Source organism: Neolamprologus brichardi, chromosome 8 (assembly GCF_056152115.1).
Source record: "Neolamprologus brichardi isolate AB-2024 chromosome 8, ASM5615211v1, whole genome shotgun sequence".
In the NCBI taxonomy this organism is placed as follows: domain Eukaryota; kingdom Metazoa; phylum Chordata; class Actinopteri; order Cichliformes; family Cichlidae; genus Neolamprologus; species Neolamprologus brichardi.
Genome location: NC_142111.1, coordinates 21,228,216 through 21,372,394, shown reverse-complemented (window position 1 = coordinate 21,372,394; position 144,179 = coordinate 21,228,216). Strand labels below are relative to the sequence as shown.

The 144,179-nt window shown below is 39.7% G+C and overlaps 6 protein-coding genes and 1 non-coding gene across 12 annotated transcripts in view; 4 read left to right on the top strand and 3 right to left on the bottom strand.

Moving 5' to 3' along the window:
- Positions 1 to 2,256, top strand: part of LOC102795084 (PDZ domain-containing protein 7-like) — a 10,393-nt gene extending 8,137 nt beyond the window's left edge. For all 3 annotated transcript variants that reach the window (XM_087844810.1, XM_087844809.1, XM_087844808.1), the window contains 3 exons: positions 1 to 476; positions 1,057 to 1,157; positions 1,472 to 2,256. The exon at positions 1 to 476 is cut by the window's left edge and continues 139 nt beyond it. In XM_087844810.1, coding sequence (XP_087700936.1) covers positions 1 to 476; positions 1,057 to 1,157; positions 1,472 to 1,615 — 721 coding nt within the window. In that variant the 3' untranslated portion in view covers positions 1,616 to 2,256. The remainder of the gene's footprint in view (positions 477 to 1,056; positions 1,158 to 1,471) is intronic.
- Positions 2,252 to 45,626, bottom strand: LOC102784246 (leucine zipper putative tumor suppressor 2 homolog). 4 transcript variants are annotated; one of them, XM_006790913.3, is made up of 7 exons: positions 45,400 to 45,626; positions 25,663 to 25,774; positions 8,249 to 8,785; positions 7,444 to 8,040; positions 7,219 to 7,341; positions 6,972 to 7,118; positions 2,252 to 6,316 (listed from the first exon to the last, which is right to left on the bottom strand). In XM_006790913.3, the coding sequence occupies exons 3-7, from the start codon at positions 8,756 to 8,758 to the stop codon at positions 5,609 to 5,611; spliced, it is 2,085 nt and encodes a 694-aa protein (XP_006790976.2). In that variant the 5' UTR covers positions 8,759 to 8,785; positions 25,663 to 25,774; positions 45,400 to 45,626; the 3' UTR covers positions 2,252 to 5,608. The 4 variants fall into 4 exon arrangements, with proteins under 4 accessions (XP_006790976.2, XP_035763774.2, XP_087700937.1 ...); XM_035907881.2 differs by lacking the exons at positions 25,663 to 25,774; positions 45,400 to 45,626 and adding an exon at positions 20,985 to 21,103; XM_087844811.1 differs by lacking the exons at positions 25,663 to 25,774; positions 45,400 to 45,626 and adding an exon at positions 20,840 to 20,969.
- A 14,054-nt stretch (positions 45,627 to 59,680) lies between these two features.
- Positions 59,681 to 66,275, bottom strand: twnk (twinkle mtDNA helicase). The gene is made up of 7 exons (XM_006790915.3): positions 66,085 to 66,275; positions 65,204 to 65,849; positions 64,155 to 64,857; positions 62,985 to 63,225; positions 62,062 to 62,169; positions 61,816 to 61,957; positions 59,681 to 61,344 (listed from the first exon to the last, which is right to left on the bottom strand). Exons 2-7 carry the CDS (start codon positions 65,822 to 65,824, stop codon positions 60,997 to 60,999), a joined length of 2,163 nt encoding a protein of 720 aa, XP_006790978.2. The 5' UTR covers positions 65,825 to 65,849; positions 66,085 to 66,275; the 3' UTR covers positions 59,681 to 60,996.
- Positions 66,276 to 66,375: 100 nt separating this feature from the next.
- Positions 66,376 to 71,216, top strand: mrpl43 (mitochondrial ribosomal protein L43). The gene is made up of 3 exons (XM_087844807.1): positions 66,376 to 66,641; positions 68,547 to 68,653; positions 70,926 to 71,216. Exons 1-3 carry the CDS (start codon positions 66,511 to 66,513, stop codon positions 71,138 to 71,140), a joined length of 453 nt encoding a protein of 150 aa, XP_087700933.1. The 5' UTR covers positions 66,376 to 66,510; the 3' UTR covers positions 71,141 to 71,216.
- Positions 71,217 to 73,763: 2,547 nt separating this feature from the next.
- sema4gb (sema domain, immunoglobulin domain (Ig), transmembrane domain (TM) and short cytoplasmic domain, (semaphorin) 4Gb) lies at positions 73,764 to 129,181 on the bottom strand. The gene is made up of 15 exons (XM_087844805.1): positions 129,082 to 129,181; positions 122,036 to 122,335; positions 99,958 to 100,106; positions 99,485 to 99,547; positions 97,722 to 97,820; positions 97,528 to 97,621; positions 95,943 to 96,056; positions 94,589 to 94,743; positions 90,006 to 90,181; positions 84,924 to 85,062; positions 84,611 to 84,833; positions 83,251 to 83,366; positions 82,857 to 83,011; positions 80,309 to 80,370; positions 73,764 to 79,724 (listed from the first exon to the last, which is right to left on the bottom strand). Exons 2-15 carry the CDS (start codon positions 122,169 to 122,171, stop codon positions 78,757 to 78,759), a joined length of 2,649 nt encoding a protein of 882 aa, XP_087700931.1. The 5' UTR covers positions 122,172 to 122,335; positions 129,082 to 129,181; the 3' UTR covers positions 73,764 to 78,756.
- A 2,894-nt stretch (positions 129,182 to 132,075) lies between these two features.
- On the top strand, positions 132,076 to 142,577 carry slc68a1a (solute carrier family 68 member 1a). The gene is made up of 9 exons (XM_087844804.1): positions 132,076 to 132,209; positions 134,682 to 134,944; positions 135,884 to 135,963; positions 136,793 to 137,242; positions 137,333 to 137,453; positions 137,839 to 137,935; positions 139,672 to 139,843; positions 140,442 to 140,635; positions 141,378 to 142,577. Exons 2-9 carry the CDS (start codon positions 134,777 to 134,779, stop codon positions 141,623 to 141,625), a joined length of 1,530 nt encoding a protein of 509 aa, XP_087700930.1. The 5' UTR covers positions 132,076 to 132,209; positions 134,682 to 134,776; the 3' UTR covers positions 141,626 to 142,577.
- Positions 142,578 to 143,656: 1,079 nt separating this feature from the next.
- Positions 143,657 to 143,771, top strand: LOC118454182 (U5 spliceosomal RNA). Its single transcript, XR_004843643.2, has one exon. It is a non-coding gene; the product is annotated as a U5 spliceosomal RNA (small nuclear RNA).
- Positions 143,772 to 144,179: the final 408 nt, after the last annotated feature.

Here is a 144,179-nt window from a genome sequence, read left to right as displayed (position 1 = left end):
TCTGCTGGACATACCGGTGGATGGATACAACACAGAGTCCAGAGACCTCAGACCTCCAGCTGCAAGTCCAGTGCTCCCCAACTGGCTGCTGGCCCGCAGCACCGACTACAGGCCGCCTCTCCAGACAGAGATCGGCACGATTCGCTCCGTCCATTTTGATGAGGTGTCGCTGCACTCTGCTTCAGATAAGGGAGACACGAACTTAGAACGGGGACGGCCGCCGTTAAGAAACAGTCGCTCTAAAGGCAAAAAGGAGAAAAGTGGGGACAGGAGTAAAGAAGCCGTGTTTACGCTGCAGAGCGCTGCTCGCAGGAGTCGGCCTTTATTGTCGCAGGTGTTTGGTTCAAATCAGAAACTGGGGAGTGAACAGGTGAACGGTCATCAGGCTTCTTCTGAGGACAAGATCAATGGCAGCGACTCCAAACAGGAGTATGAGCTCCGAACTGTCAGCATCTCCAAGACCAAACAGTCTCTGGGTAAGTAACTTTATTTGATGCCACTCTCACATTCAGAATAACAGAAATCCCTAGTTTCCCAAACCAAGTTAAACTGAGCCATTATAAACTTTCATGCGACTAATTACGGAATAATGGAAGGTCTTTTTTTAGTAATGCTTCCGAGCAAGAGACGCTTGGTGTACTGGGTATTACAAAGCCTTCTCCTTCAGCCATTTAAAAACAATTGGACAAACAATGTGTGCAGTCTGCTCTCACATATCAAAGTGAAAATTAAAAATCATTTTGATTGCAAATTTTTATCACATATCAGAAAAATAATCCAGTGAAATGTGTTTCTAAAAAAATCTGAGGCTGGAAACAAGCTGACATGCTCCTCGATACCCTGGCTCTCAAAACATAATGCCATGCTGCAAGAACGCATTGTGTTGCAACAGTATGCATGGAATTGATTGATCCTGTGAACACGCACTAAAACACTGGAAAATACTAACTGTATGACATACATTTTTGTATTTACTTCCTATATTTAGATTAAATATGACATTGTTTATGTATGCCTCCAAGTACACCTCTGACTTGTGCTGCTGTGATGCTGCAGGTATCAGTATATCTGGTGGGATGGAGTCAAAGGTTCAGCCAGTGGTGAAGATTGAGAAGATCTTTCCTGGAGGAGCTGCCTCCACCTGTGAAGTTCTCAAGGTAACATGACAGTACCAAACAGAAATCTTATAGAAAGAAGACTTATCAGACCAGGCAGAAATCCTCTGTTGTCCAATTTTAGTGATTGCAGCTTCAGTTTCCTGTTCTTAGCTAACAGGAGTAGCACGTTGTGTGGGTTTCTGCTGCTGAAGCCCATTCATTTCTAGGTTTGCACTGAGTTGCTGCCATGTGATCAGCTGATTAGATATTTGCAAGCAGTTGAATAGGTGTACCTAATGAAGTTGCCAATGAGTGTACACAGTTCAGTGCATTTATTCTGTCAGTGTCTGACTGGATCTCCCTCTGTTTCCCAGGCTGGATTTGAGTTGGTGTCTGTGGATGCTGTTTCACTGCAAGGGGTCACCCATCTGCATGCCGTTGATATAATCCGAAAAGCCTTCAGCAATAAGGCCAAAGACCCCATGGAGTTTGTTGTCAAAGTCCCCAAAGATCTTTGAAAGGACTTTTGTGGATTTAGAAAAAATATCCAGTGATAAGCAGCCTCCGGAATTTAACTTGGACACAGGTAAACTTTTACCAGCACACACACTGCTGAGGTCTGGTATGCATTTTTTGCCATTCAAGTTAAATTTGGGAACAAGGACACAGAAACTTTCTGAACTGAAACAAAGCTGCAGATAATATTTAAGAGAAAATGAACAAACCAAAAAGTTGTGTTTGTGTACAAATGAAATCTCTCACTTTTTCACAACCCTGCAGCCAGTGCCCATCCAGAAAATTTTTAACTTGTTTGACCAATATCCATTCGTGCATAACAGATGGATAACTGTAGGTTATGCTCCTGAATTTTAAACTGTGCAGGATGGCAAACTTCAACTTGAGTGCCTTTGAAAGCCCCAGTGGACTGAATATTAATAAGAATCCACGTTAAGGTGGCTTTAAATTCAATTTTCTACCTGAAGAGGGCAGACACGGACCATTCACAATATTCCTGTGGACAGCAGCTAGCAAGAAGGATTTCTGAAAAGTTACACCAGAAAATATTAAATGTAAACAAAGAATTAAAAATGGGAGAAAGTACATCTGTACATGAAGGAAAGACCTGGTGTAATAAATAAAATCTGACACAGCTGTTAAACTTTTGTCTCTTTTTTTATTATTAAAACCAGAGTGGGTTTGTTCAAGAAATGTACAGCATGAAAATATACATTTAATGTTTTCATACAAATATTGTGGATTATAAAATTATACTAAGGAACCAAAACAAACATCTACACAAACAGTAATATACAGGCATCATATCTGTAGGAGCAAAATATAGAACGTGGGACATTGCTTTGGTCTATTCACAGTGGCTATGCTTTTATTGTGAGATGAACACATCTCTGGAAGAAAACTTTATCATGTTATGTGGGACAAGTGAGGTTTATTTACATAATAATGGAGGATAATAACGATTCACTCAGCAGTGAGAGGGGAACAGGACGCGTCTCCTCCTGTGGTACAGGGACGTAAATAAACAGATTTAAGCAGTCGGTGGAAAATTAGTTTGACTTTAAACGAAAACGTCACTTGGTACAAGAGCTCGCCATTTCAGCAATGAGTAATACGGAAACGTTCATAACACTTTATCCACACAGAAAAACGACGACCTCTTTGAGAGTAGTTTCTCCAATTATGATTAAAAAACAAAATGATAAAGGGGGAAAACAGTCACAATATATTGTGTGATATAAGACATTAGGCATTTTGATTTCCCTTTAATATCTGGATGTTTGAGGAGATCCAAAACACTGCATCTAATTCTCAACACTGTCAACTTCTCCCTTTTTTACTTCTGCATGCTCATCAGCAGGTCCACAACCACAAAATAAGGCTGCTCGATTTAGGCAAAAGCCACAATCATGATCATTTTGGACAAATCTTGCAATCCTGATTATTTAACATGATTATTGATGATTTAAAACCATGAATGTGCTAAACCTAAAAAAGGGGGTTTTTCACATGGGATTTCCTTGACCTTTAGGCTAGTTGGTGCATTTTAAGTTAAACTTACAAAAACTGCTGCTCCTCTTTGGACCAGAGGGAGAGCAGTAGCAGATAACAAGCAAACATCCGGTTGACCATCACTGAAAGAGGACCAGATGAGAAACCCTCAGAGATCCTGTTTGCTGGCAAACACTGATGATCCTTTCACTTCAAACCTGTTCTAGAGTTAGAGCTTGTTGACCAAAGACTCTTGTTTGTCTCTCTCCATTTAGTTCAAATTGAACTGAATGGTGAATTTGTTTTCGGTTTTAGAATAGAAGTGAAGTTGCACTGCTGTAAAGGACAGGGGTGCGCTTGATTTATTACCAGACAAAATTATCATCCATATTGTCCTTATGTCATATTTCTTTAAAGCCAAAATAGTTTGATCCTAAACTTAAGGGAGAAGTTAACGATGTTTCCACCAAACACTAACAAAATGAAGACAGTCTAGCTTTTGCAAAAACAGACGATTATGCACAGGTGTACATGAGTAAATAAATCATGGCTAGTCCTGGGCTATTTCTCACCCGTAAAACACACACTCAGCATTTTACTAAGAGTGAGCACACTTTTTAGCGTAGATTTGAATAAGATGTGACTGACTGTACTACAGCACTGGTAACAGAAAGAAGTAAACATGACATGGAGATCGTTTTTGTTCCGTATCTGGAAATTAAAGCCACTATATGGTGCAGAAAAACTCTAAATCGAACAGTAAACAGGAAGTGATTTGGGACATTATTGGTTTTTGGTAAATACCATCTTTAAAGCAATGATATCATGAAGTTACTGTCCTGTTAAGGTTTTGGAAGATTTTATCCTCATGTTCTGCTGCTACTCTCCGGGAGAGTTATTTAATCCAATCTTGAGATAACCGTGGCACAGATGTTTGTGTCTGTGTGAGCTTAAAGCTGATACGTGTAGTGGTGTTAAAGTAATATTTGTTCCAGGCATTGTTAAATACTGTGAATTAAGACTAGACAGATGTTCATGACACAGCTTCCACCCTCTCCGTTAATTTAGGGATAAGGGGAACCTATTGTGCACATTACGAGCTCTGGGGAGTACACTGGTTGAATGTCTCTGTCGCTGCCCTTCTGACAATTTTTTGCCATTCCTTGCGAACCTTCAAATCACACCAGAACGGTTTGTGTTTGGTCTACATGGGCCTATTGCTGACTTCCTGCGCTCCTCCTCATCTGCTCTGTGCTTTTGATGCCGCTTTGATGCACAGCAACATTTTAAGTGATGCGGAATGGAGAGCTGCTCCTCGGGTACTTCTGAAACATGCCGCAGCATGGTGAAACTACAAGCATTGTCTTAAGTGGATGCAATCAGCTCCAGCTGTACCGAGTGTAAATCCTGGGGTTATACTTTTCAGATATCTCATACTGGGCCTTAAGGCAGCTCTAAGCGATATTTTGATTGGCTGCCCACCGCTAACAGAAGGTGCGAACAGTAGGTGGCTGGGGCTGATGTGTGCCAGATATGACTATATTAAGGACATGCACTTTAAAAAGCCAGAGCTTTTGGCTCACAGGGATTACTTGCACAAATGCTGACCTAATTTTTTTTTTTTTTTTTTTTTTAATTGGCCATTTTTAATATGAGCATCCACCTTGTAATAGTATAAATATGGAAAAATAAAATAAAATAAATAAAGACTAATAGTCCACTTTGTATCAGAGTGCATTTTTAAGAAGCCTTAAGTTTGTTTTCCAAGATCATTACATGTCCAGAAACATCATATTTGGGCAACAAAAAAAGACTAGGGTTTTTTTTGTTGCTACAGTGAAAATAAGTAGAGAACATTCAACAGTTTACTTGTAGGTCATGAAGCAGTTAGCATAAAAGCTTGACTAGTTCTGAGGAAAACAAAATAGACCTGTCAGTGATTAGCACCAGGCTCTGATTCACTCTTATCATGACATCCTGATTGTGTGGTATCCCACGATCGCTGACAACAGCGTGGGCTCTGTCTAAATGAACTGCACTAATGAGAGCTGACTACTAGCACAGAGTGGGAGTGCTAAAGCCAGCAGGGAAGGTGGAGTCATAAACAACACAGGGGGAGGATAGCGAAAGGTTGAGAGAATGAGAGAAGTGAGTCACCCACAAACAAAATCTCCCACGAACTTTGAAAAGTGTGAGAGGACCAGGGCTCGTATGCTTATATCTGGTCGGTGTTAATACTAACAGACATTAATAGACGGGCAAAGGATTGAGGTGGAGGGCTAACAACTAATTAAAGGTCAGTGGCTTTAAAGTGAGACTTGTAGACCAGACCAATGAAGCAGAAATCAAGCGGTGCAGGTGTGACACACCACTTTTTTTTTTACATTTTAAGTACTTTTATGCTTGTCTGAACATGAAGGAGGAAAGACAATTAGCTGACAGTAGTGCTTTTTTAAAAAAAAAAAAAAAAAAGAACAAACACAATCAAAGGACAGATACGAGGGTCAAATTTCTGTTGCGGCAATTTCATCAAAGTTGATCTCATTGCCGCTGCCCTCATCATCATCTCTGCTTTCCAGTTCCAAACTGAGCTCCTGCAGGAGCTGCTCCAGCTCTCGGTTCCTGCGATACATCTGCACATAGTTCTGCTGCAGCTGCTTCTGGTAGCGAATTACTTTGTCCTTTTCCTCCTGCCATATCTTGCGCTCCTCCTCAAAGCTTCCCAGTTGCTGCTCAGCTTTTTGACGCTCAAAAGCTAACTCGGATCTCATCCTGTCCATCTGCACCTTCATGCTCTGCAGCGCCTCGGTGTTGCTCTGCCGCTGAGCCTTCGCTTCGTCGCTCTCGTAGGCGAGCAGCTGCTCCTCGGCTTCCTGAAACACCTGACACTGTCTGTTTCCCGGGCCTTGATTGACCAGAGCATCTCGGAGATGAGCCATTTCCACCTCCAGGCGTCCTACCTTTTCTCTGAGTAGCTCTGCTTCGCTCTTGCGACGCTGAAGCTCATTTTCACACACCTCCAGCTCCAGTGTTCGAGTTCGGATGGTGCCGTGGGCCTCCTGGAGCAGCACCTGGGTGTTGGTCAGCTCGCCACGAGTCTCCCTGAGTTGACCCCGCAGTGAGACGATCTCCCCCACACGCTGAGCTAACTCACTCTGCACTTCCTTCAACTGCTGCTTCAGCAACGAGATTTCCCCAGACTTCTGACAGACCTGAGTGGAGAGAAGCATCGATTTGATCAGTAATTAAATGTCAGAAAAGAGTGAAAATGGTTCATTTCAGAAACTCTCTCTTGAAAAAAATGTCATAAAATACAACCAAAGAGTTTTCAGTCTGAGAGGCTAACGTTTGTGTGTGCAGGTAATTATTTTAGATCCAAAATTAAGTACAAATATAAAGTATATAGCGCTTTTTAGAATAATAATACACTAAAACGTTGCCGAATCATTAAGGTGTGGGGACTGCTTTGAATTTTAGAAAGGATTTGTATTTTACACAAAATCAGTCAGAATAATTAATATAAACCATGAAATAGTTACTTTTACGTTTTGAACTGACTGAACTTTTTCTTATAAAATGTTGGATATTTTTCTTTAAAAGAAGCCTTTTTTTAAAAGTATTTTTTGTTATCACTACAACTCATTGGATGACATTAATTTCATTTCATTCACGATTACAGCAAGACATTCAATTAGTGATTTGATTTGCACAGTTCTTATAGCAGTGATGAGGAGTTTAATGAAGGATGAGATGTGGCAAAAAAAAAAAAAAATCACTAAAAAGGGCTCAATAATACACTTTAAAACTCAAATGTATTTCATGTACTTATTACTATATTATATAAGAGTTTAAAGAACATCTGCTCACCTCCCACTTGGTCTCCTCGAGTCGAGGGCCCAGCTGGATCTTCTCATGCTCATACGAGGTGCAGCGCTCCTCAAGCTGCTCCCTCTCCTTCAGAAGCTGAGCAAAGTCCTCCTGCAGTTTCTTCTTCTCCTGCTGGAGCTGGAAAACCTGCAGCCATAAAAAGAAAAGAGAGAGAGAGAGGGATACACTTAAAACAATGCTTTGTTTTCAAAAGCCAACACTGAATATTCTTGTCTGAGGTTCTAACCTGCAGCTGAAGCACCTGCTGTGCACGCTGGGCTTTCTGAGAGGCGACCTGCATCCTGGTGGCACAGCCCTGCCTCAGCTCCTCCAGTTCCAGCTCAAAGCGCTTCTGCTTCTCCTCATAAACCTGTAAAGCAGAACAACCAGTGGCAGAGAGGTCAAAGTTCAGATCTGTGTAAGTTTAGGTAAAGCAAATGTCCTGCTTGGATATTTTGTTTGGAGGTCTCACCTGACATATTGCAGCTTCATTCTCATCCAGATTGTCTCTGAGTTGCTGCAGCTCCAGCTCTCTCTCCCTCAGTTTGTCCTCTAGATCCCTTACCACCCCCTCATAGCCTTCCACAGGGCCAGGAGAACGCCCACCGGACCCGCTGTCAGACAGAGGCTGCCCCCGCCCACTTATCGACCCAGAGCCTGTGCTCTTACTGGAGGAGGATCGCCCGCTGTCTGAGTTGGAGTGTCCATGTACAGTCACTGGCGGGGCGCTCTTCATGGGCTCTAGGTGGCCAGCGGAAGCCTCCCCCGACGGCAGGTTGTAGCTGGCAGCACTGTAAGGCGGCAGGCTAGAGAGGGAATTGCGTCCAGAGTCTGATAATGAGCAAGACTGGCTGTTACCACCAGCGGCGTTACGCCCACCACTATAGGAGCTACGCTTCTCAGAGCAGGAGGGCGACACATCTCTGTGGGTGGGGCTGAGCAGGTTCAGGTTGTTTTGGCTTTCTGGTGCATTGGCACAATGTCGAGGCGAGAGATACTGCATCGTGGAGCGGCTCTTGGGAATGACGGGTTTGAAGGCAGTGGGCCGCAGCACTGTTTTCTCCATATTCTAGTAAAAAGTAAAAAAGAGTGAATTTGATATAATCTAAAGCTTTACAAAGCAAAATTAAGCCTAAACAAAGCTGTGAATAAGTAGTTAAAATATATTTTATGTGACACAGGCCCTGCTTCTGGGAAATGGAGTCTTTATAGGGCAGACAAAACTGAATAATATGGTCCACATATATGGTATGCACTGTGGAGCCGCACACACTCACCTTCTCAAGTTTTCCTGACACTGGGATCAGTTTAGGAGGAGGTCCTCCAATATTTCCATTTAATCCTTTAATCTCGTCTACTTCACTTCCTGGGCTGCCAGGTGTCACATGACTATCATTCCAGTCACCTATGTAGTCCTCATTCAGATATGTGTAGTTCCCGTTCCCAGTCTCCTTCTCCAGCCCTCTGCTGGACGTCGTGGAGTTCTGTTTCTTGACTGGGGGAATGCTTTGCAGTAACAGATCCTGTTGGGGCGACTCGGAGTCCACGCAGGAAACTCCTGGTGTGGGCCGTCGGACTCTGGCTCCCAGCTCAACAATTGGGCGATGGTCCTGGTAGGGACCAGGGTGGGTGGTGATGAGGCTACCGACAGAACCCATAGGATCCAGAGTGGCCAGTGGCGCGTTGATGGGGGGGGAAGGGGCAGAAGGGTGTCGTCTGCGAGCTCCTCCACTCAGGCCTGAGGTGTGGGGCTCAGCAGATACAGGTAGAGGCTGAACCAGGGCCATGGTGGCAGCTCAGAGAGGTCACTCGTGCTGAAAAAGAACAAATGTGATAGTGTTAAATAGTGACAGACTGATATCGTTCCTTTTTCCCTCTGTCATGGGGACTGTTTCAAAGAGGGACACTCATAATAAATATGGCCCAAACTTCAAAATAACTACATCAGCATACTTTATGTTCAAGAAATCCCTGTATGATTTCAAATAGAGAAGAATCCTTACTCTGTTCTCAGGAATGGATAAAATCACCTCCCAGTGAGACCCGCCCAAGAAAAGCTCACTATGAGGTGTCCAGGAGGCCAAACCACTCAAACTGGCTCCTTTCAATGCACAGTATCATCTACTCTGTACCCCTCCCAAATGACCAAACTCCTCAGTCATCCATCAGAGGAAGGACATTTCAGTCGCTTGTATCCACAATCTGTCTTTCAAGATGACAGTAGATTTACCAGGACATCAACCTTCAAATTCAGCTCACACTTCATAACAGAACTATACAGAGTCCACATGACTGGCAATGCTAGGCCACTTTATCTGTTGACATCTCGCTCCAAAGTTCCTCCAAACGGAACAAGACATTTTTCCCCCCACACTAAAACAACATGAGTGCTAGGGCAAAAACAAACCAATGCCAAATACGTTAATAAAATATGTAAATGAATCAAAATTAACAACTGTCATTCTGTGGAGCTCCAGTTATCCATTTCCTGCACCATGAAAACATTGTTTTGGCTTAAGAGTAAGTCTCAAGTCCTCTGAAAGCCCTTCATAGGTGATTCCTTATAGAAAAATCTGTTAAATCTTAAAACATTTCCATCAGATGCTTCATGCTTTAATTTTTTGCCATGCATAATTTAACCTTTATACTATGAATATTTAATGAGTTACAATCACTCAACTACATAGGAGTGGATCTAAATTTTGCACTTCTTAATTCACATTATTTTTGCCCTCATTACTTAATAAAAACAGGAATTATCCACTTGAAATTTTCACAGCTGATAATCACATTTAACCTTTTAAAATCTGCAGCCAAATCAATTTTACACCCACTCCAAGTGTCACAATCTGAAGCTAAAAATCAGACTTTTGTTCAGTGAGATTTTTATGTAACCAACAGCATAACTGCACCAGTTTCATGTCTATGATGCAGATGAATAGAGACATGTATATTTGATCATTCACTGAAGAAAACTTCAAAGAGTACTTTTCTGGGGGGCTAAGTTTCCACCATGTAATATAGGTGGTTGGTTAAAGCAAGCTGGAGCGCACATTTTGATACCAGACTTACTTTTCTTACCATAATTCCTTCTATATCAAAACAATTTTTAATATAGTGATTTTTTTCACACTCAACTGTAGCTCAAGGCCGTGAAATGGAGAAACGACACAAGTGTTCACATCTTATGGTTAAAGTTTCAGCATATCCTTTAAGAAGTTTCTCAAAAACCTTGTAGGCCCTTGCTCAAAGAGAGTCTCAGGATCAGGAGGCTGAGCAAGTAGATGAAGACTGCGTGTTCCCCTCTAAAGTCATTTCATCTTATTTGGTGTGAAGCACTGACTGATTCTTCAATGATAACTGTCATAGTTAGGGCAAGGTCTTATATTAAGCCTTATAAAATCAAGTTGAATCTTAAGTACTTAAAGACAAAAATCAGTCACTGTCTGAGTGCAAACTAGCAAAACATGATAATCATAGCATTTTTCTATCAAAGGCTTTGTTAATAGTGTTTTCAAATAGCTGTGTCAAAACCTGTTGCTATAATATTTACTGATCTTATTCAGCAACTAAAGAAATGAGCTGAACTGGCATGTTTTTCTTTAAGACCTAACAAGAAGTGATTGCAGCATTCAAATCTCCCCACAGGGTTTCTTTCAAGGAATTTTTCTCACAGCGCCTATGACACAGACAACACAGAGATGATATACAGTAGACTGAAGGATACAAATATCCCACAAGACCATGGTGGGCCACACACAGACAGCCAGGGACAGGCCATTCATTATATCCATCCAAGCAGCACAAACAGGGCTTGAGGCATAGGGCAGCACAAGGAAGGGGTCTCTCTTCATTTGAGATGTAAAATGCCTCGTAACATGCTGGCATTTTCCCTGACAGCAACAAAGGCTACTGTCTCCACACATCTTATCAGCCTTAGGAACAACTGAAAAGTTCATAACTGTGGATAATACCACAAAAGGTAAAACACTGAGAAGAGGAGACAGGTTGAACTTGGCGTGGTACTTCTGCAGTGGGTGTTTAAAGCTACTAAGTAAAGGCAATAATACACAGAGAACAATTTTTAAAAAGCGTGACAGACTTACTTTTTCACTCCTTCACACGTCTGGTGGTAAATGTTGACATTATAACAGCAGGCACAACAGACTATGATATCAACAGTTTATTCCCGGCGCTGCCCAGCTGTCGAGCGTGAAGAACAATGGACAACAGGACGCCTGATGATGAGATCATCGTGTACAAAAACCAACAACGGAGCCTCTTGTAGACTAAAAACAACATCACGGTGAGTCAGACTGTCAGGATATCCAACCTGTGGGTGTGTCGTCGCCTTAAGTTTCAGAGAAGTCATTTAAAGTATGACAGGAATTCAGTTTTCACTACGTCACTCACACGTTTTGGTTGTTTACATGCACCCATGTCTCTTTTCCCACCTGTTTTCTAATCCCTAGTTAGGCCTCAGGCCTTTCGACCACATGTAAACTGTGTTTTAAGTCACTCAAAACTTTTTTTTTCTTCTTCTTTTTTTTTTTAAAGCCAACACCAAATAGGGAGAAGATGTTCAGAAGTTGAATTGCATGTAGCTATGTGGAAAAGGAAAAGGAGGATACTTTTATCTCCGTTTCTGACATCACAAACATGGTTCTGTGTTATTGTTTGCGAGCTTATTAATAGCCAATGTTTCCACATCAGTTTTTTGCATTTTCGTGAGAAATATATATATTTCAAAATAAAAGTAGAAAATCCCGGTTTAAAAAATAAAAATAAAAACCCCACCTGTGAGGCTGTAGCATATATCCTGTTTCCTCCCTAGTGTTTGTCTGTCTAGCTCTGTGCTGTTTTTGTTCCTTGATGTGCTCCCTTGTGCGTGTCATGTTTTCCTAGTTTAACTTCTGCTCTTCCTGATGGTTTCCAGAGAAGTCAAATAAAGGAGGAGTCCTGCATTTAGCTCCTCTCTATGCCACACATCATGGCACCTGCTGCTTAAAAAATAAATATGAAAAAAAAGAAAGAGGTGTTTTGCTTTTTTATAATTTGATCAAACTGATCTACTTGTATCTCAAATATTTTTGTATTTTATAGCTGATTAATTATTATTACCCACCCAGGCGGTGATCATGGAAATCAGCTAGTTCTAAATCTATTACAAGGCATTTTGTATTTTTTTCCTTATAAGATGAACTCTCCAAGATTGTAACCATTTTTGTTTTTATTAAATTGTTCTTCCAGGTTAACAATATAGTGTTAGGGTTACCCCCATCAGAGGGTCAGTGTTTTTGTAATTGGTCTGGGAGAAAAATAGGAATAAACATTAAAAGAACTAAAGAAAATTATAATAAAATAAAAAAAACTTAAAACAGAATGCACAGTAGCGGTTAGCACCGTCACTTCACAGCAAGAAGGGTTTAAATCTACCACCCACCCGGGGCCTCTGTGTGGCGTTAGCATGTTCTCTCTCTCTGCCTGTGTGGGTTCTCCCACGGTCCACAGACATGCATGTTAAGTTATCTGGTGATTGTAGATTGGCTGAGTGTGAACATTTGTCTGTCTCTCTGTGATAGCCCCGTGATAAGACTGGTGACCTGTCATGGGTGAAGCACTAGCCCATAGCAGCTGGGATAAGCTGCTGTACCCCTTTTGGATAATTGGATGGCTGCATAAACTAACTATAACCCTCTCGACCAACCTTTTGACCTTTAACGTTGACACTTATTGTGAAGTAGGCTTGCAGAGTTTCTAGCCAAACAGCTGTGCCAAGTCATTTTCCAACCTACTAGGTTCACAGGTTTCTTAAAGCTTTTGCTGTGATTCAACTGTGATTATCACATGTTAATCAGCACCGTGGAAACCTGGCTGATCCCAAGCTATTGTATGTTCAGTAGATAGTGAAAATGCAAAGAAATGAGAGAGCATTTTAGTCCAATGTCTGTTAATATGTTTAGTGTGTCTTGGTACTCTCACATAGCAAACTTTTAGAGGTGGTACAGCTTTAACAAGAAAAGTATTGATTACATTACATCACTCTGCTGCTATTAGAAAGTCAAAAATCCATTAGCTTCTGGGCAACTGGGATCTGCCCATTGATCATCTTTGGTTAGTCAGTTAATGGACTTTTAAATTGAAACTCCATTAAACAAAAAAAAAAATTAAATCAGTGTCAGCATGAAGGAAAAGTAAATGAATAGCAGCCGGAGCAACATGTGGTGTTGTGGATCAGACTTAACGGTCCCCAGAGGCAGAGCAAGGAGGATTAATCTCATGCGATTTCTCTATACACTGATAAAACTAATTCATCCATGACAATATTTATTACAAATAATCCCATGTGAATAGCATGGAATGAGAATGACTGAGTAACTGCTATTAGAAAAAGAAAGCCTCAAACCTAAAATTGCCTTTCTTAATACTGAGATTAAAGAAACCCCAGAAGATTATCTCCAGCCAACTCTACAGCTTATTTCAATGAGAAAATTCCTCCAGGCTGATTTAAAAAGCACCAGTTAGTGAACTCACCCGGCTGCATCACAAATAAATTTAAAATCTTTTTTGCTGTGACATATGATTATTTCAAGCTCCATATCGACTCGTTGCTTTACGTGACTCACAATTCATAGCAATCTTTGTTCATCTTATACCAAGCATTTTCATAATAAATAAGTTGTATGAGAAAAATCGTTAACTTAAAAAGGCTGCCAGTGTTTTGTGGTTCAATAAATCTTTTTGTATAAGATGGTCATGAAGAATGTGCATTTAATACATTAATCCTTCAGGGCAGAGAAACACTTCTCTCTAGTGCTGCTTCAACATTTATCTTTATCATGCTATGATCACAAGGTAGCAGCACTCTAAACCATACCCTACTTTATTTGTTTATGTTTCTGTAGATGGCATCATAATTTTTAAGTTTTAATTTAATTAAAAGTGAACATCATGTTGTATTAAATGAGACATTAAACTACTAAAATCACAGATTAATCAAGAAACTTTATATTCTTCCTCAGATTTCTACACAGTCTAACAAATTTCTGCAGCTGAAGGAGTCGCCCCCTGATGGTCATTAGGAATAATGCCAGTTTTTCGCAACATCTATTGTTTGTCCAACCTATACCCAAGGGAAAGCTTTACTTTATGTAAAAGTACCCAAAAATGTTAAACTGCCACAGATTGATGATGATGTGCTCATACTTGAGCTCTCCCAACTGCAAACTGTTTATATACTAAACCTAAACCTTTTTCAATACTTCTTTTGCAATAAAAAGTTTGAATATTTATGCAACAACTAGACAAGGAATTCTAGTTCAGTCTCCTCCTTACGTTTGGTTTCCACAGGTCTTTATTCCTGATCACTGAGTCCATTTGTTGCCCTCAGTCTCCCCAGAATGAGCTCTAATCCCTCAAGATAACTAAAACTATGCAGGCACTCTTCTAGGCGAAGCACATGGGGTCTCAAAGTGTTTTTAAAGCCCCCGTCATGTTCATGCAGTCCTAGTTTCCCTTTTGTTGTCACAGTGACTGGGGGCCTCAAACATTAGAAGGGGAAAGAGGAAAGAAAAGGGGAGGAGGGGGTCATAGGGCTGACAGGAAGACCAGGACCCCTTCTTAGCATCTTAAAGCCTCCAGTCCTGCTATAGCTTTTACAATCTTCCACATGCTCCCACTTCCCTAATTGAAGATAAATGGACAATAACAGCTAATGGTAGTGGAAGGGAACTATAAAGAGGGGCTGATGGATATAATATACTTATATTATGGTTTACAAATATTCTGTGGATGGGCACAATTTGCCATTTTCCTTGTAGATTAAATGTGTCAAATACCTTTATATTACTACATGATATCTCATGTGATATAGAGTACTGACGCCAGTATTAAAACACGGTTCTTATCCCTTTTATATATTTTATGCATAAAGCAACATCAGACTCAACTTACAAGTTTCCTAATAAAAAATTATCAAAATGATCATTTTAATTGAGTAAATTTATACATTTACTAAATTAATTTAGTAAAATTATAAATCACAAGAAGTCAGAGACATTTTCTGACATGTAAAAACAGCTGAATTGAAATAGCGAGCTAATATGATACATTAGCAAATTAAATGCATGCAACTCTTGTCTAGAAATCACTAATACAATGTTGTTGAGGCCCAGCACCCAGTCAAGGCATCCACTTGGGCCCATGCGCGCACACACATGCACACACAAAAACACCGCATGGAATGCAAGTAATATTAAAACCACCCCCAGTGTCCACTGTGTCAGCTGATTGTGAATGTGAGCAGACTGTTTTTGTCTGGGAAAGGCTTTGAAGGCTTTAATGCCCCTCGGTCAGCCAGTCACTCCTCCAGCAGCAGGAATGTGTGGCACTCCAGCTGAGGAGGAGACCAAACATGAGCAGTGGTCAGTGTGGGGTCGTGTCGAGTCTGCAGCCACCCATTTTCTGATGTCTCATCACTCAAAAGCCACAGGTTGCAAGACGAGATGTAGAGTAATATTTCTTCCGCGTCAGACATTTTTCATTGCGGCAGGCAACAGTAGCAGTCTTAGGAAATCTGCTGTCACACAGAGGCATCAGGATTTTATCCTCTAAGCTTTCAGTGCTGACAGTTTTATAGGGTTACTTGTATAGATGGAGCACCGGAGAAGCAGCATAGAGAGAATCTGCAATTGCGGCACTTTTTAAAACGTAATAATTCAGCATAAAGTTATGTGGATCAAAATATTACAAAATAAAAGTCAAAGCATTATAAAGTACACACTTTTCACTACAACACTTAATGAAGCTCTCTAGGTAGGAATGATCTGATCAATTTATTTTAGGAACATTGACCATATACTCTTGTATTGTAAAAGATACCCCTCACCAAGAGATGATAATGACATCTCTTGGAACAGAAGAGTCGCAACTGGGTTATGTAGCTTACAAGTCTGCAGCAACTGTGCAATGTTATCGTGTCAATATGGCCAAGAATCTCTGACGAATGTTTCCAGCACCTTGCCGACTCTGCCATTGAGAATTAAAGCCGTTCTGAAGCAAAAGGGGATCCAAACTACCACCAGTAAGGTGTACCTACTAACGTGTCTGGTGAGTGTATATCTCGTTTGAAAGAGGTCACTTTCTCGTCACACCTTGTCAAATGACTGCAAATGTTAAGAAAATATTATACTGGCTAAATAAAAAGCAATAGTGAACACTTCTGAGTAAATCATAGTGGCTCAAATTTCAACTGAAATTACTGATCTTGACCTTCCTCGTCTTCCTCCCCTCCCTCTGAGATTGCTTCCATCCACAGCTGGCATCAACCTTCAAACTCATCCTAGCTGGCTGTACAGCACTTTCACCGGGATATTTTTGGTTAAATTACACCATTAGTAACAAGTGTGAACAATTTTGAGCTGTTGTGTTTAATAAATGACACCTGTGCTGTAGCTGTGTTTACCTTCTGCTGCCAGTGGTTGGCATAAAGCTTTACAAGTGAATTACTGTGCAAATTCGTTCTTTAGTGAGTGAAAATGTGTTTAGAGTTTTGCAAGAAGGTTAAATTGGCTCTGCAAAGTCTGTCAGGGGTGACTGATTCAATAAACTGGCTTAGGGCTGAGAATTTGGTTCAGTGAATGGGAATTCACGTTATTCTAAAAAAAATCCACCATGTTTTTAGAATAAAGGTGTTAAAGGTGCAAACACAAGAGGGTAGTTTCTAATCTGTGGCAAGTTTAACTTTGTGGAGTCACACATGCAGCTGCTGAAGGGGGAAAGGTAAATACAATAGGGAGCTTTAGGTGCCGTGACCTTTCTCCGAGGGAAACAGGAACTTCCAATCAGCAAGTTTTTGTTACCGGTAGGGAAGGGCCAGTGCTAGCTGATTTGTAGAGACTACACTTTCAAAATAAATGTTCGGGACTCTCCATCAGTAAAACACAGCAATGGCATCAGAAGGATGAAAAAATAAAAATATGTATGCTAAAATGATTTCCCAAATATACTTGGGTGGCCGTTAAAATACCTGGGCTGTCCTCCCAAGTAAAGTCTATGTCCAGGGAAAGACTGGATCATAACCATCCCTTTGGAAAATGCTCCCAATCTACTTCAGTTTCATTCATGCATTTAAAACCAGCATTTGCTAAATGCTAAACATCTTTGCTTCTTCCGTTTTGTAGATTTTTTGTTATTATAATTTCTAACAAGAAAAAAAAGAATACCAGAAATATGAAGACTTAAAAAAAGGCTGCCACAAAAGCAGTTCAATATTGTGTACGACGGAGACAACATAGAACTTAGAAGTGTGTAGAGTTCACTCCATACTGGACATAAAACAGGTGCTCTACTTTCAAAGAGTGCAGTCAGTAAGCCTGCTTTGGTGCTTTACAACCCACTCCTTGAGTGGAGCCTCAGTGTGAACATGCAAACAGAGTAAGAGTTTGTAAGTACAGGCTGCAGGCGCCTATAAAAGCTGGCCAATCAGCTTTTATAGTCTGGACGGCCCATGTGATCTGCATTAAGTTTAATTTATGACTTAATATATAAGGTATATACAGACCATTAGAGCTACAAAAATGAGAAAATCTTCATGACTACACTTGTGGAATTTATTTACATAAATGTATTTCGAGTGTATTAACATTTTGTTTTATAGAGATATACGTGGCTACTGTATACTGATTAGCACAAGGATAACAACTCTCTTAAACAAAATATTAATATGCTGTAATTATATCCAGCACACCCATGTGCTTGTGCTAATCAGTACACCACAGTATACAGATTAGCACAAACATTGTTGAAATGCGTAGTAAGAGTTTAACCAGGTACTATAAATCATGGAGTAGCTGACACTGAGCAGCAACCTTGGAGCTGAGAAGTGAAGCCAATCTGTAAATGCCAAAAAACTGCAGTTCTTCCAATGACCATGTTAAAATATCCAACTATGTTTATAGCCCAGTAATGACATCTATGGCTGGTTTCCCACTTCAGAACAACTGTACAAATGGGTAAGGGGCCACTTTGAGTTACAGGTGTAGCCATTGGCTTGACTTCACCTCAGTCAATTCCACTGAACTGGATCTCAGCAGTGTCCGTGCTGTTGGCACGTTTTGCATAATTTTTAGTTAAATTATCTGACTGATATTATGCATTGCTATGCGTTACAAACCATCCAAGACATTTGGGCTTTACTTCAAGTGAGTTAAATTCTAGTTTTCTGTTTAATCAGTTTGTTACTTAGCACCAATAAGCATCCCTACAGTTTATGAACACAGCTTGCTAACCAAGCATGGCAGTGTTAGCTGTTGGCTTGAAACTCCACAATCTCATCCAAATATGGTCACTTCTGGCTTTAAAAGCCCATCCAAAAACATAGCATTAGTCAAAACACACTGACAGTGAGGCCTTAAAGTCTAGAAGCAAATGAGTTATGGTATGGCTGTGTCTATCTTTTACATACAGTCTATGCTTATGACCCTCCAATGTCAGCTTTTTGCCACAAAAGACAGACTAGAGGTTTGCTACTACATTAAATAGCTTCTAAATGCTTTGTCCCTTATATTCATGCAAAGAAGAGATTTATTAAGAGACAGGACATTATTAAAACCCCATCATTTTAACAACTTTGAACCTGCCCTTAAAACGAAAAAGTTCTTTCACACATCTTCATTTCTGTGGTGAAATAAGGAACAAAAATCAATAAAGAGAGATCAATACATTCACAAAGAAATGCTGAGGATTCAGTCTACAGGATCAGACTATATGCTGCACATAAAATGTGAAGGAAAGTCTGCAGTCTGCTCTGAAAAACTCCACTCAGGCAGGCTGCTCCAATCACAGCGGCATATTTTATTACACGTACAGCAGTAAACTGTAGATACATTTCAGCAGCATTCTCTGGCATGCGTGGCAACCTTTCGTCTGACTGCATCTGAGATTGGCAATTAGAGACGCAAACAGTATAAAAGCCTTTTTATAGAGGCCGTTTATAAAGATACAGTATATGCAGTTTATTAGCCATGCCCTTTAAAACTGCAACGTCACACAAACCTGCTTTGAGACAAACTGAAAGAGCCTACTCTAAGTCCTCCTTTGTTAGCGCCACACCATAAACACACATCCACAACCACAGAGGTGAGTCTAAAAATATTCCAACACCAGGTGAAGTGTTGGAACTGGAAAAAAGTTGTATTATCCCAGCCCTCATCCGAGACTCAGAGGTGCTAGGAGCAACAGCTCGGACTCAAAGAAGAACATGGGCAGAAAGAAGTAAAGAAGAGAGAGCTTCAGTTTTCCCCAGAGAGGGTCCACATGAGGGAACAAACAAATGAGTCTAGAGATCCCCTCCTCCACTCTCCATCAAACTTCTGAATCCAACTCTCTCTTTCTGTCACACCCCCAATCTCCTTATTCTTTCCCCTCATACTGGAAACTGGAACACAGAGAGAAAACTGTGACAAAGCTATTTTGGTTCGTAGACAAACTACCTTTCCACAGGCAGACACCTCAGTGCCCCGACAAACACCCCGGTTATCATGCCAAAAGGTAATGTTCCCAAGCAAACTTTTTCAGACAACTCAAATAAATAAAACCAATATTAGATTCCCCAAGAGAATAACTGAATAAAAAAGGGAATAAAAAACCTTTAGAAACTGTAATTAACAGCTGAAAGGTGCTATGAATATGTACCACATATAACTGTGATAAATATTAGACCACAAAACACCTTCTGAATCATTCAGTAAGTAAACCCCAAACCATTTATCATTACACAACACTCAAATCCATTAAAACATTAAGGGCTGGCCTTCAAAAAATATAAAACCATAATTTAGCCCTTTTTCTCTTTTCTGCAGTGACTAATCGTCGTTTTGATGCTGAAAGACTGTCTATAAAATGTCAGGCTATATAACAAAAAGACAGAAAAATCACAAATAGAGTGCAGTTCAAATGCTAAACATATGATTTAGACCTGACGAAGAGAAAAACAACAAGTCATTACATTTGAGGCAGGAAAAATACAAGAATAAAGACCAACAAGTCAGCCATTACAGTGGTATTTTGTACCGTGTGGTTTTCCTGTAAGTCGGGACTTAACGCCACCCTTCTAGAACCTTTTTGACATAAATATTACCTTTTTGAAGCCCATGCATACTGCATTATAAGTAGTTCCACTATACAGAAGTGGTGACCAGTATATTTAAAATATTTGACTAAACAGGCATTTTTCTACATTTATGGTCCATTTGCAAAATATTTTGCTATGAAGTAAGAGAGATTCTGGATTTAAAACATAGAAATGCACTTTCCAATGACCATGATGCTCTAAAAGCTACTTTCAGATGCTCACTTATTCCCAAAGGGTCTCCACACCAAGTAGTTCTGCATGTTTGATTTGGCGTTTTTTGTCCTTTCTGACATAGCCCCAAAAGGCATTTGTGTCCTCCTGGGATCAAACAGGGGATCTTTCACCTGTTAGGCAAATGTGTAAACAGAGGCCCTTACGCTTAAACTTTACTATACAGTAACCTCTACTTGCCACCCATGCACTACTGAGCAGCTACAGAAGAGTAATCAGTGAAAGGTCATGGCAGTTTTTTCCACCTTTTTTTTTGCCTACAGCTACTGTTAACTATGAAATCTTACAGTTATTAAAAACAATACTGATGTTTAACAATTTCTGCTTATTTAGACTGATTGGGAGTCTAAACCTAAAGATATTTAATTCTTACTTTAAGGAGATTATAAAAATTTACATGGCATACTGATTAGGAAAACAATAAGTGCATGCTGATAAGCTAACAGAGTAATCAACTAATTGTTTACATTTCTTTACACAAATGTAAAAATTCTTCTCTTTTTACCTTAATGTACAATAATCCTCTGTAACTTTCAGTCACAGTGGGACTCCCACTGTGAATGTCAAACACCGTCCATCACTTTCAATGGCCAGGTAATTAAAAGGTAACTTCCTGTTTCTCCAACGGTTTTTTCCTGCGAGTCTCTTACCCCAGTTTGTTCCTTGCATAGCTGCTCTAATGTCTGACCAGCTCCTGATCATCCAGCCTCCTGCCCCTTCGTGTCTCACTCCGTTCCTGTTTCTCTGTTTCTGACCAACCCTCCTGAGAGGGAAAAAACTTCTCTAAAACCCCCCTTCCCCAAAAAAGAAACCGCTCATTCTCAAGGCAAATGCCACCAATGTGAATGAGAGCACAGTCCCCTCCCCTTTCCCTGCTTTTCACTCTCTTTCATGCATCCCACCTCCTCCTCCTCTCAGCACTACCCAGCCCCTCTCTGACATATGCACACCTCCTCTCGCCATGCTCCACTCCTCTGCCATTTCCTTTGACTAAAGAAACTATACTCTGCAAGGTCCTCTACTGCCATTGTCAGGCAGTTAAAAGAAGAGGATGCAAGGGAAGGGGGGAAAAAGCTGTCAGTTAAAGATCATTCTGATCTCTCCACACATTTTAAACAAAGTAAAAAATAAAAAATAAAGTGGTGCTGCATCTCACTCTGTAAAGGTGCAGAACCCCCTGCAACCCTGAAGTGGCTAAATGAATGGATGGCATTATTAGCTGTCCAAATTGAGTCTTTAAAGAAGACGTGGTAAACACTAAGATTTAGAGTGAAATTGTAGTTTTATGGAACTACAGATAAAGGAGCCTGTTTAATTAACTCCCAGAAAGGATTAAAACAGGTAATTATGCTACGAATTATTAATTAGAAGAAGCTGCCACTGAAAGATTAGAACTGGTTTACCTTAAAGGAAAAACAGCCAAGTGAGGATTTTGATATTTTAAGAAGCAATTCTGGATGTAAGACATGCAGACACATTTAAAAACAACATGGTAATGATGATCCCTGCTCTAAAAAGTCTCATGAAAACAAATGCCAGTGAAAAATACAAACGAGAGCAAAGTATATAATGAGCCGTAGTACTACAACTAAAGCAGTATCCTGCACAATCACCTCGCAATAGAATTGTTAAGGTACTCCACACACAATGATTTTGGGGGTTTGAGCAGTAAGCGGCTACAGGTAGGAATAGATGGTGCTAAGCAAGCACAACAACAATAAGGGTTTCATATAATATATGGATATATTTTATACCTGCATTATATTTTAGCATTTCAATGTCTTGGGGGTTGTACATAAAGTGATAACATCCGTTTGCAAACAGCTGCATATTTGCTCCAAGCATCTGTGAAAGGGACAGTTGAAATTTTTACAGAAGTGACGAACAGCTCTATAAATAAACACTGTTTACATTTCAACTGGTTTAACTGGTGCAGGAATCTAGTGTACATGCTTTGATAATAAAAAAAAAAAGAAAAGAAAGTACAACGACTCTTGAGCACTTTTGTCTGGTTCAGGTTTCATTTTTAAAAGTGCTTTACAAGTGTTTTCAAAAGATTGAGGTTCTATTTATTCAGTGGGCAAGGGGGCTGTCGTGTCGTGTGCACACAAGTATTTATTGTGAAAGCATTGGAGCCTCCATTCACAGCACACACCCACACGCTTTGTGACAAAAACATTCTTCAGTCTTGGACTGCAGCTAGCGATTGTAGTCGTTTTTCTGCTCTATGGCCTCTGAAAGTTCAGCATCGTGGCACATGAATCAGTTCTCCTCCTGTTGGTTCTGGTTAACACGGCCCTTCAGATTACAGCATATTTTCAGAGCAGGAGGAGGAACAAAGTGGACATGAAGTACATCTGACAGCAAGATGGTATTTCACTGGATTATTATTCACTTTTAATGAACCCAGAAACCAGGAGATTAAGAATCTCTTGTCTGGATTAGTGCTACCAGAACTCAAAAAACCCTCCTTTTTTAAAATATTTGATTATATAATCTCATTTAGAATATACACTGTCAGCCCTTGTCCAGACAGACAGCATTAACTTTGCATGTTTTTCCAGTGGTGGGAGAAACCAAAGCTCCTGGGGAAAACCCACACAACCACCGGGAGAAAATGCAAACTGTCTAGATTCAAACCAGGACTCTCTTGCTTTATGACAATATTGCTAACTAATTAAGCCACCATGCTGTCTAAATGAAATAAAAGAAACTACACATGGCCACAAAACTATCCACTAGAGAAAGTGTTTAGAGCGAGCTTGGCAGCACTGAACTTTCAAATTAATCAAATCAGTCTTATTTATATAGCACCAATTCACAACAATAGTCACCTCAAGGTGTATTCTATTGAGAGAACCCCAGCAATCATAAAATTCTATATGAGCAAGCACTTGGCAATGGTGGGACGAGAGAACTGCCTTTTAAGAGGAAGAAACCAGGTTCAGGTAGGTGCGGGTATCTAGTGCAACCAACTCTGGGGTGAGAGGAAAGAGAAGAGACCACAAAGAGACCACGAATAACAAATGAGACAAAACATTAACTATAGGAGAGAACAGATAAAAGTTACAGACAAGCATATAAATGCATCAGGAATTAAAAGAGGGAAGTAGACGGGTGGTGATGAATGCCAAGTGTATCATAGGAAATTCCTCAGCAGGCTGAGCCTATTCCAGCAAAACCAAAAAGAACCTCATCCAGCCCCAACTACAAAAGTCTGAAGCCCAATTTTAAAAGCAGAGATGATGTTGACAATGTACACCCTCTCCATCTTCTCTGTTTCATATGTGGTTCTAGACCTTAAATACAACCCAAACGTCTGCAAGCTCTCTATTGATATATTCAATCAATTATACAATTCCCTCATTCCCTTCACTGCAGAAATTAAGAAAATACTAAAACAAATCACCAAATATAGTTATAGTGGGTATAAATAGAGGTATGGTTTATACAGTTTCCACCAACATTTGAGACAAATATTTGTTTCTTAAGTTTCTAAATGCTGCCCTGTTAATCTCGCATGTCTGCTTTTAGTGTTGTGTGGGTATAGGTTGAGTAACAATTTAAATTTATTAAAGTTTCATGCATGTTGGCTTACTCTTATACCAGCATTACTAACTGAACTTCAATTTAGGATTATCAGACAGTAATCGCAGTTTAATCGAGGATATGACATGCTGAAGTTTATTCCAACATGGCTTTGGCAGCATTCAGCGTTTGCCTCGACCTGTAAGCCACCATCTGGTCAATAAACATGAAAAAAAGGAAAAAGGAAACAGGAGATGGTGTAGTCAGTGTAGCTCAGTTGCTCCCACATAAAGAGAGGGCTAAAGTAGGGTACGAGAAGTAGGCTATGCCCTGCCACCACCGCCTTACACACATACAAACACAGATTTGTCCCTCTTCCTTTTCAACTCTCTCTTTCCCTGCTCGTAGAACTGGGTCACAGTAGTAGGCACAAGGTTTGTCCTTCAGGCAACAAGACGTGATGCTGGGGATGGAGTTCAAGGTCGTTCTTGATCAAGTCTCAATGGGAGGTCTTGAGAATACTAAATGGGCCACAAGTGAGGTCTCATCAGCCTGCAGCCAAAGCAACAGAAACTGCTCTCTGTTGGAGGCTACCATTTGAGAACAAGCACCATTAATCAGCCGCCTGGAGGCCACAACTGCTGGACTAAAGACGCAGGCTGCAAATCACCGCTGTGAATGCCACCATTAACACTACCACTTTACTGGCATGGGATGGCCAACATGACTCAGCCCCTATTTGAGGGAACTGATTTACAGGCTGAAGCAGCAGTAAAGTAAAATTCTGTAACTTCTCTATCTGCAGGACAGCCGAGTTAAAACCATGAGGAATATTAGAGGGAAATTCCAGTAAACTAAATGATTCCAGTGTGGCTTTGCAGAAATATTGGGTACATCTGTCTGTGGTCTCCAGTTTTTCTTCCTCAGTCATATAAAGTTTATTATCCTACAGTGATACTTAAAATGTTTTGGAGTGCCAGGAGTAACATAATTTCTAGTGAACACTGAAAACGGCTCCCGAGAGCCCACAGTTCTACTTTATCTACATCTATAGCGGCTGCCCATCAGGTGGTCATCCACAATAAGCTGTGTTGCCATCTCTCTGCGGTCCGTCATCCTGCTTCCTTCTATAGTTTCATAACAACGGCTCCCGTCTGGGAACAGAAACCAACAGAAAGCTAGGCCATCCATCAGTGTCCGTGCTGCCTCGGCATGGGGACACACTCCCATTGGACGCTGCAGCTAAAACTGGCCTTGACCAGCCAGCCCTTTGGACCACTTACCTCCAAAATAATCCACCATGGCACAAAGCAATTCATGCACACCTCCCAAATAAAACTGCTGAGAAAATTTCAGCAGTAGGGTGATTCATCAGTATGAAGAGAGAAGCTAGAGAAAGGGACGTTTGTAGATTAAAATAAGTAGTCCTACTGAGCAAGTCCAGTCATACATAAATCCACACAAATGGGCTGTTTTGAGCTGGCAGGGACCCGACTTAACCACACTCTGATTTACTGTATAATGTGGCAAAGAGATTAGGGTTATGCTTCCCGCTCTGGAATTACAGCAATACCCTATCCATGATTAAGATCTGTTGCAAGCTCCCACGCAGCAAGAATGTGTTAACGTCCACGGCAGCACTATGCACGCTGCAACATGTGGGCCACGCTGAAGCCAAGTCACAACGTCAAAGTGTCAAACAGGAAATGACCATTAGAGAAAACCTAATGCGGGTATGAGGAAATGGCCTCAACATATGAAGAGGTTTTAGCAGTACTGCATGCAAGAAACTCCTCTTACCTGTCACTGACACCCCGTCTTCAGCTTCTGGAGGCCTTAGAAAATCATGTACGAGTCCGTTGAGCATCTCAGGAACTCGTCATTCTTCTCGTCGCCTCTCTGTTCTCCCAGACTGAGGGGATAAAACACACACACACAAAAAAGCACAATGTTGAATCAGCAGAAGAGAAGCAGCGAGACTACTACTGCTGTGGGGAGGCTGGAAAACGTGAAAAGTGACAAGTGTGTTTATAGAAGTCGGCAAGAAAGAGGAAAATCTGAGTCACAATGGCAAAAAGACTTCACGTGGAAGAAGCCTGAGAGTGAGGGGATTTTTCCTTGTCAACAAGAGCGAAGGCTGAACACAAAAACGTGCACCTCGTTTAAAGCAAAAACAAAAAAATAACAACTACACCCTGGGACAAGTTTTAAAATGCTCGTGTTGATTCTTTTCCATGTTAGGGAATCGTGTGGGGTTTGTGGGTTTTCACAGGAAATCACTTTCTAAGGTTGAGCAAGGTTTAGAAATTATACCTAAAAATTCTGAATTGACTTCTACCTCCACACCTAAAAAGACAAAACCCGCTGCCACCATCTGGAAAGATGTACAGAGTCCATCTGCAGCTCATTAAACTGACGTATTGCTAGTACAGCAATAATTTCGTTTGTAATGGAAGAGGACAAGAAAAGACTGTGAGAAGTGCCAGAGGTGAGTAGACAAGACAGCCTTCATTTCACACTAAATATTCAAGCCTGCTGCTACAGTGAGATCACCCTAATTGTGGCACAATCATGTTTTCAGTAAATATTGTGCTGGGAATGAAACACTGACAGTAACAAAGAAAGAACTGCACCAAAAGTCTAATGCCATACACCAGAGGCTTTATCTATCAAACTACAAGGTACTGCCGATGAAAATTAGCCCGTATGGATAAATACTGTCCATTCAACTGATGGGATAAAGTGTTAATTAATGTGCATTTTCCCTTTTTAAAATAAAAAGGGAAAAAATTACATTTCAATTTTTTGCTCTTTCCAGGTCAAATTTTCAAGTTGCGATGCATCTCTTCTTAATTTTTATAAATATCTACAGAACCCAAGTACCACACAATTTATTTTACATTTAATTAACTATAATTACAGTTATAAAGGTATTTCTCACTGCAAAATGGGCCTTTTTGGAGGGTGTGACAATGCACATAATAGCAATTGGTCTCCACACAAAACAAAAGTAAGTCTATGAGGTATTATTATAGAGAAATGCCTGCATTCTTTTTTTATGTCTATCTGATAAATGCAAAAGTTTACTAACCACCAATTTTAAAAGAAAAAAAAAACAACAACTTAAAAACATTTTTTAATGCAACATTACATGTGCAAGAAAAGCTCCGAGTGAAACTACACATTCCCACAGTATTACATAAGAGACAATGCAGGCCTTAGGACTATTAAACAAAGAAAAGCACATCAATGTGTATCAATACTTGAAACATAAGAAATTTCTAAAATGACAAAACAAGGGATGCACAACTTGTAAATGTACAATATTTTGCCATGTACGGGTAGGCTATAATTTTCTTCTGCAGTTAGTGGCAAAAGCTTCTGGCTTATATCAGTGTAAATTAGAATTTGTCTTTTTCTGTAGTTCATTTTACTTGAACCAATATTTCTCGAAAACTTGACTGTGCCGCAAGCAATTAGGATTATTTCAGTGTACTGTAGTAGCAGGGCTCAATATTTAGTACGAAATGAGTGCTGTCTTGTCTCCTTACCTCTAAATTATTGCTTTATTAGTAATACGTCAGTTTAATGAGCTGCAGATGGACTCTACTTCTTTCCAGATGGTGGCAGTGGTCTGTTGTCATTTTAGGTGTGGAGGTAGAAGTCCAGAAACCCAGAACAACTTTTTCCACCCCCACTTTGAAACCAATAATAATTTCCATAGAATCAGAGATGTGTCCATCCATATGTTCTTTCACCCATCTATCCAGGATGGATGGATAGATGATCATCAACTCAATCCTTTAGCTGTTTGAGTTTAAAATTTAACTAAATGTAACTACAAAGACTAAACTGAAACAAGTCTACTCCACAGTTCGAACTACAAAAAAAATGCAACCCTATATTAACTGAAATTGGGGTTTATATTTGTTATTAAAAAACACAAACACACACGCACACACAAAGATGTCTGTAAACCCTTTATATGTTCTGCAAGTCTAAAAATAGACCGGTGGTCTCAGCTGAGAAACCGTGAGAGAGGAGCAGTAGCTAACTGGTTCATGTGAATCTCCTTTCATCAGCAGGATGATAAGATTTGTGGTGTTCGCTAAAACTAATGTTACCAAACTGCCTGCAGGGTTACTGCAACTGTAAGGGCTTTTTTTAATACTAGCCAAGCCATCAGCTCTTCCATCTGTGCCTAAAACACTGTATTAGTAAGTTACAGACAGATGGAAGTGCTGAGGAGACTGTGGCTTCCCACATGTAATGTAGCTCAATCCAGATGGTTTAAATGCAGCTTCTTAAATGCTGTACAGTGATAGGGCCAAGCCATTTAGAATAATTGAAGGCCAGCAAAGAAATGCCTTAACACTTGTTTGTTTTAAAGGCTGACAAATGACCTACAGAACATAAGCAGGTGTTTACTTAACAGAGCAAACAGTGCAAAGAAGGACGCAGGACTTGGGTCATTGCACTGAATAAAAAGAAAGCAGAGGGCAGTATTTTGATAACCACTTATTATGTCACACAAAATGCAGTCTGATGAGACCCCAATTTTCCTAAAAGAAAAACTAGACAACCCACCAAAAATCCATAAAAGCTGCAGCAGGGCTGGCACCATTGACATGCCTATGAACGGCATCAAACGCCACAATGGTGTAGTCCTTGTCCTGCTCTGCAGCCTCAGTGAGCTCAGCAACAGAACCAGTTCTCCACCTGCTGCAGGTTCTGGTTAAAAGTGTCATCTGCTCTCAAGAGATTGGTGCAGAACAAGGAATCCTCTCACCAGCAGTTTACTGGTGGCAAGGATTGAGGTTACCTGTTTGCAGCGACAGAACTTTCAAAATCAGACTGAGGGCATTGTTCTATCATTATTTTGTCCTTATTATCCTTGATTGAAGAAAACAAAACTCAAAAATATGGCTAAAAGGCGCAAAAAGTAAATTGTAAGAGTAGGAAACAAAACAAAAATGTGTTTATAAATCTCAGCTATCAGTCTATTCTTAATCCATGGATGCAGGTCTGTGACATGATGGTAATAAACTTTAGTTAAGCTCCATAGTTACAGAGGTCATAACAGAAAATCACAATCACCACCATGTGTTACGTCCTAATTTGCATCTTTTCCTATTAATATTTTGTGAATTTACTACTGGTAGCATGCATTTTAAATATAAATAATTTAAAAATATAAATGTTGATAGTGGATGTCAACATTATCTAGCAGAAAGTTTTTTGATTTTAGGAACAACGAGCCAGGCTTGTTTTTAAAGTAACCTTCAAAGACTGTTTAATATCACTAAATGTCACAGTGAACTGCTAAATGATCCAAAACACCACCAAGAATCAGTGAAGTGTAACAAAGAAAACCAGGGCACCCTACTTCATCTCCACCAAAAGGGTAGCTTTTGCTATTTGGGGGAAAGAAATGACTGAAACTAATTTCTCCAACGTAATTGATTAATTTTATGACTGTTTGACGATGGTAAGGTAAAGAAAAGAAACATGTTTTCTTCAACAGGGATTGTTGGAAAGTAGATTTACACACCAAGAAAAATTAATTTAGTTATTACCATTTACCTGCATTTGAAGCAGAAGTTATTCAGAGCACATTTAAAGTATTTCAGCAAAAAAAAGAAAAGAAAAAAAGCTCACACTGGTAACAAAGAGATTGCAGATGATAGATTAGGGTTTAATCTGTAGGCCAGAGTGCCAACAATCATCCACATAAAGAAAGAAAAATCACAACTCTGGGAGTCAGAGCAGGTCATCTACTCTCCATCTCAAATTAGAGTTTCACTATACCCTGGAAAAAAGTTAAAATCCCAAAAGAAATTGCAAAATGTAGTTTAGATATTTTGATATTTGTTTATAAAAGCTAAACATAAATAAACAGTGACAATCATTATTTTTTTAATCATTAAAATGTATCAATTTAAAGTGAACTGTAGCCAATCACAACTGTCATAGAGTCAAAACAGGGCTATTATGTAGACAGCCTGTCTTTCCAGAGACAAACACTCACACATACAATTTTAGACACCAATATACCCAACAAGCCCTAAAAAACACAAACAAACAAACAAACAAACAAACAAACAAAAAACATACGTTTCAAAAGAAGCTGCAAACCAAGGACTGAAAATCTAAGCCAGTGCTGAAGTATCAAAAGCTGCAGTTCCTCTAGTGACCACTTGAGGCTTCAAAAAACAAGTCAATCCTGAGTGACTGAAGTGCACCTCCGAGCCATGCTCTTGCTACTGGTGCCTTTTGGAGAGTTTTTAATTAAATCATCTTACGCATAATATGTCCTGCTATGTGGTGAAACCCAGCCAAAAAGTTTGTGCTTCAGTTGCATTGACTAAATGAAATCCTAGTATTTTATTAGCCTAAACTGAGGATTAATTAGCAGGTATCTATCTGTGCATCAAATTAATTTTAAATAATCAATGCAGACGACCCGAGTTGACAGTTAGGGATTAATATCCTGATTACATGCACAAAGATGCAGGATTACTATGAACATATGTGCGTGTCTGAGCATAACAGGATTCAGTAAGTTCACAGCTACACTGTGCACCAGTCAGGATTAAATGGGATGAGGTGCAAGAAATAAATTTAGCCACCTATTGGGAAGGACAGTGTAATAGAGTATAAGTAATGAAGATAAATGAGGTTCTGCATTTTCCAGGCTTTCAGGCAAGCGCACACAAAAGCATGTGAACGTACACATGCAAACACAAAAAACACAAGGCCCAGTGGACTATTAAGAAATAGGGTGGCGTCCCACTTCTTCCTTGTCCAAACACTGGCATCCCATAGCACTTAGAATAATAAACCTAATGCTCAGCCATGTACCAAAGGTTGCAGGCGGGTTAACAAACTCGGTAAGAGGCAGTTGGACATTTACACACTCAACAAAGGCCATTCAGAAAACAGGGAAGTGGTGTAGCATAAATGCAAATACCATGCAAACAGTCATATTGACAGTATCCTGTAATAATAAACTTGAAAGTATGTAATTGATTTTCACTTGACTGCTGTTGGAAATTGTAAATGTGTGGTTATTTAACAGTATAAATGTAGGGGGGAAACATCTAATGGAGACTGGAAACATTGTGCTCAGAATTCTGAAATCATACAGATGTTTGTTTAAAGTGGATAAAATAGGCAGTGAGGGGGAAGTGAATCCAAGGAGGAAAAATGGCATGTCTGCCTTGTTTGGACAGTAAGAAGGTGGATCAGCAGAATCTCAGAGTTTTTCTCAGACATCCTCATTTAGGATCCTCACCCAGGCCAAACCTCAGACAAACTCCTGCATTTCAAAAACCTCCTGGGAGAAAAATCCAGCTACTTCTTCCACGCAATGAGTAGTGGAGACTGAGGATGAGGTTACAACGAAATGAGGATGTGCATCATATTTTATTGCCTTCTTTAAGTGAAATCTAAGACTTCAGGGACAAGTAGTTGCTTTTCATTGCTGTGCATCTGTTGAAATACAGTTGAAAGCAATTTTATGCCATTAAGTCTTTCAGAATTAGCGAAAACATATACTTTGTGACAATACATCAGGGTCACAGACAGCTGCCTCTCCATTAAATGCCTTTCAAAATAAAAACAGTCAGCCATTTATCTTGGAATGAAAAAAAATGCAAATAAATGTTTAAGTGTAAAACATTACATCTGTTCCTTTATTATGATCAGATCTTTTTAATGCAAAACAAAAGCTACAATAACTACACTATGGCTTTATTTTCAATACCAATAAGATGTGCCGACTCTTTTCTACAATGTTTTAGAGATTCTTGAACAAAATGACAACAAAAGTAAGAAAACCAAAGAATAATCTGTTGCAAAGTTTTTTTGCATCTGTACATACATAAGCATAGCTGCACAGCCCTGTGAAAAAAACAAAAAAAACAAAATATGTTGTCTTATTTAACTGTAGGTTGTGTAAAAGGGGGCTGAAAGGAAAAAGAATAACCGGGAAAAGTTTTTTTTGTTAGGCGAGGATAGTCTGGCAGTGCGATGACAGGATGAGAGCGTATTCAAACAGTGTGCACATGTTCATCACTTCAGATCCACTTCCCCTCTGTCTGAATAAGCTATTATGCAACACTGTGACGCAGGTCCTGCTTGACCGTGCATCCCACCTCCCACGTAGCTTCTGATCTGCACCCTCGTTCATTCCCATCACCTCTCAGTCACTAAACCACCTCCCCCCCATTCAAAAACCTTCACCTCTTTTGACTCTTTCATAGGCATATGATTTCTCTTTGAGATATATTTTTATAAGTCATAAGTATGCTTGTTTTAAAAAGAGTACATTTATGTGTCGTCCATCTCGTGGCCTCCAAGCTGGAGAATAATCAGGCCAAAAATCACACAGAGAGCAAGGAGAAATGTATTTAAAAATATCCAAACAACCAACCTCAGGGAAGGGGTCGTTCCACTTACATAAGTTCAGTTACACACAGTACCTCTTATTGTGAGGAAACTAAATGAAGATGTAAAAAGGTGGAGGCTTCAAGAGAGCCAAGATAAATGTCTGCAACAATTCTGCCATTCAGGACTCACTTGAGACTGACAGAAACAACAAAAGACAAAGGATGAAATATTACACTGAGTTATGAGTTTCCCTTCAAACTCAAGAGAAACAGTCAAGTTTTATGTTTGATTATTTATAAAAGCCTGACTTGCGTGACTGTGAGTGAGGGCGGATGAAGCAAATGACAACAAAACTGAGGGAGAACTTAAGTCTGAAGATTAAGAAAGCAAAAGTAGGCTGATGGCCAATATTTTTAGGTAAAGAATATTTCCAGTTTATGTAACTTGCTTCTCATTTCCAGATATTTGTAATAGCTGAAGATTAAAGACATAAACAGGTCAAACTCCAACAAACAAAATCATTTTAAAAAGGTTATTCAATCAAATCTATCAGTATAGATATATAGCTGACACACAGAATCCCACCACTGACTTCTAGATCTACTGTGACGTCTACTTCTAGCTGGGTGTACCCAATTTTTCCCAGTCACATGGAAAAGCATGAAAGAGCCAAGATAAAACAACCTACTCGCTCATGTTGAAGGACACTAATTGTCCTGTTTTTTCCTGACAGTCAGCATGACTTTGAAACTGATGTGTTTCAATAGGAAGTAAAGTCACATGGGGATAAAAGAGTTTTCACAAGGCTTTGTCTTCTGTAAATCTAAGTACACCCCATGACTCAATAGTTTGTAACAATAACTTAAAGTACTCATTTTTTTGTCTCCCATATGGTTATGAAGGAATTCTGGCCCAATGTTATTATGTTGCTACAGTTCATTGAGGTTTGGAGGCATTTATTTCTACACAGCTCTTTTAAGGTCCCACCCACAGTATTTCAGTTGGGTTCAAGTCTGGATTTTGATTGCATTTTCTACAACTGTATTCAGTTGTAGATTTACTGCTGTGCTGAGGATCATGCTGCCCCTGACTGTAGAATACTTTGGTGTACAGAGGAGTTCATGGTTGAGCCAATGACTGCAAGGTTCCCAGGGTCCTATGGCTACAAAACAAGTCCAAATCATCACCCCTCAGGCACAGTGTTCAACAGATGTTATGAGGTGTTTGTGCTAATATACCTTGTTTGGTTTTCTCCAATTGCAGCTAAAAAGCTCCACTTTGGTCTCATCTGACTAAAGAAAGTTGTTCCAGAAGTCTTTTGGTTTGGCCAGATGAAGCTTTGCAGACCTAAGCTTTGCTGGTCTGTCCATTTTAGAAAGAACAGGCTCTGTCCTGGCAACTCTTACAAAAAAAGCAATTTTTTTTAAGCCTTTTTGTAAGTGTAACTTTGTGAACTTTAAAATTTAAATGGTAACTGAGGCCTGCACAGTCTGAGATGTCAGTTATGAGTTTTTCCTCTGATCTTTGTATTGTCCAACTTGCTGGAACATCCACTCCAGGAAAAACTGTGGCAAAGTCTTAACACACATCTAAATGCAGCAAACCAAGCAAACTCCTAAAACATCTGCTTTTATAGAAGTGGTCACACTTTATAGTGATTAGTATTTAACAGCACCAACGATGCACTTATTTTTCCACAGGTCTACTTGGAGCTCAATGAAAACTTTCTTTTTCGCATGACTCTAGATCTGTAGCGTCTATTTTGTATGTTCAGTGGAGACATGTCACGTTATCAACCAAAAATATATCAAACTCAGTGATTCACTAGCTCAGAACTCATGACACCAATTCAGTTATTCCAGAATTTTGGTGACGACCCATTAGATGATCATGTGCCATGTGTTTTTTGTGAATCAAAGACAGACTGATCTTGGACTGTATGAGCAAAAATGTGGCAATTGTTGTATTTTAACCAAAAACCATGTTGTTGTTTTTTAAACCTTGCAGAGTAATTTTTATTGCCCCTTAAAAGTGGAAAATATTCACTTTGTGTACATGGCTCTGAATAAGAACATATGAATCCAGTCTGATGAAAATTCAGGATCACAGAAATGACGTCAATTCATTTCTTAAATTGCTGCACTGTTTATTTATTTTTTCCTGTTTTCTCATGTTCCTGGCCAGTCGTCGAGAAAGCCTGTGGGCTGCACCTCAGTCAGAGGCTGTAAGATGGATGACAGAAGGACAACAGCCAGCTGACACAACTGAGGAGTAAGTGAGTGGCAACATGAGTGGTAGCGAAAGAGGAGAAAAACAGTGTGAGAGCAGGAAGGGGAAAAAATGAGAAGAGAAGCAGGAGTCAGAGATGCTGCAGGGCTTTACTGTACATCAGCACATATGGGCCTCCCTGCAGCAGCTGTGAATGTCATGATCACACTAACTACCGCCGCCAATCACATCTGCTCATGGGAATATGGCATGTTGTTTTTAAAGGGTTTTTTTTCTCCTCTTTTCAGACTGCGTAATCATCCACAGATGATGCAACACACAATGTTTACATGCTCTGTAAAATACTCTCCTTATAGGCCATTTTGGGATAAACTTTAATTCAGGCAACATGTGACAAAATTGTGCTCCGCTACAATGCAGAGATGCCCTCCTATGATTAAGCAGAAGAATGTTTTACAGGAATCTTTGTAATTCTGTGCAGATTAATTCAGGCAGAGCAGTGCTTTGAGCGAAACACTCATGTTAACATGCTCACAGTGACTACATGCTGTTATGCAATGCATGTTTAGAACAAGTGCAATGTACAAGCTAGCATTAGGTTACTGCTGGCTCGTTGGCAGTGGTTGCTGGCTATCAGAGGCTGATTGCGTTGGCTGATAGCAGATTGTCACTGTTGCCCGTAATTTTTCCACATTTGTCTACAAATATTCTTTGACTACTAACAAAGTGGAAATAAAATTTGAAAGAGTGCAACCCAATCTGGAAACCAAGAAGAAACCACAACAGCAGCATAAAGGCTAGCAACCAAAGTAGTCGTAGACGTTTTTTCCAGTTGAGGAATATAATTTTTCCCTAGTGACAGGTGGTTGCCAGGGGCTCACTGACTGGTCTGTAGGCCTGAATAATTGGGTTTTAACAATGGTTTTTCCTGCAACTGGAGCCTTCTTCACTTGATCCAACATTGTCACCATTATTGTAACATATCCAAAACAGCGGACAAATTAACCTCATGTGGTTAGTATGTAGACTCATAGCAAATGGGATCAGAAACATTTAATAAAAGTATTGCATTAACCGTTTAAAAACTGCAAGCATTTTTAGACGTAGTCCCCCATTCTCAGAGCTTGTTCAGGTGCTTCTAGCTCTTTATGTAATCTCAGACTGGCTCAGTGATATCGAGATTAGGGATCAGTGCCATATAATCTGCTGCAGGACTTTTTGGTCTTTCTGACATTAAAGATAAAGGCTCTATATACAGGGTTGATAACCCCAGTGGCCCTGACAGGGGCAAACAGTTTAACATTGCTACACTAATCTTTTCTAACAGTGATTGCAAAGCCCAGAGAAAACACAGGAGCAGTGTTAGCCTCTGTATTTCACACAGACGAGAGTGACGAGAAAGAGAGGCACTGGGGTGGTAATACCCAAATATAACTAGTGGAAGACTACTGATTCACTTCATCTGGCAAAGATTATTTAGCCTACCATGATTCTACTATAAAATAGTAGTTATAATATCTGCTTGGGTCTTCAATTTCATATTCAATTCTATTTCAATGCTGGTGATTTTGGCTCATAACAATATATACACACCCTTTCTTTTATAACGGTGTGTTTGTACTCTTCCCTAAAAGCTCAAACTCATTCACTTTTTAGGACAGCCTGAGGCTAGATGACTAAAAGGTAGCGTTCGGTCATAAAAGATCTGCCAAGAGGAAGTTAAACTCAACAGGCAGATGTAGATGAACCTGAGGCAGATTTAATCATGGTCGCCAGCAACTGCATTTGTCTGTGGATTGCTTAGGGTCAACCAGCCCACATTAAACACTGTGAGGCAGTTGTGTGTGAACTTTCCAGAGGTTTCCCTGTGGCTGCTGTGCAGGTCTCCAGAGGCATGGGAGTCCTGCACTAGAATACATAATTAAGGAGAATGTAACCTACAAAAAAATAGTTTCCAGCTGATGTTTAAATCAAACCACTGGTTCAGCTTGTCTCGTAGATAGAGGAAGGCTGTTCCAAAGTTGAGGCACCACAATCTCATCTGGTGATCTCTGAATTTAAACTGAGTGTGGAACAATTAAACAACTGTTCAGATGATGGAAAAGGCCAACTGTTCAAATAAGGTCTCAGCAGATCTGCTACAATATGTGAACAAGAGCTTGTCCACATAAGGCTTTGCATGAAATACTAAGTTTAAGTGGAAGAAAATTAAAGGAGCTATTAACAAGTAGGATGGCGTGCAAGGGTTAGCTTTTTCTATAAGCAACCAAGGACGACTGAAAATGTATGTAAAAAGCAAATTTGTATTGGCTGACAGTAAAGATTTGAGTTTCCAGATGTTTCTTGGATAAACAAAAATAAGCCTGGAGGAAGTTGGAGGAGAAGAAGAGAAGATTTAAAGCACAACAAAACCTTGTTGTGGTGGCTGTGGCTCAGGTGGTAGAGCAGATCAGCTACTGATTGGAAGGTTGGTGGTTCGATCCTCGGCTTCCCCAGTCTGCATGCCAAATATCCTTGGGCAAGATACTAACCCCAAGTTACCCTCTGATGCGTTCATTGGAGTGTGAATGTTTATTAGTTTGCACTTGTATGAGTGGTTGTGAATGGGTGAACGAGGCATGTTGTATACAGCGCTTTGAGTACTCCGGGTGAGTAGAAAAGCGCTATGAATCAGTCCATGTTGGGGCTTAAAGACCCTGGGTCTCCCTCCACCTCTTTTTTTAATAAGTTAAAGCTCAAGAAAATTCTGTGTAATAAGTTAATATTGTGCATCTTATTAACTTAAGTTAATTACATTTATCAAACAATTACCAAAATAAAATGACCAATCATAATTGTGACTTCTGCTTAATCTAGCATCTCTTCCAAGAAGGTAGTAAGATAGAATAGCTAAACCAAGTTGTAGCTTTTGTATTATAAAATACATAACCTATCCCCACTGGGCTGAACTCTGGCAGTATGCTTTGTAGCTCATTCAATGGCCTCAAACTTAAATAGTGTCTTCTCCTACCTTCCACCCACCAAGGACACTTTTCCCTGAGTCACCAAGTGATCTTGATGACAGCAACTTATCTCTGAAGGAAACTAAGCTCAGCCGTTCTGGCATCTTATCAGGGCTGTTTACAAAACTGTAAATGTAGTCACTACTGTGGGACCCATTCAGAAAGTGACTGCAGGAAAGGAGGCAGTGGCACAGGTCAAGTCTGTGGGGATGGGGAAAAACATTTGGGGATGATTAAGAGAACGAATGCAGTTACAGCGGTGGAGCAGTGATTGAGTAAAGAGAAATATGAGAGGTTCAGCCTGCTTCTCTATACAGCACATTAGAAATTTACTGAAAGGAGAGTTTTTATATTCTACATTCATCAGTATTCAGGGGATGAACTCTGTTCTGTCTGTAGAATAAAAACTGGTAGAGTCATGTCCACTTTGCATCACACTTGAATATAAAAAATAACCCTGAATTTATTTTTTCAAAGCACTGGCTGATCAGCCTATTTAAAAAGCCAAAGTCAGGCCAAACAGTGAAACTGAATTTAAGTATTACTGCAACAATAAGTCCTCTTATTGTCAGAAAATCTTGTCATATAAGGTAAAATGACTGCTTGAGTTTTGGAAAGTTAGCTGGGGGAAAAAAACATCAATATATTTACTAAAAAATGAAGATTATTTTTGACATTCTGTGATATTTTATTGGCAAAACAATTAATCAAGAAAACAGTTACAAAAGGGAATCTAGAACCTTCTCCAGTCTCTCTGAATCACGTGCCCTGAAGCTCATCAACTGACTGACAATGTTTTTCTGACAGCTGCATACTGGCAAAACAATGACGTCAGTGTCATGACACCAGCATTAGACCAGGGTTTGAGGTTCTTATTTCAAAATCAGTGGGAATTCCTGCCTTAAACGTCTGTTTATACTTGTTTTACACACTGTGGCAAGGACACCACGTGTGGGCTACATGTGTTACATTTTTCTCCTTCATCTTCAACATTTGCTGTAAATTCTTCTGTCTTTGCTTTAGTGGCTTTCTTTTGTCTTCTCTTTATGATGCCTTCTCTCGTTCCCCATCTTGTCACATCCACACCATTGCTTCATTGCTGAATATTTTATAAATCAAGCAATTTCACCTTTATATAAGTTCAAGCTATGAAAATATTCTGAAACAGGTATTCTAAAACTTGTCTTTACACTTTAGCTTCACAGTAATAATCTTATTAATTAATTAATTTCAATATTCAGTGTTTATTTTGTTTGTGTTTTCCCCCTGTATTTAATGCATATTTTGGCCAACATCCCATGTCTATATCTTCTTAAATTCACGTTTTCATTCTGAAGCAGCACGAGGAGCTGAGAGGTAACAATAACATAAGATAAAATGCTGTCTGACCTGTACAAGATGTCAACCCACCTCTGCAGTGTCTCTGGACAACTTTTCCATGCCAGTGCAAACGTTGACTGCCGTAACTGTGTGTGGGAGTCTCACATTGTAATGGCTAGATTTGCAGGACTGCATGAAATTGCACGGATAACCCCCAAAGATAGTGAAACTGAAAAGCTTAATAGGCCTTATTCTTTTAGACAGAAAATCAACAGGTTAACATTAAAGTCATTTCCTAGTTGCACACCCTTTGTATAATACACAACCATAAGTTGATCATGTTGACATATAACATATTGAAGTTATTGTACTACATGTGGTTCTATGGGTTTTTGTAGAGGTATAAAAAAGTCCTGGGAAATCTTCTAGAAACAAAAACTTTTGGCCAAAGTTTTGGATGTCAAAAGTTTTAAAAACTTGAAAATTGGGACAAAGCAAAAAAAAAAAAAATCAAAAAAAAAAAAAAAAAAAAAAAAAAAATCACATGAGATTCAACAAAGGAGAGAAACTGGAAGGCCTGGGTGTAACATTCATCTGCTGTTAAATCCTCCAAATACTCCCCATCTTAATCTGTATTCTTCAAAATTTAATGATCACAGACGCAACCTGGTCGCGTCAGGACAGATTAGGCAGAAAAGAAGGCCACAAAATGTCCTGTCTGGTTCCCAAGCTCAGGCATCTGAGGTCTCTAAAACCTCAGCCCCTGCCTCTCAGTGCCCTCAAACAGCTGTTCAGTCCAGCTGTGCAAAGAGCTCAGAGCTGGCTAGGAGTACCAAACCAAATCCTCGACAGGAGCTCAGGTCACAAGGCTCAGCAGTAAATTAAACCTGCAAGTTATTTTAATTGCGGGGTGCATTTTAAATAAATATAAAGATCATTTTCTCTATTATTTAATTGTATGGCCATAATGGCCCCCGTCACGTATCTTTTATATAATAAATCTAGGATATCTGCCAAAATAGGGGCTCTGTAATTCATAACACCTTTTCCAAGCAGAGTTCTCGGGCTTTTCATGGATTTTGAACCAAAATGTAGCCACGCTGGTACCCCCAAAAATAGGTCCTAGGTCCATTCCCAAAGGGGGAAAAAAACCTTTCCAATTCTAATTTTACAATACAAATGTCATTTTTTAACCAGCTGTTTTTATTTTATTAGATTGGGTTGCTGTTACTGAAGCAGAATAGACATTACCATTTATCCAACAGTTAGAAATAACAGGAAACTGCTTAAAATTACTATCAATAAGCTAAAAGATTCAGTTTAGCATATGACGACAACTCCTTCCTATAGCACAGACTCCGAAAGTGACATGGGTTGATCTATTAGGCAGAATTCTATGCTGGTTCTTAGTCGTTACACTTCATAGGAGAGCTAAAAGTAGAGGAAGCTAAAAGCAAAGGGTCAGCAGTTTAGAGGTGTGACAAAGTGGATGAGTAGTTGAAATACTCCCCATTCATCTCAGAAGTATTGACTTTTTGCACATTATTCTCTACATGTATTTATTCGCTATGATTTGCTATTGTCAAAGTAACACTGCTGCACTTAGTATCCCAGGTTTGTTTGTGTAAGCATTATGTTGACGTCAAAATCAAACATTAAGCAGATTAAAGCAAATACTTGGTCCCATGTTGCTTTATAGTTTATTATGTTGCAGATTAACTCATTTGTGCATCCTTACACTGGTTCTTCATTCTCAGTCTTCATGTTTGTCAGGTGTGGGAAAGGCCCACTCCACATATCCTGATTTTTAAAGTACTGATGATGTCATGACTGACATCAACAAGTTAACCCAAAAGGAGGGGTGTTATTTTTTTTATTTTTTTTCATGGGAATGTTTCCTTTTGTTTTTCAGGACACAAAGTGATTTCTTGAATATTTTCCTTCCATACAGAACCATCAGAAAAATAGCTTTATGTGATTCTCACATAGAGGTGTGTTGAGTTACCTAGTTCATCTGCTTTTTGGTTTTTGTTAATCAAGTTAATTTGGGGGAGGTTTGTTCAGTTTCACATATAATGGTGGTCACTGTAAATATATCGCTCATCTCTGGGAACCCGAAATGTCTTCTGAGTCTGCTTCCTTGACCCTCGAATCAGACTATTTGACATGAGGATATAGCGCCTGCTACATCTATAGCTGCTACATCTATAGCTTCTGTAATATCTGTATCTATAATAGTTTCATTCACAACTGTAAACTGTGGTTTAAAAAAAAAAAAAAAGAAGCCAGGCAAAGCCTTCCCCGTCAACTCATGTAACATATCCCCATCTTCATGAAGAACCACACTGACAAGTTAAAGGCATAAAAATATGGCGATATGTGTGAGGAGGAGTACTCATAGTGACAGCATGAAGAAGAGCAACTAGTGTAAATGACAACTTAATCCAATAACCTAATTACTCTGACACTGAGCTGAAATAAGAGTAGTGCAAATAAATGAGGCATAAAAAGTAATTATGGTTACTTTGGTTTGGTTGTCATGTATACTTTTACTCATAAATACCAATTTAGCATATTTGTAAGCTTAGATGTATTACTTTCATTTTACAAAGTCAGGAAAACCATGTTTAAGCCAGGCTTGGTGTTACTTTGCTGCATATTGAGAAGAAGTTTACCCTCCAACAAAGAGGTTTTATCCTTTAACCTTTCATCAGTTTTATGTAAGAGCACCTTTGTTTACTGAAGCTTAAAAGAAAAAAAAGACAGGAATACAGGCTTTTTAAACAAATCGTGCTGTCGTAACCCCCTAAAAGTAATTTTCCATCAGCTAAAATAATCATTCCCGGCTTCATCCTTTGTTTACAGTATTAGAAGAGAACTGAAGTCAAGGTATTGCATCAGAGAAAGTATGACTTTTTCCTCAAAAGCTAGTTCTTAGACAAGAAAAGCCCTGGATTAGAGTTGATGTCCTCGTACTTAGCCTGCCAAGGTGTTCTGGTTTCCATAAAAAATTCCTATCATCACATCCTATTGTATTAATATATTAAAATACAGGAACTGACAAGAGTACAAAGAATTGCCCTTTCTTGTCATTTACAGACGTGTGCCCAGCAACACAGGCTCAAGGACTGTTTACAAAAGCAGAAAGTAATTATAAATGCACTGTAGGTCAGAGGAGGAAACACTGCCGATCTAATCATATCACAACAAAAAGAGATTTGGAATTTCACTATAAGCTATTCGAAATCAGTAACTCTAACAGTGGGAAAAAGGAGGGCACACAGTTAAAGCCGCCTGGTCACAGCTCACTTTGTTTAGTCAACATCTTCAACAACCTGCAGTCTCTCAGCTACCTGAAACCCCCATTCAGCTCATCTGTACACAGTCGAAAAAGCATGGATTTTATATCAGCCCACAGCAAGTCTTCCTTTAAGACATAATTCCCAGGGAATTATTGATCTTCAAGTAGAGCTCTATTCCTTCTTCTGTAATGTTGATACTAATAAAAGCTTGTATCCAATCTTCTTCCCCAGCTATTTGTGTTAAAAGCCTCACTAAGTCCCAGCATCATAATTTCAGACAGTTTTAAAACACTGTTGTGTGGGAAAGTTTGCAACAACACTAATTACAGCAAGCAATCATTGAGAGGAGAACAAATTCAACACAATGAGGCGCTGCATAAACAAAGAAACCCAGTAATTACTAAATCTGCACTTCATGTGGCGTGATGGGCCCTCACGAAGACTAAACACAACACATGTTTTTACGCTCCTGACAGCTCCCGCTATCTTGCCATTGTTCCCTTGTCTTTTAAAGTTTCTCTCATATTATTATTCCTTCAAGGAGACAGTTTGTGCAGCATAAAACAAACAATAGAGGGCCACGACCTTTAGTTTAAAGAGCTCAAGGGCAACGTTCACAGCAGCACAACTGAGAAGTATCAGAGAAAACAAAAACAATATGGCCTTTTAAAACTAATATACACTCATACCTCCAGCTCAGCCTTCCTGATTCAAACAAGTCTGACTAGAAACAAACAAGGTGTGGTCCCACGAGAAGACACATTACATGACCAAATGCGCACCGCACTAAGGTAAACCTCCCTATCAAAACAGTGCTTTCTCTTCTAGTGCCTGGGGTGATTTTAACTGGCAGCACATACGGTGCCTCAAGGCCGCCAGTGTCTCATACACACAGTTTGTTTCATAATAATCACATAAAAAGCTGAAAAATGTAATTACATTAAATGAGCACATAAGTATTTACAAGCCTGAATTAGCAAAACCTTTTATGTAGCTTGACTAGTTTTGGATTTTGGGAGTTTTGTAGGTATAACAGGTGTTTTCCCACATGCAGCCTTTAACTAGGATGAATAAACTCAACAACATGCAAACTACAGGCAACTATGGCAATCTGCAAATGACCAAAAGAGGGTTTATTGCAACACCCTCTCTGGCAGGGACAGCCAGCAACCACTCGTCAACCACGGGGTCGGGTAACATTTTCCCAGGCGTGATTGCCAACTGGTCTCTAGGCCTGTGTGACTGATGGTTCAAGCACCCTACAGACACCTTTATTTAAAGGTTTCAACATATACAATACAGGACAGAAAAAAACAAACACAGATTTGTTAACCAAGCAAAATACTGGTCATCACACCCCAACCCTAAACATCGAGAGTCATGATTCATGCGAGATATGTCTTAGTGTCAGGAGAGCTCTTTTATGCTGACAAAGCACTCCTCTAGAAATTAGGGAAGCTCGCCATGTGCTTAGAAAAATCACTTGACAAATTATCAATGCAAATAGGCTGTGTAGCCTCTCACTGACAAAGCTGCTCAGGTACGGGTTTGACCTTGCTTTGTATGTTTAAGCAGAAGAAATTTCAATACAGCATCCTGCAGAGTTGTGGGGGTTTGAAGGCCGGAGCTTGCCCTACTGATTGCTTTGTTTGCTCTTTACTATGTTATCTTGTTCCAAGCATTTGGCCTTTTGTTTACAGATGACTGAGCTGCGAACCTAAAATAGAGGGAATGTTGTTGTTTTTTTTGCCTCATTATTAAAATAAGTGCACTTAAGGTTTTTTGGCAGCATAAATCCTTCTTAATATAGATGTAAACTTTTTTGTGTTTCACAGATTTTGATTTTAATCAAAGTGTGGCCTCACAGCACACCGGGCAACAGTACTGTAAATGTGCGTCTGAGTCGAGCCAATTTCCACTGCAGACAGCGTCACGGGGGGAATGCCATTCATTTTAAGAATTCACATATGTTGCTGCTCTGTCCCAGGGGCAGGTCAGGCAGTACTTGAGTGAATGTGCAACAACACTAATTGTTGTTGCACATTCTGCTGCGCTCTCCTACTTTCTGTTGTCATTGGGTCATAAAATCTGCCACTGTCCCCAAAGACTTCATGTTTGCTTGTTGTTAAGCAAAACTTTTTCTGAGGTCCTGCTGGTGTTATTCATTCTGGTTGACAGCAGCAAACCAATCCTAAAACAAACTCACCGCCTGTGGAGCAGGCCTAGACTTTCAGGTCGCCTGTGATACTGCACGTTTAGGAGCTTTCCTGGTCATTTCTAGCTTTAGAAAAGACCAGAAAGCCACAAAGGAAAAACACATTCCACATCATGTGGACCCAAAGTGTGGGTGGAAACAAATAACAAGGTTTTATTCCTTATAAAAATCACTTTAATAACTGACTAATAACTAATATAACTTTAGCCTACTGATGTCCACATTACAATTTAAGGGCTAAAGCAAATATACACCCACACAAAGTGTAACAACCAACCAAAACTCAATATACTACATAGACTAACAGAAAGAATTGATGCCAATGTGAATGTTTTATTGTTTTCTTATAGTTCGCTGGGGGGGACAAAAAAACTAAGGTGTATTTTGGGGAAAATTTAAAGGCTCTTATTGCCATGAGGGTCCACTTTTAGCACGTGATCATCTTCCAGCCATGATTCCTTTTGTGTTAAAATAGCTCTTCACTCAACATGCTTAGGTTATTGTACATACAAATTTTGAGGAGATCGGGTGAAAGACACCCACTGATTCTTCATAGAAATGACAACTTTAAGTAGTTCCTAGAAAAGCAATCATGTCACTAAGACTAAAATAATGCACAGCAATTAGCCAGCCCTCCATTTCTAAACAGATAAGATAGAAAGAAACCAGATTAGTCTTGAAGAGACCGATGAGGAGGACATGCTGAAAGTCCACGATAAGGAAACTGTTGATTTATAATCTCCACTGAAGCTGAAGTCTGGACAGGAAATGAGTCTGGATACACTACAGGAGGCACTTTGTTGTGTCTAAACCCACCCAACCTGTCATGACCGATGCAGACGTCGATAAAAAAAAAAAAAAAAAGGGAAGTGAGACTTTTTAAAGTGCAAAATAAAAATAACCTACTCTTTATTTCCCAATCATACACCTGTGTGGAGTAGGTGTGACAAAGTTGGATATCTGCGTTCAAAGTAAACAATAAGACACACATGCTTTGGCACAACTCAAACCCCGACATAAAGCCACGCACACTAATTGTATCATGTTTCCATTGATTGTTAGGTTAGTTAGAGCCTACCGTATACAGAGTGCTGTGGACAGTCCGGGACAGTTGCTCTGCTCTGTTGTGGAAAAATCTGAGGAGGAAAATCAGGATGCCTCGGGAATGTTTTTTTTTTCTTCTTTTTAAATTGTCTTATCCACAAACTCGTAACTTTAGCCACGGCTGAGCTGACAAAACTGCATGTTCAAGTCTTGCTCAAGCTGTCTCGTTACTCTTCCTGTCGCTGAAAGCGCGTTTGTTGCTTTGCGAGGAGCTGGACGGGAGCTGCTCGTATTTCATTAGAGAGGCGGAAAGCTGGCGAGAAAAACTGACGTTACATCCGGTAATATGTTTCAAAATAAGACTGTTTACTAGGAATGAATGTCACAAAATTTTCATTCAAACATTTTCAGGCAAAGAAATTTTTAAAATAAAACTGAATGAAAAAATAAATAAATAAAAGCGAACAAGCAACAAAGTGCAACTATATTAAAAGAATATATCTTGATTAATTGAAAAATGTTCAAAAAGAGTCCTTCAATAGTCCTGGGAGGTGTTTATTTGATTTGAGGGGTTATTTATTTATTTAATTATTTATATTTGACCCGCAACGATGCTATTAGCTCTTGAGGTTTTAAAATACATAGACTGATTATTCTTTTTTCATTTCAAATTATCATTTTGTGCATTGAACCTAAGTAGAAATTGCTTGGGGTCTAGTAGATTTTTTATTTTACATTTTCTTCTTAATTTAATGCTAATTTAAATTATATGTTTATATTTAAATTATATATTTATATATTATTATCCGAGATTCACCTACCTTGTGGTTTTAATAAAATAGCAGTAAGTTAAAAATGTTTGTTTTATAAGTTTCTTTGGATGGAAAGCATTTATAGAGGACTGCGGTTAAACAATAGTAATAATGATCATAATAACCTACATCATTTTGCCATTAATCTGTAAAAGTTTGCCATTAGAGCAAGAGGTTTCTCCAGTATTCTGCATATTGCACAGAAATTGTAAAAGCAAACATAAAGTGGCAACAGGATGTTAATTTTAGAAGTCATAGCAGGACCAAAACGCGCACACTCTTAGCTTACAGTTTCTTTCGTACATCAAACAAACACTAAGGCATATTATATGATCAGAGCGGGCAAAATAACAGAAACAACATGCTTTTACTTTGAAGCCCACTTGATAGCTTCCCGCTGTGAGGTGCTTTAGGTACATGAACTGCGATAAACTAATCCCTTAACAATTACCCAAAGCTTAGCTTGATAAAACCTTAAACAAAGTCTTTACAACAAAAAGTAACGATTTATGTCATGGGAGATTGACCCCCAATTGACCCCATAAGCCAGGTAAATTCACACAATGATATTATATAAACACAGGTATGTCTGCACAACACCTGTACACAGACACACTTTTTATCCAGCAAGCTCAGTGTCACTTTCAGATGCCCCTAAATGCAGAAAAACATATCTCTAAAAGCTATTTGCAGCAGTCTGAAATATTTAACAGTGCATGTTTACCACATTAAAACACCACACTGTTTAATTACAGCCTATCAATCGGCAGATGGTACCGCTCTGATTGGGTTGTAAAGCGATCATAGTCCCACAGTACAGTTTTGTGATGAAGATAACGTACCCTAGATTCAAAGCCTGCTCCAGCACAACCAGTTCTTTGCTCTGTATTCTAAATATGTAGAACGAGGTCACACCTAACGAACCTCAACCCTCTCAGACAAGCTTTTATGCTCCAGAGGAGTGAAAGAAGGCTATATATGCACAGTCCCACAGAGGGTTCAGATCAAAAACAGCATCGAAACTCTCGTTCTTTTGGTTATTTTTAGAGCTGAAGGCTGACTGATATGTTAGTCCAAAGTTAAATATAAGTCCACACAGAGAGAGTGATATATAGACATATAGATAGTCTCATAATAACATAAAATATGAACAGAAAAACTGTAAATAATCAAATCGTCCTGTGTGAATGCATGGTTGGAATAACCTGTTGTGTTTTACTGTTATAATATAACTTGAAATAATACATTTTTGAGCCATCTTAGTTCTGTCTGTACAAAATGTTATGGCAATTCAAACCAAGATGCACATAGCTTCCAGTTCTAAAAATAGATGCCAAGGCACATGTACACCTGTGTTCTTTCCACTGACCACAAGGGACCGACTCCTCTGATCTGACCATTAACCATGTGTGACAATCATGGTGACAATGTAGGATCAAGGGATAAAACTCCAGTCACAGGTTTAGCGACCAGCCAGAGACCATCTGGCATGGTCTCTGGCTGAAAAAGAAAGAAGAAGAAGAAACCAGTTGGGAGTACTTCCTGGAGTTTGATGGCAGTCACTGTGAAAATGATTGTCGGTCACTGGTCTGTGACAACCACCTGTCGCTTGGAAAAAAATATGTATTCTCCCTGCCAGCTGTCAAAAACTTCCCTGTAATTGCTTTGGTTGTTAGCTTGTGGTGTGTTGTGCTGTGGTCATAGTTTGAATGAAAGTAACAGACAAGGATGCCTTGAAATCACAGTTAAACAACTCCTAAGCGGCAGGAGCCCTGGGGTAGACAAGGTTCACCCTGAGTTCCTGAAGGCTCTGGATCCTATAGGGTTGCTATAAACCATTTTATCCTTATACAACCGTTGCAGGAGCTTGGTCCGCATAGCTGGCAATAAGTCCGACTCATTCCCAGTGGGAGTTGAACTCCGCCAGGGCTGCCCTTTATCACCGATTCTGTTCATAATTTTTATGGACAGAATTTCTAGGTACAGTCCAGTGGTGGAAGGCTTCCAACTGGATGGTCTCAGAAACTGTCTCAGCTTTTTGTAGATGATGTGGTTATGTTGGCTTCATCAGGTGGTGGCCTCCAGCTCGCACTGGAGCGGTTCGCAGCCGAGTGTGAAATGGTGGGAAGGAAACATCTTTGGAAACATCTTGACTGCAGTGCTATAGTACAACTTTTACTTATTGTTTCTGGTTTTGATCACACTTTTTCAGGTTTTACTGTCACAAACAAGGGTTTGCAGACAAACATGAAAAACTACAGGCAACTGTGGCAATCTGCCAGCAAGGTTTTTAGTGCAGCATCTTCACTTCATCCAGAGAGTGGGAGCAACCTCCAGGAAGCACCGCCAATCAGGTGGGGGATTTTTTTTTTCCCCATAACAGTATTGCATCCAGTTTGCTGGACAACTTTGGGTAAAGTGTGCATGACATCACATGAGAAAATTCAATAGTATGGGAACAGGGCACTTAGTTTCCTTGATTTGTGGCTTCTGTAGAACCTTTCCTTATAGATTAATGGGCTGAATCACTAGTTTCACACTTATCAAATATAGCACGATGGTCATGTTGCAAAGTTTGGTCCTCATTATTGTCTAAAAGAACAATGAAGCAGGGTATACTTTAGGGCAAGTCTAGTTTGTGACTGACAAGTTTCTACTCTATGGAGGTGTAGTGTCCCTCGGTTTTAGAGTCAGGTCTGTGATAGTTCCTTACCTCATAAAACTAAGATGGTAATGATGGTAGCATAAACCTTAAGATGGTAACTAGCTTTTTAACTAGCCGTTTATGGTATGGGCTAACTATGACCGACTAATCACTAGTACAGCCTCCAGAGTTGTCCCACTGTTTTAAAATGCAGCTGCAAAACATGCACACTTGTGGATGTGGATGTCTTGTGGGTTTGCACAGATTTACTTTGTTTATATGAAGCACAAATCTTTAAATTTAAACCACTGAACTCCATTTTGCAGGATTGTACATTTACTCAACTTTTTGACTTCGACTGGTGGGGCTACAGCAATCAGACATAATAGGACTGGAGGGAAAAAAAAAACTGCCCTGCACTTATCTGGTCTCTGGAGAATCTGAGAAGAGTTGTTACAGTAATTGATAATTGTGTGTGGGTTGAATGCTGCGTGCCTGTTGATAATGACTCCCCGAAATCAGTGCGCTCTTCGCCACTCGAGCGTGAGGACACTGTGTTCACATTGCTCTCAGCTCCTGCACGCATGTCCAAGATGCCTATCATTGCTCAGATCAGCAAATTATGCTGTGTTGGCTGATAATGAACCCTCCACATCCCACTGTGAGCTCATTTTATTCATGAACATGCCGGATGGAGGTAATTGGTGAAGAGTAAGTGGTCAGTGACGCTGCAACTCATTTCACTCAAAAATGGCCCCTATATCTCCGCTATTTGAGAGTCCATTTCCTGAATGTCAAACTGCAGTGCTTTCCATTATGATACATTAAGCATGAGCAAAGGAAGCCAGGAAAAACATTTTAAGGTTTTCCCAGGTGCAGTATAAAAGCATTCGTGTACTTGCGTGATATCCCCGTTTGTGCACTTTGCATTTGATTTACATGGTGTACGGTATTTGCAGCAAAATACACAGCAAGACCTCTGCGATTATTCTACGGTGACGTCAGTTTTAGCTCGTGTTTGCACACATAAACAAGTCTGATTAACTGAAAGATAGAAGAATGTAAACTGCCAGTAAAACAAATAAACACTCTCATTTCTAAATCTCCAGCAGGAAGGAAAATAATGAACTAACCAAAATACTGTAAGCACTCATCATAAGGAAAAGAGGTTAGTCAAAGCAAAATGCATGAATGACAAGTAGTACAAGCAATGGGAATGACCTGCTGACGCATAAACCTAAACACGGTGCGTGTTTTATCTTCATCTGCTACGATCATATCATGTAGAGAGGGGGGAAGTAAACCACATGTCATGTGTTTGTACTCTTTGGCCTGCTTACCAGCCCTATGATTCAACAGTAAACCGAAAGATTGTTAATATAAACACCAACAGATGAAGGCCCCAAGCTGTAAGCAAAACGAGCTAAATCAAAATTGAATAATGTGAAACAGACATTTTTATGTCACTGAGTAATACAACTGACAGCAATTTATGCTATTTAGTTGACCAGATTAAGGGAAAATTCTGCTTCTTGGTATTCTTGTTCATTACACTTTGGGGGGTTGGTGGTAACAAACAGCAGCTTGGCCAAATTATTACTTAATTTAAACCAAAGCGTAACTTCAAACTTGACGTGATACACAGACACTTTTAGGCCAAATTTTGGAGGCTGGCACGTAAACTGTGTAAACTGACATGTAAACTGATGTGTAGGCTTCTAAAATTCGAGCATATTTTCCCATGAGAACAACTCCACAACGGGGGCCCCTTGAATCCGGGACCCTCCTGCTAACCACCACATGCTACCCAGAGTACTATATACCTTTGAGATAATAAATAATTTTACTTTTAACCTCTATATGAGCTTTCAAAAACCTTAATAACTTTTGGTGTGATTAACCAGAAGTCATGAACCATAATAGTAATGAAGGCAAATTTGGTATGCTAAATTAGGCTAGAAACTAAGGAATTGACCTAAGAAAAGACTAAAAGTAGGGGCACAGGATGATGTATGACATCTAAACTATGAGTCACACTATGGACATTGAATTTATTTGGCTTAATTACCCACTAGACACCACAAAAAGTGTACAGAGCTAATAAGAGTGATAATTGTCCATGCTCCGCGAGTCGGACCACAGTATGAGAATTGCAGGTGTAGAGAGATTATCAGTCTGTTAAGGTCTGGGTGGTGGTTTCACCAGACAGTTTAACTTCAGCAGATCTAAGTTTCTCCTGACGGCTGTGTGGAAGGTAGATTTAACAGATGGAGGGTAGATGGATAAATTAATGGATGACTTGACTGAATTAATGATTTTTTTCCTTTGCATTTAAATGAGAAAAAAAATACAATCAAGGATCAACCCAAATCACACTGCTGTCATGCTGTTGAAATGATCCTATAAATTAGGATAACATAGGCTTATGTCACTAATGCATCCACCATCTTTGCATTTCCATTTCTTTAAAGTTAACAATACAGGGATCTAGTGTAACACAACCAAACATCAAGCGAGGAAAGATCTCGTTCCATTGCATGATAATCTGTTAAAAGGCTAAGCAGAGTCTTCTTAACTTACAAGTTCTTTGTTCTCAGTCTGGTGGTAAGGACGTAAAAGGCTTACCAGGCCAAAGGGGTAGAGCTATGCACACTCCAACCAGACAGGTAACAGGATATAATGTAAGCTGGTGTAGTGAAGCCACAAAGGGTGTCGAACTTGTGATTTTAACACGATTAAGGCCTCAACATGTTTGTTGTCTTGATAATATTGCATCAAATGGACATAGAGTAAAACTAAATTGAATTTGTTACATTACAGTAACAGGTTATAACTGTTTAATAACTACATTAATAAAAAATTATTACGCTTAAAATGATGTCAAGTATATTAAAATGGGTTTCAACAGGTAAAAAAACAAAAGCCTGCACTGCAAACGTCTTTAAGTAAAAGGGAAAAAAAGAAAATGTATCCAAAATACAGTACTATACTCTCAAAATACTGCCCAGAGTGAGAAAGGTGATGTAATGAAAATTTTGATGGACAGAAGATGAGGTCAAGCAGTGAACCATATGTCAACAGAAGCTGTCGTTGTTCATATCAGTCACCCACATATGGTTGATGTTGAGCGCATGTTTCTTATGCTTGTCCTAACCAAGGACAAGTCGATTATGAATATTTCCACATGTGCTGTAATAGCAAAGCAGCCAGTCTGCATGTGTGTCCCTCCTTGTCTTTACTAATCTTCAAGAAACAGATGCTATGCATGAGCAATGTGTGAAGTATTTCTGAAGCATCGAATGCATAGTCAGAGGACATCGCTTGATAGCATTATTAATGTTTCTGGCATTGTTCCACAGAAGCTTTGCATTATTATTTTCTCCAGGAATTCAGCTTCCTTTGTCATTGTTGGCTGCAGCTGTGAGGTGCCAGACTCCCTCAGCCATCTAATCTCAGCATCTGTGTGCCAAGGGAGCTGCTTTGTCATTTACTGAATAGTGCACTCACTTTGATCCTCATTATCAAACGTTGTCCTTTTGTAATTGAGGAGCTTAATTAAAATGTACAATAATTTGATGGAGAGCATGGGGGGAATATTCAGTAGAGATGAAAAACAATCTTCTCTATCCATCCATCAATCCACAGTTGCTGCTCTGTATTTTCCTGCACAGTGCCAAACTGATGGCCTTTAAAGACAACATGCAGGATTCATATGTGTCCCCTGTTTTTTTTTATGTGTCTTTAAGGAGGATAGTCCACAGTTAGATAATCAGCTTAACTGACCATGCTTATGCTGATAATGCTCCAATTAACTGCTGTGGTTTCAGTGCTCAGGCGCTCATGAAGCAGACAGCCAGTGTGTGCACACAGTCTGAGAAGATTAGGTAGAGAGGGGCCTCCTTTCAAGGTGGCCATGCAGACGGCTAATTTGAGAGTGAATGGACATTTTCTTTGGCCTGGCTGTGAAGTATGCCCAGTTGGCTGTTCAGCAGAGCTGTCCCCATCTTGCTCTCTCTCTCTCTCTGTCGTTCTCTCTCTCAGGCTAAATTAAAAGAAAGTTTGGTGTGAGGTGCAGGGGCTCTGCCAGGAGCCTCACTTGTCTCCGAAGTAGGACACTAATTCTGACCACTTGCTGAAGAGGAATGAGGCCCTTCTCTCATTAAAATCTGAGATGCTTGCCTTTCAAAGCGCCATTTAACAGTTTCGTCATCCATTCGCTTAGCCACAAACGCCACATTCCTGACCACAACCACAGCACCTCCTCTCTTATTACTGCTATTATGCTCTTACTGTCACCCCACCTACCCTCTCATTTAACCTTTTTGAGTTTTATAGCAAATACAAGAGCCCAAACTGCCACCTAAGATTGTGCACCCTCCCCAATCCCCTCGGGGCTCTTGAATAGCCTCCACACCCTTGGTGCCAGGGCAGATTAAGCCCCTCAGCACTCTCTTTGGCCAGATCTGGGTGTTACATAAGAACAGGGCATGCTGGTGACTCTCAAAAGGTTTTCCTCTCATGTTTAAAAGGCAGTCTATAGCCAGTCGAGCACAGTGAGACGGCAGGTGTTTACAGTACAGCTCTGTCGCTGGAGGTGGGTGGTCAGCTAAATGTCTGTGACTAATTCTACATGACAGTTAAGCATATCAGACATGAGCAGTATGGAAGACCATAAGTGCCAAAATTTAAAAAGAAAGAAAAAAGAAAGAAAAACAATATTAAATAAATTAAGAAATTGTTTAATAAACCATTATTGAAAAATATTAAAAATAATATTTTACACCTCAAGACATCACTTTGCCAAAATACTATTCGAATTCTATTGCCTTTGCTTCACTTATCGCAAGGCGCCTTATACTTTTAAGATGGAAGCAGGAAGCTCCTCCCACACATGAACAGTGGCTTGCAGAGCTCATGAGGTTTTTACATTTAGAAAAGATGAGATATACACTGGCAGGTTCAACCACCAAATTTCTTAAGGCATGGCAGCCATTCCTGATGTACATGGAAACGTTTAAAATGACCACCTTATCATGACCAGATGCCATATCTCTATATCACTATCATAGTTAACTGTACATTGAATGTCCCTTATACATTTTATTTTTATATTTGTTTGTTGTTGTTTGTTTGTTTTTTGTTGTTTTGTAGGGGTTTCTTTGGTTTGTTTGTTTGTTTTCCTTTTCTATATCTGTTATCTTTTGGGGTATTGTAAATACTGAACAGCAAACTACTTTATGTTCAATGTTTTGTTATTAACATGCTGCTGTGACTGAAAATAAAATTTATAAAATAATAATAATAATAATAATATTTTACAATTTTTTTATTTTTAAAAAACAAAAACAAAATAACAACAAAACAATGCCTATAAAAGAAATAAATAAAAATGGTAAATGGACAGTATTTATATAGCGCTTTACTAGTCCCTAAGGACCCCAAAGCGCTTTACATATCCAGTCATCCACCCATTCACACACTGGTGATGGCAAGCTACATTGTAGCCACAGCCACCCTGGGGCGCGCTGACAGAGGCGAGGCTGCCGGACACTGGCGCCACCGGGCTCTCTGACCACCACAAGTAGGCAACGGGTGAAGTGTCTCGCCCAAGGACACAACGACCGAGACTGTCCAAGCCGGGGCTCGAACCAGCAACCTTCCGATTACAAGGCAAACTCCCAACTCTTGAGCCACGATCGCCCACATAAAAGAAAATAAATAACAGGAAATAAAGCGAATTTTTGACTGAAAATTGTCAGCTGAAGCTTTATCTTATAACACCTGCCTTTTTTTAACAGAGCATATTCTGGGTTAAAATTGCTTCCTAACTAATTCATTCAATGCAATAATTTTCTTTTGTGTTTATTTACCTTTATAACAGTAAGCATTACTAATGTTATGAATTAATATAATCAATGAATGAATTAAAATTGTATTGATTCATTCATTTTAACACGTATCTGTATCTGTATCGTTTTCTCTCTGTTTGTCACCCTGTTAATTTCTCCTAACTAGAATCCTTGCTAAAATTTCTGTATTCATTTTTGCCCCATTGTGCAAAACACTTTCATTCAAAGTAGGTCTGGAAAATAATTAAATAAAAATGACTTGGACGTTGCTATAGAATGAAGACAAATAGCTAAGCTATTAAAAGGAGTTTAAACTCATAAATAATATTTAAAATCACAAGGCAATGTAAATAGGAATAGAGAAATTGATACAGAACCAAGATCAATAAGAAATATAAATATTTAATAATAGCAACTGCATGAATGCAGGACCTGATGTGAGACATACTTAATCTTCAAGTGCACCCAAAAGCCATACATGCTCATTGACCTTTAGATGTTTGTAGGTTGCTCTGACCGCCACACACAGAGAAGCAAAGCACTGCAGGCATTCTCCAAAGGGTCCAGTTCACCTTCGACTGCATTTCCTCCACCTCAGCAAGGTCTGCAAACTTCAAAATCTCTACATTTCCTTTACATCACACATGTGCAAAGGTGCATTAAGTATTATACAATACTAACACCAAAATAGTCATATAGAAAATTGTCATTCAGTAGCTTTATTTCACAGAAAAATACTTCCTAAGAATATCCTTTGTAATTGGATGAATTCATCATTCAATTAACTTCTTTATTGGTAATAAAAAAGATACAAAATATCTTTTAAGTTTCAAATAATGGGCTGAAAACTGTGCTCCTTCATGATGTGAGAGTACAGAGAGGAGAATGTGAGCTTGGTTATTAATATACACAGCAGCAACAGCAGGCATAGTGTTGGCTAATGTGGGTCAAACGTGCTGAGTGCACGTGAGTGAGGCAGAGTAAACCCCACCTCCCTCATGTCCTGACACCACCCGGAGGGGTGGGGTGGTGGGGCATCTTGAATCAGCTGTGAGTCTGAAATGGCCTCTGGTCCATCCGCATGCTACATGAGTCCCGAACACACTCTAACTGCAAAACCACAGAGAAATGAGGCATGCACTTTATGGCGCTATAATGGGAATGGTTTCTGTTTATGAACATTTGAGATTTATAGCCAGTGCCTCTAATACAAGGACAGGAATGTGGTGATTCTGGTCTGGCCTCCACTTTTGCACTTGAATGGATGGAGAAAGTTACTGTTTTAAAAACAGATCTTTGTAATGTCACAGACTCAGTGTACTGTTGAACTTGCTCTACATACTCGGTGTGCCCCTTCTAGCACTTGGTGTTCTCTCAGCATGTTCTTTGACACTTTCTATTCTACTGTGAGTCTGGCTCAAATAATATTTCCTGCGATTGGTTCTAATGGGGTTTATGGACTAAAATGGCATAAGGAAATGTTTTGATATGTTTTAAAAGTGCATAGAGTAAAGTATACGTGAATGATAGCTGTTGAGGATGCAAAATTAATCCTGCGCCGAGCTTTTGTTTGGGAACTTTTGATTGCATTGTATTGTATTGTTTCCTCAGATGTAATAAAAATCTAAATGTTCAAGTCTTTATGATTACAAAAAGGACTTCTCGTTCACATTGGCTTAAGAACTAAGAACTTAGCTGTTGTGTTTTTGGTTTTTTTACCCTGGACACAGTAGTGAAAGACTAACTAGGTTCTAGATACAGAGTCTGTATGATGATGTCTATCTCTTAAATGTAAATAATTTGCGATATTGTTATGTATCGTTGAATCTTCCTCATGAGTGAGAGAAAAGTGGAGTAGGAGACCATCAGATGGATTGGGGGTGACTAAATGGAAGGTTGGTGGGTTGATCTCTGGCTGCTCCAGTCTGTGTGGCAAAGTATCCCTGGGCAAGATACCGACTCAAGTGTTCTCGCCGATGCATTCATCGGATTTTTGTAAAACAAAAAGTAAACAAAACGAGCTGCGTGATTCAGGTTAAGTGATATAAAAACAACAAAATCCATTACCAGGGAAGATTCTGTAAAGATAATGTGTAGAGATGATAAACTGACAAAGACTTAAGGAACAGACACAGACTAATTACAGAACAAGGATAGGTGAACTCAATCAGTCACTGATGGCTCAAAAAAGATCAGAGAGAAGATAAAGCACAAAAAACCACATGCGGACCTTCAAAATAAAACAAAGTAAACTGAAAAAAGAGCAAGACCAAACTGTGGGGGACAGACAGAGGGGAACACAGGAGACACACGAAAAAGGAAAATTGAGGACAATAATAGGAACCAAAGATAATACAAGGAACATGACTCTGTGAAACTAATACTTTAAACCTAACCAGGAACATGTTTTTGTGGTTGCACTGTTGCCTAATTTATCTAAAAATACCTCCAAACTCTATTGTGTCCTAGGCTGACTTTCCTGCAGTGAAAGTCCTGTCATGGAGGCCAACATCACCAGAAAAAGCCTCAAGAATATGATCCCAAGTTCACCGCAGGACCAAAGCCCCCAGCTGATTAACTCTGATTGAAGGTCCTGAAATTACCTCCAGACTCGGTCGAAATAGTTGAGGTTTAATGAAGGGCAGCTAATGGGGCGGAGAGCTATGCCTGCATGTCATGCATTCATCGGATCATGCAGGGAGCAGCATGCAAGTTTATTTCTCCCTGACTGATGTAAAAGCTTCTTGTTCCGTTTTTGTGGTGTGGGCTGGCATTTTTAATTCTGACACCTGACGATGTTTTTATCAGAAAAATAGGAAGAGGGTTTATCAGCAGCTGAAACATCTTTTCTCAGCCTCATTTAATTCGCATCCTTTTGGTCCCTGCACTGTTTGTTGCCTTCATGATTAAAAGCCTCATAACTGGAGTTGTTTCATCTCCTCCCCTCTCCAGATGGCAACTATTTGAATAGGCATGCAAAGCTCTGATCAGCACAGGCCATTCACAACAAAAGAGAACAATCAGACGTAGAGTGCTGTGCTGCTGCACAAAGGGATTCCTGTATTTAATTTGGATTTTCACCACCTGTTTACAAGAGGAAAAAGAACAATGAAACTCTAGATATTTTTAAAAGCTTACTTGGACAAGGCTCAGCAATGCTATAGCTTATGACTGTACAGTCATGTGTCTGCATTCATTTAGCTCAGTTGTATTTTTTTGTGCATTTTTGTGATTTTTAAGGAGCTGGCGGGCGACACAGCCATCATCATCTGGGTGCAGTAATGTCTTAAAACACAAAGAGCCCCATTCAGAGATCTCTCAGGCCATATCCCACACCCACACAGTCAAAAGGACACACGGACCCATCCAGCACACAGCCTGGAGTTATTATGGCGAGCAGTGTGTACTTACACAGCAGTAAAACATTCACAGAAAATATTCAGCATTAGCAGAAGGGTCAGAAAAGCAGAAATGAGAACAAAATGATGGAGCTTCTATACAAAGACCTGTCTCCCTCCTGCTGTCTCATACACAGTGATTTAGGTTCATCAAACACACACAGGAATTATTCCTACAGCTTACAACAATATTTTACAGTTTCAGCTATCCGAGAAGCTCGAGGCTGCGCATACCTCGTGTAAGATGAGTCTGGTGCCAGGAGCTTCCCTTGGACTGGTCTGTCAAAGATGGAGCCAGCAAAGAAATCAGAGGCAGACAGAGAGGCCCCAGTGTCTGCGAAGTCCACACCGAGGCAAACAACAGGACAAAAGTACTAAAGAGCAACTTCACTCATTTTTACTAAAAGTTAAAAGCTGTACAAAACCCTTTTCCTACTCCAGAGTTTGTACAGGTTTTAAAGGAAATAAATAACTTTAGTAAGAAAAAAGGAAACTCTCAACAGCTGAGTTGCATTTTGAGTAATTCAAGCACTTGGTTTGAAAGATTTTGAAGACAAAGTAGACATGTTGTTATACATATGTATGACATTCAGGTTAGATTGATATTTCATAAGTCATAGCAAAGCTATGCATCTGGAGTGCAAAGACTGCCTCAACATTCCCATAATCCTAAGGTGTTACATATGGAGGACCAAAGCAGTCAGTCAATCAGTCAAGTTTATGCCACAATCTCCTGAGGAGTGGACTTTCCAGCAAATTCACTCCAGTTTCAAACAGTCTAACACAAAGACAAAGTACAAGAGTTACACCACCGACTCTATAGATCTCAGTTAGCATGCTAAACGTTAAAGTTCATGACTGCACAATTAGAAAAAGACTGAACAGCACGGCATGTTTGGAAGTGTCACCGAGAAGACGCCGCTTCTCTCATGGCTGCACGGTTTTTGTTAGCAAACCTGCATCTGAATAAACCACAGGACCTCTGGAACAATGTCCCGTGGACAGATGAGACCAAAGTGGAGATGTTGGCCATAATGCACAGCATTATCAGCACAAACAGCTCAACTGTCAAAGCACAGCAAAGGAGGGTTGATGATTCAGGCTTGTTTTGCAGCTACAGGGCACTTTATAGTCACTGAGTGGACTATGAATTCCTCTATATACCAAAGTATTTTCCAGAATCAAATGTGAGGCCATCTGTGAGACCAAAGCTTGGCCCAAATTGGGCCTAGGAACAAACTCAAAGGATGAATGGAAATCTACAGCTGAATAGATTAATCAAGGTGTTGCAATAATAGTCCAGTGAAAAAAAGTTTCCACAGGACCGTGTTTGCCTTCGTTGTCGGCCAGCTCGTTTTATATTTAAACATAAAGGAACTGTAAAAGAAAATACAGAAATACGAAATAACAGAAAAGAAAATATTCTATAACTTGTATCTATGTATCTAGTGCATTAAATTGGATTTTTTTATTTATTCAGTTTTTTTCCATTTTGGCACCTTTGGTCCTTGATTTTACACTTGTGTGATTCCCACAGTGACACTTGATTTATTCAGTGCATATTTCAAGGTTGCAAATCACCAAAGGCCCTGGTATAAAACACACAGGCACTTTCATATTCCCACATTGAACCACTAACCCTTTAAATCATAAACCTGAAATTTATATGGGTTTGCAGCGACTGTGATAAAGTGCGACACTTCAGCCATCAATACGTCCTGCAGCAGCCCACGACACAGCGCAATGCAGACTTTCTTCACTTCCGAGAGCTGCTGATTCTAATCGTAACCCCACACCAGTGCAACCGAGGCAGTTGACTTTACCCATGAAATATTCATAGGAAGATGTTTTAAAAACACTTTGCATTTATTTAAAGTCACCCACTCTAAATAATGCATTGTGTGGTGTGACATGGGAGAAGGCCAAGGTTGGACAATGAAGGGTAATTAACAGGCAAGTGTGCTAAAACCTTTATACTCTTCTCTTCAATACGTGGTATTTGAACTTAATTATCATTATTCAAAAGGCAGGCTCACAGCAGGGTAAAAGGGAACAAACAAACTCTGAAACTCAGTCAAACAGCAAGGAAAGAGGGGTACACAGCTTGCTGCTTAACCAAAGAGTGCAGAATTAAACTACATTTTTCCTAATGTGCATAACTGAGCTTTGTCACGCTTGTAGTCATTTATAAATCAGACATATGGAACAAATCGTTAGCAAGTTGTTAAGGCAGTCGCTGCTGTAGCCGAGAGACGAAACTAAACAAACACATATGTCTGTAGTCAGTGATCACTGCCATTTGGAAATAGGACGGCTGATATTTGCTGCTCAACAATTATCTGAAGTTAACTAAACTCCAGTCTCTTAGCACACAACGCCCCCTGGTGACCACAGATAGAAAACGCAATCACAATCTGCATTAGAAGTTGTTGGGGGGGGGTTTATTATAAAAAGCAACAAATCATTGTTGTACAAAAAGTCAGTAGAGAACACACTGTGGTAATGTGCAGGGGTTTGTATTATGCCTCTAAGCAGACAGTGATAGTGTTACCATCCCTATTTAATCAGTAGTTCCTGGCGTCACATTATTATTTCAATAGGTTAAACAACATTTAACAAATTCAGTCTTACTACATTGAACAGAAAAGCTTTGAAGACTAGTTTAACACTTTGCTGTCATTATTTCACATTCTGTCTGCAACATACTTCATTCCACGATGAAACACGTTTTCACTACCTGGCATATTCTGGATTCAGGGATGTTAATTCATACATTTCATATGCATGTTCATATTTATGTACTTGTATTTAGCTTAGCTGAACCTCCTGTTATTGACATACAACTGTCGAACATTATCTTTCATACAAAGAGTCTGGTTGAGCTTTAACATTCAAATCCCTGATCAACAGAGAGAATACTCTGAAATTTCACTTCTGAACGGCTCCGTTTCCATTTGCAGGACTTTTAACAGTTCGTGGAGTCTTTGTGTTTCCTTTCACTTTCTCTACCTTATCTTTTTTAACCTCCTCCTTCTTTGACGCCGCTGCAGGGGCCTCGTCTTCCTCCTCGTTTTCCGGCTTGGTGTTGACCTTCCTCAGCTTGTGTTTTCCTTTGATGGGAGTGGAAAAAGTCAGCGAAGACTTGATGAAGTCCAGAGGGAAGATGCCCACGTCTCCATCAAAGCGGTTCTTGGTCACTTGCAGGGATCTGCGGCCGGGACACGTCACCAGCTTCTTTTCCTGCAGTATGAGGACGTTGTCGGCCTCTTGGCTGGCCTGGAAGGAGTTAAAAGTCAAGACGTGTCTTTCTTAAATTGGAAAACTGCATATTTGTGAAGACAGCAATCATATATGCATTTTTATTGAAACAGCAAATCAAGAGATGTGCTTATTTATTAAAATGTTTTAGATATTGATTTTAAGAATCAAAATAGAATGATACCCATGCTATTTTGATGAGTATGAACAAAATTATTATTACTCTCACAATAACAACCTATCGATGCAGTGATTCTATTTTGGCCCTTTTAGTTCTCCTGTTAAAATATTTAAATTTGCGAATGCCAGATAGGGGAAATACCCACAAATAGGGTACATTTGAAGCTGACCATCACCCTAAACAGGTCACTGGTGACTGTGACAATGTTAAGAGGATAATTGAACATTGTACATTAAATGCACAGTATCTGTCTGCCAACAATTTGTCATTTTCAACTGTTCCTTCAGTATTTTTTACCATTACCTTACCTTAGCAGAACCAAAGATTGATGCCGTTTGCAGTTCTCGGTCATCCTCCTCTTTCCTCGGATGAATGATCAGGGTGACATGACAGGTGCTGTTTGTGGCAAACTTCCTGAAAACCCCGATAATGTGGTCCTGGACTGCAAACCTGAGGTACATGAGAACATTGTATTTCCATACAGCATTAACACACCAATAACAGCACTAACATGAAATCATCACACACCAGATAAACAACATTTTTTATCTTACTTGTCTACTGAGAGGTTTTCTTGTCCCATCATGAACTGCAGATTATCAATGACGACATGGTTGATATCATAGAGGTAGACAGCATGTTGCATGGTGTCCAACACTGTCCTGTAGGCAAAATTGGACAGGAGTCAGAGGGTCTTAGACCATGTCCACACTAATATGTTTTCGTTTGAAAACGTATCTTTTTCTCTCTGTTTTGGCCTTCTGTCCACACTGAGATGGTGTTTTCAGTCAAGGAAAACAGAGCTTTTTGAAAATGCTTGCCAAAGCGGAAAGGCAGTGTAGGCTGCATAAACAGAGACTTTCGGAAGCGATGACGCATTTTAGTCATATGATGCAGTCATGTAACCAATTAAACTAAGATAGCGGAGGGCATTATACAGCAGTTATTTTGTTTGCTCTCAATTTGACAGCCCTATTAAAGATTAATATCAGTCTGTACATGCTCCAGATAGCTTTTCTTCAAATTCTTTAATTCTCACTCGCTTTTGCAACTTTGTACTTTTGTGTTACTTAAAGCAACAACTCCACTTCATTGTTAGTCCATTTAAAAAACTCGGTGCTTTTCCTCGACATTTTGCCGTGATGTTTCAAAGAACCGGAAAGTAAAAAAACGGCAGACAGAAATAACACAGGTTGAATCGTCTTATGTTTCACACATGCGCAATACAGGAATGTAAGCGTTTCAGTGTGGATGAACAACTGTTCTGAAACGATTGAAAACGATAGTGAGGACGCGGAGCGTTTTTAGATGAAAACAAAATGTAATGTATCCAGATTAGTGTAGACGTAGCCATTTACTGACTGAGCAACCACACTCCAACAAGAAGTGATCAAACTATCAAGATCATGTTCAAAAACAAAGCAAACCTCTTCAATAAAAGAACTTAATGGATCCCTGAAGTACTAATAAGACTTACTTGATGTTCTGCTGCCCGTGGAAAGTCATGAAGTAAAGCGGCAGCTCTTCAAACTTGTCTGCCCAGAAATCATACTGTTCCAGGTTCTCCTCCAGCCTCTGCATGGCGAACTGTGTCAGCATGATCTTGGCTAGACGGACATTGTTGATCTCAAAGCTGCCCCACAAAGTGTTGACACCCTGCATGCAAAGGTCCAGGGCCAACTCACTGATAAAGGTGGTTTTCCCACTTCCAGTAGGACCTGATGAAGAAACATCATGATTGCGTATTGGGTTAATAAAGCTAGTACTTATACTTTATATTAAAACTGGTAAACTAAAAAGCCATCATATTTCAGGACACTTTAGTGAAAAGTAAAAACTTGGCCAGCTGTGTGTGTTTTACATCCTCTTCCTTTAAAGAAAGTATGTGGTTTGATTTTTTTTTATCAAACATTGTGGCTGAATTTAAGTCAGACTATCTCCTGTTCAAGGTCCTTGAGCAGTGCTGCATGACTTCCACAGCTTTTTAGCATTCATTCAACTAGGTAATGCAGTGGGTCAGTGTTATAACAGTGATGATTCAATTTAAATTTCATTCACTGAGTTAATGCAAAGCAATCATGGTGGCACACAATGGGACACCTCTCAAAAGTCTTGGGACACCAGGAAGTGGATTTTTTATTCACATGTTTGAAGTTCCATGAGGAAATTGCAGATATAAAGAAGCATGTTGGGACTTTCACTGACTGATCCAAAAATAGCCACAATGCTGGAGAAGTCAGAAAAGGGAAAAACAGGAGCAGTTTTGAAAGCGCTGCAGCACTGACAAATGAGACCATCTTGAAGAAGATATCATCCAAACTTCAATCAGGTATGGTTTTTGTTTTGTTGTTGTTGTGAAACTCGAGCACAACTCAGGGCTCAAATGCAGAACAATAAAAGACTGAATTTAAATCTGCTTGCTTACAAATTGGCTTTGATACTTGGCTACCTAGAAGTGGTGGAAGAAAGATCCATTAGATATTGATTACCACAGAATTCCTGTTTTATGATGCTATGAGTTTTGTTTGTATCACTTTTAAAAAGGGAAGAAATTACTTAATTTTGGTTATGATTTCTTGGGATTTAAAAAAAAACAACAACTAATTAGTTCCTGAGTCTTAAAACGTCATTATTAGTAACACAGTACCTGTAAAAACAGTCAGCTCTCCCTTGCGGTGTCCCTTCAAAATCCTGTTGAGCTCAGGAAACCTCGTCCACTTCACTCCAGCCACCTGATCTGTGTTGACGAGCTCCCCGTAAACGTCCTCTCTGAGCTGCTTGAAGGACACTATGGACTTATGGGCCGCTGGGATCGAGGCTTTAATGATGTTGCTTAAGTTTTTACCTCGGGCCAGAGCCTCCACCGCACACGGCCGGTACTCACCGGGCCGCACAAGAGAGCAACGCCTGATGCCCAGCTTGCGAGAAAAGATCTTTGACGCCTCCCAGGAGCGAATGTCTCCCCCCAGCCACAGAGTCACCCGCTTGAACTGCTCCAGGTAGGGCAGCAGGATTGGAGGAAGGCAGCTGACCCCGCGAGGAAGAGCAACACTCGGGAGTCCTGTGGCCTGACTCACAGCCATCGTGTCAAACTCGTGACCCGTCACCACCAGCTCCGAGTCCAGACGTCCCACAAGAGGGAGGCCAAACAAGTTGTAATAGGAGTTAGACTTTGGGACTGTAGCTTCATTATATGTGACTTTGTCAGTTTCTGTTCTTTGAGCTGACAGGAGCTTGACCCCTTTTAAAGAGGAATCAGGTCCACCAAACCAGGGAAAAACCAGGCTTTTGGTTGGCTTGAATAATCTCACTCCAAACTTCTTGAGGGTTGCATTGGAGATCTTTGTGATCTGAAACAAAACACTGACAAATATTACTGCGCCAGATGACACTGTAAAGGAAAAGGTAAGGTCTTGTACATACACCACCATATTTAACAAAATAAATATATATATATGTTTAAAGTGACTTTACATTCAGGTACTAGCAGTCTCAGAGGATGAGAATGGTTGTGTATGTGCACATATGTTTGTCACAGAGCTGAGAATGTTTGTGTGTGTGTGTTAGTTGTTGCCGATCGATCTTTGTAATCAGTGCAGGGAGATGTGTGGTGAGGGCAACAGCTCTGGGGAAGCTGTTCATGAGCTGCTCGTGTCATCTTTTGAATTAAGAATCACAAATAACACAGAATAATACCTGGAAAATGGTTTTAATCAGCTGAGCTTCATCCTCTGGGAGGTCAGTGAGTGGCACAGAGGTGGACCAGATCCTCTGCACCTCTCTCAGCTCCCTCTCTCTCTCCTCCTGCTCCTCCACACTCTCCGGATACCCCAGCAGCACATTAGGGTTAAGGGACTCTTCCCCATCCTTCTGCATCACCTCCAAACAGTCCTGGAGGTCCTCCCAGCTCCCCTCCACCAGCGTGTCCTTGCACAGAAACTGTCCCGTGGTTTTGTCAATGAACAGGGAGAAGACCTCCTTCCTGGTTGACAAATCCACAAAGATGCTGGGAATGTGGAGGCAGCTGTAGCCATCGTGGAAGGGAATATCTTTGGAGCGTAGATACTGTTTGATGTCTGTGACTGTGACTGGGGTCACAGGGAACTCTAAAGTAGATTTGGTGTCTTTTTTATAACCTCTGGTCCCAGTGTGTGTCAGGAAGTAGCCTGTACCCCAAGGTATTGGAAATGACCTGTGAAGCAGCCTCTTTGGTAGAGGTCTCAAAAATGGAGATGTAAGACATCCTTGGAGGAGAAACCTTGGGGCTCCCACCTGCAAGAGACAGGTGGAGCTCCTCAGCAGCAAGCCTCTCCACATTGGTTATGTGGTCAGCACGTTGAACCTGCAAAAAGACACCAAGACATGAGGAAACCAGCAGCCTAATATAGGAAAAGCACAGCAAAGTTTTGGGGTGACCTAGACAGTCAAATTAAAGAGAGGCAGCGAGGCAGAAAACCGTTATTTTCTTGTCAAACGGAGACATACCGAACATGAAAATTATCATGGAGGCGTATGAAAGCATCACTCAAAAGTTAGTGGCGTTTAATAAAACACGAGGCCGAAAAAGAACAACTTACAGTCTCTGATATCTGTCCTCCTCTCCTTCCATGCTCCACTCTAACCCGGGCTTTTCGGTGCGTTTCCAAAACAAGTCCGTGTGAATTATACGGAACTATACGGACTAGAACTATACGGAAGACTAGATATTCGGAAAGCTGGACTAACACATATTTACCTTTTAAATTATACTTAACGTGATCATTTTTATAGTAGAAAATAAATTTAATGGTTTGACGTTTAATATGTCAACGAAAGAAGTCTTCTTCTAGAAGGTATCTTTTTTTGTTAACCGTTATGTCAGCTATGCGTTTCACTCCGGAACTTGTTACTGACGGACAGCGCTGTGTACATGCCCGTCAGGTTGTCCTCTGAGAGCCTTGTTACCGTTTAGTGTGTTTGACTGTGTTATTTTTGTGCAGCAGTAGAAAAAGAGCAGATTAACGATGACTTCCAGAGGGACACCGAGTCGTTTTTTGAGAAGTGTCCTTCAAAATGGAGTCGGTCGGTACGTTTGCCAGCTAAAACGAATCTCCATCGTCTTCTCCAAAAAGGCTCAGAGTTCGCTGGGAGCCAGGTAAGAGAAGTATTTGATAGTTTATGTAGACAGTTCCTCTCAGTCACGGCCTTGAAAAAATCTAAGAGATTACTTGGTTTCCTGATTAGCACTTTTATTGATTTAGATCTTGTAATTATTCTCAGATTAGATCCCAGTCCATTATGTTGACGTCAGTCTTGTACCTCATTATTTTCATTAATCAGCCGTCTTTCCCGGTGGAGGAATCCAAAAGATGCTGTAAGCCAACAGCAGGTTAAAAATCTATTTGTCATAACGTTATAGCATACAATATGCTCATCTGCCGCTTCATTAGGAACACCTTTTCAACTACTCGTTAATGCAAATATCTCATGAGCAAATCACAATGGCAGCAACCGAACACATGTAGACATGGCCAAAGACCAGATGAAGTCCAAACAAGCATCAGAATTTTGAGGAAAGTTAAAGATGTAGACGAGCATCTGTGAAAGCACAGCACGTTAAACCTTGGAGTAGATGGGCTACAGCAGCAGAAGACACCTGATGTCACTCCTTTCAGCTGAGAACAGGAAACTGAACCTACACCAAAGCTGGACAATAGAAAATTGGAAATGATGCAACATTTGAATGGAAGAGTAAGAATTTGGTGTAAACTACATGAAATCATGAATTGTAGCTCAGGAGGCAGAGCGGGTCACCAACTGATCAGAAAGTTGGTGTTTTGATGTCCGGCTCCTCCAGTCTACATAGCGAAGTATCCTTGGGCAAGATAATGAACCCCAAGTCGCCTTCTGATGTCATGTCACAGAGCTGAAATCCTCTCAATATTTTTTCATTAACATGACAATGAATTTATTGTACTCACATGGTCTCTGCACTCACTGGATCTCAATCTAATAGAGCATCTTTAGTAGCAGGAGCAGTAGGTTTGCAACAAGGATGTACAACAAACAGATCTGCAGCAACTATGTGATGCTATTATGTAAATATGCACCAAAATCTCTGAGGAATGTTTCCAGCACCTTGTTGAATCTATGCCACAAAGAATAATGCCAGTTCTGAGGGCAAAAGGCGGTCAAACCCAGTACTGACAAGGTGTAACTGATAGAGTATTTTAGAAATGGCCAAAAAATGTGCAGTTAAGCAGGTTTTTGCAGTTCCTATTATAGCATGTAGGCTCAAATGCACTACCTGCTTCTGTAACACACAATCAGAAAGCCAGATGATCATCACATTCCTGTGATATGGATTCAGGGATCATAAATAGTAGAAGAATCTTTTAGCACTGGCAGTAGATGCTGACAGACATCACCAACAGCCCTTTATTGTTCAAACGCCACATCATGATGCTAGCAGCAGTTACATTTGCAGACTCTCAGCAGAATTTTTCACTGCTCAGAATAGTTTCTGACTTCATGACTGAATGTTCTGTGACTTCAGTAGCCTAAAGATAAAAATAATGTTTTTGTTGATTCATTTTAAGCTGTTTATCTGCTTGCTAACACACAAAATAGGCCAAATTCTGTGCATTTGCATAATAATAGTGAAAGGGTCCAGCTTCACATTAACCAATTAAAACATCCAAGGATGGAGTCTGTGGTCTTCTAAAATTGTATTTTAAAGATAATGTTCATATCTGAAAATTGCAGGGTGATGTCTGTCATCTGGAAAGATTTTTTCCCCCCCAAGTTTGTTTTATTATCAGTTATTTAACTGTTCATGCATTTCTTTTTGAAATGAAAAGTAGTACAAAGCATAAAATTAAATTATATGATTGTCATTTAATTTTCCGTTTTATACAGCTGCGCTCAGACTGTGTGATTTAAACAAAAGTATAATAATTTATTAACCAGTAATGAAAATAATCGGCAGGTATGGCTCAAAATCAAACAAAAAACTCTGTCACCCTTACCAAATTGTAATACAGTTAATCTGCTTTTTCAGGGATTTTATCGAGGAGGGAGTTGTGGATTATGCCAACAAGAACCCTGGAACTGTCGTCTATGTGTCTCCGCAGCCCTGCAGAGTACCAAAAATAGTTGCCGAATACTGTAAGTGCCCACAGCTCTGTTCAAATCAGACCTGAATAAATTTACTGAAACAATGGTGAAGCAGAGTGACAGTGAGATTTCTGAATATATATCATTTGTTGATGTAGATATAAAGTAAAGAGAGAAGGAGTTAAGATTACAAGCTTCAGTTAAGGAGTTTAAAGGTAATGAAATTATAATAGAGAGCAACTGAATGTTTATTAGAACATTTATTATATTCAACTGAGTAATCAATAAAGTATACTGAATAAAAAGATGAGTACCAAAATGAATGGTAATCATGTAGGAATTTAGTCATGTCTCTCTAGAGATGGTAAGCTTTCAAATGCTTCCAATCTAACCATCACAGATGTGCCTGACTAAAATAAGATGAGATAAGACTTAACTGATTCTATGCTGGGGATATTTAGTCTCCTTGGAGAAAATACTCCTCTTCTTTCACGCCTGTACTGTCATTTGTTATGTAGAAAAATAAAGAGAAATAAGTGAAAGTATGTTTGTTTGGATAGTTCAAAGAGCAAACACATTGGGTTGGTGCTGAGAGTGTTTCTGATGCTGAGGTTATGGTCATACTGTAATCTCTTGCAAACTACCTCCACTGCTTCAGAGACTGGAACACAAGTGAAGAGAGATGTAACGTCATACGAGACTGCTGTTTCAACAGCCTCCATAATGACATCTCTCACCTTCTCAACAAAATCCAAAGTGTTCTGATGTGGTGTTTAGAGCTGCCCACCAATAGGTTGACAATTGAAACCAGCAACTTGTTGATGTTATAGGTGACCGAGTTGATCATACAGGCAGTTGGTCTTACAGGTGCACCCTGTTTATGTATCTTCTGTAAACCATACAGACTTGGTTTAGATTCTCCTGGGTATAGCCTGTGGTATGAGGTTTGCTCAATAACGATGTCTTGCTCTAACTGTTTCAGACAGTCTATCACCCTCTTCCTGTAACAACTACCTGGTTCTCATTTCAGGGGCTCATAAGTATTTTTGTCACTGTGCAGCAGCAAAATTTTCTCATGTTAGTCTTTCTGGTTTAGCAAAAGCGTGCACCTACCCTTGTCTGCAGGAAGGATGATAATGTTGTTATTACTAAGCGATGTGAGTGCCTTCCTCTCCCCCATGTTGATGTTGGATGCTGAGGACATTTTCGTCCCCAGTTGCTGCTTCCACATCTGCAAAGTTGATGTTTTGAATTGCTGTTTCTGTAGCTGTGATCAATTCGACTAGCAGAGTTTGCTTTGGCTTTAAATTTAACCCTGCAAGGATGTTTTTTACTGTTTGGGTGAGTTTTCTGTCAGGCAAATTTCTCCCCCGCTTTCCACATCCTCGGTGTGGCATCCTTCTGTCTTCAGGCTGTTGAGGAAACTCCATATTTGGCTATGCAGATGTTCTGTTCATACGGTTGGGGAAACCTGCAGTCAGCTGAGACTGAAGAAGTCACTTGGATGGGGATGAAACGTTTGCCCCGCTGAAAACACTACGTCCAGAAAAAAAATAATAATCTTCTCAGGATTTCCTTACCTGTATGATTGAGCATGCATCAAGGCATATTTTCTAACATTTCTTTCATATTATCTGAAAACTCCTTGAATCAGGTTCTTCATATTTTTAGGGTAAATATCTGGTACTGTGGCTTTATCAATAAGGACATTTATAGAATGGTGGATGCTTAAAATCTCTAAAATATTTGGATCCTGGATCTCTGACAGCAAATTTGGAAGCATTGTAGAAATGAGAATTTTGCAGATAGGGAACTGATATTTTATTTCCAGCTTCTCATATAGAAGGCATGTAATAGTGTTTAACCCTGTCACGCCAATTGTATCATATTTGATGAATTAATACTTTAGACTTCTTCATCAGCAAATATGAAACAAATTAAAAGTCACATATGCAAATTAATATTTCATTTGATTTTTAAACATTTTGTCAGAAGTTTTAATGAACACTCCATTTTCAAAAAGCTTGAGTATGGATAAGGTAGATTTTTCATCCAACTTCACTGTTGTAATACCCAGCTATGAAACCATGTGCCAAATCCAAATGAACATTTTTAGAAACAGACAGTTTGTGTTAATGTTATATCCAAAATCTGTTGTTCTGTCTCATTTTTAACTAACTTAATAAGAAGCATGAAAAGTAAACTGCCATAAAGCAGTCTTAGATACTGTAGGGGGCAGTATAACATAGGTAGAAGGTATTGTTGTTAATGTTAATGTTGTAGGTGTCCTCTTAAAAGTCGCATATATTTTCCTTTTTTGCAGTAAATGGCAACGTGAGGGAAGAAACCATCACGAGCAAAACGTCTCAGCAGATATCCGAGCTTTTGACTAAGCTGACCAATCAGTCCGGTCTGGAAATCATCCGCATCCGCAAACCCTTCCACACAGACAGTCCCAGCATCCAGGGCCTGTGGCACCCTTTCACCAACCGGCCCCCGTCTATTGGCCCCATAAGGCCACAGAAACCAGATTCTTAATAAGGACTAACGAAAGGAAATGTTGAACTTCCATTTGTATTTTTTGCAGTTTAAATTAAATCACTGGTGAATAACAGTTTCTGCATCGGCTTCCTTTTGATTTTTTTCCCTGGATAATACCACACTGTGTCTGATTATTATTTTTATTTTTTTTAACCATCTCCTTCTGTTTGCAGCAGAGCCCACTTGAAGGAAAAATGCTCACAGTTCCAGCTCTAAATGCCACATTTGAATAGACTTTAAATGGATCCACCAGAGCTTTGTCAGGGGGCATACTAAAGAGCAGATAACTGTTTTTAAATCTCAAGGTTATTTAAAGATTCGTTTAATAAGTGCCGCAGATGGAACTTTGAAATAAAAAAATAAATAAAAAAACTTTCAGATGTTGATGTTTAAATATAGATTTTCTTTAGAGGTGGGTTTCAGCACATCGAGAGAAGAAGAAGTAGCCGTTGTGCTGTCTGCATCGCTCAGTGTAAAAACTTAAAAAACATGTAATTCTTCTTAAGTTGTACTCCAAGGTGAATGTAAATGTTTTCACGGCTTAATACTGACAAGATTTAAAGGTGTCCTTAAATATCCCACAGCCTAAATGAACATGACAGATGGTTGTGTGATGGGCTGAGGGACAGCCTTTAACCTTCAGTGTGAGCTGTCCTCTGTAACAGGAACAGAAAACTTAACACTCGTCCAGCGGGTGATTTGTTCAAATTCAACAAGGCGTTAAATTTTGGCACAACTGCTGGTTGCTTTCTTTGCACTTCTTCTACTGAATTCATCATTTTTGACTGCAAAAGGCATTCAGCGTTCACCCCCAGTGTTGCTCTCCAAAAAACAAATACAACCAGGTGGAAACCATCAGACGAATACAAATAAGTCTTTGCATGAAGCCAACGTGAAGACTGCAGCAGGCGAATGGTATACTTTATAACCCCGGCCACAGGAAATGGTTCGGCAATGTGACCGTTTATGTGGAGTGGGAGAGTGACATGACTGCAAAGGATGCTGATGAGATGCAGGAAGATGCTGCTGTTCATTTCGCTCACTTTCTCCCACGTATCTTTTCTAATTAGCATTCCAGTGTTAAATTAGACTCAGACATGGAGGCTGCACTTGGAATAAAAGTCTCTAACTTTAAATCTCCAAACTTTTTATCAGTAAATTTCAGATTTAAAAAGGGGCATTGCCTGTTTCGTAGAATAAAGTCTTCATTTATCCAACACAGATAAATGTATTCCGCCATTCCCATGTTAAAGTCTGCAATGGCCAGTTTTAAGATTCCAAACCCCTTCATCAACCCATCCAAGCTTTTAATCATCACATGAGTATAAGATGAAGCATTTCTTTCTTTGTGTTTCCACTGATCTCTGGTCAGTTAGCTTGATGAGGTTGAGTCTCCAACCTCATTTCCAGCATCTGAAAGCCACTGCTGTATTTGTGTGTCAGGGGGAGGGGATAGGTAGAAAATGAAAATTGAATAAATAGGGGACTGGAATAGACAGATGCTGTTTTGTTACAATTTTTAAATTCTTTTGTTAATGGTGCATCTATTTTTTTTATTCAGACTTTTTTTTTTTTGGTAACATGTTCTGAAAACCCATTAAAGTAATTTTGGCACTTACAGTCCTCCATACTATTCTCATTTCCTGTATTTTTAATTTATCTCCGACACCAATTACAGATATCGCAGCTGCTGTTCTCGCATCACGCCCGCCATCCCTGATGGGAAATGGCACAGCTTGACCTGCGCAAGGACACTAAATAAAGTTGTTGTTGCTTAGTTACAGCTGTGAATGCTGCTCTAAAAATGGTAATTTTACCCCCCTCCTCTGTACCCTGAGTCTATGTTATACCTCTGGCTCATATAAATGACTATGGGGTGGAGTGGGATTCATTCCCTGTGGAGGACAGTGGCCTTGCTACTCGCCACAAGCTAAAAACAACCAGGTATCTTGAGAGAAGAATCGAGTGAGAACATATTTTGCATGTTGTTTCATGACTTCCTCTCAGGGCTGTTGACAATGAACCTTTTTTCCCCCGAGCTAAAGGTCATCCAAACACTTTTTTAAGCTACATGAATGCCAGAGGAAATTGAATGACATGAAATAAATAAGACATGAGATATCACTTTGGCCAGCTATAATCTGATAAGACAACAAAGAGAAGTTCATTATCTACATCAAAAATAATACAGAACCAGCTTGAATCAAAGTGTCACAGTTTACAGGGGTTTTAGTATGCATGATTTTTAACAAAGCACACAAGAAAGTATAGTGCAAGCTGTGAACTGTTTAGGCCCGACACAAAGAAGAAAGTACATCTACATAAACAGCAGGATCATTTTTGCTATGCAGTTAGCAAAAAAAAAAACCCCCAAAAAACCAAAACAATTTCATGTGAACGCAAAGCAGCCAACGTGTTAACTAATTAAGTTTAAGTCCATAGTACAGAATAGAGTGTTTATTGTAAACGGATTGCCCTTGAATGACAGTGAAATAGCAGCAGCAATGACCTTAGATTCAGGTGAAACTTCCACTATGTTCAGAAATACCCAGACATTTACAAGAAAAAATTCTATATAACACAAACATGTTGAACACAGTAGAAGCTGCAATTATTTTACACATTTGATTGAAATTAAATGTTAACCAGCAAAAAAATAAAACAAAAACATTTTACACTGTACAATTTTGATTTAAATATATACCGTGGGCCTATTATGCAACTTCCAGTACCTTTGCATAAACCCGAGTCTAAAATTATCCTACTTGTCTTATGCTGGGCCTGTCTTGTCTTGTCTGGAAACAAGTTGTTTTAGCCTCTCTCTTTAAGCCAGCTGCCCTCTGATTGACTTGACTAGCAGCAGGTGGGTGGAGCTTCTGTACATGAGATGCCATATTAGGGTTATCAGCCCTATCTGACATCATATAGATCTAAGAGTAGAAAAACTGCCAGAAAGTAAATGTAAATAGCAGTCTGAAGCTTGAGCTTGTCATTATTTGAAACTATACAAGCTAACAAGGGAAACATAAAACATCCCTTTGAATGCTTAAGCTGTCGGATTGAGAGCTTCATAACATAACAGCATCTTAAACTGCTACAGAAAATCCAATTGTTACTTGAATTCCCACAAGTTCAAAACCACAAACTCGAGTGCTCTTTTAAAAGCCGGCTTTAATTGATTAGAGGCCACTGTGACCATTTGGAAATTCAGCCGGGTCCTTGAGAAGCGAGTGTGAATGTGAGCGGCGAGGGTTATAGATGATGCTGTCATGTAGAAGTGATGAGCAGTGGTAATAAAAGAGGCAGCAGAGATGAAAAGAGTTGAGGACAGAAGATTAGGATCAAAACATGTGAAGTGGTTTGTTTTTTTGCTTTTTTATAAAGGGCTGATCAGAAACGGGAGAAAGCAGAAGATGAAGTGGCAAAGTGTGGGAGAAAGTATGAAGCAAGAACTTTAAGTTCAGGTTTTTATCACATAGTGTAGTTTCAAAGCATATATATGGCATTTAAAATATATAAAAGCAGCTCATTGTAACCTTTAAATTTGTCCACTGCATTGCTTATGGATACAGGGTGTAACAAGATTATTATTTTACTAGGATACAGTAAAAATGGACGCGTGGCTTCTGGCAAAAACATTGACAAACACACTATACTCAGTGTTTAGTAAACTGAAAAGCTTTTAACGCTGACACTAAAGTACAAAAAACAGTCAGATCAAGGTTTTTATGATAGTGGTACTGATCCGATACTAAATGCAAATATGCCCATTTAGAACAGCTTATTTGTGCTGTCACATAATGATGCTATGTGCTGTAATAAAAGCACACTGAGGCTTTTGCCTGTCTGTGTGTCTGTCTGTGTGTTTTACGCTCTCTCCAGTTGTATGCACTGCCCTTTGCAGCTGAATCCACTCGGCAATTAAGCCTGGGAGTATTTAAGCGGAGGCAGGGGGAGAGGAGAACCTCAGTCATTTAGTGTATTTCTGTATGCAGTGTATGAGCTCATGGAGATTTGTGTGTGCAGTTTGCCAGCTATTTGATTAATTTCCCTTTTAGTTACAGGCTACTAATTTTGTCGCATTATTTTTACTTTTGTGGTGATAGCAGCTTGGCCGTGGTTCTGACTTTACTTAATTTAAAAAAAAATGTTGTTTTGTTCCTGAATCACCCAGAGACTTCTACTGTCACTTCCCCAGATGCCACAGACTTCCTGGGGAATATAACATGCGCACTTTTGCAGAGTTTCTCTTAAGCAATAATCATGATGTGGCTGGGTGCACATTGATTGCCAAAAAATCTGTAGTGCATAGTTTTAAAAGACCAGCTTAATATGCAAGCGTGCAATCAGTTAAGTGCTTTGATTTGATTGAATTAATGTGGTTCTTTAGTCACAGAGAATTTCTTCTACCTCTATTTGCATAGAGTGGACTGCCTGGACTATATTATCCTCAGCAAAAAAAGAAGTAAAAATCCATGATGCCAAAGTACAAGACACGCGAGAAGACCTGCAAGTGCAAAACATCTCCTGTCTACTAGTATCGCCATCTGTTTCCTGCATGACTAACCAGGACACGCAGGTCAAATGTTTTGTGGCTGGATGTACCTGCAGAGATGACAGCGAGGCATGCAAACAGACAAGAAGCTGCTGTCCTCCCCTCGTGGAGGTGAGCCAAACACGGCTCTCGCTGTCTGACAGATAAACAATGAGAGCCACCAGAGAGGGCCGCTGCTTGTGCCGAAGCTACGAGAGCTGATTCAACACTTTGCAGCAAAGACGGATCTTTATTTACCACTGGCCGTGACACGTTTACAAAAAGCTCAGAGATTCATTTCAGTCACTTCCCCGTAAGATATAGACGTAGCATTTAATCATAGCGTTGTTCACCTTGTTGAGGAAATACAGTGAAAGCTGCAGTTCTTGTTGTTTTGGCATTGCACTAATGTCAGGTAAACACTGAGGATGCTTTTGTGGGCTCCATGTGTGAAGGTCTTCTCCACTTGGGTTTGGCAACTTGCCACGTGCAGCTTTAGCAAAGTAGAGGACAAATGTGAGCCTGGCTCTCAGCGTTGTTTTAAGCGATAGATGACTAGAACTTTTTAAAATTTTTGCTGTAGAAATCCATGTGATTTCTGTTTGTTTTTTTACCTGTTTTTGTATGAAACCATGTTCTTGAAGTTTTGAGAGAAAGTAAAACAGTCAATGTTATTCAGAAAATAGGCCTTAAATATAAATATAAAACAACATCTAAAAATTTATTTATAGGATTTCATCAGTTTGTGGTTCCCGGTTCGCTTCCACAACCCTGAAGCCAGTCTGTGATCCACAGCAAAAACCAATCAATCTGACCACCACGCTGACTGCTCCTTTAATAGACTGCATGTTTACTTTCATAAAGTTTTATCTCTTTTCCCACAGAGAGGCTAAAAATAGAAATACTACAGGGAAAAAAATAGTTCCAAGTTTGCTACAGGTTTTTCCATTGGCACTGGCACAGCACACTATGCTACTAACGGTTGCAACAGTGGCGTATATTTATTGCTATTTACATGAGGACAAATCAAGGGGGAAAAGTGGCTTAAATAAATACACTAAAATGTAAGACTTGTCTTAAAATCTGTGCTCTAGTGTGCTGTATCAAAAGTGGATTCTTAAAGTGATACTTTTACTAAAGTCAACATTTTAGTTATTACAATGATTGTGGCCGACGGCTTAACAGAGAAGATAAATGTTGTTTATCGAGCGAAAATGCCAAACGTTCACAGCTTTCAGATCCTAAAGTGAGAAATAATAGGAAAATAATCATTCGTTACATCTCTGTAAAGGACATGCATCATAGAAAAAGTGGGTTGAAACATGACAAGCCACTCAAAACCCATTCCTGGAGCTTTGTGTGCTCAACTTTCACTCATTTTTGCTCAATATTTTACACAAACAATTAATTTTGTGAAAATATGGATTAATACTCTACCTCCTTTCAAGCCAGTTTAAAAATATACAAGGCTTGCTGCTCATCTCAATCAATATAAATCTAAATTTATACCTGATTTAATTAGGCTAATCTCCCCTTCAAGGTCATCTTGTTGTGCACATCTGGATCAATTCCAGGGTAGCTATTTTTAGCACACTCCTCCAAAAGTCCCGTTATGAACGCTTGCACTTTTGTATCTAGAATTTCACAGAGCAGCAAACATCAGCTGCTGTGTGATCCAGCTGATTACTGTTGATGCAAACTTGGTCTTTGGTTACATCCAGAATCCAAAGAGTAGTTTCCGCTGGAAGAGTCCACAGTGTCCAAGCACAAAGGTGGTGCTGCCAGGAGACATTTGTGGGGTTTGTTTAGTCATTTCTCAGGGAGAGTTTTCCAACACTGATATTTACTTTAACCTCCTGAAGCATGTGAGAGATGACATCTGGTATGAACCATCTAAACAGTCTATAGAAAATCGTTTTTTTTTAGCCACAGCAACAAAATCCGTGCTGAACACCTGCCACGCATGCCAGATTTGATTGCCTCTGACATTATCCTCTTCTCCTAAAAAAATCCAAGATGATCGGTTCCAGTTTCGACACCACACATCACACAACCAGAGCTGCAAGAGGGAATAATGGGACTTCCAAGCAGCAACCTAAAAGTAACAGCCACATTCAAAGTGCCGTAATGCTTCCCAAAGCGATATTCTTGAAGGAGAGATTGGTCAAATTTAAATCTCTTGTAGCTTTTTATTTTGCTGGGCATACACAGAACTTTACCTTCACACCACATAAGTCTTTTATTTGTCTTTAGTTTGGTAGGTTTGTGCATTTATAAAAATAAAAAAAAGACGAGAGGGGGCATGGATGCCTCCTTACTTAAGCCGTGATGACCTTGTTCATCCTAAGAGCATGGATTGTTTCATTTGCCGTTTTGTAATCTTCCTCATCAATATGTTTTTAGGACTTCTCAAAAAAGCCACTTGAAAAAGCTTCTTTTACCTCATAGAACGGCTCACTGTGCAGTTTGTGATGATACCAGTCCACAAACACAGTGACAAGCAACAAAGAGGTGCATCTTCATACACAGGACTGGGTGGTAAAGCTATAAGCACATTAGGTGCTAATGTTCTTAGGCCATGTTTTTAATTTATACAAAATAGCCTAATGCTTAGCATGTTTTGGATGAACTATCACTTTAAGCTCCACAGATATCTAATATTACATGGTTATAAAACTTCTTGAATCTCTCCACAGTCTCGGAAATACTTGATCACCTCCTGGCCTAATTTAGTTTTTGTATCCATGTCCTATTTTGTAACATTGCCTTTTTTGTCGTCTGACTGCCATCTTTCAGAAACTTCCAGAGAGTCTGCACTTTAGGTATCATCTTTAAGCTCCTTGGTCGAAGTAATTTTTCACAGCTCCACATTTTAGCAGTCTCTGATTAGTGAAATCCTGGGCCATTTGTCACCGAAGACACAACAGGCTGAATATTTCTGACCAAGTTATGACATGACCTGCAGGTACTCTGTGCAATTAAGAGCAGCACTTCATAAAATAGTCAGTTTCCCCCACAAGTACGGCTCACCGCTAGGGTAAAAATAAATAACAGTGGGATGAAGCATAAGAGGGGTGTCCTAGATGGAACTCTCATCGGGTTGCAAGTCCAGTTGTGTGTGTTTCCTTTTCTCCAGGATCCTGTTGAGCTCCTCTGTGAAGGAATGGTAGAGCGGGGACATACAGTCAGGGTCGGCCTGCCTCAGCAGCACGTAGCTGTTTCCGTTCATCTTCCTCAGCACGCTGGGCAGAGTGGCCGAGAGCCCGTTGGCATAGTCCATGTTGGGAAGCGGGGGTGGCATGGGAAGAGGAGGAGCCGGAGGAGGTGTTTTAGCTGGAGACATCTGGCCTTCACCTGGCACTATCTGGAGGAAGCCATCACCCAGGTCCCCAAAGCTCGGCACTGAGATGGACCGACGGCCCTGACGGCCATTGCAGTGGCTTGAGATGGTTTTAAGTTCAAGGTGGGAGCTCCTTTTTCTCTCAGAGGCACCTAGGACTTGGAGACCTTGCTGGGAGAACTTCCGATCCTGAGAGGCTCGTCTAGTGCAGAAGCTTACATAAAGAAGGACCACAGTCAACACCAAGCAAAGCCCACCGAGAACCGCCACCAGAGAGATGTACACGGCCTCCATGTGTCTGTAGGTCTGAAACTCAGGTCTTGAAGGAAGTGGGGCAGGAGGCGAGGGCAAGGGCTGCTCAGTGGGGCTGCCGGTAGAGAAAGCGGTCGGGCTGAAAATTGTAGTGGGGTTAGTTGTGGCTGTGGGTTCCACAGGGAAGTACGGCTCTGTGTGAACCCTTACTGTGTAGAGATAGACCAGAACTGAGACTGAGTTCTCGAGAGCAAAGCAGCGGTAAATGCCGCTCTGCTGGGTGCGAGCTCCGATTATGAGGAGGCCATCTGTGCCGATCCGATAGCCCGAATTGAGGTCGTATCCCTGGAGCTCCCTGCCGTTTAGCGTCCAGCGTGGAGTTGCCAGGTTGGAGCGTAGTTCACACTGGAGTAGCACGTCGTCACCCGACATCACGGAGCGCCTCCGATGGACCACTGAGGATAAAAACAAGAGGACAAGAGACATGAGATGGAGTTAAAAAGAAGAGTGAAGTGAGGAAGACAGAAGAAGACTAGTGGATGAGGAACGTGAGAGACAGTGTGACACAAATGCAGGAAGACAGAGCAATGAATATACAAGATGTCGGGTCACCAAGGTTACAATTTAAAAGTGAAGGCGAGCAACGTGTACAGCACCAGCATCCCTTTCCATCACATTTCATAAGCTGCTTTAAATGTAGCGAGCTCTGCAGTGCAGTCAGCAGGCCTGTCTGACCTCCAGCAAGAGAGGAACTGATTAAAATGTGTAAGCTGGGACCTGGGGGATGGGTAGGGAACATACACCTAATAAAATCTCTTAATAGATACTAAAAGCTTTAGTTTTCTGGCAGAGAAGGAAGATGGAAGGACGATTTTTTAACCCCATCACCTGTGAGAAAGTCAGAAAAACTTATCAAGTGGGAAGGATGGTAAAGTAAAATGAAGAACTAACCTTTTTTAAAAATGAACAAAGACGCTGTGGTATAATGGATTTACAGTGTAGAAGTGAAGTGCATGTGAATGTGTGAAGCAACACGTACCATTTCCTGAATTCTCCTTGCAGCCCCTGACCCCTCTCAAGATATCCTGGGTTAGGTTCGACCTGCAATAGTAATTAGGAAAAATTTGCATTTAACCTTCATTAAAGTAGGAGATAAGCGTTAGAGTAAAAAGCGAGTGTCTTCTGAGAGTGTCCCAGCTAAGATAAGCATAAATAACAGCAAGGTATAAAAATGCAGCAAAACTGTGATGAACAGAAACGTGATTGCCATATCATAAAGAAGATTTCTCCAATCAAGACTTTGACACAAAACTACCTGAAAGCTGCAAATATTGAGCCATTTCTGCAGCAAAGCCTTAATATCATAAAAAGAAATAAACTTGAGATAGCTTGGGTTCCCAGCAATAAGAGGAGGATACCTAAATGCTTTTTTTTACGCAGCCCACTGTGGATTAGTACTAGGGATAAATTCCCCATCTCCTCCTTTATAGAAGGATTACTATAACAAAAATGTTTTTCAAAGAAATAATATGGATATTGTAACTTAATAAGCTTTAAGAAGGAAGCATTACCATCCAAATCTTTTTGCTGCTTTCTTTGGATGTGATGCAGCAGCCAAAGTATATAAAACAAATCCACGGGGAGGGCCGAAGTGTCTGCTGCAGTAATGGAGATTAAGATGTCTGCTACTCACTCATGCAGAGTTAATGAAGAGAGGCACAAACAGTCCCCAGTGCAAAGAGTGAACACAAGCATGCCTGTTTACTGTCATGTACCACGTGCAGTATTTTTTCCACTGGAATTACTTTACAAAATCCAGGAAAGCTCCTAGTAAACAAAGGAGGAATCTAACTTAGCAATTTTTGCATAGACCTGCATATCCTGAAGCCTATTACACCTGATGCTGGGCAACAGATAGGATACACCTGGATGGTTTGACAGTCCTGTAAAACTGATTAGTGATATCATACAGTATTAGCTCCACCTCCAGTAACGTGGCAGCAATGCAGCACATTTAAGCCTGTGGACACGGTCAAGTTGACCTGCTAAAGTTCAAACTGGGCATCGGAATGGGGAAAAAGGTCATTTAAGTCACATTGAATGGTTGCATGGTTGTTGGCGCCAGGTTGGATGGTCTGAGTACTTCAAAAACTGGTGATCTACAGGGATTTTCCCACACAAACATCCCTAGAATTTACAGAGAATGAACCAAAAAAGAGAAAATATTTTCTGGGAGAAAATTCCTTGTTCAAGTCAGAGGTCAAAAGAGAATAACCAGACTTCTTTGAGCTGACAGGATAACAAGAGTAACTCAAAAAATCACTCATTGCGATTAAGGAATGTGGAAGAGTATCTAATGCACAACTCGTTAAACCTTAAAGTAGTCGGGCTACAGCAACAGAAGACCACGCCAGGTGCTACTCCTGATAGCTAAGAATAGAAAACGACTAGAACTCATAGGATCAGAGTTTGGCGTAAAGAACATGAAGGCACACATCCATTCTGCCTTATATCAACAGCTCAGGCTGCTGGTGGTGTAATATGGGGGGTATTTTATTGGCATATATCCCACGGAGAGTTAAGGCAGCTCTGAATGCAAACGGGGTCCAAGTGGTACTAACAAGGTGTTCCTCATAAAGGTTTGGTGAGTGTACATTAGCATTTATTTAATATTGACAAAATACTCTCAAAGTTTTAATTATTGTGTTGTACCAGTTGTACCAGTTTCTCTCATGTAAATATTTCAAATGGGGATATGTAAAGTAAAATGTTACTGAAAGAGGAAAGACACAATTTCACTCACTTCCACCCTGTTTGTTTTCCCGTTCTACATGCAGAGCTACATGAGGCATAAAGATTGAAATCATATCCAAATGGGTGGTTTTTTTGTGTGTGTGCATACTTGAAATTCAAAACTTCCCATTATGTGCGAAGCTCCTGCTGAGCTGAACGGAGCTGATGAGAAAAATCCAGGTCAACTACATTGTCTTAGACCTGCTTTCATAGAAAATTTGTTGGAGGGATACAGAAGCCGTATAAATAATTAACTGTGCTCTGGTATTGTTTGGCCCAGAAGGAAGAAATAAACATAAGCTAAAAAAGGTCATGTAATGCAAAAATGTACAGCACAAAAAGTTAATCATCTTAATCACCTCTCACTAATCTCCTGTAATTTTTCCACAGGGCTTGATGGTAATGTTATGTTAAATCAACATGCCATCAGTTACGAGCAGTTCACCACATTATTTAACAGTTACATTAGAAAAAAATATCTAAATAAAAAGTACATTTTATGCTCAATTTTTCAGCTCATGTAAAAAAAAATATATAGTTAACAGAATAAGACAAAATAAGGAGGAAAAATCGGAGACTACAGAGCAGGTGGAACTGTGGAGAAGGTTTAGGGAAGTATAGATTCAGGATCTATGAAGGAGCAAAGCAAATGTATCTTGTTTGTTTTCTGCCAGATCTCTGTAACCCCATTTTCTTGCATGCATTGTGTAATTATGCATGTGTGTGACACTAAAATACATTGAGTCTGTGTCCTTACTGGAAATATTCTTTTTTTTGAGTGCATGTGCCCTTACTTTTGTGCACGTGAAGATATTTCCACACACACTTTCCCATCCCAGCCGCAGAAGGGGTCTCTGGCGAACACACAGTCATAACAGGAAGTGTACCTCTTGCAGGCTGACATCGGTACCTGCACGACTCCAGAGTGCGACCCAACATAGACACTCCTCTGTAAAACAGGAGCATATTTGGAAGATTTTTTCCTCATGTTAAATATTGTAATGCCCTTCAGTATAGACGGTGTATTTGTTCTTTAATCATCAGTTATTAATCGGTGGAGAAGGGAAGAGTTCCACAACCTTTTTGGGGTATGACAGGGATTTAGACGCAATGGTTGCCCATTTTCATTTACATATAAATCCTTATTCTGTTAACGTAAAGTTTTAGTGCAGATATATTTAAACCTACCAGAGCTGAGGAGATGACCAGGCTCTCTATGGGCTGTGGTTCATCAAACAGCTGCAGCTCTTCTATGATATGGATTTCTCCATCGATGTCCACAGCTCTATGCAGCCAGCCGTCATCTGCAGGAACAGAGAAAACCTTGTTGAGTTAAACTGAGATGTGAATATAACAAAATGCTGGCTGTATGAACAAGACTGATGTAGCCACTCAGTCTGAAACTCAAGCTCGTGAAAATTCTTTCTAAAGACTAGCAGGGGCAAAATCCACTGATTATAAAAAGATTTGAAATTGAAGAAGTAACAATGACCCTAGTTTTCACTTGATTTAATACCTCGGTAAACGCTATGCTGATTGCATTATAGTCTCCATTTCTAGTTCCAACACTATTTCACCATGAGTTCCTCTCCTTTTACACAGAGAGCAGCCAATGATGCAGAGGTATTCCTTGTAGCATGAGATGGTGCATTGTCTTGCATGAAGATGGTTGTGTTGCAGAAGGCACAGTTCTTCTCTTTCTACCATGGAACAAAGCGGTCAGTCAGAAACTCCACGTACTGGCTCAAAACATGACTCCACCACCTCCTTGCTGACGATGCAGCCTTGTTGGGACATGGTGGCCGTCCACCAACCATCCACCACTGCATCCATCAGTGAACAAGACTGTTTGAAAATTAGTTTTCATGAGTTCTGGGCCCACCACATCCGTTTCTGCTTGTGAGCATTGGTTAGGGGTGGCCGAATAGAAGGTTTATGCACAACTGCAAATCTCTGGAGGATCCTACACTTTGATGTTCGCCAGGCTCCAGAGGCACCAGCAGCTTCAAATATGTGTTTGCTGCTTTGTAATGGCCTTTTAGCAGCTGTTCTCTTAATCTGATGCATTTGTCTGGCAGAAACCTTCATCATTGTGCCTTTATCTGCACGAACCCATGTGTGCTCTGACTCAGCCACAAATATCTTAACATTATGGTGATCTCGCTTAAATTTTCGTGAAATATCTAAGGTTTTCATTACGTGTCCAAGGCATTGAACTATTTCACACTTTTCAGCAGCAGAGAGATCATTTTTCCTTCCTATATTGCTTGAAAATGGTGGTCTGAACATCCTTCTTTAGTTGTTTTTCCTTTAACTGGGCTCAGCTGGCAAACTAATGATCATAGGTGTCTGAGATTGTTTTCAGTGATACAAAGAGTCCTGAGACACAATTCCATCCATGGGTTTAATTGAAAAACAACTTATTTAATCTTTATGACACAATTTGCATAATAATTTGGAATGCGGTGTATTGTTATTTCATGGCACTGCTAAATGCAGATATGGAGTTTATTTGGTCATTTCATTGGATTTCTTGTATGAAACTCACCAGTTCCCAAAAACAGAACAGTGTAAATATTTCCATCCAGTGCCGGCTCTTTGTGCACTGCTATCTTGACATAGTTGACACTTCTTTTGAACATGAGGGGGCGCACACCTATTGGGTGCACCTGTTTGGCCATCAGCGGGTGCCTTCTGGCGAAGGTGAGGACATTGTCTGGGAGATCTCGAGACGAGTTGATGTTCTGGGACCTGTGTAGATCTGTTATACACTGAAGATACAGACAGAAAAAATGACTAAAAATACAGAAAATAACAATCGCTGATGATGGTGGAGAGAAGGTTAATGCTTTAAAACTTACAGAGCCAGGTCTTGGATCTGGGACTTTTCCTGTGTACTCCCTCCATTTTGAGTCCTGCACCTCCATGTACGGCCCTTCGAAAACCTTCTGCACATCTGAAAAGGCGTACTGGCAGATAGCAGACGCTTTGATATTCTTCCTGTAACACAATCCCCAACACCCCAAAGACATGTCCAGGGGACACACTCAGGATTAATGACTCAAAGCTGAAAAACGGCAGTTGCTGGATTGAATTTCAGAAGCATCACAGATCATCAGGCCTCAATGACAGGCAAAAGGTTAACTAGCTGACTCTTTATTCTATGAAAACTGCGGGTATTATGGTGGGTTTGTTCCTTTTCACATTGGCATGTGGGAGTGACGTCACTGACAGGTGTGTAATTTTACCCCTTTATCTCTTCCAGAGGGATGCGTTTTCAACACTAGCATACAGTGCAAAAATACCCTCTCCTTGTGAGTCATAAATAAAACAACCTATTTGTGGTTTTGGTCCTGCAGCTGTGAGAAAAAGAAGAAGGAAAAGACTTTGTCCAACAGTATGAGTGATTAGTTGATTAGTTGCAAACCAGGTAAACCTTAACCTTGAGCCCTAAAGGTGAGATTAGTAATGGATGGAAAATGTCTTTGTCACATTCTTTAGGCCATTGTGTAGTCATCAGAGTCTTCAAAAGCATCAAAGTGAGGAAAATAAGAGCGAACTGAGACCAGAATGTGTCTTGAAACTACCAGGAAGTACACCTCAGGGGATTAGTCATTCTTACACATGTGAGTCTGATGCATAGTGATGACTACTACTCACACATGTGTAATAACAAAGAAAGAAAGAAAGTAAAAAAGAAAGAAAGAAAGGTAATGTCTACACTAGCCCAGATAAATTTGAAAATGGTGTATACGTCTGAAAATGCTCCGCGTCCACATCGTTTTCATGCGTTTTCACAGAGTTGTGCGTCCACATTGAAACAGCCAAAAACCCTTACGTTCCAGTACTGCGCATGCGTATAGCAAAGATGATTCAACCTGCCTCATTTCTGTCTGTCGTTTATTTACTTTCCAGCTCTTCGAAACGTCGCGTCAAAATTTTGAGGAAAAGCACTGAGTTTTTTAAATGGACTGACAATGAGGTGGAGTTGTTGCTGCGAGTAACACAAAAGTACAAAGTTGCAAAAGCGAGTGAGAATTTGAAGAGAAGCTATCTGGAGCATGTACAAACTGATATTAATCTTTTTTAGGGCTGTCAAAATTGAGAGCAAACAAAACATATGCCCTCCGCTATCTTAGTTTAATTGGTCACATGACTTAAATGTGTCATCATTTTGGAAAAGGCTCCGGGTTCGCTGTCTACACTGTGACGCGAAAACAGTGTTTTCAAATGTATTCACGTTGGAAAGCGTTTTCAAAAAGCTCAGTTTTCCTTAACCAAAAATGTCTCAGTGTGGACGGAAGGCCAAAATGAAGAGAAAAAGATGCGTTTTCAACGTATTAGAGTGGACATGGCCAAAAGAAAGAAATTAAAAGCAACAAAAGACAAAACAGAACGTAAGAGAACAGAATGAACGCAACCAAAAAAGAAAAAAGTAAGAAAGCCAGAAACTAAATAGGACACCTAGAAAACTACAAACCACAAAAGATGGAAAGCTAGAGTAATCAAGACAGAGAGATAAAAAACTGGAAAGCAACAACCAAGAAACAAGAAAAAAAGAAAGAAAGCTGGCAACCAATGAAGAAAGAAACTATACATCAATCTTCTGTTTATCCTATTCAGGGTTGTCAGGCAGCTGGAACCTATTCCAGCTATCATAGGGCGAGAGGCAAGGTACACCCTGGTCAGGTCTCCAGTCTAGTCAGAGCTAATGCAGAGACACACACACCATTCACAACAACTAAGCTAGCCCCACTAACTGCATGTCTTTGGACTGCAGGAGAAAGAAATAGACAAAAAGAAAGAACCCGGCCAGATGGGGGATTTGAATCCAGTACTTTTTTACATTAAGGCAACCACTGCGCCGGCCCAAAAGCCACCAAAAGACAAAAAAGAAAGGAAGTTAGCAATAAAGAAAAAACGAAAGAAAGTGATCAAAAGTGAAAAAAAGACAAAAGAAATGAAGGGCAAGAAAGAAGGAAAGAATGAACTGCAGTCCTGCAGTGAATGAGAGGACACACACTGATATCCACTAAACTACAGCAGTGGAAAAATGGAAAGAAGCAAGTGAGAAATACATAATAGATGTCTCATTGCAATGCTATCCTCCCCATCAGAATCTAAACACCCCTGGGACAGTTTTATGCAGCATGACTCTGCATATCAGCATAAACACACACTCAGATCACATCACATTTTCCATTGGCAGTCGTCATCTTCACACACACACCCACGCACACACACATCAGCTCTCACCGCAGCTTGCCTTTCTGTTGATAAGAACTCACCTAGGATTTGAAATAATGACTTTTTTTTCTCATTATCAGTTAATCTGCCGATTACTTCTACGATCAATCATCTAATCTCGACGGTGTCAGAATGTAGAGAAAAGATCCAGAGCACCAAAAGATATCTTGAAATGGCTGGATTTGTCTGACAGCCATTGTAAAATCCAACAATATTTAGTATGCGACGACATAACACAGAGAAAAGCAGCAAATACCCCAAACAGAGAAGCACAAACCACAAGCAGTTTTACTTAATTTAATGACTTGATTGAGTCGTGTTAAAGGATTATTGGTTGATTAGTTAATCTCTGAATTACATGTTTGGGGAAGAAACATCATTTTGTTCATCATCTGAATAAAATAGATCTCGTGGTCTCTCAAAAGAGGAATTAACATCACATTTACTTCCAGCTGAATATCACATTCTTGTTTCTCTGTTTTTTACATTTTGATGCAACATAATGCAATAAAGAAATAATTTTCCCCTTTTGGAGTAAAAGAACTTGGCTGGTTTGCTCAGAGCTCTGACAACCTCATGCAAAATCTTTAGAATGAACGTAAACATCCCAAAGGTGCGAGTTAGACTTTATCCCACGACATGAGTCCTGGTCCTCACTAAATCTCTTGTGTCTGATTAGGAGATTGTCGCCTCGGCTAGGCTGCATTACCTCTTATAGCAGGGGTAGGCAACGCCAGGCCTGCAGGTTTTAGATCTCACCCTGGGTCAACACACCTGAATCAAATGATTAGTTTATTACCAGCCCCCTGGAGAACTTCAAGACATGTTGAGGAGGTAATTTAGCCATTTAAATCAGCTGTGTTGGATCAAGGACACATCTAAAACCTGCAGGACACCGGCAATCGAGGCCTGGAGTTGCCTGCCCCTGTCTTATAGTAACAGAATAACGGTCACTATTGAGTGTAGTGTCCACATAGTTTTGGCCATCCAAGCACAGGCGGACACACTGGCGCAGTCCCAAGTTTTATACACTCACATCTGTTCACTTTCTGCTTCCAAATAGATTTTTTTCCAGAGCTGAATGTTTAAATGAGTGTTTAAATTGTAAATTAGTGTGATACTCAGAGGCTGGCAGGTTATCCATTAAAACCTTTTTTAAATGTAAAACCTAAGTAGCTCAGAAACAACAAAATAAACAGAAAACAAAAAGGTTTGTATAATTAAGCCATCTGACAAAAGGAGAACCACTGAGCAAACAGTGCTTGACTACAGATATATTCTGTTTTCACACTCTGCACATTCCACTTTAAAACTACTTGACTGAGTTCAGAGAGGAGAAATGCAGATAAGCATTCAGATTCATGGGATCCCCTCCTACACACACTGCACTGTGTTCCATTACATTTAACCTTATTTTTAAGGGTTCAGCTCACTGGACTCGAGCTTCTGAAATCCTAAACAAAGGATGTTTAAATCTGACCATCTTATCCCACTGAGTGATTATTAAAAGCTTTAACTATGTGCATTATTGACCACATTTTAACAGTGATTTTTAAAACAGCTCAATTATAGTACCTCATTAAGCTAATACATATCAGTGACAGCCCCGCACACAAAACAAAACAGGCTGGGGAAACTATTTCTTGGTCAAGACTTTTGCTTGGTTTAAAAATACTGGAGAATTAAGTAAGTTCCTTTTCTCGACCATTGATTAGATATAATGACACAGTGACACCAAATATTAGAAAAGTTAAATATTCTGGCTATTGCCAGTTGTATACAAGATCTGGCAGAAAACTAAAGACAGTGACAGATTATCTTTTTTTTAGTTTACAGTAATGTTGGGACCATAATGCACCAATTAAATACCATGTTGCATAGAATAGGACTTGGAATTGGGCAGCTGAGACTGTAGACTTCTCACAAAACTGCTGAGGCCACACTAACAGCAAAGACTGGACATTTTCTCATAGACTTCTTAGAGAAGCTGCCCCTTGGTAACCATTAAAAAGTTTGCAGATTCATTTTTCGTTCTTCGTCACTTCACTTCTCAGAGATCCATCTATGGTTCAAAGCCATAAAATTGTTTGCTGCCCATATGCAATGGGTGCTGAGAGCTTTGAGTTTGGCTCTCAGTAGTTATTTTCAGGAAGTTGATGCTCTATACCAGGAGTGGGCAATCTCAGTCCACGAGGGCCGGTGTCCCTGCAGGTTTTAGATCTCACCTTGGGTCAACACACCTGAATCACATGATTAGTTCGTTACCAGGCCTCTGGAGAACTTCAGGACATGTTGAGGAGCTAATTTAGCCATTTAAATCAGCTGTGTTGGTTCGAGGACACATCTAAAACCTGCAGGGACACCGGCCCTCGTGGACTGAGATTGCCCACCCCTGCTCTATACCAAGAAATATTCTGAAAATTGTTCTCAAAGTTTGGATCTTTGCGTGAATTCTACAAATGTTCTCAGATGTTTGGGTTTGTAAGTTGATATTTGATAATAACTTGAAGTTTTAATTTATAAATTACAAAAAATGTTTTGTTTTGTTTTTTGTAGAAACAAGCATACATACATGAATTAATGATCTCAATCACTAGTTTCTAGTTTGATCTAACACATCACAATATTCTTTCATGCAAAAAAACCAAACAAACTACATGTTTGTAGAGCATAAATGAGTCAAAATCAGCTCTTACCATTCCAGACCAAAGATACCATAAAAAATGCTGCTGCGAGCGTCTCGCTCCTGCAGGACGAACACGTCACGCAGGATATTGAGGTGCAGCTCATACTCTGGGACTGAGCACACCATTCTAGCCTTGAGGAACGAGGTCCACTTCCTCTGCAAAGTCCTCTGGCCTCCCCAGTCAGTCTGCAGAGAGAGGAGACAGAGGTGGAATTAATTGATGTAAAGATAAACAACACAATGATTTTAATGATGCGAGTGATGCACAAACAGTGCATTTATATAAGAAAAGATTAGATCCAATTGTATCGTAGAGATTATGCAGATATAATGAATATATAGGGAGGAGCTGAATGTTGGTATTCAAACTCAGTGTCCCTAGTGTAGCACATTTCTCTGATTGCATTTCAGAAGCAGTGGGAGGTAAGGCTGTAAGACATTTTTCTCCCTAAAAGAGTAATTTGGCACACCTCATTTAGATAAGATGAAAAAAGAGATGGATTCGATTTTTTCTTTGTTTGTCTGTATTAGAAGTTTTCATCTTTCTTTATTTGTGGCTTTAGGGGACATCTGTTGTTCATCAAAAGCCTCTGCCTGCATTGGCCTCCCACACAAGAAAGCCAAAGTAAATCAACATAAGATATACACTTAAAACCTTAGGAGCAGTTCTGTCAATAATACCAATTCAATTTATGGCACAAGACGAATGAAAGAAGAGACGAAAAGGACAGACAGATGAATCCAATCTTTAAATTTCATTCATTTGACAGAAGGAAATCTGTAGAGAGCAACAAATGAGCATTTCTTACAGAGATGATAGCAGGTTATTACTGTGGGAAGAGCTAAAGGGATGCAATGGCAGATTACAGTCTCTGTCAATCAACACACAGTCAGGGTCACTGGGCTGCCATGAGGTAAATTTAAGGCAGTAATAGTGAAGAATCCAAGCATAGAAGATATACCAGAGGGGGAATTAACCCTAGATGAGCCTGTGCTGCAGTTTATTCTCAAAATACAACTGAGGGGAAAAAAACAACAACTTAAAACTACAGCACCTGTCTCTTTACTGGAGATGTATAGCAAGAAAAATGTTAAATAATGTCAAACTGGCACCTATTTCTGCTTTTTGCAACGGTCTTGTTTTCATGTCATCGTGTCTCTTCTTTGTTAAAGTAGGGCATGACTGGCGAGGAAGTAGAAGCTGTCTGGCTGGGAAGTGAGAAGCAGAAGAGGACAACCGGTTAGGCAACTCAAAAATGGCAAGTCGTCAGTGGTTTCAGGCCAGGGGCTACTGCCAGAGCCGTCACTATCTGTGGATCTGCCATCAACCAGCGTGGTGCCTGGCCGCCATGGGGGCTGAGCTGGGGACCACTCGACATCTGCATGTGCTGCCGTGGCCTAGTTCAGACTGAGTTATTACACTCGACTGCTCTGACAACTCCACAGTGCTGGTGAAGGGAGAGGAAGAGCCCAGACCTTATTTCCAGAAATGACTACTTTCGAATGCAGTGAGAATGAAGACAAGACACAGTGAGTGTGTGTATGGGTTTAAAAAGTAAGAGAGCAAGAAATGCTCAAAAATGAGCTGCCTGCATTTGTTTAATGAGCTTTTGGGACAAAAGCTTGCAGCAACACAGGGGTATTGGGGTATTTTACAATTTTATTATTCAATGCCAGTGGAAACAGGACAAAAAGAGAGAGAAATATCCTCAACAGAAGTCCTTGAGAATCATTTTAATGGAAATAAAATGATGTGTTTTTTCAGCAAAGCAGCAGAGACACTTAGGGAAAAGACCAACAGCAGACAGCGATGTGAAAATCAATACTGGGTGTTTAAACCTTTAGCAACCCGTTTTTCATACTAAAAGATCCAAAGCATAAGGCGTTTTTTTCAATGAACTCTTACAGTGAAAATAGTGTCCAGACTATCTGTGTACTGTAATCTGTAATCATTCACTCACCCTCCATCCACCCATTTATCTCTATTTTTTCAACCATTCATCTAACTTAGTAGTCAAAGGGGGCTGGAACTTTCCCCAGCTTTCATGGTGTGAGAGACAGCATACATCCTGGACGCTGTGATGCCAGTCCATCACAGGGCCAACACACAGAGAGCCAGATCATTTATTACTCTATTAAGGGAATTGAATGTGGACTAGCCTATACGAAAAATGAATTAAAAAATTGGCACTTTTAAGCACTATTAGTCATTTTCTCTACACCATTAAATGTGCCATTGCTGTCACACAATTAAAACTTGACGCATCAATGTCAAATAAATGCCATTTACCCTAAATGCATGTATGTTGCATCCCTGTTACTTATTCCCTAATCACTCTTCTGAGTCCAGTCTGCTAAGCACTCACCCCCCTTTGCAACTTGCCTGGGAACCATGAAGGAAGTTCAGCATAGCCATGCTTACTTTGTATTAGCAGGCTTGACAAATCCTAAAACCCCAGTCAGGGATAAGGGCTGTGACAATGGCAGTTATCAACATTCTGTGTTAAGCTGGGCTTTCTGCCTGGCTCTGTGCACGCTCACATAACAAGGAGCGTTTCACACATCATATTGACTCTTCAGCACAACATGATCCCCATGAGTGACACCTACACCAATCAGACACGTTATCAGATGAAAGCGTTGATAATATAATGGTGATAAATGTTTATAAAGAACACAAAGGAGCATAAAAGATGCAACAGTAAAATGCAATACTGATGGAAATAAGACAAAAGAATAACGCTGCTATTCCAGCAGTGCAAAACAGACTTAGCAGCAGAGTAGAGTCAAGTACGACAGTTTTTACTTAACTCATGATGTCAGTAATATATTGCTTAAAAACTTGCACATACATGACACATTCATGTTTTTGTTTGTTTTCTGTTCTGTGTCCTGTTCTTTTTGTATATGTGTGTTTTTTGCTGCTGATTCAACCAAATTTCCCCTTGTGGGACAATTAAAGGATTATTCTATTCTATTCTATTCTATTCTATTCTATTCTATTCTATTCTACTCTATTCACCCAGTAGAGAATCTATAGTAGGTTTAACAAATGTAATTTAAAAATTTACGAAAAACCTATTTTAAGCTGAAACTGACCATAGCCTCCTCCCAACCAGGTTATGCGTTCAGCACATGTTACCATGGCAATTTAGCCACATAAAAAGACAGCCAATTTTGTGACATAAAAAATTCTGACTTTATGCTCAACATAGCTTGCTCTGTAGTACACTCAAATATTCTTGTTTATCAAGCTTTCCAGAGTTCCTTATAGTTGTACTGTGCTCTATTGTGTGTTTCACTGGCTGCTTAATTCCTCTTTTGATTAAAAATTTGGATTCCCCTTAGAGCCATTACTTTGGCTTTTGGCTTCTTTGCATTCATGTCAGTGTCCACAATAACATCTTCCCAAGATAAGGTTAGAAACATTATTATAAAACTAACAGCTGCACAAGGTCAGAAAGACGTGTGGCACAGCTGCACCATAAATTCTTTTGTTATTAACAAACAGAACAATAAACTACTGCTGTATTTTATAATATCATCCTCCAGCGATTATTTACTGTATATTTTCCAGCATATTCCACGCCTCTATAAACCTGTGCATCCTCAAGTACAGCTCTTCTGGCAAACCACTTCTTTCCTTCTGTCCTCTCTCCTCCTGTTGCATTTTAGGAATTGAAACTAAGATGACGTAGGACAGAGGAGACAAGGAAGCACAACTTAGAGAAAAAAAAGCTAAAGAGAAATAATAATGAAAGTATGAACATTAGTAAATGATATATTAAAAAAAGGAAACAAAGCTCTACAAATACATAACAGAAAATTCACACCATGTCAAAATCTTTGAAAAATTTCCTGCTCAGTAGGTTTTCCTGTTAGTGTTCTCTCATTCATTCAATTAAATCCTTTTCACAGGATCACAAAAAGTGAAACACAACTGCTTCATTTCACCAGCTGAGTCTTTGACTTACTCTTTTGATGCCTACAAAAGCACACCGTGATGGTAATCATACCCCCATGAATGGCTAAAATAAATGACAAGCGGGAGGAAAAGGAGCAAGAGTAACCTCTAGGAATGGTTGCTGGGCATGCTGTCTAGACTGGGAATGCTGACAGCAAGTGAAATGAGGTGAGATGGGAAGTAGAGGAAGAAGAGCAGGAGAAGGCGGAGTTGAAGATGGGGATATGGCAATAAAGTAAGGGGGAGGGTTTGCCATTGGAGGTGGAGGTTTGTGGACTTTGCCTGGCAACAGTGGCACAGAGAGAGAACCTCTGTCAGTGAAGAAACTGTGATTAGAGGCGACCAACTGCTGGCTGATTTAGCATTGATATTACAGCGAGAGGAGCGTGGCAGCTCATTGAGAAACAAGAACGTCCTCTGAAATCCATTTACATTCATTCTGTGCAGCTGACAAAAACCATTCAATAATCCCACCATTTTTCACTTTGAATGATTGGTAACTTTTACCCTCCCTTGTTTCAACCCTTTCTTTCTGTGACCTTGCAGGCACTTATAAAGCCGTTTCAAACCCAGTGAAAGCATTAATGCGATTATAGATAGCAGTGTTTGGGTTAACTGGTCTTTCTGACCTTGCATACTCTGGCGACCCTGGACACCTTGGTCTGGCTCGGGTAGGCAATCTGCTCCTGGCTTCTCTCAGTGAAGAAGAAGTAAATCTTGTCATCGTCACCGATAGAGCTGTTGATGCTCTCCTTCAGCAGCACAGAGCCCACGAAATTTGCCTCTGTGCACACAAACACAAACACATCACACGCACACATCCACATGTCCAAAAGGAAACCTATTAGCAGCCTAGAAAGTGTCTCCTTGGAAACTAAAGATGGAGCCTTTAAGTATGATTGAACCACCACAACCAAGTCAGTTAGAGCTGCAATGCGGTGCAATTTTTTTCCTTGTGATTTTTATTCTACAAGTGAATCTGTTGTTTTTTTTATGACAAAAAAACGTCTGATGTAATAAAAATGTGCAACATAGCAATGAGGTTTGGTCTATTAATATTCTACTGAAAGAGGAAATGCAACCCCACTATCCAAAACACAGGAATGCTGTATGAAATGCAGATAATAAATAAACAATTCGCAATTTAATTGCTTGTAAGGTGTCCTTGAGTGTCTTGAAAGGCAACTATAAATAAAATGTTTTATTGTTGCTATTATTTATTTTATTTTTGAACACTAAAAGGAAGAAAAGTTATGCAATACTAAAAAAAACAAAATTAAAGCCACAACTGCGATTATACAACTGATTACATTCATTGCTAACTTGATGGCAGTTTTTTAAAGCAGGAAAAGAGGCTGACTCATTCAGAATAGAAATGAGGAAGAAGTTTCGACTGTAATGTATGCGGCAAATAGTTTGATAGCTTAAAAATGATGTTTCTCAATATGAAACTGCAATGAATATTGGAATCAGTAAACTATAAAATATCAATAAAAGACTCAAAAAATAAAGTGAAATGTGTGAACATAGCTGAATATGCGGAAAACCAGTATCGGTCAGAAAAGTCTGTTGGACTCTGGGACAACAACATGAACATAAACTGCCACTGCATGCACAAATGCAAGTTCAAACTCTACTATGCAAAGAAAAAAATATATGTACAAAAAAATATCAAGATCTTGTTTGGGTGTGAGGTAGTTTAAAATGGATTGAAGTGCTGTTACGAGAAGATGAGATACAATACTGCTGTATGCTAGAAATGTCCCATTATCCATCACATCTATTCATCTATTCTGTCCATCCAGAGAAAAAAAATTCTACACAAGAAGCAATACAATTACATTTGGTATGTTGCCTTTCTACTACTTTTAGTTAAATCCAATTTAAAACCCAATTGAAATATTTGGAAAAAGGACACCATCCTTTTTGAACTAGCGTCTTACATCAGCTGTTATGCACATACATATGAATGATCATATTTACCCAGAAGCCACCGGGTGGGCGCCTCCTCTGTCCTGAGTGTGGGGAATGGAAAGTTTCTGCGAATATCTGGAGAGCTGCGAAACTCGTACTGAGAGGCTGTGAACATCTCGCCATCTAATTAAAAGATTAAAAGCATGCATTGGTGGCAAATGGATTAACAAAGAAAGATATTGAGATATCAAAGTTTAATCACATGTAAATGAAAGCATTCAGTGGACGGCAGAGGAAGTGGGAACAGTGTGACCTATGACCTGTGTATTTGTAACAATAATTAGACAAAATTTAGTATGCTTAAACTGTCTAATAAAGACAGTGTTTGATTATCTATGCTACATCTAAAAGTGTGATCTAATCCAAAAATCAGGGTGCACTTTTGCACAGTTAACGCTTGCTGTAATCCTTAAAAATGTTCATAATGGTTGTCAAGCAATTATACATGAGGGAGCATTCACATTTCCAGCAAAACTAATTAAAGACTTCAGCAGTTTGAGTTGGTAAAAATCATGTAATTGTGACCTTGCTTGCATTTGAAGCAAATCCCACAAGTTCTCCTTGCCCTTCTGGGTCCACTGTAATTTGATGAGTCTTCACAGACCCTTAGTATGATGACGTTAGAGGTTTTAAAAACACTGCTGGGCCTAATTATAGCCTCACAGTAGCACAGTTCTAACAAAGTATTTGAAAATGGATTTGAGTTTCATTCAAAACTATGACATCAGCATGATAAACAATATAAAATATTTTCCATAACTTTTCTTATGGATTTTAAAGTGCAGAATCAGGTGACAGACTGTGAAAGAGGACCCAAAGGCAGGATACAGGAAATTACTGTGAAAGTCCAGATTCCAAAGCTTTAATCCAAAAAGTCAAGGTCATTTGCTGATGTGTTGATGAGACAGCAAAGCAAATCATTCTGGCAAAGGGCAAGCAAAATGTCAAATCCGAAACTACTTCAAAAAGTCATAAATGGAAATGAATACGAGGACAGCAACAGGATTATGAGGCAAAAAATCACAAAAAAGACTGGAGGCACAGAGAACTGCTGGAAGGAAACTGCATTCATTCTTAGATTTTAGAGTTCTACTAAGTATTCAAGTTAAATAAAAAATTATGTAATATGCTGTGTATATGCATAGCAGCAACATGCTGTTACAGATGTTTGCATTGTCCTCTCACAGCAAAATGGTTCTGGGCTTGAACCTCTGTTCTCCCTCCAGCTGGTGATTTTTTTTCTGTGTCCAAACACTTCCAAGTTAAGTTGAAGTGATTCTCAGGTGTCCACAAGTGCAGATGGAGACAGATAAACCAATGTATAAACCAATTTAGTGCGGCGCCAGGACACCAATGGATGGGTGAGGATGGGAAATCAATATTTCATTGATTTAATTGTAAATTCCACAGATGAGCAGCAGATTAAAACTCAGAACATCCTTCCAAACATGTGCTAACCTCCGCACCACTATGTCACCATAATGTGTGAGAACAGTAAACCTTTACTGCCCAGAGGCCTTAACAAATAAGATCCCCAAGGACAAACATAATGCAGGATGGTTTGTAGTATAAAATCAATTACATTTGGACTTACCTACGATGAGGCCGGTGAATCCCTTTGCTGGGTCATACGGACACCTGTCTCTGCCTTCCTCAAAACCTGAGGAGAAGCTGAAACGCTCTGCATCCTTGTAAAAAAAAAAAGAAAGATTGAGAACACATAATAAGTTGTTTCATTTCAATTCTTGTCACAATTTTCCTTGACATGAAAAACCCAGGATCTCTTACGATATAAGCACAGAGCGGTCTGAAGGCGTTCGTTCCACAGACGTACAGGTGAGTCTCATTGTATCGCTGCAGAAAGCGGATGTGGTTGTAACACTCTGTCTGCAGAGAACACAGTAAAAAGAAGTGATTCGTTTTTTGTTGTGTATCTGCTTGTTTTTCTCAGCGGCAATACATAATAATCAGTCAGTCAATTTGTTTCCCGGGTGTTAAAAACAATAAAACATAAAAGAATAACCTTTCAAAGATAGGGAGGGAAAGCTTTAGAGAGCAGAGAAGGAAGCATGCAAAATAAATCAAATACAATACAGATGACATTAATGCTATTAGACAGCACAGGCAGTTCAAAAGGAAGTTACGTAAACTCTCAGTACATTATTGATAACAAAGATAAAGCCATAAAGGAGGCAAACTGACAAAACTGGAAAAAAAGAAAGGCAAATATGCACTAGCTAAGCATGATGACAAGTCTGGCTGGTTTTTTAACAAATTTTAAGGAAGTGGTAAGAGTCACTCAGTAATATATTTAATGGTAATAGGTTCCAGAAACGGGAAGCTCTTATTTTGAAGGTTTATGGGGAAGTTTTCTTTCATTAGATACAGATGATCCCTGCCACTGGTCATCATGAGAATCTATTGGCAACTTTTTTTTTTTTTTAAATGTGACTGTTTTAAATGGAGTAGGTGCTAACCTGTCTATATTCAATACAATTCACCAGCTAAGGCAGCCCAAACTGGAAAGCACACAGGTTCACCTTGCTAGTACCAGTTTGGATCCCATTTCCCCCCCAGAAATGTCTTAATCGTTTGTGGCACCGATTCAACAAAGTTCTGGACACATTTCTGTGAGATTTCGGTCCATACTGATGAGATAGCATGACACAGCCACTGCAGATTTTTTGCTGCACATCCATGATATGAATCTCCAGTTCCACCACATCCCAAATGTGCTCTATTGGATTGAGACTGTTACGGCTAGTTTGAGCACACTGAACCCATCGTCACATGCCATTTCATGGCTGGATGCAACCATCAGAAGGTGGATATCCTGTGGTCATAAAGGGATGGACATGGTCAGCAACAATAGTCAGATACGCTCTGGCATTTAAACAATGGCTGACGAGTCACGATTTCTGCTGCGACGTTCAAACGTAGCCCTTCAGACCAGGTAACATTATTCCAATCTTTTATTCTAAATTCTAGCCTCAGTTTTCCGTTCTTAGTTGACAGGAATGGGACCCGCTGTGGTCTTCTGATCCTCTCCTGCATACCTTGTTTGTAACAAGCTGTTATTTCTTCTCAGCTTTAGGCAGTTTGGCCATTCTCCTCTGACCTTTGACATCAACAAGGCATTTTCACCCAGAGAACCACCACTCCATTTCTCTTTATCACACTATTCTTTGAGACAGTTTTGCCCCCCCAAAAAATCCCAGTCAATCAGAAGTTTAAGACCTTTCTAGCGACATGTTTTGTGTTTGCTCTACAACAAATAAAAGATGGAGAAAACCTCTACTTAATGTATATGGCCTAATTTATAAAAAAAATAATGAATGAATGAGTGCCATTTATTTTAAATCCTCAACCTCCAGTTTAGTGTCTCAGGGTTTCAGGGAAACTAAATTACAAAACAACTGGAAGGATTGAATGTTTTGTTGCTGTCAGAAGCATCACAAAACGGAGCAGTTGCACTTGTGCTCTCCAATATTAACCTAATAAATAAAGATGGGAGATTTTTCCGAGAAGAAAACAAAGCTGCAGCCTTTTACCTGATTGTCTCTGCCTTTGTTTAGGCACTGCTTCTTCTGTTCAGGGGAAGCATCCCAATCAATCTGCAAACAATGGGAGGGTAATAAGGATGACTCTGTAAGCTAAATAAATAAAGAGAGGCAAACAGATAAATAAAAAGCCCTATAGATAGAAAAGAAAGTAAGAGATAGAGAGAAGAAAGTATGTGTGTGTATGTGTGTGATAAACAGGGGGAGGAAAAGAGAAGGACAGCAGACTTAATTTTCTGGCTGCGTCACTAAGTTCTGACTCACTTCAGTAACCCTTGAATAAATGCCTGGTGCATTTAATCCGATAGCCATAAAATTGGTGGAACACAATGGGATTTGCTCAATCTGCTTAAGGCTATTATTAGTTTCTCCTCCTTCGAATGGGAGAAAAACTCGTGAAATGGGCTTTACCGTTTCTGTTTTAACATCAGCAATTATGTGTTTCTCAGCATCTTGGTACTCACTGTGAGGTTTGCAGGTGTGGAGATGCTGGATGTGTTGAGAGCGTAGAGTGCTCCTCTGCCTCCCACATACAGCAGCCTGGCCTCCTCCTCCAACAGCAGGGTGCTGTAGTTTTGGGTAGAGCCGATGAAACGGGTGCTGCCCAGCAGACCTGCAAATATATGACACGAGACATGTGAAGGTTTCTTTGTGTAAAGACCAAGACTAACTTGTGTTATTGTGTCAGGGAAGCAATATCTTATATCTGGGTGAAACTGACAATGATGCATATCGTCAGAATTTTTTAATTAGCAAAAAACGACAGATTTGTTCTGGTTATTTAAACTATAAATAGAGTCTCCTTTGAATTTCCAAATTACGTCACTATCTTGTAAGCTAGAGCAGTTTTATACGTTGACCAATTGGCAAACTCTAAGGCTAAAAAAAAAGAGGAAGTGCTAACACTTGCAGTTCCTCTAATGGCCACATGAGGCTGGTTCCAACTGTATAGGGTGTTGATTTTTTTTATTTTTATATATATATATCTCACCTGTTTCAACTTTTTTAAGGCTGACATTTAGTGGTGTGACTGTTTTGATTGACAAGTGTGCTCACATAGAAAGCTGTAGCTGGCTGCCTGCGAGGCATCGCCTCCACTAATTCCACTTGCCAAACTGGACCTCTCAAACATGTATGCACAGTGGTGCCATTTTGGATTTTAAAGGAATTCTCTGACTAAATGAATGGGTCTCTATGTGGTACAGCCTGTACAAGACATCTGTGAACCAGCTGTAGTGATTAAAATTGTTATTATATCCTATGCTAGCATTGTGTTATTAGCTGATAGCTAATATGTGCCCCTTTAGCTCTTCTGAGCCATTTGATTTGGCGTTTCAACACTCAGCCTACATATAGTTAGCTTCACCCATACTTTTGTTTTAAAGGTTTTCTGCCAGAAAGACTTTGTAAAACATTGTTAACATAGTTGAAGTTTTATTTTTAACCCAAACCTAACCTTTTAATAAAGATTAATATGTGGTTTGTTGCCTAAACCTAGCCAAACTGTGACGGATACATGGTACGGTTGTATCAGAAAGGGCAACTGGCATAAAATCATTTCCAAATGAAACATGCGGATTATCAAGAATAAAATTTCCACACCCAATCAGTCAGGTCCTGGGTTAACAAAGACCACCTCTGGTGCTTTTGCCCAACAGGGTTCCAGTGGAAACAAAAGTTTAATGCAGGAGTGTGGAGGTCAAAGTCTGGACTTTAAATGTACAGAATATGATTGGTAAAAGGAGAGAGCTAGCTGATGTGATGGTGAGAAGGAAGGTAGATATATTTTGAGACCAGATGGCAGGGAAGTGATGCCAGGAGGATTGGAGGTGGATTTAAAATGTTCTACCATGGTGTAGATAGGAGGAGAAATGGAGTAGGAATAATCTTGAAGGAAGAGTATGCAAACAGTGTTGTGAAATTGAAGAGAGTATCAGAATTGTGAGTTTAAAGACAGAAATCAAAGGCGTAATATTGAGTGTTATCAGTACGTGTGCTCCATAAGTTGGATGATGTTGGATTTATTAGACAAGGAATGATTAATATGGAGCTGCCAGGTAGCAGCAGAAGAGGAAGATCACAGAAAAAAGCATGAATGTAATGAAGGATGGCATGCAAAAGGTTGGTGGGATGGAGGAGGATTGCTAGGGTGGGATGGAGGTAGGTGATACATTGTGGCATCCCCTAAAATGACCAGCTGTAAGAAGAAAAATTGGCTTTAAAAAAAAAACACAAGATCACAGCTTCATATCTCTGCTTACAAAGCACAAGAATAGCTTGACTTTACACTCACTGGAAAATGAATGGAGTCTACACACCCCAAATGAACATCCTCAGTGTGTGTGACTGAGCGTGTGAGGGTGAGACCCAACTACAGATCTGGGAGACGAGGAGGGAGTCGCTGGAGTGATTGCTAAGAGAACTATAGAGACAGAACGTAGGGATGGGGGCACAGGGGAGGCAAAATTTTAGGGCATTCAGCAGGAATCGTGCCCCAGTACTGCCAAATCGCATCAGCGGTAATGCCATAGCATCAACATCATCCCTGCTGTGTGTGTGTGAACGAGTGTGATGTGTGAGAGATTTTTACAGTAAGTGGGCTAAATTACTGTCACTGAAGTCCATGAAAAGTACACGTTAACAAGGTAAACATGGCGGATGGCTTTTTGGCTTTTGATCTTCTGTCACTGGAGCAGACAGAGAGGTTGAAAAATAATTGGCCTGGTGCACTAAACTAAATATTTGAACGCACCCCAATGTAGCACCTCAGAAATTAGGGCAGGTTGCGTCGCTGCTGTGAGACAGCGAAAAGGAGGACATTGGGTTTTTTTTCTTCCTGTGGGCATGAAAGATCTCCTTCAGTGCAGAAGTAGGTTTACAGAGCTTTGGTTTGCTCTAAAAGTGAGTGATAAATGTCTGATTAAGAAAATCTGACATTAAGAAAAATAAAAACCCTGCATGCGGAAAGAACAGCTGTCTTCAGAGAACAACAGAAGAGATGAAGGTATCAACAGTGTTGCACTGAGGAATATGAGTCAGCACAGTGCAGATGGGCACATTAATCTCCACACACCCTCTCTGCCTCCCTCTCCTTCATCTCGTTCTGTTGTGAAATAACAGCAACATGTCTTAGCTCCCGGTAAAAAGATAAGCTATATTAGTCCTCAACCAATCAATTAAGCACAATGTGAGGACCTGCACGCTTGTTGCGGTTAATTCATTCTGATGTTCATAGGGCCTTTAAAGAAACGGAAATGGTTCATTGCTGCTGAGGGAGGCCATGGGATCACAGAGTAACTGCGAAAAGTATATAGATGATTAGCAGGCAATGGAAGCTTAAGTATTATACTATCTTATATGCCACGGTTCATAAATGTTACATATTCAAGTAGATCAGGGTCAGTATCAGTTCATAGTCACTTCAACATCAAATTAGGTTAATATGATGCAATTATACGTCATAAAATGCCTGAGTGTGATAAATTGTCAAATCATGTCATTTAAATCAACAAGAATTGATTGAATATGAGTGTATAACTAAAAAGGATATACATTGCATCATTATTTTCAGAGGCTGAAAGATAATCCCTTTAATGTTATAGCTTTGAACACAAAACAGAGTGCCGGCATGTAACATTTTACAGATTTCCATGATAAAATGCCCAACTTAAAATGTAGGAAAAACAAACCTGTTTACAGCCTGCTACAAATAAAGTATTTTTTGTAGTAGTATTGTAGTAGTAATCTCTCTATTCATGACAACTCTGCAGGATTTGCAGCTTAAGGACTCAAATGTAAATTCAGAGTAACTATCATCAGAGTAAAGAAAAACCACAGTTTTTAAAGAGGTATACTACAAACTAAGTTCAACATAGCCAGCTTTTTTGCATTGGCTGGCTTGACAAAACCCTAAAACCCCATTTGAGATGACTGGTATCACTGTTGCCTCACAACAAGAAGTGCTGAGTTCAATTTCACCATCAGGCCAGGGTCTTTCTCTGTGGAGTTTGAATGTTCTCCCCATGTTTGCATGGCTTCTCTCTGGGTACTCCAGCTTCCTCCCACAGTCCAAAGATGTGCAGTTAGTGAGGTTAGGTTAACTGGTAACTCTAAATTGCCCATAGGTGTGAATGTGAGTGTGAATGGTTGCCTGTCTCTATGTCTTAGCCATGTGACAGACTGGCGACCTGTCCAGGGTGTACCCTGCCTCTCACCCCAAGACAACTGGGATAGGCTCCAGCTCCCCTGTGATCAAATGCAGCTATGATCCATCAAGCAGGGCCTTCTGCTAAAGACTCAGTGAGCTCTCAATGCTACTGTTAATTTCTTAGATGATTAGATCAGATTAAGGCTCTGAAATTTAGTTCTGCAAGTCTCCTTTATTAGAGAGTAACGTTTAATGTCTGACTGTATCCAAGTTAAAGATTAGACTTTAAATTGGATACACTTAAACATTAAATGTTACTGTCCAGTAAAAGAGACTTTGAAATCGATTTATTTTGTCAGCAGATCAAAGTTAAAATAATTTTATTGATTGAACAGGTGTTTGTCTTGGTGTGTGCTCTGTGTTTAAGTAGCTGCAGCTGCAGCAGTGTAAAAGAGACTTAGCAGCAGATCAGGTTTATTAACATTTCTGCGTCACTAGATTAATACAGTCCCATTTCCATGACAATGCAATCCACAGTTTGTTCTTCATTCAGTGGTTTTAGTTAGGTACAGCTTAAAACTTGTAAAACATATTTGCCCAGAAGACAACGTGAAAACAATTAAGTCAAACCAAACACAAGACAGAAGATGGAAACGGTTCACTGCTGCTGAGGAAGGCCATAGGACAAGAAAGAAGCTATCAAAGCTATCAAAATAAAACAGGAAATCACAGAGTAACAATCTGTTGTATAAAGTAGAGTAGAGAAATGATTTATATGAATCAGTACATTTACACATGGGGAAAAAATTACTAAAGAAAATGCACGACTCTACAAGTGAATTACACATGCATTTTGCTAGCCAAGCAGGCTAGCCAACACAAGTCAATCCACATAAATGTTCCTGTATTTGTTAATGGAAAATCTACCTATGTAAGCAGTTTTTAAGCTGTTAATAAACATATCAGTGAGATCCTACAGGTACAAACAGTCTGAGACAAAAGTTTTTGTTGACGGCTAGGTTCAACTTTGTCAAGAACTCAAGAACTGTCAGAGCAGTTAAAAAAAACCTGTCCCAGCTGAAACTGGAGTCCATGTTTATGCATGACATAAACACATATACTCTCCCAGGCTGTGACTCATCTCCACTGTATCACACTACAGTATTAGTAATGCTTTTACTTCCCTAATTTACAATAACCATGATGATAATGAGGATGACAGCGAGTTTTCCAGCGTGTTTGATCTTGCATAATACAACATGATGAAAACTGGTTTGAGTTTCCCAAGCATCACAAGGAAGGCGGTTTCTTCCCCACACAACTGTCTGCTTGCCTAACCATCACATGGACACACTGGGCCATGACAGCAGCTCTGCAGGAACCTATCGACTTCCTAGAAAACCAGAGACTGATTCAGACAGCAGCTTCTCTTTCTGCACAACCTTCCTTCTTATCAGCCTTTTTCTTTCTTTCTTTTTAACTGACAGTCAGACAACCACAGGGATGCTCTTACTGGTCAATAATTAGGTTATTATCATACCAGCTCTGTTATGGCTGTCAGGCTGATTATACGCATGGAGACTGAGAAGATTGATGATGCACACACAGCTCCTGGTAGAGGAAATCCTTTAAAAAAAGTTTTAAAGCATTCATTCTTCCTTTTTTTTTAAAGTTATGTTTAAAAAAAGACCAAATTTACTTTTAAAATATTTATTTTAAGCATAAATTTATAAATTAAAAAACTGTAATCCTCTATAGCCACTGCTCTTCCAGTAATAGTGAATATTTCTAATTGTCTGTGAGGTAGTAGAAGACTGTTTTTAATGTCTATGTTAAGACACTGACAAGGAGTGTTGGAGTGTAAGATCAAGTTTTATAGAATTCATGGTCTTGTTTAGACTTTGAGCATCTCTCTTAAAAGTGCATCCACACTGGAAGCAACATGGTGAGACCATAGAAAGTGCAACTTAAAGCGACTACAGTCAAATAACTACAAGCAGCAAAAGTGGGCCCGAGCATTTCTCAGCTTCCAGGTGAACGGCTGAAACAGCTAGCAATTGACATATGGACTGGGAGTAAATACATTGGATGGGTAACTAGGCAACCAGAGCCTGGAATGCAGCTGCAAAGAAATGTGCAATGACCTTAAAAGGTAATCTGAAAGGCATCAATTATCCAGGTGACTTCTGAGCAAGCTGCAATAAAACTAATCAAGGGCAATAAAATCTTTGATTCCATGGTGGAGAAGACAAGCTGATTTTGTACTATAAACGTACCCTTCTCAGTTTAACAAGAGCAGCTGACATTTGTTGCTGCACTAGCGCCTTAAGACTTACATAAATGAGTAGCAATAATATATAGTTTGTATGACAGCTACCTTAAATATTATAATATTCAAACTTGACCTAAATCACATTACCTAAATTACTCATCACACTTAGCACATCAACCACAGGAGAACCCCTGCAGGGGATTATTCAGCATTTTTTTGTCAGCAGTTTTGAAATCAAGATTGCACATTGTCGGTTTGCATTGTTTTATGTAGTGTATAAACGATGTCTGTGCAGTGTGAGCAATTTAGTATTTTGTGCAATATATAAAGTGTAATTTCCTAGGGACAGAGAACTAATGAGATGCACTCAATCTTTTAACATTAACTGGACTCCAGGCACAGCTCTGTTTTTGTGACGTGCACATTTTCAGAATGAGAGGAGTTTACTTTTCAAAAGTCCTCCCACAAATGCAGTTTTAATGAGACTTTATAGTTCTGTTTTTAAGTGTTACAAACAGGGAAAATTCTTTGAAATTCAATGCTTTTTTACTTTTTTAATTTTGATAATTCTTGTATGAGCTTTTGCCGTTAAAGGCTTTTTGATGCTTTATTACCTGCTTACATACTAACTTAAAAAAAACATGTTCTTTGTTTTTCTCTGTGTAAATAACTCAAAATCGTAGTCAGATCTTCCAACCTCTTTTTTTATCTCTCACTAAACAGGAGAGCTATACAGGTATGTTAATTATGATAGGTGCTGAAAACAGCTGAAATTTGATCATTTCGTTCCAGTAATTGGACTGCCTCATAGTTTATGTAAGATTTAAGTGATCGCATTCCTGCTTTCATTTCCTGCACCCTCAAGCCTGTTTTTAGTGACTGCTATGAGGGCAAGAGCAGTAACTAAAAGTTTTAATAAATTAAGAATGATCCGTTTTTTGTTTCCAGAGTTCATTTCCATGAACTCAACTTTCCACTAACTTTATCAGCAACTATTGCAAAACTACTGTAGCTATCAATGAAAGGCACGTGACTGTGTAACTCTTTTTTTTAAAAAAAAAAACATTTTTCAGCCTGTCAACTTGAGATTTGAGTGAGCAATGACCATGTCATCCAACACAGGCAAAGGTCAGGACACGCCAGGAGGGGATTCATCTGAAGGGTAGATGAGGGCACTTTGGTAGGAAGGGCCAGGATTCACCCAGCAGGGTATACACTCCACTGCACATGCAAATAATCTAAATATAATCTAAAAGACATGGGAACATCAGAAAACAAACCGATACGTGAGATATATTCAAGAAGAAAGTGTGATAAAGAAAGAAACACAGTCACGCGCATTAAAAAATGCATGACATTAACAATTTCCTCCTCACGAGAACACTGCATACTCTCCGAGATTATTTTTAAAGTAAGAGTTATGCAAACACAAAATCTCAACCCAAGGCAATGTAAAGAGCCCGCTACTCGTGACTCATCCAAGTAAGCAAAAGCCTTGGTTTCTATCTTATAAAAATAGTGACTGTATGATATAACAAGCACAGGGCTGATGAGAAGGACTGTGGTGACACAAAATGTCCCTGGGCTCAAGGCAGCAGAGGCAGAGTGACCTTGGTCTCAGATCTGGTATGACGCGAGCGATTGCTATTTCATACCACTTGATCTTGAGTCCGAGATATGAAAGAGAAACTTTTTTTTTAGTCTGAATCACAGAAATGAAAAATCAATTGGCAGCAATTACAGGAGTGCTCTAAACCCTATACTGACCCTTGATGTAGCTCCTCAGTTTATCTACTGTTTTAGCTTCTTAAGCTAGATTTATTCTGTTTGGCAGCCCATTGCAAACAAAATTTGAGCACCAGGTGAGCTGGGCTTTAGTCAAAGCCCAAGCATGTCCCTCAATTGACCATATTAGGGATATCTACCCACTTACGTCCACTGACATCATTCAGACCCAAGGGTAGCAAAAAACTTTCTCAAGACAAGAGTTGGGACCTCTTTGCTCACAGGGGTAACTTGTACGTACACTTATTGCAATTCTTGAAAGTTAAAGTGTTTACTATGCGCATCCACCATTGTAACAGTATACACACACTAACTGGCCATTTCAAACAAAAATTTCTCATGGCAGGAACTCTTTGCAATTAGGCATGCAGACTTCTTGTTCTTCTTTCAGCTACTGCCCTTGGGGGTTGGCACAGCAAATCATCTGCTTCTTTCTCACCCTGTCACTAGCACGTCATTCTGCAATCTGCATGTTTGATTTGGCCAAGTTCTTTTGAGCAGGACACCCTTCATGACACAACCCTCCCCATTTTTCTGGGCTTGGGACCCAGCCATGGGTCCACAGTTTTAAGGCCCCTCTTCTGTGGAACCAGCTTCCAGTTTGGATTCGGGAGACAGACACTATCTCTACTTTTAAGATTAGGCTTAAAACTTTCCTTTTTGGTAAAGCATATAGTTAGGGCTGGACCAGGTGACCCTGAATCCTCCCTTAGTTATGCTGCAATAGATGTAGGCTGCCGGGGGATTCCCATGATGCATTGAGTTTTTCCTTTCCAGTCACCTTTCTCACTCACTATGTGTTAATAGACCTCTCTGCATTGAATCATACCTGTCATTAATCTCTGTCTCTCTTCCACAGCATGTCTTTATCCTGTTTTCCTTCCACCCCAACTGGTCACAGCAGATGGCCCCGCCCCTCCCTGAGCCTGGTTCTGCCGGAGGTTTCTTCCTGTTAAAAGGAAGTTTTTCCTTCCCACTGTCGCCAAAGTGCTTGCTCATAGGGGGTTATATGACTGTTGGGTTTTCTCTGAATCTATTATTATACGATCTACTGTAGAATATAAAGTGCCTTGAGGCGACTGCTGTTGTGATTTGGCGCTATATCAATAAAATTGAATTGAATTGAATGGGTGGGCCACAGTGGCTTGTGGAATTAATAAGACATGGTTAAGATATTAAAGTATTACAGAAACTGCTGATCTATTGGGATTTTCCTCCATCTCTAGGGCTTACAGTCCAAAAAAGAGAAAGTATCCAGTAAGTGTCAGCTCTCTGCAGAAAAATGCCTTACTGATGCCAGTTGTCAGAGGAGAATGGACGTCATTGAGCTGATAGGAAGGCAACAGTAACTCAAATACTGTAACCACTCATTAGAACCAGTTAAGCAGAAGAGCATCTGTGAACGCACAACGTGTGAAGCAAGTCCACTTCTTTATGCCTAGTTTACTCATCTTCTGATCACTGCTTCCAACAGGATAATCTGTCATACCACAAAACTCAAATCATCTCCTACTGGTTTCATGAAAATGTGTTCAGTGCATTCCACAGCCACCAGGGCTCAATGCAACAAGGCAGCTTTGTGGAAAGATCTGCATTGTGAATGTGAAGCTGACAAATCTGCAGTATCTGTGTGATGCTATCATCTTATTATAGACCAATGCTTCCAAAACTTTGAATCTATGCCATGAAAAATGTAGTCAATTCCTTTTTTAAATTCCTTAGTGGTTCTAGTGTATATTAGTTTACACATTCAACTAACAAGAAAAAATATCCCCAGCTTGATTGCATGAGGAGTCACAAATTCCTTGTTTGTTCCTTCAGGAACACCATCTGGTATCAAAATGTGCATATTTTTAATTTTAGTTAAATTTTTGTGCCTCCCAAAAGCACTCCTTAGAAGAAGCAACATATTCTATATTACATATAGATTAATGCAGTTTTCGATATTGAAAATTAAAAATCAAAAAATCATTATCACTAAGAGGATTGCTATGAATATCTATTTAGCAACACACACAGATGTCAACCTGCTGTTCCACGAAGCTGGCCATTATTTTATATCCGCAGACACACACAGAGAAACACACACACACATACAGAGAGACACACAATGTACCTCGTGCTTTGCTGCAAAATCAATGGGGAAATTCAACAGACCACTGAGGTGTGCCAGAAACCTCTTAGTCTGCTGGCTGGTTTCTATTTACTGTTCATTTACTGTGTTTGAGTGTGTGTGTGTTTGCGCGTCAGTTCTTCTGACTCTTCAGAGTACACAGGTTTGATGAGGGGAAGAGGTCAAAATGCTCCTCAGAAACATCTGTCAGTGGTTACACAGACACACACATACTCTTCACACTTATTTCACCCATCATCTGCCTCCTGAAAAAGAGTAAAGACAACTCTGTCAGTGACTCAGAAGATCTGAGGAGTGTGCGTTGTGTGTTTGCCAGAATGAGCGTTTTCGGCAGTTGAGCCGTCACAGGTGGCGTAGCCAGATTGTGCGCACTCATGCTCAGACACACTTGTAATCCACCATGTGGGGTCCTGGATGATAGTAAATCCACTGTATGTTTGTATGCGTATCTGTCACAGTCTGAGTGTGTGACTTCCTTTGTGACTCACCGATCGCTGCACCCACTGTGGCGAGCATGTGACAAACAAGAACGCACACGTGCTCACAAAAAATTTGGGAACAAAGGCTTGAAGGAAAGCCTGACTTGATTTCTTTGAACACTGTCAGCAGTGTCAGTTTCTTTCAACTCTATCCACATTATATAAGCAACTCTTTACTTCTTTACCATGGTCAAGAGTCAGCAACATGACTGTGTGTTATGTAAGCAATTATGCACAGAAGACCTTGTGCAAGAATAAAGGCAAAGGTTAAAAAAACAAAAAGCGAAGTATGTCGGCGTGTCATCTGCTGACTCCATTATTTTCTATATTACGATGTTTACCATAGGAAATAGCTGTGCACAAACTGAAATATGCAATTTTAAAGTGTTTATTTAGTTTAAAAGACAATTAGCAGGTCTGTAAACTGCAGAATATACAATACCATCGAATCAAGATAATATTTTACCCATTCAGCCTGTTATTTCTTGGTGAGATGGGGGTGGTATTTTTTATTTTTTTGTTCCAACCATCTGCTAGTAGTTGACACTGTTGCTTCACCGACATAATTTTCAGTTTACTCAGAAATGGCTTTTACATTTATAACTCTGATCAAACATTTGCACCAATTTAAAAAGTTAATATTTCTGTTCACAGGCTTCGATCGACTTGTTTATAACATGCTTGTTGACACCTTTTTGTTTCTACTTCTCTCATGGAAGAAGTTTGCCTTCAGGGATTTGACCGACAAAGTTGATGCAGGAAGTAGTTTGTGGTAGATGCCGGGTTGGACACATGACTTTTATCCAGGAGACTGGACATCCAGGAGATCTTGTGCTTAAGAAAATTTTTCGAGACTCAGCTGACCACTTATTTTCAGTTTTTATTTTCTTTTTCATTCTTAGCTGTCACTGGTAACAAGGCCACTCTTGTTTATGTTTAGAAAAGGTCAGACAAGGATCAGCAAAAGATCAGACATTCACAGATGGACACAGACCCTTTTGCAAAGTTGAATACTTGTTGCTACCAAAGGGCAACCCCTAAAGCTTAAAAATGAAGTCAGCACAGATGTGACAGTACCTACAGGGCCTCTAGATGCCATATGATACATGTTTCATGAGCTCTATCTCCATACAAGGTCAAAATGTTCAAAACTTAACACCACTAAATAGTAATAACTCAGCTACCAGGATGGGGTTGGGGGCAATTGCTATTATTGTTGGATGGTCTGTACTGCGTGGCTCAAAAAATCCAAGATAAAGAGAAATTATTATATTTCTAAAGTCTGTTACTTAATACTAATTAGCTGGTATGTGTGTCTGTGGATCACACCTGTATGAATGCATTGATGCTAATATAAGTGAGCACTCTTCTTTCATCCGTAACTTCTGAACACTAAAGCTTAAAAATAAGAAGTCCCATATCAGTGGGTGAGGTCATGTCACGTGATTTATTATCTTGTGTTTTTGTCAACTTGTGCAGTTTCAGAATGGCTAAAAAGTTGGTTAAAAAATTAAGAAAACGACAGCGGAGCTTGCTTTAAAAAAAGCATGAATGGGAAGCACAAACAATGGCTGCAGTGGGCAGTTTTCATTGTTTTTAACACTCTTTTTTACTATGTGGCAGCTAAAGAAAAACAGAAAGAGCAAACCATAAACAAAATAAAAAAAGAGCACCCGACACTGCCCTCAGGTTCAAGTGCACAGCTACAAGATGTGCACAGCGCTCTGTAAAATTTAGTACTGCACCTGCAGTTTCTCACCACAAAAACAAGTTGGACATGGTTCATGAGTGAATGATGCTGGCTCTAGTAAATGATGACCCTGCTCATAATTCTGACTTCTAAACACTGACAGAGAATTAACAGAAAAATAAAAAATGACTTTTAAAGGGTCAGTATGCCCAGGTTTATTTTCTTTCATGGTTTTCTTGTGGTATTTAGCCATTTTATTTTTAATTGACTAAGTTTTGAAGTACAAATCTCTCAGATTCTTCACAATCGCCCTTGCCTTCAGCTGAATAAAAGGTCAGTGGAGCTTCATACAAAAAGAAGCAAAATATGCAGCAGCAATTTATCTTTACAACAAGTGTCTGTCACTGTGACGAGCTGTCCTTGATATGCTGAATAATCCACACTGTTCACTGTCAGCAGCTTTTATTGGGACCAATTCCTTACAGGAGGTACATCCAGTTCACAGTACTCTCTCCATCTGCTGTTTTTTCTACACCATATGGGTAGTGTGAATTGTGAAGTGCAGGAAAATTTGTATTTTTTTAAAACACAGCTGCTCATTAAATTGTGGCACATCACACTCCAGCCAATGGATTCTGTCAGTATGTTGACAGGTTTCCACTTACGCATGTCAAATCAAATTTATGTTTATGTTTTAGTAATAACAATATTGTTTATGATGGTAATTACTTGTCAGAGCAAACTATTATGTGAATAAGAAAATCCATAGGACAAAGTGTAATTCATGCTGTAATAATTATTATTTATGTGCAATCCAAGACTGTAAAGTGAAGATTAGGCATAAGAAACAAAAACTGCATTTCCTCTAGTGTCTGTGAAGGTTCTCAGTCATCCAGGTCATTGTAGTCAGCTTGGAAAGACAAGCTTCTGAACTTCTTTAAGTTGCTTGAAGACGTTTCACCTTTCATCCAAGAAGCTTCTTCAGTTCTAAGGTCAAATGGTGGAGAGTCCAAGATTTAAGTCCTAGGGGAGTGAACTCCCTGATGATCCTCTACCTAATCACACGAGCCAAGGTTTGAAAACAGGTGTAGGTCACAATCAGCCAAGGTTTCGGGTGAAACCTAGCCACACCCTATCATGTGATTTACTGAGGTCAAATGGCCCAGGATGTGAGTGGGCGTTAAGGCGTCTGGGAAAGGATCTCAAAACTGGATTATAGATGGCAGACAGTTGGTGTCGTAAGCCACCGTCTCTGTTCAAAGATGGTTGTTCGCAGCGGACATAGATGGCTTCTTTCACTCCTCTTTCAAACCATCTGTCTTCTCTGTCCAAAAGAAGTGAAAGGTGAAATGTCTTCAAGCAACTTAAAGAAGTCCAGATGTTTTTCTTTCCAAGCTCCTTAGATTTCCTCTAGTGGCCACTTGAGGCTGGTTCAAAAAGCAAGTCAATCGCCATAGACCCCCCTTTAAAAATGCCCAATTTTAGAACACTAAGAGGCATATTTGAAGCCTTGTATGGTCTCATAAGAACTCTGACTGGTTTTCAGTCCAGATGAACAGAATCAACTTTTGAAGATTTCCTTACCTGGATGATTGAGAATGCATTAAGACGTCTGACTGGGTCTTTCCTTATAAATCATTTGTTTGAATACCAGTGAGGCTTAAAATGAGGAACATGGCCATTTTGATTGACAAGGGTGCTTACACATGAATACTGTAGCTGTCATAGCCAAAAACTGTTCTTTAGTAAGCATTTTTTAGTAAACTATCTGGCTACTAATATGGCTTTCTGTGTTGTGCAGACTATCCAAGACAATCCATTTGTGGTTCACTTTCGTTGAGTGAAAAAAAGTACTTTTTATCTGCACCAGTTAGCAGGTATCTGTCTGTGCATAGTATGCATATAGTTTATGTATGCAGCTTGCTAACCAAGTAAATTGTAGCACTCCAACATTTTTTCCAAATGTGGTCACTTCTTTTTCTTCAAAAAACAACATGGTTGTGGCCAAAATGCTACCAGTGAAGCTTCAAAATAGGTGATTTCATGCTGGCTAGAAATGTACTAAAATCGACCCAGTTTTAAGAAGTTTTATAATATGAAGAAAAAATAGGCCTGTCCCGATCTGATGTGCATGCTTATTTTGCACATCAAAGTGGCAGTGGTATGTTTACCCCACTATTAATAATGACACAAATACAATACCTTTTCTTTAAAGCTTGTGTCAGAGCCAAAACTTTCATAAGACTTTGTCCAACCAGAGAGACTGCAGAATAAGATGAAGGAGAGCCAAGACTTTCATCTTAGATAAGATGGAAAAACATAACCCCACTCAAATGGTGGCAGTGTCATTGCAGGACTGGCACATCGGCCATCACTGAATTACTAATAAGGCTGTGTCTGAATCAGACACCAACACTATCAGAGGAGAAGAGGATCAAAGCACCATGTAAGCTTCAGGGATTTAAAGGGTCTAAGGCATAAAATGTCTCAACTGAAACCCCCCCTCCCCCAAAAAAAGGTAACAGCAAATAACAGCAGAGATTAAACCTCTTTAGTTTGAGCAGTCTTGGTCTCGCTGATACAGTTTGTAAATCATCACTGTTATGCACAAGATGCAGCTGGTTAGGCTAAGATATTAACAGACTTTGTTGAGCAGTAAATTGATGATCATTAGTGGTGTAATTACCATACTGGATGCAAAACAATTCGTCTACACAGAAGCGTCAAGCTGGCAGGCTTTCTTACTGCCAACATCACAATAATGGTGCAATCTATAAGGAACCTTACTACCAAGACCTCTTGTTACATCCCAGCTCTCAACATAGTAACTTACAGTGCATCAATATTTCAGAACGGCATTACTTCAGGTCTGGTGGCAGAGGTAGAAAATGCCAAAGCACAAGCCCCATGGGCAAACAATCGAGTTCAGGACACAGTCAAGCATTAATCTCACTTCTAGGAGTGGAAAAATGCACCGTGGCCCACAAAAACAATCTATGTTTAGTTGTCAAACCTGCCCATAAAGGTTACAACGGTGGATTTCTGATGCTTAATGCATTCAGTATTTTTGCTTTCTTTTAAATGGAAAAGCTCCAATACCATTTCTATTTTCTGCTACAGTGATGTTTTATCAAGTCGATCACATGCATCATGGTCAAAATAACCATTTAGAAATATTCATATGGCAGCTAGTTTGATTAGCCAGAAGAAAGATGTTGATTTGGTTAGAAAAGCTAGTCTAGTCTCTGTTTATTTTTAGTCTCTTTTAGAAGAGCTTTTAGCTATGTTTCGTCTCGACAAACCGATAAAGGAACTCATCAAATCAGCAGCAACCTCGTCTGTCTGCTGTCTGGTGCTGAGCAGGGACAATGGATTTATCAGCAACTCCTACTAAAGACCACTGCCTGCCATAGCTCGAAATCTAACTATAATTGAAGGAGCCTCTGTTCCTGTGCCAGTTCTTCCCCGTTCTTCACTCTTCACTATCAACCTCATCCTCACACTTGATCTGTATGTTACTGTGCGTGAGCTTTCACATATTTGGTTGTTTTCAGTTGCTGTCCACGCAGGGAAATGTCATCAAGTTTCTGACACCTTTCTAACAGCACATCAGTGACTAGCTCTTGGTTATCATAAACTGTGTGCAAACATATTGCCACCAAACGTAACATTTCTTTTTGGGGTGGCATCTTTAATAACTATAAACTAACTTGTTTTTTAGTTGTGTGGCTGTGGTTCAGGTGACAGATCAGGTTGTGTACTAATTAGAAGATCATGGTTTAATCCCTGGCTCCCTGAGTCTGGGTCAAACTACCCTTGGGCAATATACTGAACATGATACATGATGCATTTATCTATAAATGAGGGCATATAAAAAGTGCTTAGGTTAATGAGGCTTGGAGTACAAAAGTGCTTTAATTGCTGAAATGCAGTAGAACAGCACTGCAGAAAAACAGTCGATGGATCTTAGTATTTTAATAAAGCAACCAACTACAAAGAATTAAGAGTTAAGAATGCCTGGTTTGGCTAGCAGTAGTCCTCCCTGTTCCTCAGGCAGATCAGTTTTCTTTGTTACTCCAAGAGACAAGCTGCAACCCACAGATGGTGTGTTCAGCACAGGCATATTTTAAATAGTCTGCATGATAAAGGTTGATAAAAGTAAGATAAATGCACAAAAACAAAGAAATGAAAGATCTAAAAAGATCCAAAGTTGAAAAGAAAGCTGAGTTTAAAAAACTCACTTTAAAAAAAACCTCCTTCAACATGACATTAAATCTTTTGTTTTAAAATAAGACCAATATTTGGTCTTTTTTTTTTTTTTTTATTTCTGGACTCTACTAGAGCAGTAGAATTCAAAATAATCTTTATCTATTTTATACAGAGTCTTGTTGCCAAGGCATCCTCTGAAACAAGTTTTATCTTGTCTGCGTATCAGACAACTTTCTTCTGATTGACTGCTCCTCAAAACCACAAGGTCTGAATAACAGATGTGGCTTCCATGCTCGCAGCCAGAGATTTAGATGACATGACCATGTTAGGGATATCCCCTCTCATTATGATGGGAGCCAAGAGTAAAAAAAACTGTCAGAAATCAAGGAACCTCCTTATTTGAAACCCTGGCTATGTTTAATACGAGCGTCCACTGTTTAAATAGTGGGTCCATTTTAACATCAAGAAAGGAATTAAGTATTAAATACTATTTATAGATTCATCTCAGTATTGGATAAAAAAATCATGTATCAGAATTATTTCTTTGCTTGTTTGCATTTGGTGGCCTTTTCCATGTACCTGTTCACACCAAGAGTGCATAAAGACCTCTTCTGTCATTTTCTCTTTTATATACATATCCAAGCGCTCTCCCTGTGATACATCATGTCCTTCTCCTCCCACTCATGCAGCAAACCAGTAAAGCATACTGTAAATTAATGAGCGCCAGCAAAAAAAAATAATATCAATCCTCCCACAGACAGTGACACCCACATATCATCAAAGGGAGAAGAAACTTCCCTTCCCCCGTCCTCCCCGCTGACATGTCTCAACGAGGAAAGTGACAGGAGATGCATGTATGCAGGATTTTTACATGGCACTTAATAAGCTTCCCCCTACATGACACACACATATATGCAGCACACATTCGCAGGGCATGCCCTAAGAGTGATGAGACGCATGCTGACACACGTGCACGTTCTGCACTCTCACATGTACTCACACGCCTTCCCTGATGATTAGAAACTGGGTCAAGGACAACTTTCTGTGAGGGCAAGGAGAAAAAGAAAATCTGTAATGACAGACGGGCTCTGGCTACAGCACAGAAAAGTGCCCGCAGTAAGAAGAGTATGTATGATTTATAATCCTAGGCACAGTCGGAGATGTGTAAATGAATTGTCACAAACTTGACCACTGTGAGGACAGAACACAGATAAGTTCTTCCACTGTGCATTTACACAAGCTGGTCAAAATGTGCCTGATGGGAACAACTGCTGTTTGCAGCTGTGTTTGTGCTTCACTAAACAGAAGACTCTGTAGGTGAGCCTGGGGTGAGCTTGTTCTCTCGGCCTCAGTTAATGTTGTTTTTATGACTTAAGCACAAGGTGTCCTTAGGCAGGTTACAGCATTAGTGAGGGATCACGTCCAACTTGTCACTTTTCAATTATGCTACACCAAACCACTCTTTTTCCAAACCTAACAAGATAGTTCTTAGTGTCAAAACATGAAAAAGTCACCAAAGCCACGGGACACCTTGCACATAGCAGGAAGATACAGGCAGTACCTGCCCAGCATGAGGAGATAATAGTGAGCCTGAAGAACAAATATAACAGTGCAGTGGAAAGTCAGAGACTGACATTATTTTCAGCTTCTATGGTGCCTCCAGGTTTGATTTGCTGCTTTTCAAAACCAGCAAATATTCACCAACAGACCTGTACTCCATGAGTTGCAATAATAGCTTAATTATACACCTAATTCCAAAAATTCATCCACCCATTCTCTTTCGCTTATCCAATTCAGGGTCACGGGGGTTGGGGCGGGTGGTGCTGGAGCCTATCCCAGTCTATCACATGTAGAGAGACAATCACTTGCACTCAAATTCACACCTATGGGCAATTTAGAATCATCAATTAACCTAACCCCACTAACTGCATGTCTCTGAAATGTGGGAGGAAGCCGGAGTACCCAGAGAGAACCCACACAAACACAGGGAGAACATGCAAACTCCATACAGAAAAAGTCCAGACAGATGTTGGAAGCAAGCTCAGGACCTTCTTGCTGTGATTCAACAGTGCTAACCACCGCACCAGCATGCTGCCCTAATTCCAAAAATGCCATTTTCTAATCATCAGGGGAGATGTGTTAATAGAAGCACGATGCAATGATTTAAAAATCGAATTTTATTCACAATAAAATATCAAAAGTTTAAACTGAAGCATTTTACTAGTTCTCAAAAAAGTTGGGCCAGGGACAACAAAAGTGGGACAGAGAGGCAGTAATTCTCAAAAGTTGTCATTATCATGGGTCTTTGACCCAGTGTTTGAGTGTTCCTTTGGATTTGTCATTTACTTCTTTGAAAGCATAAGTTAATTATGTTCTAGTGTCTGAACATATTATTTTCGCTGAGTTTGTATTTATAGTTTTGGATTTCTGGTTCATGTCTGTCCTAGTCTCATCTCTGTGTTTTGTAGTTTCTTCAGTCTCCCCGGTCACGTCTCCATATCTGTTTCTGTCCCAGTGTCAAGCCCATGTGTCTTAGTTTGTTTCTCAGTGTGTGTTACTTCCTGCTTTACTTTGAGAATCTCCTGTCTCGTGTGTATTCTGTTCAGTTTTGCTTCCCTTGTCTCATTTGTCTGGATTAGTGTCAGCTGTGTTCCCACCTGTGGCCTCTTCCCTCGTTATCCTGCTTGTGTATATATTGTCTGCATTTCCTTCTGTCCTCCCTTGCAATATGCTATCCTTGTGTCAACGGTTTGAGTCTCCTAGTATTGTTTTTTTGTATTATTTTGTACTTCAGTTTAATAAAACCACCTATTATTTTATTCCCTGCGTTCCGAGTACTGTGTTTGGGTCTTACCTGCACCAGGCATACCATCCCAAATTTTTGGAAATGAGTTTGTATATAGATTAGATAAATAGTTTTACGACCCAGCTCTTAACATAAAATGAAGACCAAAACTAGAAATTTAAAAAGCACGAGTCTCTAATTTAAATGACAAAATTGATTAAAATAAAATGTACAGATTGGAGCAGCAAGGAGATTATGATGGTGAGAGGTGGTGGTCCTCTCTAAACCAACCCAGGCATGCCTTCATCCACATCTTATTAACAGCTTTTAGCCAAACATATAAATCATTCATCCAAGCAACTTTAATTCCACAGCAATACAGCAGCTGAAGTAGGAAAGGACAAACACATACAGCTGCAGAGACTCCTTTGTTTAGAGATGGTTAAAAATTAATTTTGCATGCATTCCCGTCTGATGAGCACTCAATAGAGCAAGCCCTTTTCATTTGTTTGATAAATAACCAAAAGATATTCGTAGTCTGGTCAATGCTTCACCTCCCAGTAGTTGCAGTAAATAGCTCCACAACAGTTTCTTTATTCATTGTTCTTCAGTGTACTTTTCTCAACCAATCAGTGCACTTCGAAGCAAAGCTCAGACCTTAGACCTCTCTCTCCAGCAAACAAAGTAATCATCCACTCAGGTCGGATCAAGAAAATGCACCACAGAACCGGGAACAAATACACAACCAGCTTCTGCTGTGTTACAGTCGCACTCAGAGTTATTGTGATTCAGAACATCAAGCAGCACATCCTCCCATCTCCAAAATATCATCTCACCCTGCAATACTCTCAATAGCACTTATGACACCAGAGAGCTCGGCTAGCAATACAGCCGGCCCTGTTAACTCCACCCGCCCGCTAATAATACTCATCCTCGGAGGACCGAAGAGGAGAAAAGTGGAGTGGGGTGGAGTGGAGGTAAGAGCGCCAGCCCTTACTGTTTGTCTGTGCTGGAGTTCCCTTCTCGCTGCAGCTGGCCTCTGCTGCAGTAAGTGAGGAGAGAGGGAGGGTAAAGGTGAGCTGGTGGGAAGTAAGAGGTGGAGGTGTAAGGAAGACGTGCTGATGGTGTGTGTAAATACCCACTGTGTGCCAAAACACACCTATTCAGCGGTATTTTCTGCACAGGCAGTAATCAGGTCTAACGTGCTCAGGTCCTCTTTTATGGAGGCTTCTTGTCTATTGTTTCATTAGAAGTGTTTGCTGAGCTGTGTGATCTAGGACAGGGCATGAGAGAGGCGATTAATAACTCTGAGCATGAAGGAGCTGTCTTTGGGGCCAACTGCAAAAACTGTGCCACTTCCGTAACAGGGAGGGGAGGAAGCAGCCGGAGCAGTAGCAAATAAGGACAGCGATCTGTTAGCTGGGTTGTGCACATGTGTTTGTGGATCCATCTGGAAATACACAGTATTAATGGAGTTTGTCCCTGTTCATACTTTTTTGTGTTTCTTTTTGTGTATCTGGTCTCTTTTTGGATGATAATCATGCTGCAAAGTGTTATTTTAAGCCAGTTTAAAGACAATATCAATATTGTAACTGCGAAAATAAACATAGTATGTGGCTTTTTTCGCCTAAAAGCATGTGTAAATCGTTCTTTTAGCCATTAAGTCTTGGTCAGTCCTACAAATTGAGAACCATCTCAGAATGTGTGATGGCCTCCGTCTTAGGTAATCTGTGGAGAGATGTGAATGACAACTCTTTCTCCCCAGATGTCCATGAACTACTCATGCCAACACCATAGTAATCAGCTGATTTGGCACACCTGGTCTAGGACAAAAGCCCTCTAGCTGAAATCTCAGCTTCATCTATGTGATCGTACACTCTGGTCTAGATTATGTTCCTCCACAGTTGGCAGCCTCACCATACCACTGATGAACATACTTCACATTTCATTTGCTTTCTTGTTTATTTTCTTTTTTACTGGTTACAGCAAATGCTCATATTAGCCACCAACTCTCATGCCTTTCCATTTCTGGTTTGGCCTTAGAGCTGGGTCATGACAGACCGAAGCCAACTGCTGTACAATGGGATTAATAGGAGGTGGAATAGCTCCCCTAAATTAGCACTGCCATAATGCTTTCAGGGAGGAGAACAGGATGTCTTCTGCTGCTGTTTATTCAGGGAGTTATGCTGGGGGGCAAAACTTGAGCTCCATATTTTTTGGCCAGTATTTGTTTATATTTTGGCCAACCATTTAAGGATGCTAAATCATCTTTTAGTTTGTAATCCTTGTCTGCAATGTACCCCTTGTTGTACGACAACCTTAATTGGATTATTTTGATAAAAACATAAAAATCACGCCATGTTCCGGAGCTCTGTCATAATCTTTAAGGAGATTATTTGCGGGCCAGCATATACAAATGTAAATAACGAAAACATTTGTATCACATTTGTATGTATGATCAGATTAGGATAAAAACGATCATCCATTTCCTGATAATCTGATTAAATCCATCCATCCATCCATTCACTTCCACTTATCCTTTTCAGGGTCGCGGGGGGTGCTGGAGCCTATCCCAGCTGTCATAGGGCGAGAGGCAGGGTACACCCTGGAAAGGTCGCCAGTCTGTCGCAGGGCCAACACACAGGGACAGACAACCATTCACACTCACATTCACTCACACACTCACACCTCGTGGCAATTTGGATTATCCAATTAACCTATCCCCACAAGCTGCATGTATTTGGACGGTGGGAGGAAGCCGGAGTACCCGGAGGGAACCCACGCAAACACGGGGAGAACATGCAAACTCCACACAGAAAGACCCCGGCCTGATGGTGGAATTGAACTCAGGACCTTCTTGCTGTGCGGCAACAGTGCTAACCACCGTGCCACCGTGCTGCCTCTGATTAAATTTTTAACTAATATTAAAAAATTTTGTTTTGGAAGATTAAAATTATCTCCTTTTTACCACTAACCCCCCTGTACAGAGCTTTAATCACCGTTTAAGACTTTTAATTTTAAAAAATCTGCTTGATCCTCACCTTTTGAGAAGACGGTAGTTCTCGGAGTGACATCCAGGTCCAAGGATGGGCTGAACGGAAAGGCCCACAGCTGTGATAGTCTGCTGAAAAACATCAGGGGCAGCAGGAGGAGTAGGAAGGGCTTGACTGATCCCATGATTAACCTACAGACCTGGGTCCAAGCAGAGACTTGCTTGTGCTCACTGTTTATTGTATGCAAAAAATAAATAATGAAATAAATGTGCAAAGCGTGTATCTTCAGGCCCAGCAGCAAGCAGGCGCAGACTCTTTGATTATCCTCCAGCTGAGAACACACTGAGTCTGTGCAGAGAAAGAGAAAAACAATGTGTATTACTAAAATGTGATCATGAATACCAAACTAGATGCTGCTGTCTAAAGGTGATGATGGATTTCACTCATTTATAAACAAAACAAACGTTTACAGGACAAAGACTCCACCACCCAAGTGGATATGCTGCGCTGGACTAATTGAAAGATTAAAAGGATGTCAAAGTGCCAGAAATGTACTTGTTGTGCAGCAAATCAACCGAGCTATTGACTGGCCCTTCTTTAGTGGGCAATAAAATAGTATTAAAATAAATCTCATTCCTGTGATGTCTGAAAAGTGCATTTAAATCAGTGTGGTGCATTTACGAGTGCAGTATGGAAAGTAGAAAAATTATAATCATAAAATATTTTGCAGGATTTTACAACACAAAGATTATTTGGGTGGACAATCCAGGTACAGTAAGAGCTGCCCGACTATATTTGCCACTAATTTCAGGTATTTAAATGTATCTGTACAAGATAAATCACTTCAATCTTGTTTTTAAAGTCTGCTGAAAAAAATCCCACATAATTCAGCTGCTTCTCCAGAAACAATCTTGTCCCGTGATCAGTCGGACTTCTAATCCTCCATTTTTACTGTTCTCGAGATCTGCTGTGGAGAATGGGATTCGTGTGCTGCTATGCTGTGCTCACTGAGGCTGCAGGGTAGAACAAGGACTATGATCACCATCATTACTCCAAGATTGTAGAGCTGCAGTGTGTCCAACTCCACAGAGAGACACTCTGCTTGGAATCCAATGCACTAGCTGAATATTGCTACATTTTTTGCACACACTACCTACGACAAATAAAATCTAATTCTGTAGCAAATACAGGTGTGTTTGTGTGTGTGAGAGAGAGTAAATATATTTAATTACTTTATAGTTAAGGTGTAGATAGATGATGATAAGAAACTACTGAGGAGGTCATGAAACATGATGCTGAACCTGATGCCTACCAGGAACCACATGAATGATGTGTGATATTTCAAAACATCATCAATGAACTTTGATGAAGAGGCGGCGTGCATAAACTTTCTCACTTGACAGCATGAGCACGAAATGACTTGCTGACACGCATCACTGCTCTCTGATTACAACCAATTAGTCAAAGAGAAGGACTAAGGTGCTGTTACGTAGCAGACCACTTAAAGAAAAGTTTGGAGAGTTAAATAATGCGCCTGCGTGATGTGATCTTGCAACACACATCTCTTAATTAGCTGGGTGCAGCATGATGGATAATCTAGAGATTAGGCCTTGTGCCATCAGCACAATCTTCGCCTGGCTGCCCGTTCCCTGGCTCTGTCACCGATCAAAGGGTCTACGCTGTGAATCACACTCTGCTGCGCAGTGACACTGGAGAATTCCCAGCTTTAATCTCCACGGCTGCCGCTGCTGCAAATCACTCCCAGCATGAAGCACAATGAGGTTGATGACCTTTCAGTTAGAAGTTAGGGTGCTAATCCCTGCAACCAAACTGTAAAATGATAAAGCGGGAGATGAGATGGTGAAGAATTATGATGCATTTGTTTATCGAGATACGTGTACTCAGTATTGATGGTTTGGTTTTATGAAATAAAACTTAATGTCAAACAAACATCCCAAACACACCTACAAGATGTTAGGCTCAAGTGAGGAGCTCTACATATTTTCAAAGCTGTAGGCCTATGTTTTTTTTTTTAATCAAGATTATGTTTTTAAGTAGAAGGAGATAAATCATTAAACTGTAGTTTCATACAATATCTAATGATAGCAACTGAGCAAACCGATATTGACTGGCCTCCAGGAAAACTTGGTACGTGAATCTTAAATTAAAATTACTTTGTTTTCAAGGTTAAGAGCACACATGCTCAAATGGTGAGACCAGGAATATGTTCATCTGCATGAAATAGACTTCAGGTATTATTTTAATAATGAAAATGAATGCCTTTAACACCTTTGTAATACCTCAGTTTAAAAAAGTGAAGACTGAACAATGCTGAAATGACTTTTAAAAAGCATTAAAACCATGTTGTAGTAATTGTGGCATCGCTGAATATTGCCACACATGATGCAGTAAACTCTTAGTCAAACAAAAACAAAGAATTTAAAGGCATAATTTTCATCTGTCACTATTTACTGTCCAGTGCTGATACCGATAAAGTATCGGTATCAGCACTTAAAACAGCCAATAATTTAAAATGTAAAAACTAAAGAAGAGATGCAAAGAAACACCCTTCAACCATGTTGTAAGTGTTGATGTAGCATAGTTTTTCAACCAGAGGGTTCTTTGCAACTTCCTGCTTGGCAACATGTGTTTGGAAGTCCACAAGCACATGAACCTGCTGATCAGATCAGCTGATCTGAGCAGAGTGGAGCCAACGCTTTGCTGACTTCACAACTGCAGCCTTCCAAAACCTCCTTTGGCATTAATGCAGCACAAAAACTGAATGCCAGAAGCTTCATGGCATGAGCAGCTCCTGTAGGTGTAATGCATAAGTGGCCTACTTTAATCTTCAAAGTCTATTTGCTTCTGATTCTTTGTATTTATCTGTGGTTTCTGTCAACAGATACAGGCTAAACTGTTGCTGTGCTTCATGCGTTCTGTAGAAGGCAGTCTAAATCAGAAGATGGCTTTATATGATGACAGTTGTAAGAGATTTTAGCGCTGTGCTCTTAGAATTTGTCAAATTCACATCCTTGTTGGAAAAAAAAAGAAGTAGAACCAAAACAAAAAGCTTTTTTCCCAGTCCACACTACCCAAAATGAATAACACTCCATTGAGAGATTATAGTCAAAATTTTTGCATTTTTAAACATTTACACTCAGCTAATGCTGACATCACATCATTTGTTTTTATCAGTCTTCACAGCTCCCACTAGAAAACTTTTTCACGCACACTTTCGTGCTCACAAAAGCCTGTAAGCACACTTTGATGTACAAAATCGGCGCGGTTAACCTTCGATATTGCAAGCGAGGGGAAGAGCAACAGCGCAACATGTATCTTCTTTGATAGCTGCTCCAAATGCGAATAACCTCCAGAATCATGCTCTGACAAAACTGCAGATGAAGGCATGGTGAGAAGCTCTTTGTCCACAGCAAACGCACCATTGTCTCAACACATCTGCATTGGCGTGTTTGTGTGTCCTGCCCACAATGGTGTTGACACCGATGTGTTCCCGCTTATGAAAGCCTGATAATTCCAAGAGGGAAAGGTAAACACATCTGCCTTGGCAGTGACACGAGCAATGTGACATGAAGACAAGAGGAACTGCACAAAAGAGCAGGCGGCGACAAAAACACCTTGTACTCAGTTTATTGATCCAAAGAGCGGGACAGGTCTGATGGGAAATTTTAACCCAGTTTCTATAACCACAGGTCTCTTACAGCTGGTGCCCATCAAAAAGATTAAGTTGTCACTCCAGAGTATGAAATATATAAAGAATGATGCAGCTGTTTTCCATTGAGACTAATATGCAAAACACCTAACCTGACATTTCTGCAGAAAGATCAATAAAACAGGTGAGCTATTCTTGGTTTTCCTTTCAACTGATGCCACTTGAAATGCCAAACACACTCTCATCCCTTTGATAGCTGCAGTGGTTTTAATGGGCTTATATATTATGTGCTATATGCTATACTTAAATATTATATTTATACTTTTTTTTTATCTCAAAGCATTGAGTGTCTGGCATACAGAGGAGCCATAAAAGAGATTACTGAAGTTCACCCTGTGGTGTTCACTGTGATGTGGATATAAATATAAATAATTTGCCTCCGTTTATACTGCAAATATATAGAAGTAAGACCTTTTTATGTTCAGGTCATGAAATCACACTCACAAATAAGAATATGAAATTACTTCTTGAAGCTCTAAATAGAAAGTGATTTTAAACATCGAAAAATGACTTTTTTTTTTCTGGCTTGTACTACTTGATCTACTACATGGAGTTTGGTAACAGATATTTCCCAAGATGAAGCATTAGTTCAGAGCTTTCAAGATTTTAATGAAATAACACCAGTTTTAATGTGAACAGCAGATTAATTATCAGAGGGAAAAATCACATTTTGTCATACAGGGAAATTACCTTTCACTTAATAAAACTCTGAGATAAAAACAAGAGCTTTTAAGATGCTCAGCTAAGAGAATTTGTCATCAAAAGGATGATGAATCGCTAACCTTGTTTGATTTATTCTAACTTATTTCCAACCACTATCACAGAAAAAACACCTTGTTATGAAGCTTACAGCTTATGTACAGTATTTTCTGTTTATTTATATCAAGTTTAAGGTGTAAATTGAACTGCTTGGAAAATTTCAGTCCACTAAATATGAAAAGATTCCTTTAATATCCATTATAAAGACTTCTCTCTATACTTGTCATCTGTACCCAGTGGAAATACTGGGAAAACAGGATGCCTGTGAAAATGATAACTCTTACTACTATTGTAGAATAAGTAATGAATCACTTTACCCATTCTGAATTTCCCAACTCTGGAAAATCTATCTTATTTTATCTTATCTTGCATCATAGCAGGAAAGAAAGTCGACCTGAGTAATCTCCAGCTGATCTACTTGGATTTTCCCACACAACCATAACTAGGATTTACAGAGAATGGTCCAAAAAATAGAAATAAAAGAAAGAAATGGTGAGGGGCCATTCTCTGGGTGACACTGGCCTTGTTGATACCAGAACTAAGATACCAGAGTTAAGAGGAGAATGGCCAGACTGTTTCAAGTTGATAGGATGGCAACAGTAACTCAAAAATAACCACTTGTTACAATAAAATTACACAGAAGAACATCTCTGAATGCATAACCTGTTGAATCTTGACACAAACGGGCTACAACAGCAGAACACCAGATGCCATTCCTGTCAGCTAAGAACAGGAAACTGAGGCTGCAAATTAAATGGATTCAACAAAATTAGACAATAGAAGATTGGAAAAATGTTGCCTGGTGAAATGAGTCTCAATATCTTCAGCATTAAGTTGATGGTGAGGTCAGAGTTTGACGTACACACCATGAAAAAAATGATCAATCCTGCCTTGTATAAGCAGTTCAGGCTGTTGGTGGTGTAATTCTAGGTGCCTATGCGATATTTCATTTACAAAATTTGGGCCCTTAATATCAGCAAACACCACAGCCTACCTGAGTATTGTTGCTGACCATGTCCATCCCATTATGACAACAGTGCACCCATCTTCTAATGGATCCTCACAGCAGGATAAAGTGCTATGTCACAAAGCTCAGGCTGGTTTCTTGAGCAAGACAACGAGTCTAATTTACTGAAATGGCCTCCACAGTCACCAGATCTCACCTTTGGGAGCACCTTTAGAGTGTGGTGAAATAGAGGACTCGCTTCACGGATGCGCAGCCAAGAAATCTGCAGCAACTCTGTGATGCCGTCATATTAATATGGACCAAAGTCTCTGAGGAGTGTTGCCAGCTCACTGTGGAATGTGTGCCACAAAGAATTAAGGGGGTCCAACCCATTACTACCAAGGTGTGACTAATAAAGTGTCAGCTGAGTCCATATTGATACATTTATTGTGAAATTGTTGTACTGCATGTAAGAAACATGACCAACTCATAAAGTATGCACATTGATACAGACTGAACTACAGGAAATACAAAAAATTTAATGCTATCAGTTAACTGTATCTTCTTTTTTTGTCTGTTTTTGTCTAATTTTATTCAGAGGTTTTCTCAAAATACGTACAGGGTTGGAGGATGGGTCAGTAGCCCATCCCCCAACAAATAAATCTATTTAGTAACTGTACAAAAGCATACAACAAAGATAGAATTATACAAATATTACTTATTGACATAACAATTTCATGGTTTGCATATCAGAGTTGTGTCAATACTAGTACTGTGCTACACCTCTAGTACTCTAGCCTACTTACTGTATAACACAGCCATATTATATGTTAGCACTCTGAAACAGTCCCTTGTGTCTAAGAAGTTTTATTACTCAGATTTGGCTACTAATATTTAGAGCGTGTACTTTTACCCACGTATGTAGGATTCCAATTTGTAATAGAATATGGAGTATTTTAGATATTGAGTATTTTTAATCACTCAAGAAATCTGGCTGCTTCTTACGCCAAAGCAACCTGCCATATGTGAGATTATTTATGACTTAAAAAGCATGACTTAAAGCATGAATAAATGACAAAGATTACAAAGTAATCATTAATAAAAGCCACTAGTTACAGCTTTTACAGCGAGACTCGGCGACAAGTGCCAAAAAGCTTATTTAAGGAATGTATTCAATGAATCTCTCAAGTTTAATGTGCTTTAGAAACCACTGCTCAGCTTTATGTCTACCCATTTAAATTGATGCTTCCTCCAACAGTAAAACACCGCAACGAGGCTTTACAAGATATTAAATCACAGCAGATGTTCTAATTTCCACTCGAAACAATAAGTGACTTCAGGACTGTCCTCAGTGTCCTCAGAAGCACGCGGTGACACTAAAACGCATCTAATATGCCTTTATGCCATAGTTAACGTCCACAAATGTGGCTGTAATAACTTAATGAGTGTTAATGTAAACAGTCAATGAACGTGAGGACGTCTACCCATGTGCACCTGTCCGACCTGGACTGCAGCACTGAGAGCCGAAAACAGCACCGCACGCGGTTTGGTCACCTTCACCTGAGCAGCCTCTTTACATCAGCAAATAGAGAGCAAGGAAAAGTGGAAGAAACACGGAGACGCGGTCCGGAATGAAACATAACAGCAGTAAGGACTCACCTGCTTGTTTTCCTGTAGCTCTGCTCCTAAATCCTTTGAACCGACCTCTCCGCGGTGAAACACAGAGCTTCTCTGCTGCTGCTGCTGCTGCTGCAGTTACCCAATGCTCAAACACAACCGACTCTCCCTCCACCCCCCGACACACAAACACACACACACGCGCGCACACACTGAGATCACAGGCTTTCCACAATTTCACCATCTCACATGTTCTTTTTGTTGTTTTGTTTGAGTTTCTATTACTTTTATTTTAAGAGTAAAGAAATTGTTTAGGAAGGATGTTTTTTCACCCACATCCAGATGATATAATAAGCAGGTGTACGCTTTTTTGTGATTTTTACTCAATAGATTCGCCTTTTTGGATTCTAGAAAACGAAGGTTTTAAGCCCAATGTTTGGCGTTTCTATTTAAAACAAACTTATAATAATGTTCTTTCTCAATAGAAGAATGGAAATGTGTCAGTTCCACATAGAAGTGTGATTGATTTTAATTTTCTTTAAGAATATTAATTAACTGTTTCGTAAATTCTCCTGGAAATGTTTCCAAACATTAGTAAGCCTTCCAGTGTGACACCCCCACGCAGGCTGTAAATGTAAAGTCGAGTGGAGCCCATGTGATGTGTGAGCGACTCCTGCTGGACAAAAGCTAGAACGACAAAACTTTGGGCTTTGGTACAGTATTTCTTTACCTTGTTTAGGTTAGACGGGATAACTATAGCTGGTTCATCAAATCTAAGATAACCAGGCAACATTGCATTTCAATAGATATGTGATTTGATTATGGACTGCTTCTTATATAGTTCTTTTCTACTCTGCATGAGTACTCAAAGCACTTTATACAGCGTGTCTCATACACCATGGATGTTCTGTATGCAGACTGAAGCAGCCAGGAACCCTGGAACTTCACTTGCAATCTTTATAAATGACTGCATCTACTCTATTAAAGAATAAAGTGGTCTATAGCAAAAATGCAGTGATCCTGTTATCCAACCATAGTCTTTAACATTATCATTGACATGATACTTGACATACTTGCTGTGTAATTCCAAACGCCTGCTACCCAATTTGGAGATAAAATTATATTTTTTATTGATTTTATATGGTGCACAGTGGTTGAATCTGATGATCCAAGTATCCAAATGGAGAGACTGGAGCCTATCCCAGCTGTCAGGGTGAGAGTCAGCATCCAGCCTGGACAGGTTGCCAGTCTGTGGAAGGCTAACACATAAATACAGACAGCCATTCACACCCACTGTCAGTTTACAATCATCAGTTATAACCCCAACAATGTATTTGGACTGTGGGAGGAAGTTATAGTACCAAAGAAAAAAACCCTAACAGACATGGGAAGAACATACAAATATCATGGTGAGTATTGGTGTCTTTTGGGAATTTGCTTTTAGAAGTGGTTATTAGTTCCCTATAGCATCCCCTTCCTTTCCTTAGTCTTACGGGTTTATTCTTGTGTCTCCCAGGTTCATTCAGTGTCATCCTCATTGTGATGGCTGCATGCCAACACACAACTGAAATACTCAGGTAATATTTATGTTTACCTTTCTTTTTGCATTGTACTGTAAAGCTTCAGTGTCCATAAATCAACTGAAAGGTTTAAATTGGGTAGTTTGTAATACATGACAGTAGCAGGCCATAGTGCAAGCAATAGCATAGAATCTGTTTTGTATTGTTTGTTATTGTACTATATGTTGTACGTATATGTTGTATTAATCATTTTCTCTTCTTTTTGAGTTACCTGGCTGCTGCTCCAGTCCTTCCTGGTTTGAGTAAAGCTATTGTCTCTGTGGTTTCCACCTTTGACGTATACCATGGTTCATTCACTTAATATATAACAGGAGTAGTCTCTCATTTGGGGAGGTCAGTTTGCTGAGTTATGGTGTTTTGTTAAGTGTTTTTAGTAGAATTTTGTTTTAGTTGGCCTCTTTTATGGGCCCACTTACTTCTTAAAATAGTTTGTTTCTGTCATTTAGAATTTTTGTAATAATTTTGCCTTTTTGGGGCATAATAAAACCCATTTTGTGAAGATTATACCTGTGCCTGTATGTTCTTGGTTGCCTGGTCTCTGATACCCATGTTTGTCCATGTCCTTGTCTCAGTATCGATAATTTCCTGTTTCATTTTGGTAATCTTTTGTCCTTCTTTGCTTCTGTGCCTGTTTGTATTCCCCTTTGTCTCATCTTCCCTGATTTGTTATCTTCTTTGTTCCCTGGTGTCTCCGTCTCATGTGTGCTTGTTGTTTGTCTCCTTCTGTCCCCTGTCTAGTCCTTTTGTTCTCCTCTTAAGTTACCTTGGCCCCTTGTTCACTTCTGGCTTCGCTTTCTTCCCCTTGTGTTTTTCCCCAGTCAGTCATGTCTGTTGGTTGGTCTGTTCCTATGTCATGTTTCAACCCCCTCACCCATGAGGGGTGATGAATCACAAAGCATATTTTTCCTGAGCAATCTGAAATCTACACGCAACACATACTGTAGAAGTGGTAGGCCTGCTGGTAAGTGGCACTGAAAGGAGGGAAAGGAGGATCTCTCTGAGGGAAACAGACAGATAGGAAGGAGACAACAACAGGTGTGTTGGACATTTAAGATGTAATCCTTATTTAAACATAATAATAACAATAATGTGTTTGTTTGTTTTTTAAGTGAAGAAGCTTTGACTGCTTCATTTCCAATTTAATATCAGATACTTTAAAGGTTTCTGTGAAATTATATATATTTTTTGTAATTACTTCTATTCTATTCTGTGCCCGTGTATTGATGTATGATATGTATAAATACTACATTTTTAAAAAATCATGCCATCAAAACAGCTGCTTTGGTCCCAACAAACTTTTGGGCAGGTTTATGTAACTCGTTGCAAGTTATGCTTGCTCCATGTCCCTGAACATATTTCAGAAGTGCATCTGGTCGTTGTGCCGCTGGGTGGCGCTGCAGCTCTTATCAGTGTGCCTCCAGTGCTGGGAAACCCTTTCACAAACCCGGCGCAGTCGTCACCGGGGTGAGTACGGATTGTTGTCATGACGTGCTCTCTGTCTGGGACTGAGACACAGCCGCTGAGCCAACACGTTAACCTCCCACGGAGCCAAACACGCTTTATTCTCTTCGGTTAACACCTTTTTTAACGGTACGTAACCCGGTCTGTACTCTGTCGTGAATACACTTGAAGCCAGTTCTTAATATGTTAATTTCCTGCTTGGCAGCTCGATAAGGTTATTATTAACCAGCTAGCTAATGCTAGCGCTATCGATTAGCTGGACGTTTAACGCCCGGATAAGAGCTTATTCCAGTATTGCTCTTAATCGATCAGCTGCTACACATGTGCGTTACTACTTGTAATATGAGCGAGTTCAATCGAGAGCCGAGCTTTTCAATGAGCTAATAAGCTACTGATAGTAAGTTAAATGACTTTTTTAGAGCAGCAACGCCGCCTTTTCTGTGTCTGTCGTATATTTAGCAGAAGAAGTTAAGTCACTACTAGTCAGTGGGCTTATTTCCTCTTCATTTTGTAGTTTCTTTACTAGCTCGGGAGGCTATAAAACTGTTTGAATACGTGTTTGTCACATGAGGAAGATATTGTGTGCAGTTTAACCTAACCATTATAACACCATTGTAAAGTCTGTTTATAATGATTGTCTGTGCAGTGTGAGGTGAAATGTGTGGTGTAATCTCTTTTAAAAAACATCTGTGATGTCCCGTAAACACAACAGGTGGGGAGAAAACAGTTGGTAAATATGCCGTGCCTGGTAGGAAGTGAATGGGATCTTTGTAGATGTTGTCAGGGACTATCATCTGCTGCAAAGTACACCACTTTTGTTTTGGTAAGATGCATAGGTGTTAAAGATGTGATATGGCTCAGCCAGCTGAAAGATATCCCGCTTTTACCTGCTTGGATCTGATAGGGAGCTCTTTGTTACACTCCACTGAGGTTGCCCCACTTATCTTGGTTGTACCTAGACAGTACACTGATGGAAAGTATCATATCGCCTTGTTTTTTTGTGTGTGTGTGGTTTTTTTTTAACTATTACTTTTTTCTTCCCCACTGAAGACGTGACAGGATGTAATCAGTGCAAGTTTGAGCTTGTGGCAGTCAGGCATGAAGTGCGAGGTGCTTACTGGTATTTTTTAGCAAATTCTCACCCTGGGGTGCTGCTTATGAGAATGCACTCGGGACATGAGAATAGAACAGCCAACAAAGGATTTGCATTCACTGTATTGAAAGACAGTAATTCACAAAGGGGTGTAACATGGAAACTCTGGACCTCATTCACAATGTGTGCGTGAAGGTACTGAATTTGTTTGTAGTCTACAAACACATTGAGAACTTCCTCAGACTGTTTTTATGAACAAATAAAGGAGGCTGTCTTAGACTATTTTAACTATCTTTAAACTGCAGTGCTGTAGCAGTCCCTCATTTCTTCATATATTTCCATAAAAATGGGAAATGTTGATCCCAGTCCGTGACTGATGGTGTTCCATTGTTTTCTTTTTTTTATCCAGGTATGTTTTTACTACACTGGTAGTGTATTTCGGATCATTGTCATTTGGAAAAATGAAGCTGTTGTCAAAAAAGTGCATTCCAGATGATATTGCACAGTAGATCAATATATGTACTTTCCTGTATGCATAAACCCTTCAACAAGATCTCCAAAACCTCAAGCTGAAATTCATCCTCATCCTCCATCCTCATAACCTCCACAGCATTTCACACGTTTTGCTCCTGTCCCTACCTGTGACATCCTTCTTACATATTGGTGTAAGAAGGCTCTCCCCTTTCACTCTATCCATGAACCTTCAACATATGGTCTATTTGAACTGTACAGGCTTCTTTCTTGGAAAAATACCACTGAGTTTTCCTCTATTCCTCATGTTAATTTATATAGAAATATGGGTGTGACTGTATGTAGATTGTATACAGCGATTTGGATGCACTGATACCCGCAAGGCAGCCAAAAAGAAAATTTCCTAAGACCTACAGTAAATTTGCATGTACATGCAAAGTCTGTATTAAGGTCTATATATATCTGCATTGATGAAAGAAGCTCATTATGCTTCCTTTTCAAGCTAATCTTTCTTTTTTTTCTGTTTTTTGTAATTATAATAGCATAAACAGTGCAACACTTCAGTTTTGAATATGACACCCAAGGGCAACACAGCAGTGAAAATACTCATCCTGAAATGTTTACTTTGTTCTTTTGGTCAGCTTTTTATGAGGTAAGTGAGATGGAGTTTTCAAAGGAGTGGTCATATTTGGCTGGGAGAAGTAGTATTACTCTCAGTCGGCTGGGCGTGTGCTCATAGAGGAAAGGAACAGTGTACCACAACCTAACTAACTTTAATGAGTACCTAGTGCACCATTGCTTTGAAAACAGCACTTTTTTCTGGTCTGCTCAGACTCTGTGGGGAGACAGAGACGGGAATGTTAATATTATTTTGGTGCGCTCAGCTGGAATTTAACTGTTAAAAAGGTGCAGTGCAATTTCTGTTAATGCTCAAAAATGTGACGTTATGAGCTAATACAGTTTATCTGTTGTATGTTTTTATCAAATCTAAATGCATTTACTTGTGCTGTGTGGTTTGTTTGTTTTATTTTTTGCAGGTTATGATGAGGTGGTAACCCTGGGGCGGCCAGGCTGTGAAATGACTGCTGTTCGGCACAAAAGAAAGACGGAGCAGAGAGACTGAGAAAGAAGAATGGGCAGGAGGGTCTGGGGTTGTTGGCAAGGTGTCCTCTCTACTGCGCTGCTCTATGGCTCTTTGGCTCTATTTACATCCATCCTGCACAATGTGTTCCTGCTCTACTATGTGGAGACGTTTGTCTCCATCTACAAGATCGATAAAATCTCCTTCTGGGTGGGAGAGGTGAGTCTAAAGAATGCCCTAAACTGTGATTCTGAGATTAAACACGTGATTTAAATTTGGACGTTTAATTAAGATTAGAAATCCAACTCTTAATTTACCAGTCCAGTGTCGCTGAGAGTGTGCTCATCGTTTTGCTTTTGTTATTTAATTACCTTTTTTTGTACCAGAAAAACAGAAATCTTCATTATAAAATATAACTTATTTATCTTAAAGCCTGTCAGCTCTTCATGAGACTAAAATTGGACAGTGAAAAATGGATCTTTCTTTTACTGATAGTAGCTTCTGGGCCTAAAAGGGAAAACAACATGGCCTTAAACCTGTATTTATTATTAATGCTACCAGGGGCGATAACTTTCAGTCCTATAGAAGTTTATGGGAAAAGCACCATTGCCTCGTAACTCTATGAACACTTTCGTGATGAGTTTATGGGCTCAGTCACTCATTTCAGGTCAGACTGAATACAAAATTAAATCCAAAATTGTATGTTTTGGCCATTTTTGTTGTCAGAAAAGAGGATTATCCAGAGTAAGCTGAAGACTTGGCTAACAACATGTGATTGAAAAGTCGTTAACCAGTGAACATCCAGCAGTATCACAGCCAGATCCACCTCTTAGATAGTGAAAAGCTTCAGGTTTCATAACAGGACTCCACAAACCAATGGATGACATCATGGTGGCTACATCTGTCTTTTTTACTGTCATTGGACACAACACATTGTCTTGTGCTGCTGTAACACCGAATAAAACCAATAAGACAAAAGCATAAATAAAAGCAAATAGTTAAATTAAATGAAACAAAATACATTATGGCAAAACAATAAGGTTGAAACTACACAGAAGAACAGATTCTATATTGGAACCAATTTAAGATTAATGGTAATCCTGTATGCGCCATCATCCACTGATTTTTATTTAACATTATTTTTCTGCTGCTCCAAAGACTGTCTTCCTTATCTGGAACAGTCTGAACGACCCTCTCTTCGGCTGGCTGAGTGACCGCGCCTTTCTCAGCTCTCCTCAGTGAGTATCTGCATCTTTACTTTCTTCTACTTTTTGTGGAACAAACACAGTTGTAAGTAGTTGTTAATGAATGTGTAAAAGACTGCAGAAAAACAAGTTAACTGTTTGCACAAGCTTTAGAAATGTGGACATGACCACACACAATAGATATTCAAAAAAAGGTCATTTATGTAGTTGGAGTCATTTGGAAGAGACACTAATGTTGTGCAATAGGATTTAGTTCTTTCTGGGGATATTTTTGTCGGTTGCACATCTTCTTTCGAAAAAGAGAAGTTTTTTCCTCTGAGGAGACACCTCATAGTTCTTGTTATGTGTCAGCACAGTTCATCTACTTGCCTCGAACTTGGAGAGATACTCCTGATTCAACAACATAAAGTCATCTTTGTAGAATGATCTTAAAATTCCAGATATAATCTTCATTCGGACTCTGATCGCTTCTCATTTCCCACCCATACCGCCCAAGTATCTCTTAGACACTCATACACACCCAAGTGTTTGACGCCATCAGAGCACTTTGTCAAATTTTTATCTGCTTTCTGTGTTTACATTGTTATATCACTAAGCAAACCTTCTCTGTGTTGTTCTAAGGCGGTGATGTTATAAAGCTGGTCACATCATTCTGTGGAAGTTTGTTACATTTAATACAACTACACGTTTTTATGCCAGAGAAACGCACTTTTTCCCTTTTTTATTTTAAGAATTTCTCCGCTGCTTAACATCATGATATACGGGGCTGTCTGCAATAACCTGTCTGTCTGTACCAGGGAAGTTGGTTAATTATCACAAAACGTGTCTAAAGATTTGTTATATGTTTTGTTTTTCCACCCAGAGCCGGCTCTCAGATCACAAATCCAGAGGTGGTGCTGAAGCGTCTGAAGGCCCTCGCCACAAATGGTCCTCTCTTCGCCGTGTCCTTCCTGGCCTTCTGGGTGGCATGGGCCAGTCCAGGCCTGCAGTTCCTGCTGTGCCTGTGTCTCTACGATGGCTTTCTCACTATGGTGGATCTCCACCACAGCGCCCTATTGGCGGACCTCGCTGTATCTGCCACCGATCGCACACGCCTCAACTTTCACTGCTCGGTGTTCAGCGCTCTGGGGTCTTTCTCCGTCTTTCTGTCCTACTCTTTCTGGGATAAAGAGGACTTTTACTCCTTCCGTATCTTCTGTGTAACTCTGGCAGCTTTTTCCGTCTTGGGGTTTTTCTTAGTATCTCGAATGCTCCAGCGCCGTTTTATAAAGGAAATCCATCCAAAACAAGATGATGCATCAGCACTCAAAGAGTAAGAATTTAAAAGTGTGAATAATATGAGAAATTTTCATACTGTGTTTTCTCCTTTCTCACATCTTTTCGTGCGTGTCTGTTATCACAGACTAAACGTTGGCCATGCTCCACTTAACCACCCGGAAAAACCTGTCACTATTGGACAGTATCTCAAGCAGCTGTCCAGACACAGGAACTTCATGTGGTTCGTGTCAATGAACCTGATTCAGGTCAGCCTTTAAAAGTCTTAAAGCCGTGTGAGCCCATGTTTGTTTTTGACGTGCAATCTTAGTACAAGCATTTACAGTCTTAGTGAGTTTGTTCTTGTTATTAACAATAGACAATGCAAGATAAAAGTTAGACTGCCCTCCAGTGTTTGTCTTTCCACATGAAGTGCAGCCCTTCTTGTAAATGACCCTTGTTGAACTTTCGTAGTTAATATTATTAGCTAAATATTTGTGGTTTTCCTGCTTCGCACTAAAATCAGAAAACATTTCATTTGTTTTCTTGGTGTTTAATTAAAGAAAACTGCTACAGGTCCAAGCAACAAACTGCTTTTAATTTAGAATAAAATAATCATCTTTGTTTATCTGTCACTTCTGCTTCTGTTTGCAGGTGTTTCACTGCCACTTCAACAGCAACTTCTTCCCTCTTTTCTTAGAACATCTCTTATCTGACAACATCTCTGCCTCTACGGGTTCAATTTTACTTGGTAAGATCCAGTTGAGATGCAGTAAATGATTTACACAAGTGTTTGTAATGGATGCTTTGCACAGCAAGAGATAAGAAATTATATATTTGATATAGTGACTTAAATTTTAGTGAATAGGAAGTTACCAATAGGAATATTAAAATAAAGAAGTTATTTTAATGTTTAACACTGTTATGTGAGGAAAAATGCTTGGAAAACACACTGCAATGTATACTTTTAAATCATGAGTAGTGGCATATTAAAATATATAATTAACCTTTATTTATATAGCACCTTTAAGAAAATAGTTTGCAGATTGCTTTGACAGAAAAGCAAATGCAGAAAGAGAACTAAATAAAAGTCACAGAAAATAAGTGGTTGATCTATTTTTAAAAAAAATTAAACAATTATATGAAAGAAGAAACTCATTTGAAAAGAATGAAGTGAGCACTTGATCTTCAGTGTCACGCAAAGTTAGTTAAACCTCTGGGAAATTCATCTGTCTAGGTAGAAAGCATGAACCACTGTGAATCTATTTCACCTGCTTGGATTCAAACTCAAGTGAGAACATGTGTCCTGGAGAGTCAAAAACAAGGCAACAACCCCACAAAGGGAATGATTTTGCACCTTGTGGCCACAGAGGAGTGCTCTTTCCTTATATGCTGACTGATTTTTCACCAGTTTTGCTTTTCCTGGTGTCTTTGTCACTTCAGTTAGCATGTGATGGTACCTGCAGCGCACTTAGCTTGCACACAGTCTGGCTCCTCTAGGATGGCACATGCACATCAGGTTTGCTGTGTCAAGTTCAAGATTCAAGAGCTTTATTGTCCGAAATGCTGTTTCACCCCAAGCCTCCCCATGGTGCATTTATAAGTATATAAAAGATCTCCAAGAGATATAAAACTAGAATTTAAAAATAAATAACATGCTAGAATTTTGTAAAATTAAGGGATAAAAGGGTACTAATTACTAACTAACAATACTATAATTATAACTATACAATACTAACTGTACGATAGTTTACAGGAGGTAGCAGGAGAGGGTTTTTATATAAGGAGAACTGGGCAGGCATCAACCCAGTAGACAAGCCAGCATCTGCTCTTTTGATCAAGAAAGAACGTGAAGTGTAGAATGACCTTCAGTGATTTCACTTCACTCATTTGCGTGTTTCTGATCAGACTCTCAGGAACTGACTCCATGAGGGTGGCATGAGGGCCAGACGGTATGAAAGAGGCTTGGCGAACGTTATGCTGTTTGCAGCATCAACCAGCATGACCAGTTTGGCAGTGGGTCAGTGATGGTCTGGAGAGCCATATCTTTGGTGGACCTGTTGCCAATTTAATTTGCAACCAAGCAGTTGAAATTGTTTCACAGCAGTTTATGCTTCTAGACAAGCGGATGTCCCAGAAATTTAACAGACTTTGCATTTCTTTTTTTTTTTAGCAATATATTTTTGTTAGTGAGGCCCTTAAAAACATTGAAGCTAGTCTTTAAGAAGTGATTCAAAGGTGGTTACTAATTCTGCAAGCCTGATCTCTTCAGGCAAGTGATTCCAAATCTGAGACATGACAATAAAAGCTACCACACATTTTTTTTGGTACTTATGTGTAGCACCAGAACCTTTGAATGAATTGCAAGATTTTTACTTATTTGTATTGTTTGGGGTTTTTTGGCTTTCCACTCGCTTTCTCTCAAATTATTTTTCTGCTGTTTTCTAGTTTTAATTTTTAACGCAGCTGTGCTTCTGCTCCACACAGGAATCTCTTATATTGCTCCACACCTGAACAACTTGTATTTCCTGACACTGTGCCAGCGTTACGGGGTTTACCAGGTTATCCGCTGGCTATTTATGCTCAAACTGGGACTTAGTGTGGCTATGCTGCTAGCAGGGGCTGACCACATTTATCTGCTGTGTGTCTTCATTGCTAGGTATGGCCGTGCACACACATCTGCACACGCTTCATGGATGTGTGGCAGTTTGGCTGGTTCTTTTTGTGCTTGTTTTTAACGGTTTATCATTTTCAAAGCTGCATACACACACCCAGAATTCCTTTGTGCATGCCATTTGCAGAGACCCTTTTTTTTGAGGGGGGTTATAAATGCTGTCTCTAGAAATTAGCCACAATTCTGAAATTGGTCTATTCTTAACTGTAATTGTAATATTTGTGTTATCTGTATAGTCCCATGTACACATATAACATTTTAATGCCACAAGCAATTTATTTTCATGCAGTTTTTAGACTATTAGTGGTCTTGCTGTTCTTATAGCTATCAACAGCATTTGAGTGCTCTCATAGCTCATTGATAATTTTAGTCACAGCTGTGGTAAAGTGGTTAAACTTGTGGGTGAAGCTCACTAAAACTTTCCAGCTAAAAGCGATGAAGTTATTACTGTATTTCATACACTGTTTTTCATACTCGGACACACCTTAGCGTGCTCTGACTGCTCTGAACAAAGGCTTTTTGCATGATAACCTGTATTACAGCTGATGTTTCCACGCTGTAACATTACTCCTCCATCTTCTAGTAACCGCGTGTTCACCGAGGGGACATGCAAACTCCTGAAACTGGTGATTTCTGATCTGGTGGATGAGGACTTTGTGGTAAACCGACGTCAACAAGCCGCCTCTGCTCTCGTCTTCGGCATGGTTGCCTTGATGACCAAACCCGGGCAGACATTCGCCCCACTCATTGGCACATGGCTGCTCTGTGTTTACACAGGTACAAACAGAAACTCTCAGCCTTGGACCTCATGAGGACACAGGTTTTTCCAAGCTTGCTCCAAGGCTCATTTTTTTAAATTTAGTTTTCTAGAACCTGAACAGGATAGGGAAAAAAAATCAGTCTGTTTTACACTTGTTTTGCAGACTTGTTTAACTTTGCATTAATTGTTTGCCCATTTGTGGACGGTCAGCACAAGTGACCTGGCAGCCAACAAAGAATTAATGTAATTTTAAGAAGAAAAAAAACCATTGTAAACATGTATATTTACCTTCTTACTAAGACTTAGATGAGGTTGTTTAACTGGACAGAGTCAGTATAGTTGTTTCTGCTGATAGGAAAAACGATCTAAGCCAAAGGGGGTGTATCCAGAGCCAAGCCACGTACTTATCAGTCACTTGCCTCAAAGTTAGGAAAATTGCAACACCAGCTTTGCATGAATTCACCCATCATAGCTGGATGTTACTGACTTTTCTATGGTCTCTGCTCACTTCCTCTTTGGATGCGTTTTTTAAGGCTCACAAACCAGTTTCCCCCAAATATAACCTGTTAGACAAGCATTGCTTTATGCCAGTCGTGCTCTTAAAATATATCCTAGTGACACGTTTTTGTTTTGCCTCACTAGCTTTACTTTAGTTTCTTTCATCAATAGGATCCTCATTAACTCTTACTGTTTTCATATTTAAGTATGGCTTCAGGAAAAAAGAGTCAAATTTAATGTGATTAATTTTGTCATCCCCAGGTTATGATATTTTTGAGAGAGACTCTGTCAAGGACTCAGTTTCTGGGTCTCACGTCATCTCCAGCTCAGGGAATCCGCCTCTACGCCTGGGCTGCTTCTACATGTTGGTGTTTGTGCCTATCACCTGTGCCCTGCTCCAGCTGGTGGCCTGGTCTCGCTTCACGCTTCATGGCCGCAAGCTGCAAGGGATCAAAGCCCTGCGGCAGGGGGCCCAGCAAGGCCACCTTATCGATGTCAAGGCCATATGAACTGTTGGGCGAAGTTGCACATGGACACTTTTACGTCATTAGCTTTTACAGTCCTTTTTGATAATGTCTTAGAAGAAGATGAGCTGCTCCGCCCTTTTTCTGCAGCTTGGCCTTCTGTGCAATAAACTCTTACAGATCATGTGGCTTTGCGTACAGTGGAAAATGCACAGCGGGCTCACTAATCCATGTGGAAATGAACATGTTGAAATCTGCCTTATTCTTTTTATATTAAAATAATAAACTATATTTATATTTGAACCGATGACCAAAACATCAGTAAAATCTATCAATCTTTTGGACCAAGGGGAGAAGAGATCGGGTGCCCTCTTTACGTGTAATTCTGGTGTTGAGCTCAGTCTGAACGTCTTTGCTGATCTTTAAATTGTCAGCATCATCAGCCTGTTTGGAAAAGCAAAAGGAGGGTAGGTTTACAACAGAGCTCCGGTTCTGATTTCTAACTTTTCTTAACAAGTTGATGAAGAATTTCCAATGTAAGTACGTTGTGTTGAAAGTGCTGTTGATACTGCATGAAAACACAAGTTGATCATTTTGCTGTACATGTTTCACACAGAATGCCACTTTGATGTTGAGAACTGTATTTTGTAATACGTCAGTATTGATGATGCATTTGCACAACACTGCCATTCGTCCGTTGTACTTCTAACATTTTACTTTTAGTCCTGCGGTGATGGAAACTGAAACAAGGAAATTATGCCAGTAGCCACTCACTCAGTTCACTTTTCAATTGTTTTTTTCCAGATGATTACAAAGAATGTGAGACAGTGCCACAAATAAAACTCTGTGTTGAGAGTTAATCAAACTCTTTATTTTAAATTGGGAGTTATTCTATGTTCTTTACTACACAACAAACTTGAAATAAAAACCTTAACAGTGTGATGAACCATTCGCAGTTTAAATATACACCAAAAAGTTTGCATATGAAAATCATTTATAGCCCTGTCAGGCAAAGGTCACTGCTGTTAATTTGAAGATAACTGGGTCAAGTGTTTCAGGTTTAAAGACATCCCTTAATGCCTTTCTGAGCTACTGAAAATTGTGCATTTGATTTCATTTGTTGTACTTTGTTAAGAAGACATTGCCCTGAATTTGGGATAATTTTTGTATATTCTGGTAAACTAATCTACTAAGATAACTAAGCTATTTCTCTTTCGAGGAAAAAAAATCTATTCATCTGTATCTATCCATTCACTTAATGCACATTCACTTACTTTCCATCCATGACAAACTTGGATTTTTTCCATACTGAAGTACTGGGCCCCTGATTTTCTTGTGCTTATGTGATACTTAAACAGTAATCCAGGCAGATAACCTGAAAGTTTAATCAGGATTTATGATCGTAAAATGAAATGTACATAGGACATAAGCTGAAATTAGTGCAGTTAAAACATTGATTTTCTTTAGGGTTCAAATGAACAACTAAATAGAAAAGTATATTCATATTTTTGTGATGGGAAGGGCCGGAAACACCCCAGAGTCTTCATTGGAGGATCAAACAAAAAAGATTTTGATCGCTAAAAGTGTTTCTTACGCTATTTGGGGGGGGGGGGGGGGGGGGGCGGTTAGCTGTGCGAAGACGGAAGTAGTAGGAAGGACTTCTCTCGTTCCAAAGCCCATCCTAACAGTGTGTTGCGCCTGCGTAAACCTTTTTTCTATTCTTTGCACTTATTTTCCCTATTTCTAATCACTTAATATTTAATTTAGTCACAGTATCGTTTCTGCTCAGTTAAAGACCTAGCAAAGCTTCCCGAGTGCAGTATTTTAGCCTGAAATAGAATATTACCCGTCATGCATCGGGTCTAGTACACCAACTCCTTTTAAACCTACGTTTTCGCTCTAAAGCAATTCATATAGATTTTTAAAATATATATAAAGTGTTTTATATATTTATATAAAGTAGATCCCATAAGTACAGTATTCAAACTATTCACGTTTGCGTTCAGCTCAACGACACCGTGAGTGTAATGAGTATGTCGGAAAATCACACCTCCCCAGGTCGCTACGTTCAGTAGTACACTCATGTTTCTCTTCAGATCGTATAAATCTTTCGCCTTTTACTAAAGATTTCCGTGGAGAGGAACAACATGAGTTATAACTAATTTTTTGATGCCCTGCTTATCGCGGGGCTTCTATATTTGTGAAAAAATACCACATGTGGCTTAGCAAGATAACGTTCCGTGGTGTTTGAATGAACTTAATGCGGAAGTAACTGTATCAGTAACTAGTATTAACCGACATTGTGGTAGTTCCGTATCACCCGAGTTTGACTTGCTTTGAACTTACAAAATGATTCTTATCTTTCAGGAGCACATTTGAATTTTCTCTCTAGTACAAGTGCTAACAAAAATGTGAATAAAAATATAAACTATGGCTCATAATTACAAGCCTCACCTCTCCAAGATGTCTTTACCAGAAGCAAACTAAGCAATCAACATACAAAGTAGATTAAAACTGATGGATTTAACGCGATTGATAATGCTGATTTTAAACAAAAACAACAAATTACTTTAAAATGCATTCAACAACAGACTCAAAA

What these genes read in the sequence shown, in the direction of transcription:
- mrpl43 (XM_087844807.1), top strand. Translation starts at nt 66,511, where the DNA reads ATGACTTCCAGAGGGACACCGAGTCGTTTTTTGAGAAGTGTCCTTCAA. An exon ending in CAGAGTTCGCTGGGAGCCAG is followed by an intron (nt 66,642 to 68,546) that starts GTAAGAGAAGTA and finishes CTGCTTTTTCAG; the next exon opens with GGATTTTATCGAGGAGGGAG. An exon ending in AAAAATAGTTGCCGAATACT is followed by an intron (nt 68,654 to 70,925) that starts GTAAGTGCCCAC and finishes CCTTTTTTGCAG; the next exon opens with TAAATGGCAACGTGAGGGAA.
- twnk (XM_006790915.3), bottom strand. Translation starts at nt 65,824, where the DNA reads ATGTGGAGAGGCTTGCTGCTGAGGAGCTCCACCTGTCTCTTGCAGGTG. An exon ending in TGATTAAAACCATTTTCCAG is followed by an intron (nt 64,858 to 65,203) that starts GTATTATTCTGT and finishes GTTTTGTTTCAG; the next exon opens with ATCACAAAGATCTCCAATGC. An exon ending in AGAGCTGACTGTTTTTACAG is followed by an intron (nt 63,226 to 64,154) that starts GTACTGTGTTAC and finishes TTTCTTCATCAG; the next exon opens with GTCCTACTGGAAGTGGGAAA.
- LOC102784246 (XM_006790913.3), bottom strand. Translation starts at nt 8,758, where the DNA reads ATGGCCCTGGTTCAGCCTCTACCTGTATCTGCTGAGCCCCACACCTCA. An exon ending in ATGAAGCTGCAATATGTCAG is followed by an intron (nt 7,342 to 7,443) that starts GTGAGACCTCCA and finishes TCTGCTTTACAG; the next exon opens with GTTTATGAGGAGAAGCAGAA. An exon ending in TCGAGGAGACCAAGTGGGAG is followed by an intron (nt 6,317 to 6,971) that starts GTGAGCAGATGT and finishes CTCTCCACTCAG; the next exon opens with GTCTGTCAGAAGTCTGGGGA.
- sema4gb (XM_087844805.1), bottom strand. Translation starts at nt 122,171, where the DNA reads ATGGGATCAGTCAAGCCCTTCCTACTCCTCCTGCTGCCCCTGATGTTT. An exon ending in AACTACCGTCTTCTCAAAAG is followed by an intron (nt 100,107 to 122,035) that starts GTGAGGATCAAG and finishes ATATATTTGCAG; the next exon opens with GTCTGCTGGGCAGCACCCGT. An exon ending in GACCGCTCTGTGCTTATATC is followed by an intron (nt 97,622 to 97,721) that starts GTAAGAGATCCT and finishes TTTTTTTACAAG; the next exon opens with GATGCAGAGCGTTTCAGCTT.
- slc68a1a (XM_087844804.1), top strand. Translation starts at nt 134,777, where the DNA reads ATGGGCAGGAGGGTCTGGGGTTGTTGGCAAGGTGTCCTCTCTACTGCG. An exon ending in GATGCATCAGCACTCAAAGA is followed by an intron (nt 137,243 to 137,332) that starts GTAAGAATTTAA and finishes CTGTTATCACAG; the next exon opens with ACTAAACGTTGGCCATGCTC. An exon ending in TACGGGTTCAATTTTACTTG is followed by an intron (nt 137,936 to 139,671) that starts GTAAGATCCAGT and finishes TGCTCCACACAG; the next exon opens with GAATCTCTTATATTGCTCCA.